Raw genomic sequence first — 113,562 nt, forward strand, 5'->3', positions numbered from 1 at the left:
TATTGATTACACAAATTGTTTGCCCTCAGTTGTTTCTTTATTTCTGTTACAACACAGAAGGGTCGGAGACAGGAGATCACAGACAGGGATGTTTATTGATACCAGCAGAGTATAACAGCAGTGCAGGTGGGTGTGTAGCAACGTAAAGGTGATAAACTGGAGTGAAGATAAGTGATACTGTCCTTTTGTGGTTGCAGACGTGAAGATCTTGAATGGCGTTGGAATGGATGAACGTAGAACACTGGGAACACTCACGCACGAACTGGAGATCACACAAGGAGAACAGGAGACGCTGGAGACAGGTAAGTAGTTTGGTAGGAGTCCCTGAGGTAAGCATACAGGTAAGTTTAGATGCAAACGAGACTGGACAATGTGGTTGTGAGTGTGAGTGCTCTTTATGCTGGTGTTGATGAGGTGGTGATGAGGTGCAGGTGCCGGTGATCAGAACTCAGGAGAAGTGGTGCGCTTTGATTGGTGGATGGTGGAGCCTGGCGTGTCTGTGACAATTTCCACCACAACTAACATTTTTTTCCCAAAAGTAAGTGTACTTGTTTAACAAGACAACAAAGAACAATCAATGTCAATTTTTTCAAGGTAAATATCAATTATGATCAAAATATTTTATTTAAAAAAAAAAAAAAAATTAATTGAATGTGAGATGCATAACACTAAAAATTGTTATCAGTGAAACAATCTGTTTAATTTTTACACTCTTTTTAATTTTACAGTTGACCTTGCATTGTAATGTATATTGCTTGCATATACATAGCACATTATATATTATATATACATAATTATTAATTTAATGAGTATCTATCCAGCTAGTCATTAAAAATTTAGCTATACGCATAGAAATCTATTCAATTTCTGCACTCACAAACTCATAAGAGTCCACTCGACACTTATCACAGACTTAATTTCCATAAACTGAAAGTGTAGAAAGCAGCCCAGCTTAATGAGATTCTCAAGTGGCTTACGAAGTCTTTTCAGAAGCAGAAAGAGCATGCTTCTCAGGAAAAAGGACTTTTATGGTCTGTTTTTCTCCTTGTTAGTTGCTGTGTTGCTGTTGTGGCTTCATTGCTTCAAGAAGAGACAGCTGATTGACGGGGTCACGCGTTTACTGAAGCAAACAGAAGCTCAAAGAAAGGGACAATGAGTTTCCCAAATCAGACAGCTTTTAAAATGAGAGAATCTATACTGTGAACAATGTGTTTGAAGAGAAAGAAATATAATTCTGATTTAATATCATTTCTGATTCTGAAAGTCACGTAAAATCACGTATGGTGTCACAGAAATATCATCCTCTCTAGACGTGTCAATATATTGATGTGAAAGCATAACAATGGTCATTCGTTCGTGACATGTAGCTGGTTTTAAAACATGTTGACGTTTTATGTAATATTCATTGCAGAATGTAATTTGTGTTTTTGATACACGGTCAGACCCAAATCATGTTCCCTCAAGAGAGATGAGAGGACTGCAACAAAACACTGCTTCAAATAACATTAGCATAAATGAGCCGGCATTACAGAATAGGTTTTAACTGAGCTCTCAACTTGGCATATTTACTGTATTTATTTGCATGTATTCTGCAGCATTTGTGTAAGTGTTATGGCTAATCTTTAAAAAATTTCTTTAGCCCCTTGAGGAGGAGGAGTCTTTTCAGATACACGTCATAAAGCACACACAGAGATGCAGTCGTAACAACAACAACAACAAAACGTAGTTTATTAATCACAATCTCCAGTTCACTTTCCAAACAAAAATACAAAATGAAACTTCCAAAAATGTGAAATACCAGTGTGAGCATGCGATTGAAGAAACTGTTCACCCTCTAACCTGTTCCTGCCGAGCAAATCTAACTAACTATTAAGACTTCCACGCCGTAGTGACACGTCAAGGAGGAGGAGCAAGTACATTCATATGAACAGGTTAGTCCAGGTATTAAACAATAAACATAACATTTTTATATATATATATATATATATATTTAAATCATAATGTTTTGAAATAGAAAATAAATAAATTAAACTTAATCTCTTTGTCTGCCACAAGAATCTAAATATGGCTCCTACAGTAAGACCAAACGAGCAGTTTAATTCAGATGAAGAGGAGCACTTCTTCCTTGACTTTAAACTTAATTAGCTAAAAATCTAAAAGTGCTAAGTGTGTATTTTAATCCACAAGGGCTCATAGAGGCTGACAGCATCATCTCGTTAAAGAAGGCAAATCATGTTTCAGGAAAGATGAGAAGATAAAAACAAGTGAAATATCATGAAATGCAGTTAACTAAAACAGGATTGTTCTAGATGTAGAAGACAAAGAAGATGCTTATAAATGATTCATTAAAGAGTCACATAGATTGCATAAAATAATAACATGATTTAATAAAGTGCCATCCGTGCATTTCATTGATTCATCTGCACCTGTGTGTGTTTATGAGTCTTAATGAGAAATTAAAATAAGGTTTCTCTAAGAAATTGATTTACAGCCATTTTTGAAAAAAGAAGAAGAAGAAGAAGAAGAAGAAGAAGTTTCTATTTGGTCTGTGAATACCAGATATAATTCAAGCATTTAAAGGGCATGCAAAGCGGCTCCAAAAACTGTTTGGACCCATCAGCCACAGGTAAAAAATATATGAATGTTAATGAAAATATGGAAATATCAAACCCAATAGCTTTTATTTTAAAACAAACACACTATTCACATAGTTGGCACAATAAGTGTAACAAATAAATATAAAAAATATATATAGGATACTGATATTCATGAAGTTTGCAATTTTTGGCTAAAACAAATACATTCAATGAAACCTTTGTAGTGTTATGGACTGATGCAAAATAATATCCCAGACTACTCATAAAATGAAGAGCATCTCACTCCGAGTTCACATAAAAGCCACTGATTTGTGACCTTTATTTCTGCTTGCTTTCTACCACCCTCCTCTACTCTGCTCAGTCAAGAATATTATTAAATAAATAAATATTCTTTCATGAAAGCAACATAGAATTTATAGATGAAATGGGAAGTCTAAAATATGCCACAATAAGGAAATATAAAGACGTGGCCCTAAAAACACAGTGCGCCACTGTAGATTTTGAGGAATTGAGGAGACAATACTGAGCTTCTATAGCGTATTGTTGAGAGCTGTTCAGCCATCAGGATTTGACAGCTGCAGTTTGTCACAGTATAAAGACAAAAAGGCAATTAAACCATGCGCAATGGTTAACAAATGCCATGTCCAATTATTATGCATCTCCTGAATAATGAGATGCGCAGAGGATGAATCTGGTTTGTCAGAATGAGAAGAGTCTTCATTGTTAAAGTATTTTCTCCTCTCCCAGTTTACAATGCAGATGCGACTAAAAGTAAACAATCTATAGGTCGATTTCTTTGGAAAGAAACTGGTTCTGTGAGGCTGTCATGCATTGCTGTTTGTTCTGAACATTAACTCAACCAATGGTTTGAGTTTTAGAGCAGGATTATCCGTTGCTCGACCAATCACAGATGAGGTGAATGTTGGAGGAAACCTGTTTGAAAACTCTCATTATTTTTGCAGTTGTGTTTGTTAATGCTATGTGGCAATTACACGTCTCATAGCTTGGGATTTTTCTAGCAGGTTTTTATAGTCAGAGGAATTGGAAGACGCTTTTCACAGTTAATTCCTATTTTTATCTATATCTTTCTACAAATCTAACAAAAAAAAAAAAACAAAAAAAAAAAAAAAAAATACATCCTGGCTATTATATAAAGATATTTTGCTGCAAAAGTACACAGCATGTATAGCTAACCATGTGAATGTTCATAATTCAAACACTACACAAAGCATGCAAAACAAAACAAACATGCAGAAAAAATAATTATTATTGAAAGCATAGTTAAACATACCTAAAATACCATGTATGATTGAAATAGTCTAATTCAAAAGCTACAAGAAGAGTGTGGAGCAAATAATGTAATGAAACTAAACTAAGGTGAGCTTTTCAATTTCAGCTAATGGCAGAGGTCTATGAAAATAATAACTAAGACTAATAGGGGCCAGAGCCCCTGCAGATGTACCGTGCTTTGTTTTCTGACAATGATAATGACAGCTTATCTGTAATATTTGCTTTAGTCTAAGCAATGAGACCCAAATGTGAGAGCATGTATTACTTGGCAGGCACAAGTGCAATTGTACGTATAATGGAAGGCTGCATATGTTGTATGATGGTTAATGTGGGAAAATTGATCTATATGGTGTCACTAATGATGGATGAAGCATCTAGGTCACATTGCAGCATAAAATCAGTTTCCGTGAGGGTTTTATCAGCATAATAAATCATGTACATGTATGATGTGTCAGTACTATTTATCATTTTAATTGCATATCATTATACTGCATTTAACACTTCTTTAAATAGCAAATGCACACATTCAAATAAATTACTGTGAAAAATACAGCATTTAAAAAAAAAAAAAAAAAAGGCTGTATTTTTCACAGTAATTTACTTGAATGTGTGTGTTTGCTATTTTTAAAAAATATGTAAAATGCAGTATACAATATATTTTCCCTATTGCTCACTTAATGACTGGCAGCTGAATTTTAAATGTAAACTATTAACTGCATAAGCTTTAAACAAATTTTAACTGCATAAAGTGTTGTATAATGCATAACTTAATTCACCAAAAAAAAAAAAAAAAAAATATATATATATATATATATATATATATATATATATATTTGATGCTTCTTAATCTTGAAAAACAGGTCAAAATGTAATATATAACTTTCAAATTTACATGAAAAAATGCCATAAAAAGTGTATTTGAATTTATTTTTTTTATTTAGAAAATCATTTTATTTTTTAAATGGACATAAAATTGTCATGAAAATGTTTTTAAATTACTTATTGGCCATTATGGCCCTTCACACAAACAAATACACAAACTGTGTTATAACTATAACTTGACCAACATGGTCAATATAAAAACATTTCTTAAAAACCAGATCACTTTCATCACTTCATGAACAGACCAACACGGCCAAACAACAAGCCCAACAAACTTGTGATCAAAAAAGAACAATTCTGCTCCAAATTATGTTCCATCCCAGGATTCAAAGAGAGGCTAGAAATATTGAAAGGAACAAAGAGGACAATATATTAGATATATTACAAAACATAATAATACTTTCAGAGACTGATAGAGGGATGACAGATACAGTCAGTGATAGATAGAGGGATGATAGATACAGTCAGATACAGATATAGAATAATAAAAGTATATAACAAAAGAAAAAAAATAGATTGTGTGTGTGTGTGTGTGTGTGTGTGTGTGTGTGTATTTCTTACATTTCAGAAATTCCACTGAAAATCCATCACTTTGCACAGAAGAGTTGCAACATGTAGGCTGACCACAACCTGTTTCTTCTGAACCGTCTGGCCTGTTGTTTTAGATGGCACTTTTCCTTTCGTCTTTGTTCCTCTCTCCAGATAAATACCTACAAAGTGCCTAAAGGGTCAGGGAACAGACAATTCAGATTGGTTTTAGCTTTTGAGGCATGTAATCATGTTTTTCAAATTGTACCACGTGGTAGAGCAGTATTACAACTCCAGTCCTGAAGATCTACCTCCCAGAAAGTTTTAGATGTCCTACTAATCAAAACACCTTATTTAACTAATTTGTTAGCCAGCTTCAAATAGAGAGACATCTAAAACATTCACCCTAAAAAATAAATGTCTAATCTAGTTGAGAAACATTGTTAAAGGCCTCTGTAGATATAAAATTATATCTAAAAGGCAATACACGATGATCAGTTTGTTCAAGTGTCAACAAACACGCATATCTGTAAATAGCACATTTCATTTCAAGTTAAAAAAGATTTGGTTTTGGCATGGTAATAAATTAACTATACAAGGCAAACTTTATATCAAACAGAGATGTTAAAGTGTTTGCATTACCTTAAGCTAGGAACTGTCCACAAATACATATCACATCGGTTACGTTAACAGCATGGAGCAGCACCAATTTACGTGACACATCCTCCGTGAGCGGCCTGATCGCGTTGCGAGGCTTTTTCGTTTCGGCCCATGTTAACAGATGACTGTCTGCCTGTTCAACTGTGATTTACGCCATACAATAATCACGACCAAGTGTGCTGATCGACACGAAATTCCCATGAATTCCAACTGTTTGTAATTATTAATTTTCGGCCCATAGCCGCTATGCTATAGCGCCGGGGAATGTGTGAGATCCTACCGACCGTGCTGAGGAAAACCCCGCGCAAGTCTGCTTCGCGCCCCGCGGACGGAGGATGCGTCAATCCGGGGTTACCAATATGAATTGCGAATGTAGATACATATATAGTTACCAAAGACTGAGGGGGAAAATGAAATAAGTCACTTACCACAGTTGTAAATCACTCCTCTTGCTGCTGCTACCCGAATCTCGACCATTGAAGATCCCACAATGCCTCTGTATATTTGAAATTTACAGCAATATTCTGTAAATTTGATTCAAACCGCCATGCCCCCAGAATGCATTGCAGTTTACAGCAATATGCTGTATTATTAAAATACAGCCAGCGGCTGTAAAATATTGCTGTAATTTTTACAGCAATTCATTACAGTGAATATCAAAGCGTATTTTGCATCACAGTAATGAGAATTGAGGTGGTGTGAAGGCAAGAGAATGCAGAAAGCACACAATGTCAAAAACACAAGCGAGTAATAGTGAAATCTGACACAGTTTTACATTCAGCTGATTTAAATGCAATTTGTTGCTTTACTGATTTAATGAGATGTGTCTTCAGAGGTAAGGGTTTAGGATAAAAACCTAATCTTATTAGCTCATTCACTTTTTGTCCTTTTAATCTTATTAGCTTATTCACTTTTTGTGGCTCTGCTAGAAGCTAGACCAACTCTTCTTCAGTTCAATAGGCCTGTAGCAGATGAGATCGGGAGAGAAGCATTAAACAGAATAAAATCCAATCCAGCAGCTCCATATATTGGCTCAGGCTTCACGGGAGCTGAAGTGAGGAGACTGACTGCTGATGTCTGAGGCTGGGCTGATTAGATCAATGCACTTACTCACTAAGAGTGGAAGGCCAGATTGACGACCAGCATTGTTTAACCTGTGAGAAATCATTACACCAGCCCGGGGAACTCATGGTAATATATTTGTGATGCAAGTGAGAACCCGGCACATGTCACATGTCATAGTTTTAAAAGTTTTATGCAGCATTTAAATAAGAACAAAATATGTGGACATGGCCCTAGAATCATGACATATGGTTCATTGACATCTACAGTTGTGTTTAAAAAAACATGATAATGTGCTTTGAAATGTTTTCATTTTTACCCAATGTACTGCTGAATAATGGCTTAATAATATTTGATCATCAGATCAAAATAATTGATGCATCATAATGCACAAAACAGAAAACAATGTCAACAGTCAGTTCATACAGATTATTTTAACGGTGTCTTCTGTCTAGATATTTTATTAACAGATTAATAATAATAAAATAAAAATAAGAATAATAATAGTAGTAATAATAATAATAATAGTAAATCCCAGCGACCCTAATTGGAAATTCTCAATGACGTGGAAGAGTGCTTCGGGACACCTCATGGTCTGAGCAGACTTACACACTTTTCATTGTGGCAGAAAGTCAGAGAACTGCAGGTGTTTGGAAAACCAAGCAATTCTTGCCGCTCACGATTCTCTAGTAATGCATTTGGATGTTGACTGCTGCTCTTTTATTTGTTAATGTCATTAACTAGGCAGCGTTTACAAGGCGGAGATCTGAACCTATTTAACCTATTCACAACTTCAACATCATTTACGGTTTATAAATTTCATATCTGGAAGAAAGGGATTTTGTGGATACGTTCGTTCTCTGAATCACACATACGCACATTTGAGAAATGATCGTGAGATCAAATGTAGGACGATTTCATTTGATAAATGAGGCCCCTAATCTACTTGTAGTTTGGACACATTTGATTGCCCCTTCATATTTTTGTCTTAGTTTTGATAATAATTGTTACTTAATTTAATAATTACACTTTATAAACTTAATAATTCTGACTACTAAAATAATAGAATCATATTTAACCAAATCTTGACCACATTTTAGATGTAAATGTAAGGGTGGTTTTGCCTACAGTGATTCAGGCTGCAGGGTTGCCGAATGCCTAAAGAAACATTATCAGCAAGACAGTAGAAAACTGTATATTTCTTGTCTATTACCACCCACTGCTACTTATACCAATGACGGAAATAAGCGCAGTTATAATAGCAAAATATGTGGGAGAGCGTTGCTATAGTGTGATTATATTATATTGCAACTGGTAAGACTTAAAAGTTAATACCAAATTAAAACTAGTTAGCACATCATTTGTAATGAAAGAGTTTAATTACAATATCTGGTTATGGTTACACTTAAAATAGTTACAAAACAGATGTATGAGATGATACAAACCTATACCATTAATTGTACCCAGCGTATGTAAAAACGTTACCTGAGAGACAGAAAGAGAGTGAGAGCAAGAGGGAGAGAAAGTGTAGAGAATAAGAGACAAAGAAACGAGGAGGCAAAGAAAGAGTGCCCCAAGAAAGGGACCCAGAGGAAAAGAAGAGCAGAGACAAGAAGTCCCAACGAAAGAAGAGCCAGAGCAACAGTTACAATCTTCTTTTATCCCTTCCTTGACCATGTGACTGAAACCCAAAATGTGAGACATTCAAACTGACCAATCACATGAGTACAACTTCCCCCACTCTACTAAAGGTGTGACAGTTCGTAGAACCTCAGTGTACACACATCTTGGCCTACAGGCCTTGATCACTATCAACACCTCTTTGTCTTTAGGAGTTCCAAATGGCCCTTGAGATAAGAGAGGTTTAGAACAGGTAAGCAAAAGTCTTTTTCATTTTCAAATATCTTAGATTTTTTTTCAACCTTACATCATAATGTATTAGTTCGATCATTTATGAATTGTTGCCAGAGTAAATATGTACACCCATATTAATAAGCATCATCAATGCTCTCACATGTGCCTCTCTTTCTCTACATTTTCCCAAAATACCTGCACCGCATCCACCCTTCCGCCCACGCAGCCAGCCAGTGATAAAAACACTTCAGTGTGGGTGGAAGGAGGAGAAAGAGTCGATATGGCTTTTAGATCAGTTGGTCTAGTTTAGGGAGATGAGTAGTGAAATGAGTCAGGAGGAAAGGGCCCAAATATAGGCGTCTATGGTGAGGGAATGGGCCAACCGTCTGCTTCGAAGATAACTGTCATAAACATCCCACTCCTCGCCATCTGGACAAACAGCAATGCTGCAGCCGGAGAGGAAGATAGACTGATCTAAACATTTTGGAGGGCTTTAAGAGACTGGCCTTTGAAAAGATTTTTACTGAAATGTTGAGATGAATAAACTGTGTTGCGGTAAAGAAAGAGTCTGTGTGTGATAGAAAGAGTGTGTGTTTGTGTTTGTGTGAGTGTGTGTGTGTATGTGTGTGTTTCCCTTCAAAAGTGCTTGCCATTCTCTCTCTCTCTCTCTCTCTCTCTCTCTCTCTCTCTCTCTCTCTCTCTCTCTCTCGGTGCATGCTGGGAGTGTTTGGGTGTGTGTGGGGATTAGTAAGGGGAGAGGGTGACTGCTATTTATTTTTTCCTTATTTTTCATCTTTAAAATTTGGGTTATAACAGTAGATTTTTGAAATTTGGTTAAGTTGAGTTATCTTTAAGTTTTAGGGACGGTGTTGGGATGGCGTCATTTCCAAATGGAGGAGAGCCACCGACACCTGTGTCTCTGCGTAATGGAATTAGGTGTGTTCCTGCGCCAGGTGTGGAGGTGGAAGACGTGCTAGTGGCGGTCGGAGAGCAGATCGGCTTTGAAAACATTTCTTCGGCCTCGAGGATGAACAAGGCAGTTGTGATTTTTGTAAAGGAGGAAGAGTTAGCAAATCATCTCGTTGTCAGCGGAATTGTGGTAAGTGGCAATTTTATTAATGTTTCCCCGCTGGTTACACTGACGACACGTATAACTATCTCGAACGTGCCCCCATTCATTCATAATGATGAGATTGAGCGGGGGTTAGTTCGTTATGGAAAGTTTGCTAGCGCAGTTAAAATGGTTCCATTTCACTATAGAAATGTAGCATTAAAGCATGTTATGTTATTTAGGAGGCAGGCGTTCATGTTTTTGAATGAGCCAGAATAGCATGTTTCTTTCAAGGTATAGCATGAAGGAAAGGCGTACATGGTTTATGCAAACTCTGGAAGTATGACGTGTTTTGAGTGTGTAGATGTGGGACATAAAAGGATGGTGTGTCCACATAAAGCTCAGAACAGTGAGGAGATTGCTGGCCCCAGTGATGCTGCTGATGTAGGAAATGGATATGATACTGCACCACAGTCTCACGCTGGAGAGTCGAGTGACGGTCAAGCTCAAAGTGATATTCAAACTGATGATGTTGTTAATGATGATGGTGATGACAATGAGGTTGAGAAAGTTGAAAAATCTGGTTTGTATGAACAAAGTTAAAAGGATGAGGTTAATAGAAGTGCAGATGATGAAGTGGCAGGGACATCTGAATGTGTTGAAATGTCTGAGGAGAAAGAGATAGGAGATGATGATTCAATTCAGTTTTGGATGATACGTACACATTGCAGGAAATTAATAACTTTTTGGATGCAACATTTGGAAAAGTAGTGAAGGTTAAGGATTTTTTTTCCAGATACGGAAAAAATTCATTGGGTCAGTGATGTTGTTGCAGAAAATGGTCAGTTACGAGGCTTTAAGTAAAAAAAAAGAGAATTTTGTCTGAAGAAAATGGTAACAAGGTTAAGGAAGTATAAAGGGCATGCTTCGGAAAAAATAAAAATAAAATTAACAAATTGCACATGGTGATTTCTAAACTTTGTGAGTTACGTTTGTACCTGTCCTATCTCTTTTATTTCCTCTTTCTTATGGGGCTTTTAAGGGTGGGCTCCTCAAATATAAATGGAGGTAGAGACAAGACTAAGTTAGCAATGGTCTTAGAGTTTTTTTTAAATTAACCGGGTTGATGTAGCTTTTTTAGAAGAAACCCATATTAATACTGATAATGAAAATGAATGGAGTATGTGGTGGGAAGGGAAGCTCACTTTATGTCATGGGACAAATAATAGCGCAGGAGTAGCGATTTTATTTTCTAAAAGTATAAATGTTAATATTTTAACTGTAGATGAGGTTATCAAAGGTAGACTTTTGTTAACTAAGATTGAGGTTGGAGGAATGGTATTTGTGTTCATGAATGTTTATGCCCCAAATAATGGGTCTGAAAGGATGGATTTTTTTATGAAAATGAGAAGAACTTTGGAAGAACAATTTTACTTTGGTAAAATATGGAATAATTGGGTGATGAATGCTTCCATTTTGCCTAATGGTTTTTCAGACCATCACATGGTTATTTTTTAAAAATATGTCAAAATCCACTTATTACCGGCATTTTAATGCTATATTACTACAAGATGTTAATTTATGTGATTCATTTGATTTTTTCTGAGAGAACTGGAAAATGAGGAAAGAGTCATTTGAGAATTTCAATCAGTGGTGGGATGTGGGTAAAGTTAACATAAGGATTTTTTGTCAGAATTATTCATCTGATATTGGATCAGTGGTGAAGGAAACTGTGAAAAGACTACAAAGAGACATTAAACTTTTAGAACAGGACATTTTTAATAATAATGAACTTGTGCATGATGATGCTCTACAAAGGAAAAAGAAAGAGCTTGGAACTTTTCTACAAGAACAAGTAAAGACAGCGCTAATAAGGGCAAGATTTTGCTCTATTAAAGACATGGACACTCCAAGCACATTCTTTTTTAATCTTGAAAAGAAAAGTACAACACAGAAGCAAATGTATCATCTTCGCCGTCATGGTGGTTCTATAACAACAGATCATGTGGAAATAAGGAAGTTGGCTGTGGATTTCTATTCACAATTATATGCTTCTGAAAACTGTAACTCTGAAAGCGCTGATGATCTACTCAGTGATCTACCAAAGCTTGAGCAGAAAAAAGGCTCTGGATGATAACATTACTTACAGTATTTTGGTTTTGGTAACACATTTATTTCATATATTCAGTTGTATTCAAATGCATTTGTTCTTGTAAAAGCTGGTGGTGGTTTAAGTGCACCAATACCTGTTTTTAGAGGAATTAGGCAAGGCTGTCCACTTTCAGGACAGCTGTATAGCCTTGTTATTGAACCTCTTTTGTGCAGGTTAAGGAGACATAAGTTCTACCGATTTTATTACAGGCCAGGATGATGTTACAGTTTTAACTAAGAACATTGAACAATATGAAAAGGCATCAGCTAGATTTAACTGGGGAAAAAGTGAGGGTTTTATTATTGGACAGTGGGTGGGAAAAGGACCTCCACAGCTTCCTGGTGGGTTGAAATGGGGTAGGGAAGGGCTGAAAGTTTTAGGTGTATATTTAGGGAATAATCAATATCAGATAAAGAATTGGGAGGGAATGCCGGAGAAAGTAATTGCCCGATTGTTTAAATGGAAATGGCTATTACCACAGATGTCGTATAGAGGGCAAGTTTTGGTTGTTAATAACCTAACTGACTCTACATTGTGGCACAAGATGATGGTCATGGAGCCACCTGATGAACTGATCTGCCGTATACAGAGAGCATTAGTGGACTTCTTCTAGAGCAGGTAGCACTGGATCCAAGCAGCAGCATTGTATCTACCTGTCCAGGAAGGAGGACAGGGTTTAGTGGATGTGAGGAGTCCTATCCGTGCTTTTAGGATACAAGCAGCACAGAGACTCCTGTACCATAAGGACTTGACTTGGGCCCAAACTGCTTGTGCTTTGCTACAGAAAGCAGGAGGACTGGGATTGGACAAACATTTATTCCTAATAAAACTGGAGGAAGTGAGCTTGTCTGAGCTTACACCATTTTACAGGTCTATGTTTCAGGTCTGGAGAACTGTTTTTAAAGTAGAGAGGGACACTGATCCTCAAAGACACTGGATCACTGAAGAACCCTTGCTTTTTAATCCAATGATACAGACAAGGATGTTATCTTCTGTGAGTATATGAACATGCTTACTAAGGAATAAAATTGTAAAACTGGGGCACCTCTTGGACAATAATGGATTGAGATCAGCAGAGACCCTCAAAGAGGTGACAGGATTACGGTCATTAAGACTTACAGCAAAGCTAATGGAAGAGATTTTTTATGTAATACCAAGCAGCTATAGAGAGATCATTGCAAGAAAGGAAAATTATGAGAATGGATTCCCAAAGATAAAAATAGCACCCGCAAGTAAGGAAGATCTGGAGGGTGAACTAACCCTTTATCAAGCTAATTGTAAGTAAAAGTCTCTTTCTTATCAAGAAAACAGAAAACACAACACCGACAACAACATTAAATATACATCAGTTTTAATCAAATACATATTTAATTTTAGTCACCTCATTAAAAAAAAAAAAAAACACAGGTCAGGTCAAAATCTATATTCAAACCAAATTATACCAGAGTTTTTAATTTGTGTATCCAAAAGGCTTCTTGCTTCAATAAAAGTTTATTTAAATCCCCTCCTCTTCTTGGTAAAGACATCTTCTCAACTCCTATATTGAGGCAGTTGGATGAATATGTTCTACGAAGTGTATGGCTAATGTATCATTGATATTTTTACATCTTATTGTACTGCAATGCTCTGCAATATGTGTTTATAATTCCCTAATTGTTTTTTTCCCATATATAATTTACCACAAGGACATGTTATAAGGTAAATAACAGCTTTTGTTTTACAACTTTAATCCCTTTTATCTGAATGGATTTTCCCAAATGGAGATGTTTAAATGATATGTATAGTTACATTGACTGCATGCACCACAACGATAACTCCCTTCTGGAATAGAAATGTCAATATATCTTGTGTTTTTCAGGAATCAGATCTGATCTCATCAAACAAAATCGTGTCCTCGCTTAAACACCGTAAGCCAGGGATTCTAAATAAACTCGAGTCTCTTATCAGGTTGTAAAATATGCGCCAACTGTCAAACATCGCTCAGGAACAGAGTTCAGAGTGGTTCTGTTGTGGCTGATAACATGCTGGTTATATACTGGTTTATGCTGACTCATAGTCTTTTGACTCCTCCTGCTAGTTCTTTGATTTGCAAAGTCTGAAGTTTAATTATTTTATATTTTTGGCCGGGAATCCATCAGAGTGCAACTTGTAAAACCACTTTTTAGTGATAAATTGAATTCCAGGGCTAGTGACTTAGGATCACTTATGAATAGATTCTGTTGGTCAGGAGTCCTACAGCGCAGCGTGAGCAAATAGTTTAATGCAAAATGTAAATTATAATGCAAAATATGATTTAAATTTTCTGTATACATGAAAAGAAACTGAAAAGATAAATGAAAATTATGTTATTTTTATGTAATTGCATTTGAAAATGCAAATGCATTTTTTTTTTCTTTAAAAAACAAAATGTGCTTTTTCCCAGTGACCACATCTCTGCAGCTGAAGATAGAACATTTACATTTAGTCATTTAGCAGACGCTTTTCTCCAAAGCGACTTACAATTTTTTTTTTTTTAAATATATGCGCAAATAGATGAAGAAAGAATAGAAAAATCGAAAAAAGAAAAGTAAAATATAAATTAAAAAAGTGCTATATTACTGGGTCAAGTGTTGACGAAAAAGATATGTCTTTAGCAGTTTTTTGAGAATGGCTAAAGACTCAGCTGCTCGGATAGAGCGTGGCAGGTCATTCCACCAACCAGGAACAGACCAGGAGAAGGTCCGTGAGAGTGATTTTGTGCCCCTTTGGGATGGCACCACAAGACGCCGTTCACTTGCAGAACGCAAGCTTCTGGAGGGCGCATAAGTCTGAAGTAGTGGGTTTAGGTATAGTGGTGCAGAGCCAGTGGATGTTCTGTAGGCAAACATTAGAGACTTGAATTGGATGCGAGCAGCTATTGGCAGCCAATGCAAACTGATGAAGAGAGGTGTGACATGTGCTTTCTTCGGTTCGTTAAAGACTAGTCTTGCTGCAGCATTCTGGATCAGTTGTAGAGGCTTGACAGTGCATGCTGGAAGGCCTGCCAAGAGAGCATTACAATAGTCCAGTCTGGATAGAACAAGAGCCTGGACAAGAAGCACACAGGTTTGACACGAGGGTGAATAAAAAGTGAAAGTTATTTCATTCTGGGGTGAAATACAGTAAGCCTTTAAAAAGGAATGAAAAGATAAGGATCATGCATCATTCGTGTTTGGAGATAAGTGTCAAACCAAGAGGCAGTCAGGGTATTAAATTGTATGCAGATTTAATTATCAAATTAGTATTAGTATGCAACACACAAATTAATGGCCCTGAAGTCTGTGACAGATCATGTGCAGAGGTGAAGAAGTTCAGCACAGACGATGCACTGCTCTGCGTTTCTGACACTTCCGGCAGACACACTCTTTCCCACTGGCTTTCTCAGCTGGACAAAACTATACCAATTAGTGAGTGCTAAAACCAGACATACTTAACCCATGAAAAGGTGGGAATCAATGTCAGATGAATAAGTTTGAACCAAAAAAATTTCAAAAGTACCCTACTCCTGTATTTCAAGGCAGACTCCCTCTTGAAGTAGAATTAGACGACAAAAGAAGGAGTCATTACCTAACCCATTTGAGAGAATGAGAGTGGGGATTTGCTTTTTAATGGTTACATTAAAGGTGTCCTATTATTTTACATTATTGCAGCACCTCTCTCCCCAGACTGTCTCAAATGCACTGTTGAGTTCCTGTTTCGATGAAGCCCCTCCTTCTGAAATACAAAATGTGCTCTGATTGGTCGGCTGGCCCAGTGTGTTGTGATTGGTGAACTGCTTAGAGCGTATTCCGGAAATGTCACATACCTTACCATAACCGCAAGTTTCATCAGCTCAGCTTCAGACCCTGAGAATGTTTACAAACAAGAGGATCCTGTTGAAGATTTGCATTGACAACATTGGTCCCGTTCACTGCCATTATAAGGCTTAGATGCGTCAGGATAGTTATTAATATAACTACGATTGTGTTCATCAGAAAGAAGAAAGTCATTTGCAAGCACAGATTTTACAGGATGTTTCAGTGTGGTAAGTTCCTAAAGATCGTTGAACAAAAGCGAGAGCCCCGTAGCTAAACCCTTCCTCGACACTGTAATGTTAGCTAGCAGACTAGCGGAGCCACAAATATACTTAAAGGTTGTGATCCATAAACAACGAATTGTACCAACAAAGTGGGAACTGCTCTGTATTTCAGGAGAAGCTTTTGTGCATAGCGGCATTGTACTCTCTTAGGTTCTGGAAGCTGTCCCCCATAAAATGTGCCACACACAGATAAACTTTGGGGTTATGATGTTCAGGAACAGTGTTAAAAATAAATTTTAACTACTGTTTTCTAAGTTCGTCAGCCTTAGTAAGGTCAAGGATGGAAAAACATGGCAACAACACGCTATGAAGCAGGTCTTCTTCTTCATCTTCTCTAGCTCATCCAGACCCCTTTAATAGAAATTTGGGTCATTTTTTTAGATTAGGGTCCAATTCTCACTATTAACTAACTATTAACTATGACTTTTACCTCAATAAACTCTTAATTACTGATTATTAATAGTTAGTAAGGTAAGTTGTTAAGTTTAGGTATTGGGTAGGATTATGGGATGTAGAATATGGTCATGCAGAATAAGGCATCAAAGGATTAGTTCACTTTCAAATGAAAATTACCACAAGCTTTGCTCACTCTCAGGCCATCCCCCTTTCTTCTTTCTGATGAACACAATCGTAGTTATATTAATAAATATCCTGACGCATCTAAGCCTTATAACGGCAATGAACGGGACCAATGAGTACAAAGCTCAAGAAAGTCCATCCATCAAAAGCAAAACATACTCCACATGGCTCTGGGGGGTTAATAAAGGCCTTCTGAAACGAAACAAAGCGATGCGTTTGTGTATAAAAAATATCTATATTTAACAAGTTATAAAGTAAAATATCTAGCTTCCGCCAGATCGCCTTCCATATTCTACTTGTGAAGAAAGTGTAACGCCTCTCGCTGTTCAAAACGCTCACGCTACGTCCTACACCTTCTGTATTCAACTTACGAAAAAAGCTTAACTGGCGCGACGATATTTTACTTTATAACTTGTGTCTCTGCTTATTGCTATGGATCGGTGTCACTGTTACACATTCTTATTGGTTGCGTGGCATCTAGCGATTTCATGTGCTAGAAAAGCTGTAGCCATTAGCTTGCCCAAGCGGAAAAACAATGTACTGTTGGCAGATACCAATTACAGAAACCCACCTGAATGAAATTATCTCAACTAAATCCAATAAAGAAAACGTAAACCATAACTGTATATTTTCATTTTATTTTCAAACAGAACATTGGTGGGGAGGTTCACCAGAGTTCCATTAGTTGTTGTTATATCTGCATTGTGTGAGAATATTTTTAAGGGGGAATTTTATTGGGGAAATGTTTAGGTATCATAAATTGTTACAGTTTTAATTGAGGCATAAGAGCCAATGATGTCAGTGTCACATACTGAAACTCATAGTCGATCTTTGCTATAGTTTCAAAGAGAAAATCTAGAAGCACTAAAAATTGTGATGGATAATGTACTTGTTAAAACAATGATGGGGTTGTTATTACTGCTGTCGCTGTTCTCTCATGCATATCACAGCTCATGTATTTCAGTAGCAATCATGCAGGAGTCCCACTACTTACTCTTGAGGGCTCACTGAAAAAACACTCTAAAATGACTTCATTCAGAGCTACATATACATATCTAATCATTACATTACATGAAGCATTACATACCACATTACAAACAGCATCATCATCATCAATCATCAACTGAAGTGAAATGCATACGATTTTATGCAGCAGCTGAAATAATTCTGTAAAAATATTTATTGGCAACACTCTACAGTAAGCTTCAGCTATTTTTAATTTAATCTTTAATTTAACTCGAAATGTTAAAATGTCTGCATATGAGTGGTTAAATCATTATAGATAACTAGAACGGTCACTAGATATATGTCACAGACTGCATTTCCCATCATCCTCCCTGGCACCTATATAGAGCACACACACTCCCTCAGTGCTGGTCTGACCTCGTCTGATGCTACAGACTGGTTACCTGCTTTATGTTCCTGATTACTGCACTTATCTTATCCACCTCGATCTCCAGTCATCACGTCATCCAAGTCGTCTTCCAGTCATCCCTCGTCTCAGCGTTCTTCCCTTGTGTTTGTGTGTGTGTGCTCCAACTGTTCTGTGAGACAAAGACTCAAAGTCAACAATACAAGTCTATCTCATCTGCTAACGATCTCAAGTATCATCTCTTACCTGTTTGTGCATTGTGTTCCTGCCATATCTGTTTGAGTTTTACCTTAGTTCTGGTCATTGTGTCTAACATAGAGCTCAGCCTTTCACTAAAGCCTGCTTAAATCTCCTCTTTCTATAACTTGATTGATTCCGTGTTGGATCCAAAACAGCAGCAGCTGTGGTTGAAGAGTGAGTGTGTATTTGTGACGAGGTCCTGATGAGAGATCTCTTCTGTAGCATGTGGCTGATGAGGATATATGTGCGTAGGTATGTGTGTGTGTGTGTGTGTGTGTGTGTGTGTGTGTGTGTGTGTGTTTGCCTGTCCTGCAGGGATGCTGGCGGCTGATGAGGGACAGTGCTGCTGGCTTATTGAACTGCCTGAAACTCTTTCAAGATGAAGACTTTGATTGCAAGGACATTAGAGCCCACCTGCTGCCTGCAACCGGCGGTGGCCAAGACCTCTGTATAATGTGAACTTCACACACTTGCTTACATCACAGAGTGGGAGGGTGTCCACTGAACTTTATTATTATTAGTATTATTATTTTAGTTTCCAAGACAGATCCATAAATAGTCATGTAGCACAGTAATTAATTTGTTGGAATGATTCCACTTACATGGAGGTTACGGCACAACTAACATGATGGTACTAATTTAAAATGGCCTGGTTTGAATTTTACTGAATAACTTTTTAACTTCTCCAAGTTCAAGATATCTGTATGTGCTCCTGAAAGAAAACATAACTGACATATAATTCTGTGGCTAATTAAAGCACTAAGCAAAAACATAAATCAAATCTGTAACATCCACTGGCTTCAGGATTTACCATGGTAACAATGAATATTTCCAAAAATATATTAGCTTTTTTTCTTTCTGCTTATTTTCTCTTTCAGAGACGCTCACACTTATAGAGCTGTTAATTAGGTCAGTAATGACTTGTCTGAGTTAGGGCTGGGCGGTATATCGAGTTTGTACGATATACCGATATATTTTTAATATACGATACAGAATGAGGCGATACCGTTTATATCGATATACAGTAGTTTCAAGAGCGCATCTGAAAAACAGCGGTGGACGTCGCAGAGTGCTGCTGCGGGGGAAATGCATAATACAATTTGGCTTACACATGAGACATGCTTAATATTAAGGGCTTTAAAAATAACTCGTTAGATTAAGATAGCCTAAACACGTAGGCCTATTGTTTAAAGCGGCTTGCCCCGTCAGATGCTCGGACAGATTCATGTGCTGACAGATATTTGCGCTGTTTAATGCTTTTGTGCTGTGGTGTTTTCCTAAGCGCATAACTTACATTTTACAGGTATATGCTCCATCTGTAAATGTTAGAAAGTCATACAAATATTTCCATTTTGCTGTCAGGAGTGAACGAGCCTTCTGCTAACGAATCTCATTCTCCTCTAAACTTCATAGACTTCCATGACCGAGCGCCGCTGCGCGCATTCGCGCCAAACAGACGGAGCTCAATAGAATGGGATCGCCATAATTCTGACTGAAATATACATTTTGATCAAATGTTTGTTGTTGAACAATAAATGTGCCATATGTAGAATTTTAAACCTACAAGTAAGTGTATTTTTATGATAGCAGTGACTATATATATATATATATATATATATATATAATATAATATATAAATATATAGCTAATTAGTCTGTGCTTTTGTTTTTATTTTAATTTTTAGTCTAGTGAATTTAACTTCTGCTTTAAAAAGCATTATTTTATTTTTAGATTGTAATGTTACAATGTTATAATGTAAAGTAACTTTCTCTTTTTTGCACATACTGTAGGCCTATTAGTGTGCCAGACTACATGGTTACATTCACTATATTTGTATTAATAGCTTTCAATATAAACTTGCTTATATAAAATGTTTGTAGGACAACATAAGGCAGGTTGTTAAATTAAGATTTTTAAAAAATAAACACAGATTTTTTTTTTTTTCTAAATCCAAATAGAAAAATGTAGAAAATACTGAGATATATACTGTATATCGCCATTTAGCCAAAAAATACCAAGATATGACTTTTTGGCCATATCGCCCAGCCCTAGTCTGAGTGGTAAATAAAGTTCATTTAAATTTTGCATGCTGAGCTCCAGAATTTGACAGTAATCGCTCCAGGTTTTCCAAACTCTACTCCAGGTTTTCTGTGTCCCGCTTCCCAATCACTCATCAGAGAAACGCATGAGCACATTTACTTTCCTAATGCATGTTTGTGGTCATGTTACGTCCTTGTGCTGTGTGTGTGTGTGTGTGTTTGTTTTTCTCTCTCTCTGCTTTTCACCGTCACTTTCACTTTCTTAGACACTGCTCATTGGTCCAGTCATTCATCATCATCCGCTGACGTCATCCTCCCATCCTTCCACCAATCACAGATAAAAGAGCATGCCAGACCACTTACAAGCCCTCCATGTTGTTGTTGTTTTGTGCCAATAATTTTGTTGTCATCTTGTTTAATTCTTGTATCCCCTTTTGTTTGTGTTGCTTGCCTTATGTGTACGTTCGCCTTTTTGATATATTTGTTTCTTTTCCCTTTTATGTGACATTTGTCAAGTGTTATTATATGTTACTAGGCCAGGAAAAAGCAGACAGGTAAGAACGTCATGTGACATACATTGCAACACATAGGAACTGTCTTTGTATAGTAGGGGGAGACCGGGGGCAATTGTAACAAATTTTGGTCATGTCATCATTACTCAAAAACCTTTTGAAATATTTGGATACAATTTTTATGTCAGTAACTTGTATCTGTGTTCTACTTGTTAACAGTCACCACAAGCAATGTTAGAGTCATAATATTGATTGAAACACTAGAAGTCAAATGTTACATCTGCCCCCACATGCAGGGGGCAATTGCAACAACACATGTAATACCTTCATATAAATACCAATGACCACAATAGACTCCAGAGAATATAGATATAGAAACCCGATTCCAAAAAAGTTGGGACACTGTACAAATTGTGTATAAAAAAGGAATGCAATGATGTGGAAGTTTCAAATTTCAATATTTTATTCAGAATACAACATAGGTGACATATCAAATGTTTAAACTGAGAAAATGTATCATTTTAAGGGAAAAATAAGTTGATTTAAAATTTCATGGCATCAACACATCTCAGTAAAGTTGGGACAAGGCCATGTTTACCACTGTGTGGCATCCCCTCTTTTTTTTATAACAGTCTGCAAACGTCTGGGGACTGAGGAGACAAGTTGCTCAAGTTTAGGAATAGGAATGTTGTCCTATTCTTGTCTAATACAGGCTTCTAGTTGCTCAACTGTCTTAGGTCTTCTTTGTCGCATCTTCCTCTTTATGATGCGCCAAATGTTTTCTATGGGTGAAAGATCTGGACTGCAGGCTGGCCATTTCAGTACCCGGATCCTTCTTCTACGCAGCCATGATGTTGTAATTGATGCAGTATGTGGTCTGGCATTGTCATGTTGGAAAATGCAAGGTCTTCCCTGAAAGAGACGACGTCTGGATGGGAGCATATGTTGTTCTAGAACTTGGATATACCTTTCAGCATTGATGGTGCCTTTCCAGATGTGTAAGCTGCCCATGCCACATGCCCTCATGCAACCCCATACCATCAGAGATGCAGGCTTCTGAACTGAGCGCTGATAACAACTTGGTTTGTCCTTGTCCTCTTTAGTCCGGATGACATGGCGCCCCAGTTTTCCAAAAAGAACTTCAAATTTTGTTTCGTCTGACCACAGAACAGTTTTCCACTTTGCCACAGTCCATTTTAAATGAGCTTTGGCCCAGAGAAAACGCCTGCGCTTCTGGATCATGTTTAGATACGGCTTCTTTTTTGACCTATAGAGTTTTAGCCGGCAACGGCGAATGGCACGGTGGATTGTGTTCACCGACAATGTTTTCTGGAAGTATTCCTGAGCCCATGTTGTGATTTCCATTACAGTAGCATTCCTGTATGTGATGCAGTGCCGTCTAAGGGCCCGAAGATCACGGGCATCCAGTATGGTTTTCCGGCCTTGACCCTTACGCACAGAGATTGTTCCAGATTCTCTGAATCTTTGGATGATATTATGCACTGTAGATGATGATAACTTCAAACACTTTGCAATTTTTCTCTGAGAAACTCCTTTCTGATATTGCTCCACTATTTTTCGCCGCAGCATTGGGGGAATTGGTGATCCTCTGCCCATCTTGACTTCTGAGAGGCACTGCCACTCTGAGAGGCTCTTTTTATACCCAATCATGTTGCCAATTGACCTAATAAGTTGCAAATTGGTCCTCCAGCTGTTCCTTATATGTACATTTAACTTTTCCGGCCTCTTATTGCTACCTGTCCCAACTTTTTTGGAATGTGTAGCTCTCATGAAATCCAAAATGAGCCAATATTTGGCATGACATTTCAAAATGTCTCACTTTCAACATTTGATATGTTATCTATATTCTATTGTGAATAAAATATAAATTTATGAGATTTGTAAATTATTGCATTCCTTTTTTATTCACAATTTGTACAGTGTCCCAACTTTTTTGGAATTGGGTTTGTAGTTAAAGCTGTTCAATATCCATTACATCCATATTATTCAGAACAATTAATTAACTCCCCTTGCTGTTTTCCTTGGTCTGAACCTCGGCATGCTGTGAACAGTGTACAGGGCCTATTCAGTAAAATGGATCCCCAGATTGAGAGGCAAAAACACTTTTCTTAAATTATTGGAAAAAAATAATCTATTTTCATGTCCTTACTAAGTAGTTGGATATTATTTTGATGGTGTCGGGGGCAACTGTAATGCAGTGTTACAATTGCCCCCGACTGTACCACCCCATGACAAGCTACCCTTCTAGCTAGAAACAACAAAGCTAATGTTTGACAAAGATATCAAAGGTTAGACAACAGAATGGTCATCAAAACAAGACAGATTTAATTTCATAGTCATTAATGGTTAAGACAGTATGAGGAAAATACTGTAGATGAAAAAAATTACTTTTATACCTCAAAAACGAGTCTTTGTAGAAAACCAAGTATGATTTAGAAGCTTGTCCTTTGGAATGCATAGAGGGATCTCCACAGAGCACATGCACAATGAGTTTCATGGTTCTGTCTCATTTCTGATTGGTGTAATTTGAGATGTTACATTTGCCCCCGTCTCCCATTAGGTTACGAGCGAAAGCCACCCCCTGTACGTTTGGTTTTCTGGTTAGGCAGTGTAGATTAGTTAGGGCGTCTCGGACGCTGAAGACTTTTCTTTTTCACATTTTCTTTTTGTAGTTAGTCTTAGGGGATATTTATTACTTATTAGTATTTGTTACTTTCTTTTCTTTGGCACTGCCCGCGTCCCTTCTTCCCCCCTCTGTCTCATCTACGACTGTTTGTGTAAATACTGTATATATATTGTATTGTACTGTATATTAGGAATATTAGGTATATTGTAGGTATATTAGGTCGTATTAGGAATTATTTTCATTTTTGCTTATTCTAAATTGACAAAAAAAAAGAAAAAAAAAAAAAGTTAAGTGTTACCCAAATAGCTATCTTAGGTTGTTTTTATCAAACTTGCTTTTAGTCTGGCTCCATTCTATTATGTAACAGCCACTTTTAACAATCCGATCAGTTCCTAATGGGTAAAATCAAGTCTACCCCGTATTTGTTTGTGCTGAACATCCTGTCACGTTCTCAAGAATCAGAGTTTCATTAATGGGATTTCCCATAAGTTTGATTAATTTCGTGCATTGAGACAGAACTACGTGGGTGTTTACACACTCACATCTAGTAATCATTGTTTCATATAAGGTTATGAACAGTTTGGCACTTCATTTGATTGCTCTGTGCTGCAGAATCAGCTGATCTCATTATTGATCCATGTGAATTAATGCAATAGTAAAACAGCCTCTTTGTTTCTAACCGGTCTCTGTGATTCATCTTTTATTCTGTAAATATGTAAATGATTCAGTATTGTTTCAACTAATGTACTTAAAGGGGCCAAATCCCTGTCCTGCAAACCATTTTGTCAAAATTAGGTTTAGGTATTAACAGTACATACTTAAATATGTTTGTATGTATAAATTAGTGAAGTTCCTAAACGTAATTTAGGGAGGAGCGAGCCCATCTAATCTTCCAATCAACAGCCAGAGTATATAAGCAGCTCCTTACCTCTCTTCAGTCTCAGCTGTTCCAGCCCAGCTCCCGCAGGAGCCTCGTTAAATATCACTGCCGCAGCAGTGTTCATTCATGACTCCAGGCTGATTAAACACAGCTTCCTCGTCAAGTCAAGTCAAGTCACCTTTATTTATATAGCGCTTTTTACAATGTAGATTGTGTCAAAGCAGCTTTACATTGATAACTGGTACATTGTTTGGCTGCACAGCAGCTCTTAAAGAATAGTGTCAATGCAGGCAGATCAAAGCACTGTTGAATATCAAATGTCAAGTCAAGTGTCCCCAACTAAGCAAGCCAGAGGCGACAGCGGCAAGGAACCCAAACTCCATCAGGTGACATCAGGTGGCAGACAAGTGGCAAATTGGTGTTAAAATGGAGAAAAAAACCTTGGGAGAAACCAGGCTTAGTCGGGGTGCCAGTTCTCCTCTGGCCAACAGTGCTTTGTTACAATTCAGGTTGCTATCATAAGTCCAATAGGATCGCAACAATAAAAGTATTTATTTCAGTTCCATCCAATTGAGGATCGTATTCATCACGCCGGTATGGACGGTTGTTGAGGAACTGTGTCGTGGCTGTCGTGTCGATGAGGCCTTCACAGTGGATGATCTAGTTGACTCAATCTCTGCTGATACTTCAGGGCTGCGTTGTGGTCGTGTCAAGGTGCAGGTCCTTGGTCTCACCTGGATACGGCCCGGATCCGGTTGACTACGGTGAACCTCGGGATAAACAGAAAGACTAATATTAGCGTAGATGCCATTCTTCTTCTGATGTAACGAGTACATCAGGTGTTATAGGAAGTGTTCCCGGTTCCGGCTGACCTAATTTATGCAGCCTAATAATCCTTTAACAGATTTGGAAATATAAATTGGTAATGTGTTATGTGTATGCCAGGTTAAAGAGATGCGTTTTTAGTCTAGATTTAAACTGACAGAGTGTGTCTGCTTCCCGAACAATGCTAGGAAGATTGTTCCAGAGTTTAGGTGCCAAATAGGAGAAGGATCTACCGCCTGCGGTTGATTTTGATATTCTAGGTATTATCAGCTGGCCTGAATTCTGAGATCGCAATAGACGTGAAGGACTATAATGAATTAGGAGCTCGCTCAGGTACTGGGGAGCTAAACCATTTAGTGCTTTGTAAGTAATTAGCAAGATTTTAAAATCTATATGATGTTTAACAGGAAGCCAATGCAGTGTTGACAGAACTGGGCTAATATGGTCATACTTCCTGGTTCTAGTAAGAACTCTAGCTGCTGCATTTTGTACGAGCTGTAGTTTATTTATCAGGCGAGCAGAACAACCACCCAGTAGAGCATTACAGTAATCTAGCCTTGAGGTCATGAACGCATGGACTAACTGTTCTGCATTTTTCATTGAGAGCATATGTCGTAGTTTAGATATATTTTTAAGATGGAAGAATGCGGTTTTACAGATGCTAGTAACATGGCCTTCAAATGAAAGATTGGTATCAAAGAGCACACCCAGGTTCCTAACTGACGACGAAGACTTAACAGAGCAGCCATCAAGTGTTAGACAGTATTCTAGGTTATTACGTGAAGAAGTTTTTGGTCCAAAAATTAGAATCTCTGTTTTTTCTGAATTTAGTAGTAGGAAATTACTGGTCATCCAATTTTTTATATCAGCTATGCATTCCGTTAATTTTGTGAATTGGTAAGTTTCGTCAGGGCGCGAAGAAATATAGAGCTGAGTATCATCAGCGTAACAGTGAAAACTAACGCCATGCTTCCTAATGATATCTCCCAAGGGTAGCATGTACAGAGTGAACAGTAACGGTCCTAGTACTGAGCCTTGTGGTACTCCATATTGAACTTGTGATCGATATGACATGTCTTCGTTTACTACTACAAACTGATAACGGTCAGATAAGTATGATTTGAACCATGACAATGCAATTCCACTAATGCCAACATAATTTTCGAGTCTATTTAAAAGAATATTGTGATCAATAGTGTCAAATGCAGCACTAAGATCCAGTAACACTAATAGAGAGATACAACCACGATCTGATGATAAGAGCAAATCATTAGTAACTCTAATGAGAGCAGTCTCAGTACTATGGTACGGTCTAAATCCTGACTGGAAATCCTCACAGATACCATTTCTTTCTAAAAAGGAACATAGCTGTGATGATACTGCCTTTTCTAGTATTTTTGACAGAAAAGTGAGATTTGAGATCGGCCTGTAATTGACTAATTCTCTAGGATCAAGTTGTGGTTTTTTAATAAGAGGTTTAATAATAGCCAGCTTAAAAGTTTTTGGTACGTATCCTAATGATAAAGATGAATTGACGATATTGAGAAGAGGGTCTATGACCTCTGGAAGCATTTCTTTCAATAGCTTAGTCGGTATAGGGTCTAACATACATGTTGTTGATTTTGATGATTTAACAAGTTTAGACAATTCTTCCTCTCCTAAAGCAGTAAATGAATTGAATTTTTCCTCAGGGACACTACAATGCACTATCTGACACGATACTGTAGTAGACGGTTGCATGGTTATTATTTTTTCTCTAATATTATCAATCTTGCAAGTAAAGAAGTTCATAAAGTCATTACTGCTGTGCTCTTTGGAAACATCAGAAGTTGAAGCTTTATTTCTTGTTAATTTAGCCACTGTATCAAATAAATACCTAGGGTTGTGTTTATTTTCTTCTAAGAGTTTTGAAAAATAGGCAGATCTAGCAGATTTTAAGGCCTTTCTGTACTCAATCATTCTCTCTCTCCACGAAATACGAAATACTTCTAGTTTTGATTTCTTCCAGCTGCGCTCCATTTTTCTGGCTGCTAACTTTAGGGCCCGAGTGTGGTCATTGTACCATGGCATTGGATTAATTTCCTTAATCTTTTTTAAACGCAAAGTAGCAACTGAGTCTAATGTGCTGGAAAAGACAGAGGCAATAGTTTCTGTTGCAACATCGAGGTCTTCTAAGCTGTCTGGTATGCTAAGGCGATGAAAATGATCAGGAAGATTATTTATAAAGCAATCTTTAGTGGTAGAAGTGATGGTTCTACCATATTTATGGCATGGAGGCAGTTTAGCCGCCTTGACTAAATGTAGTATACACGAGACTAGATAATGATCTGAGATGTCGTCACTCTGCTGCAGAATTTCAACAGCATCAATATCGATTCCATGTGACAATATTAGATCTAAAGTATGATTACGACAATGAGTGGGTCCTGACACATGTTGTCTAACACCAATAGAGTTTAGAATATCTGCAAATGCCAATCCTAATGCGTCTTTTTTATTATCTACATGAATAATAAAATCACCAACAACAAGGACTTTATCTGCAGCTAGTACTAACTCTGATAGAAAGTCAGCAAATTCTTTGATAAAGTCTGTATTGTGTCCTGGTGGCCTGTATACAGTAGCCAGCACAAATGTCAACTTACATAATGTTACGTAAAGTACCATAGTTTCGAAGGAATTATATTTGAAAGACTTCTGACTAATACTGTAAATATTACTATAGATTACAGCAACACCTCCCCCTTTGCCTTTCTGACGGGCATTGTGTCGATAATCATAACCATGAGGACTAGACTCATTTAAAGTAATGTAATCGTCCGGTTTTAGCCAAGTTTCTGTCAAACACAGCACATCTAGATTATTATCTTTGATAATATCATTAACAATAAGTGATTTTGAAGAAAGGGATCTAATATTTAACAACCCGAGTTTTATCATTTGTTTAGCATTATTATCTCTATTTTTTATTTGTTGAACATCAATTAAATTTTTACCATTAAATGGGTTTGGAAGTTTTTTGTTTTTACTAATTCGGGGTACAGACACAGTCTCTATTTGAAAATATCTAGGTGTAAGAGTTTCTATGTGTTGAGAGTTATCTGAATTTTCTGACTTCTGTAACGTGAGGCAGCTAGCAGACGGTCTGTTTAGCCAGTCTGTCTGCTTTCTGACCTGGGCCCCAGTTTGTCATGTTTCAGTTCTAAGACTATGTGCCATATTACTAGAGAGAAGAGCAGCACCATCCCGGGAGGGATGAATACCATCTCTTTTTAACAGGTCAGGTCTGCCCCAAAAACTTTTCCAATTATCTATGAAACCTATATTATTTTGCGGACACCACTTAGACAGCCAGCCATTGAGTGATGATAATCTGCTAACTATCTCATCACTCCGACGAACAGGAAGGGGGCCAGAGCAAATTACTTCTCCTGACATTGTACTTGCGAGTTCACACACCTCTTTAATGTTAATTTTAGTGATCTCCGACTGGCGAAGTCAAACATCATTAGTGCCGACGTGAATAATAATCTTAGAGTATTTACGATTAGCATTAGCCAGCACTTTTAAATTTGCTTTGATGTCAGGTGCTCTGGCTCCCGGCAAACATGTGACTATGGTGGCTGGTGTCTCTATTTTCACGTTCCGTGTAATAGAATCGCCAATAACTAGGGCACTTTCAACAGGATTCTCAGTGGGTGTATCACTGAGTGGGGAGAACCTGTTTGATGTTCTTATTGGAACGGAAGAGTGGTGTTTTCCGCGGCTAGGCCGCCTCACCGTTACCCAAGTGCCCTGCTGCGCGGGCTCTACAGCCGGAACCGAACAATGTACAGAGTTCACTAAGCTAGTCGCATCCAAAACAGTATCTAAAGCCCTTGCATTCTTACTATCCTCGATTAAAGTTTGGATGCGTGTCTCTAATTCTGAGATTCTCTCTGTCAGCCTGACTATTTCCCTACATTTATGACATGTAAATCCCTCGTCGCTGACAGAGAGAGCTATGGTAAACATGTGGCAAATGGAACAGGTAGCAATGCTGGGAGAGGATGACATGACTCACCGCGTTTGTAGACTGATCCGACTTACCACAGCTGTTTGAAGAACGCGTTGAAAAAGGAGCGCGCGAGCGACTGTTAACAAGTTAACAAGCTAGCGCTGCAAATGCGTTGTAACAGCGATTTAGATTCAAATATTACAAGCTAGCGACGTCAGATTAGTGTGGTAGGCAGTATTACATATAAGGTAATAAAAAAAATAAGCAACAATGAATAAAAGTAAGAGATTCAAAACAAAGCTATACGCAGTTACAGACGCAAACCAATCTGAGCAGCGAGGCAGACAGGAGCAATCGAGTTAGGACAGACAGACAGGAGCAATCCTGTGTCCCGGCGTAGGAAACACTAGTGCCACTCGGCATCTCTCACCTCTATTCTTCATACCGCTTCAAATTTTCAATCCTTTTGGGTGGTATCAAGCATTAAGCGTCTGGGTATCCTGTATACTTTAAATCCTTAAGCATTTTCGACCATGCTAAATCCAACTTGCTGTCCCAAATTTATTCTGCACTTTTTGGACAGCAAGCCAAATTAGTTAACCTAATACCCTAAAGATTATATGGGCAATCGAACTTGTTAAGTGAAGATCCTAAACGTAATTTAGGGAGGAGCGAGCCCATCTAATCTTCCAATCAACAGCCAGAATATATAAGCAGCTGCTTACCTTTCTTCAGTCTCAGCTGTTCCAGCATCCCTCCACCTCCCCAAACTCCACCTTCATCTCAGGTACCTTGCCCTATGTAATCATATCTTATATTTATTCTCTTTGGGGGGTATATCAGAGCTTGAGTTGAAGCTGCTTCATCGAGCCCCTCATCAGTGGACAGCAAGCCAAATTAGCTAACCTAATATCCTAAAGATTATATGGGCAAACAAACTCGTTAAATATTCTCATATTAATAATAATACGTTTCTTCAAGTTCAAGGGGTTCTATTTTTTTTTACATTACTTCAAAAATAACTATGGCAATGCAATAATATTTTGTGTATCTTAATATGCACTATTTAGCATTAACTGTTCAGCTATGATAATTAATATTTCCCCCCTTTTCTGACTTTTCTTAAGTCATCAAATCCATAAACATATTGAAGGTGACAGAGGTGCATCTGTAATGCAGTTTCCTTCTACACATTCATAACATGCTTTTTATATAGTATTTGATCTCATATTTCATAATATTTCTTATTTTATTTTATTTATTTATTTTACTTTCAATTATTTTCTTTCTGGTTTATTTATTTTAAACGTTCCTTTTTTGTCCAATTATGTCCATTTCAGTCTCATCTTAACAGTAACTGTCACATTTGGGGATTTAATATATTATATAAACTTGTTTGAGGAAGAAAAGCAAGCAACCATTTTGAAAATATTACCTATTAAAATGTACCTTAAAATAACTTTAAATATCTAAAAAACTTAAAGGTTACTGCTATCACAGTTAAATAATCAGCTTTAATTATGAATTAGCCCATCATGTAACCAAGTCTTCAAAACTCCCCTTGGGTTTTGGCACCAGTTTTATGGACTGTGTCTGTAGATATTGCATAACCCGTGGCACATGGAGCGCAATGGCAAGGATGTTACATGGCTCTTGCCGCCCTCGCTGTGCAGTTAACCATGTAATCAATGCCTGCTAATTAGCTGAGATGCTGGAACAGTGAGTCAGAGGCCACAGATGACAGTAAGTGTAGATACGCTGCAATATTAGCGCCTAATTAATCTCTTTGACTGTCATCTGCCTCTCTGAATGTCACTGCTCAACTCTTTCAGCTGTACTTGATGTATATGTATGTATGTTGGTTGTTCTACAATATAGATATTTAGCAATTTTAACAATATTTAAAAAATATATATATGCAAAATAAATAAACTGACAACAGGAGGTTGCTAAAATGGGACACACTGCGCATTAACTTCTTCTCATTAATGCATGGATAGGCACAGTGTCCGATGGAAGATTTGAGTGGTAATTTGATTAATATGCTGTCAATCCAAACTCTAAACCTAACCCAAACACTACAATGTTCAAAACAGCATTATTTCAACAGTGTTAAAGTGCAGGTGTTTTTCTGGGTGTTATATACAGTAATTTTCCGAATGGTGGCATTTGTCTGAACTTCGGCACATTGGATTCCAGATGCTAATACAATAGTCCTGGCTTATTGGAGTCGTCAAGACTGAAATTGACAAAGCTTGAATACACGTTGCATTCTTCCATTTAATACAATTCTTTTGATAATCCAAAAACGAAAGTATAAATACATCTACTGACAATAAGATGCACACAAACAATATGCAAAACTCTAATGTATATCTGCCTCAAAATAAAGGGCTGAAACAGAATAGAAAGTGAAATACAGGGAGTGTCATTTCAATCTGTGAGAATTCATCTTAGTTTAAGCAACTGTACAGTCTTATAGTTAAAAATATCTTGCATACTTTCAGCTGGATGAGAAGAAATGATGTCTGATTAACATCAGAGTGCTGGGCTGGTATATTATGAACGAGGTAGATCTGTCTCTAAAAGTGAATGTCCATGATTCGTCTAATCATTCCAGAATCATAATCTGTATCACAGCATCTCTCATAATGAGTCATACTACACAGTTGTTTTTTTAGATACCTAGTATTTCACAGTCAACTGTGCTACTTGCCCCAAATGCAAGGGTTGAAAATGGGTGCATAATCAAAAATGCGAAGAATACATGTTTGTCAAATGAGTCACGCAGCACCTTCTCTGAGGCTGGTTTTTGACGTCGCAGTGTCTGCCACAGCTCTCCTCTCCCACTTATTTTATTCCGAGCACGTAGTGCTGCTTCCTGACGTTTTTTTCTTAATGAATCCTCCAACCCACCCAACCACTACTCTACCTCCCTCTCACCACTGATTTTTTCTTTTTTCTCTCTCTCTCCCTATTCCCTCTTGCCTGTAAGGGTAAAATCACAGATACTGTCACATCAGACTCAAGACTGCCGAAACACGAGTCCCTTCTGTTTCAGAAAGCAGAAATATTTTCACTTAAAGTGATTTTAGGGGTATCTGTCACCATGCACATAAAACGCCTTTTGGACAGAAAATTAATACGACTTTTTAAAAATGAAAACGTTTTTTCTTCACAAAACCTAGTGGTGGGTGATACAAAAATATCTACTGTTAAAATACAGGCACTCAGAAAACACATACAAACAGCTGGCAATTCTTCTCACAGAAAAATATACAAAAAATACGTATCATAAAAATATATAACATATATAAGACCAAATTTACAGTACATAGCAAAAGATCAAACACAGCTTTAAACTCCCTAAACACACCAAAGCTGAAATACATAAACAGTGCAAATAGATTCGAAGTACTGAACCGAAATACTGATCATTTTCACATATGCAGCATATTCTAAATGTACCACTTTTCACATGTCAGTAAATCAGGTTCTTGTTTAGCTTTTTCTACTTCACATTTAGTTGGCTGACACTGGTTTGCTGCTAAGATGTCAGTAGATATGATCTGATTGATCTGATGTCCCTAGAGTTAGCTACAGTGTGCAGGAGAAATCATTTATTACTCCCAAAAACACACACAGGTTTACAGAAATACATGCAAGGACATATAGGAACATTTTCATGTGCTCAGATTTCACTTTGCAGTCACTTGACAGACAAAGCAATAGGTAATAGCAAAATAACAGTCTGGAACTTCAGAAACACTTCTGTGATGCAACACAAATATGTAACAGTGCACAAATTTCACTCTAATCATACTAAAATATGAAACAAATAAATGCTGTTCATCTGTCATGCAAAACATAAGTTCACATGATCTTGTCCTAATACATTTGACTTGGCATAAATAAATAAATAAATAATCAAATTAAATAAAAGTCAGTCCTGGAACTCACTGCAAACTGCATGTGACTTAATCATACATGATGTACATGTAACATATTAAGTAGCTGTCATTCATATCCCTCACAAAAGCCTTCCTTTACTGACCTGCAGTCAGTTGTACAGAGATTTACATGATTTTCTTTTGCATCCTCCTTTCATAAAATCCTCAAGATGAAAGCAGGGAAAGTTGCAGCATTATCAGGGACTCTCCTGTTTCTCCAATGACCCAACCAATCTCTAAACTGACACACACAGAGCTCCTCCATGGTCCTTGTTTCTTTATGATTTTTACCCAATAGAAACATGAGTCATAAAATGCATTTGCCTGTGTACTGTCACAAAAATGTTTCCACAGGCCGTCAGTGAAAGTGAGGAGATGTTACAGACAACTTACCCTCAAACTGAGCCAGCAGATAAGGTCTTTTTTTTTTTTTTCCAGAACAGCAGAAAAACTTCTGCCTTTGTTAAGTGCATCTCATAGAGTGCACTGCTCTGAGCTGAAGATGCCGCCCTCCTTCTTTTCTCTCCTGCGAGACCGGTGCACCTTCCAGCAGGCAGCCGCTATCAGCAGCATGACGAAGCCCACGACCAGCAGCACCAGGGAAACCACTCGAGTCTGGGGCAGCGTGTTGAAGGTGAACGTGACGCCGGTGCCCGCCATGCCGATCACCAGCGAGATGACCCCGAAGGGAAAGACGCAGCGGTACCAGGACTTCTCCGTGCCTCCGGTGGCCTGGGCCAGCCGCTCCAGAGTGGAGAGGTCCTCCGGTGCTTTGGCTGCAGCCATCGGGCTCGTGCCATCGTGGGACAGGCTGCAGTCGGGGTCCAGCGTTGCCAGCTGTGTGGAGGCTGGAGGCTGGCAGGGCAAGCGGCCAGAAGAGCAGCCCATCTCACTGACCTTCTGACTGTCTCCGCTGACGTCTTTTCTGGTTGCTGTTCCTCCTCCTGCTGGCTGTTTCAGGAGTGAGCATTTGCCTGGGAAGGAGGGATATTTCTGGCAGTGATCTATATATAGAGCTGGAAGAGAACAGGAGAGTCATGCAATCATTATATGCCAAGATGACAGGTTTACTCACTTCCTCTCTCAGGCTGCGATGTGTTCCTTGTTCTGTTGCATTTGTTGAGTCTCCCCTGCTTGTAGCAGCAGCACATTGTCTGTTTTGCTAGCAGAGCTGACTGTAGTCTACAGAGCCGAGGGCCAGGGAGGAGCCAATGAGAGCAGAGGGCTGGTCGGAGCCGTCCGATTGGCTGCCTTTCTCATGATGGCAGATGGTTTGAGAGAGCTCCAAACACGAGTGTTATTGATGATGCTGATATATCCACAGCGTATGCCACCTACATTCATGCTCGTCTCCTGCCCTCTCATGCTTTTGGTCTTTCTTTTTCTATAAATACATATAAAATGTTTGAATTCACTGAATTCAAAAGACAAAACAACAAGCCCTGGAATGAACAAACGAATGAATGAATGAATGAATGAACGAACAAAATGAATGAATGAACGAACTAATGAACAATGATTGTACTCCTTAATGAAGTTTGCAGTTGCAATAGAATTTAAATGTCTCACCTGGAAACCTTGTTGAACAGTTTGAACTTCGTCTGCAATAGTGAAGAAAAGACTGTGGGAAGCTGCTGGACATTTAAGGTGGAGTTAAAACAAAGCCACATCTCACACTGGAAAATAAGAAGGAAAAAAATGGATAGAATGGCCAGACAAAAAGATTGGATCTACAATGGTTTCAGAAATTATTCAGATCCTTTCATTCTTTTGCACATTTTATAATATTGCAGTCTTATGCTAAAATGTTTCAAATTAGACTCCATACCCCATAATGACAAAGCAAAAATCAGTATTGTCATAAATTTGCAAATTTGTTAATGAAAAAAAAAAACTGAAATATCACACTAATATAAGTATTCAGACCCTTTGCTTTGACATTTGAAATTTAGATCAGGTGTATCCCTTTCTCTGGTTCACCAGAAAAATTTGTGGCAAATTCCGTTGATTGGACATGAGTGCTCAGGTTCACCTTCCAACAAGACAATCACCCTAAGCACACAGCCAAGACAATGCAAGACTATATAGATTTATATATTGCTGTAATGAAAGGTCTCTGAGTGTTTGGCATTGTAATGGATATGACAATGTTGATATGTTTGGTCTTGGCGGAATAAATCTGCTACGCTGCTGCTTCAGAGCAAGTACAGAGACTTGCTACTACCAATACACACACGACACGCTGCTGTGAGCGAGAAAGACATGCTGCTGCTGTACAATACAGCATACATAACCCATACATACATAACCCGTAGAAGATTTATACAGGTGGAGCTGGGGAAGGTGGAGGGTTTCTGAAAGCGCGGTGCAACTGCTACAGCAAACACTGACCAAGTATTTGAAGGTTGCGCAGCGATCTCATTGGCTACTGATACAGCAGGAACCAATCAGCTGTGCCCTTTAGAGAATCATGTGATTGCAAGCAGATTGAGTTAAGGACCAGCCTGCGCCATGTAGAGTTTAATGACAGAACTTATGTGATTGATTATATATATATTCAGAAAATTGTTTTGCATTTGTTTCTATTTTAAATAAAAAACCTGTCTCTCATTTAGCAAATCTATTCATTTAGTTAATGTATATTAATAGTAGCATGTACTCTCTCCACATCAACACTCAAAGAAAAAACAATTCATTCTAGGCACAAAACAACATAACACACATCGCCAAATGGACCATGATGCACAAAAGGAGAGCTGTTTATCTGAGAGAAGCTTTTTGATGAAGATGTTCAACATCTGCAGTCCATGTGGCTAATTATATACTTGCTTCTATTTATACAACCACGAGTACCAAACTGGGGGATTCAATGCAACGAGCACAGAGTAAGAACAATGTGATCTGATTTTCTGGATCACGTTCTGCACAAATAGAGAAATTACACAAATTACAAGAACATTTGGTCAAAGAAGCATTTCTTGAAGAAGCAACTGAAGTGTATTTCAGTGTAAAAATACAGGGCTTCTTGTGTGAGCTCTGCATGCGTTAAACTTGTGCAGCTGTCTATATGCAACATATGAGTTCATGCATAGCTTGCACTATTAGCTGTATGTATTTTCTCTCCTTCCAATGTGGGGTTGAGGTCCATGTCGTGGGAAGCAAAGTGTAGCCTGCAGGGTCCCATTCAATAACTATGAAAATCCCCCTCTAATGGATGTTGTAGGTGACTCAATGCAGAATGAACAAGGAGAGGGGAGCCCAGGGAGAGTGAGAGAAGGAGAGAAATGAAGAGGAGTAGTAAACACATTAAAACCAGCACTTGGATCTATAGAAACTCATTTTTGTGATAAATTGTGTGAAAAGAGCATAGGAAATTAATGTTGCCTATCAGATGAACCCGAGGAGCATTACAGCAGTGAGAGGATGCCATATGTCTGGTCACCTGACATTAGTGCGATGACTCACTGGTGCCCGGCGAGGTACGACACACTGAGCTCTGCCTACAGCTCCACCTGTCACCCGGTCTGGTGCCATTTGTGCCAACTTACCATTGCATCTCAGCCACTGAACAAATGATAAATGCACTATAAGGGGGAAATGTACTTTTCATCTGCTTACGAGTCTGTTTAAAGCACAGTCGTGGCCGTACAGACTGGCTGGGGAGTGTGAGAGTCTTCGATTCTCCACAGCATCTACAGCACAAACTAGTCATGACGAAAGGCTTGGATGCTGCTGATGGGTAATTAGCCCAGTTCTGTAGGAACACGTGGGCGAGAACTATCATGGAAGGAGGAGCGCTGATGGATTGATTGAAAGAAGAGGAAAAAAGCAAGGATGATCTCCTTTGTTGCATCTTATCCATATTGTATGAACTGAAATGGAGGCTGACAGAGGCATGCTTTCAGAAAGATATAACACACTCTAGGGAAAATCTGAGGAAATCCTGAAGGTTTCACAGAGCCAAAGTCTGAGTAATCATCTAAATCCAGGAATTTCATTCAAAGGGCCGTGAAGAGACTGAGCGAGGTCTGTCTAGAAAATATACAGTATAAAACAGCCTATAGAATTTTCAGTAACACTCAAAAGGTTCTTCCTATTAACATAAGTTAAGGGGATAATTCACCAAAAAATAAAAAATACTGTCATAATTTACTTGCCTTCGTGTCATTCCAAACCTGTGACTTTCTTTCTTCTGTGGAGCACAAAAGAAGATATTTTGAGAAATGTCTCAAGTGTTTATTGGTCCATACAATGAATGGAAGTCAATGCATGTTATTTGGGCCCGACATTCTTCAAAATATCTTCTTTTGTGTTCCACAGAAGAAAGTCAGTCATACAGGAACAACACGAGGGCAGTAAATGATGATGAATGATCATTTTTGGGTGGTTAACCCTTTAATGCAATACATGACATAACAATGAACAATATTTTGACAGCATTTACTGATCTTTATTAATGCTCATTTCTACAAATACTTATACATTTTTAACATTACAAGTTAATTTAAATTAGGTACAGTATAAAGAACAAACATGAAACAGCAATGAACAATAGTATAATTAAAAAAACAAAAACAAAAAAAAACATACTATTGTTGTCATGCTGTGGTTGATGCAGGAATGAGAAAAGTGCAGCAGTCTTTTATTAATCCCAAAAATCAAAACAACAAAATACTCAGGATACTAGAAACTCTCTACACACGGACAGAACAACCACAATAAAACTGAGGAGAACGGACAGCCAACGCTACAAACTGAGGGATATAAATACAAAGGATAATCACTGAAAGGAAACGAGAAACAGGATTGTAATCAAACAATGAGTAACCAAGCAAACAAAAGAAAACAGAACAGGAAACACTGGAAAAACTACTCAAACACAGGCTAAGGGGGCGTTTACACAACAATGATATAAAAAAACAAACAAACTGAAACATTTTTCTTAATATCGCTGACAACGCTGTCAAAACGATCCCCGTTCACACGGATCCGTGAAAACGACTAAAAACGCTGTATTGTGCATGTCAGGCCAGTAGTTTGTGATGTCACTTTGTAAAGAAAGACTATGCGCATGTGCACATACACATTCTTTTACAGAGCACTCTGCCTATAGACTGAACACGTAATACGCGTGTGCATATCATCACCATTTTCACAGATCCAGATCATTTTCAAAAACTTGCACTTTGAAACCTGTTTTCAAAAGTTTGCATTTTCAGGCCACCAAAACGCAGCTGTAGTGTAAATGAACGGCCAAAAAGCATTAAAAAGTTTTCCATTTTTAGCTGAAAACAGTGTCATGTAAATGGCCCCCAAATGTAACAATTATACTGTAAAATATATGATACAAAATGTACTATCATAGTACAAAATAAAATATTTATGAAACTATACCCTAAATTAATAAATGCTGTAAAAAAGTTGTTCATTAGTAGTTAATCATTGTCACGATTCCCTGTGTTTTATGGTTCAGGACTTTTATTTTGATATTCTTCTGTGTTGTTCCTAGGATTTAGTTCCTGTTTACCTTAGTTTCCATAGCTACCATTGTTAGTCACCATGACAACTTATTACCTTCCCCTGTTCATTGTTAGCCTCTTGTTACCCAATGTATTTACACCCCAGTGTTTCAGTCCTTGTATGTCTGTCGTTGTGTTTATACTTCTGTTGTAAAGCTGTTGTGTCTCCTGTTTTCCCTCTGTCTTCATGTTTGGATTATCTTTGTTTTTGTGTGTTCATGAAATAAAGACTGTTTGCTAATAGATCCTCGTCTCTCCTGCTACAATCATATCTAATGTGTTATAATGGAAATTAATTGAATCTTATTTTAAAGTGTTACTGAATGTTCTTTAATGATTTTCATGACATTTCTAACTATTTGAATATAATGCCGATGCATCCGATAGTATCACTGCACATTATCATTTAGATGCTTTTATCTAAAGTTACTTACAAATAAGAAGACAACAACAAGCCTTGAGTCCTAGTCAAATGTTTAGTTTCCTTGAGAGTGCTGAACTCGTCCTGAACACACAGAGAGCAGAAGAACAGCAAGAGAAGTAGATCACATACTAAAAGGGCAAATTCCCATGTGGCATTAGCTCATCATATACTTCTGTACCTGCTGAGAACAAAATGCCATTGCGAACGGCCACTCAATGTTCAGCTTTCCCTACAAGCTCTGTAAAATCCTCAGAAGGCTGAACAGAATTACAGAATTATGGAAGATGACTTGTTCAGAGCAGTTGGTAAAACATGTTTGGCATGTTTGGTCTTTTCTGGGCTCATAAACGCCTCACAAAGCCTACTCATATTTGACTGTAGGTGATTTGATTGTTATAAGTCAACCCACGGTTATGTGCTGCATGGATAATTGCATCATTCTCTGTTAATCACAGCTACATGCACTTTAACAAGCAATATCATTTCCCATTTTTCCAATTACAGTTAAGCTTCGGGGATTCAAAGCAGGTTCGCCGATGTCATTATTAACAGCAACATATCGATGTTTCTGTGGAAACTGAGCCATACTAAGCATAACAAAAGTCATCACAGTGAGTCACGATGTGCCTCTCACATAAACACATGATGTTCAAATGACATCCGTGCTTCATTTCAAATTAACAAGTTAGTTTTGTGTGTTTAATTTGGCCAGTGACACAGTCAAGAGCATCTGGGGGAAACAAAAACACGCAACATCCAGTTCTAAGAAAAAACGAGTTTAACGATTTAAGGACAGAGTGACAAATGAAGACAAAACAATATCAGGGTTAAAGTGCCAGAGCAGCTGTTGTTCTTGGGGTTCTGCAGGTTATCTGATCCGTGGAACTGTGATGTGTTTGGAATTTGCTCCCTCTGGGCAAAGAACTATGAAATAACCATACAAGTTTAATTGAACAGAATAGCAATATGATTGTACCCGACGCCACCCCTTTATACTCCAGACAGAGGAGAGGACAGATCATGCCAATGGAACTTGTGTTCTGTATCCATGGGGAAAGAGAGACCAGATATTCCCAAAAGAATGAGAGATGACTGGATAGGCTGGTCTCTAACACTCCATGCCAATAATATATTAAGTCCAAAGTATACTTTGTCTATCCGCGTGATGCAATTTTTATCAGTTTTATGCACTTTGCAAAGTGACTACATAGCTGTCAACAGCCAGATGGGTGAATTTTCCAGTGTTACAAATAATAATTTTGTTGTGGATTAGTTGAATATGTGGTAATATTCTGTCAGTAATGTCACTTACAGCAGCAAAAAAGGAGTTTGTAAGATAAAAGATACCTTTAAAAAATGGCAGTGGCTACTGAGTAAACCACATTAGGAAAAGGTCACGGTGTGTCTTGAACTTCAATGGGCATTAAGGGGAGTTTAATTTGACAGTGTTTAATGTAATCGGGAAATGCTTTCTCCAGCACATAACTTACATTACAATTATGTCTATATTTCCATTTCGCTACAGCTGACATTAACATGTATAACCAAACCGCACAATAGCTGTAACTTAAAAACAAACGGAACAGAAATGAGCACAATAATTTAGACTAAAATATGCATTTACAAGTATCATAAAATTTACACAAGAAATACAATATCAATATCATTCTTTATTATGTTTTTATAACAGTAACTGTAATTGGATCTTATTAAATCCCTTACACTTTGGCCCCACAGGAAAAATAAACAAATGTTACTGTATTCAGAGGACTGAATGTATGCGTTCTTATAGAACATTCTACTGTCGACTTGTTAACACTTAGATTGTACTCTGGGTTCGGGCCAAATTCCGAGCTTGGAGCCCTCCCTTGGACACCACGCCAAATACGCATAAATTACTCTACAAATTACTTTATTTGATTTCATGTACGTGTAAACTCGTGAAGGTTGCCACGATTTTGCAATCGCTCAAAGGCGCGGATACAAAAAATAATCCTCTTACATTATTCTGTGTGCTTAAGAGGTGTGTTTAGAGCATGTTACATTGTGAGAGGCGAATCACGGCTACTTCAGAGTGTAAAAGGTCTAACCCAGCACAAAAAGAACTAGCAGTGCTGTAAGTGTACGCTGATTGGTCGAACGCATGCGAAACACCAGCACCCGCCATTTGTAAAAAGCCGTGTACACAGCCTATATATTTACTCCACGAACTAACTCTACAAACATGAAAACAGTGATAGATGGATCTCTCAACCTTACACTAAGAAGAAAATCCAGTGCGACTTTGAGCAGACCAAGCAAAACATGATTATGTATTTCTGCTCAGCTAGCCACATTGGGCATCAACAACACAGCAAACAAACACTTTTTCATATATTCTATATCCACTTTCTTTGAATAACAGTTCTATCTAATAGCTTATTAGACAGGACTGTTAAACAGATCGTAAACTAATGAAGACGGAGAATGTGAGCAATGTGTGCTCGGGCTCTGGCTGAGCTGTTCTCAGCGCCGTCAAAATGAAAGTCACAACAACAAGCGCAGTTTACGTCACTTCAGAGTTCCTGCTGGCGGCGCGAATGCAACCAGCAAAATGGCCCATGTGGGGTTTTTTTTCCGTTTTTTCCGTTTTTTTTTTTTAAAGAAACCAAACCAATGCACACTTGACATTTGAAGCTTACTGCTATAGAAAAGCAATAAAAACATTTCAGGAAGTGTTTTCAGCTTATTATTATTATTATTATTTTTTTCTCTTTTATATAAAAATATGACATGCAGTTGCTTCAAACAATGGTATAAAGCTATTTAAAACATCATTCAGTGTAAATTATGATAATCGTAATTAATAGTCACAATTACAATTTCAAGGGAATAATCGACAATTATGATTTTTGTCATAATCGTGCAGCCCTAATACGTAGCCAATATACTATATACTGTGATATTTTTGTCTCACAATGTAGAGCATACAAAAATAAGCTAGCTAGCTACTGCACGTTACATGGTAGGTAAAGTTAAAGGTGCATTAAGCAATTTCTGAAAAACACTGTTAAAAGTATATCTGACCGAGCACCAAAACAAACCTGTAGCCAATCAGCAGTAAGGGGCGTGTCCTCTCATGATGGGGGATGTACCTGTGTTGCATAGTGTTTGTGAATTTGGGGGCGGGGCTATCAAGATAGGGGTGTGATCCTTTTGGATAGGGGTGTGTTTTGGTGATTTCAAATATCAATATTCTCATAAATCACTTACTGCACCTTTAATAGGGACAGTTTTAAAATGTGCATTTAGTACAAGTTCAGGTTTAAGTATTTGGGTAATTTGCATTAATATGAAATTAAAAATGTCACTCCAGCCAGGCAACCAAAGTTTGCACCCCTAGCCATAATTAGTGAAAACAAACAGGAATATGTAAACAAAAAAGGCTTCTTTTGGGACATGCTTTGTGCTAGCTGTGTGAAAAACACAACTAAAAGCAGTTAGTACAGTAAATAATCATAATTTTATTGTGTAATTCATATTTAGGATTTAGGATAATTGTGTCATTTAACTGAGCGAAAACTTGGACCAAAAGAATTGTAGTATATACAGGTGCTGGTCATATAATTAGAATATCATCAAAAAGTTCATTTTTTTATTATAAATTATTTTTAAAAATGAAACTTTCATGTATTCTAGATTCCCTACATGTAAAGTAAAACATTTCAAAAGTTTTTTTTTTAAATTTTGATGATTAGAGCGTACAGCTCATGAAAGTCCAAAATCCAGTATTTCAAAATATTAGAATATTTCCTAAAATCAATCAAAAAATGGATTTGCAAAACAGAAAAGTTAAAGTTCTTTAAAGTATGTTCTTTTGTGCACTCAATACTTGATCGGCAGGACATATTACAGCAAATGACTTGCTCCTAGCCCAAATTACTGCATCAGTGAAGTGTGGCATGGAAGTGATCAGCCTGTGGCACTGCTGAGGCACTATTGAGCCTTCAGATCATCTGTATATTGTTGGATCGACTGTTTCTCATCTTTCTCTTGAAAATATCCCATAGATTCAGGTCAGGCATATTGGCTGGCCAATAAAGCACAGTAATATCATGGTCAGCAAACCACTTGGAAGTGGTTTTTGCACTGTGGGCAGGTGCTAAAGTCCTGCTGGAAAAGGAAATCAGCATCTCCATAAAGCTTGTCAGCAGATGGAAGCATAAAGTGCTTCAAAATCTCCTGGAAGATGGCTGCATTGACTTTGCACTTGATAAAACACAATGGACCAACACCAGCAGACGTCACGCCCCCCCCAAATCATTATTGACTTCAGAAACTTCACACTAGACTTCAAGCAGTTTGGATTCTGTGCCTCTCCAGTCTTCCTTCAGACTCTGGGACCATGATTTCAACATGAAATGCAAAATTGACTTTTATCTGAAAAGAGGACTTTCGACCACTGTTCACTGTCCAGTTCTTTTTCTCCTTAGCCCAGGTAAGATGCTTCTGACATTGTCTCTGGTTCAGAAGTGGCTTGGTAGTCCTTTTCCTGAAGATGTCTGAGTGTGGTGACTCTTGATGTGCTGACTCCGGCTTCATTCTACTCATTGTGAAGCTCTCCCAAGTGTTTGAATCGGCTTTACTTGACAGTATTGTCAAGCTTGCGGTCATCCCTGTTGCTTGTGCACCTTTGCCTACCCAATTTCTTCCTTCCAGTCAACTTTGCATTTAATATGCTTTGATATTTCACTCTGTAAACAGCCACCCCATTCAGTAATGACCTTCTGTGACTTACTCTCTTTGTGGAGGGTGTCAATGATTGTCTCCTGGACCATTGCCAAGTCAGCAGTCTTCCCCATTAGTGTGGTTTCAAAAAACAAAAGATACCTGGATTTTATACTGTAGGGATGGTCATTTAATGAAACTCAAATGTAAATATTCTAATATTTTGAGATACTGGATTTTGGACTTTCATTAGCTGTACGCTCTAATCAACAAATTTACAAAAAAAAACTTTTGAAATGTTTTACTTTACATGTAGGGAATCTAGAATATATGAAAGTTTCATTTTTTAAAATAATTTACAATAAAAAAATGAACTTTTTCACGATATTCTAATTATATGACCAGCACCTGTATACTACAATTCTTTTGGTCCAAGTTTTCGCTCAGTTAAATGACACAATTATTCAACATCGCCATCTGGAGGTAAATACAGTTCTTATGTTATTGCACCAAATAAACAACGAAATCTACCTCCAATTATTTAAACCTAGAAGTAACAACTTTTTGATTAATATAAAAGTTCTGATTCTTAACATTTGCGGAGTAAAGGAAATAACCAAGACACGACTTACTGCAAGCCCTGCAAGCTAATGTGACTAAACTGGAACCATTTAAAATGTAGCTGTATGGCTGACTAAACACTAAACACCGAGAGATGCATGCTTGATTAATCGCAAAAATTGTCTAATTTTCTATAACGACCCCCGTTTTGTACAAGCTTTCAGGCTGAGTACAAAGTAAAGATCTTACAATAATGAATTATCTCACAGGTCAAAGACCGCGCATATTTAGTGTCGTCGTCTGCGATGTGCGTCTGCAGAGACTGCGTGTGACGCAGGCGACCAGCAGCCAATGGCGGGAGACACACGCGCAGCAGAGTTGCGCAGTTACATGGTGAGGAGCGCAGCCATTACACTTGATCTTAAATCTTTATAAAGCGTCGTTCGGATTGCACTGGCCAAATCATTTCTCTACAAATTCCGTCATGGTGTACTGAAAGTAGCTCAAAATGTGAGCAGGATTTTACTGATCTCTGCCCAGGAAAGTTGTGAAACTTCACAAGGTTTAGCGCGTCTGCTAGTGTCAGTGAACACTCACCTCTTGTAAGTCCTTGGGTCTCACACTGCGGTGTAATGATGGGCACTCCTCTCAGAAATCAGTCGTCTGCAGCGAGTTGCGTGCCGTTATGCGATGATGACCTCACAACTACCAGCGCCGCGCCTGCAGGCTCCTGTTCTGCGCGAGCGTCACAGCTCGAGGCCGCAGCTTCGGTTCTGCTCTGTGAGTCTATCGCTGGATTTCGTCCAGTTTTAATAAATCCTCTCACTGTTTAAGCATTTGACTGCATCTTTTAGTGAAGTTGGATACTGTATGCTCAATATAGACACTTAATTAGACTTGAACTAATTAATTTCTTCACGGAGAAATGTTATAAGCATAACATATAAACATTTCAAGACAGACCTACCAAAATATCAAAAGTTGTTCAGCGATAGTATCTATCTACCTCTGCACAAGGCAGTGTGATTTTTAGCTTCATTAAAAAATAATAATAAAGAACTGCACTACCCATAATTCTTAAGAGAGTTCTACCAATCGGAGAAGTCGTTGTTGCTTTGCCAGAAAATCTCATTGCAAACTATGTAATCAAGTCAGTTTCCCTACACTCTTAAAACAACTTATATAGTTGTATAAATTTAATGTTTTGCTGTAAACATAAAATATATATTACTTTTAAGTAAATGTCTATAAATCAATCATTTTATATTGAGTTTTCTTATTTGATCACATCGATTGCAGTGCTTCATGGGATGAGTAGCTAATCCCTTCTTTAAACAAACAAACAAACAAACAAACACACTTCTTAATGTTTAGATTCATTTAGGTTCAACTGTTTGGTTTGGTTCATGGCTTGGATCCAAATACCTCCAAGCGGGGTTAGGGTGTAACGAAATAACTTAGTTACGTATTTAAAATACAAAATTTGACTGTATTTCATTACAATTACATTTTAAATGGGTGGTATTCAAATTACAGTTACATTTGAAAAGTATTTTAGATAACCAAAGTGATTACTTTGAATTTTAATGTCATTTAAACATGAATATAAACTGTGACGGGAAATTAATGTAAACAGCAATTAATGATTCTCCAACTCTGATAGTCTGCAAAAGCTTCATAAGCTTCATCCCTTGCAGAATATGCAGCATTTTAATAATTTTAACAAAATAAGAGGGATCATAAAAATTGCATGTTATTTTTATTTAGCTAGTACTGTCCTGAATAAGCTATTTCACATAACAGATGTTTACACGAGACAAAATGACTGAATTTATATAAAATGCCCCATTCAAAAATGTACATACCCTTGAATCTGAACTGTGCTGTCATGACCTGGATGATCCATGACTGTTTTCATGTTTTGTGATAGTTGTTTCTGAGACCCTTGTAATTGTAAAAAAAAAAAAAAAAAAAAGGTAATTGCGGCTTTTTATCTCACAATTCTGACTTTTTTTTTCTCAGAATTGCGAGATTTAGGCCCGGTTTCACAGACAGGGCTTAGGCTAAGCCAGGATTAGGTTTTAGTTTAATTAGGATATTTAAGTAGCTTTTATAAACATACACTAGAAAAAAACATTACTGGTGTGCATCTTGAGACAAAACAATGGCAGTGACATCTGTTAAGATATGTCAGCGCAAGTTACTTTCAGTTACAACAGCTCAAACATGCACTTTAGTCCAGGACTAGTTTAAGCCTTGTCTGTGAAACCGGGGGCAAAACTCACAATTGCGTTTTATAAAGTCAGAATGAATTGGGAGATGTAAACTCATAATTGCAAGTTATAAAGTCAGAATTGCATGAAAAAAAAAATAGCATGATTGCAATTCTGACTTTTTTTTCTGGGAAATTGCGAGTTTATATCTCACAATTCTGACATCTTTTCTCAATATTGCGAGTTTATATCACAGTTCTGACTTTATAACTTGCAATTGCAACTTTATATCACATAATTCTGGAGAAAAAAGGTCAGAATTGTGAAATAAAAACTTGAAAGTACCATTTTTTTGTGTTACATATTATTAGTATTCTAAAGTATTTAGATTAAATTATAAAAACTTGGGTAATCTAACAAAATACGTCGCTAATGACTTTTTAAAGCATATATTTTGTAATCTGTAGTGAAATGCATTTTACCAACCCAGCCCTGCCTCCAAGGCTGCTGTCCCTGCTGTTCTCTATAGAAGTGATAGAGCTGTTCTTCATGCTCTTCGTTGTGTTTGTGGTCACAGATCCCATCAGTGTTAACAGTGCTTTATCAACGTCAGCAGTTTTTAACAACAGAGACAACAAAGTCCTGCATGGTCAGTATGTTATGGAGCATTTATATCATATATCATGAAGTATTGTCCAGCTGTAGTATTTGTAAATGAACAGCTGTTTTTTTCTAGATAATGTGCTGATTGTGATGTTTAAATAAAAAAATGAAATGTTTTGATTTGACATTGTATTGCAATCCACAAAATCTGCAGGTGTTCGAGGGATTGAGGCGGTTTCCACATCTTCTGAGTTTACCCACGGTGCCATTGTGCACCTGATCGAAGCCATGCAGAGGTGCTGGGACGTTTACAGCGCACGGGAGCGATCGCTTCTCTTCCAGAGCGTCCAAAAAGAACTGGAAAGTCACGGTCACTCCTTACCTGTCGAGAAGATTCGCAGAAAATGGAATAACCTCATCGTTACATACAAGAGAGTTAAAGATCGCAGCTTGTTGTGTGGCGGCCAAACAAAGACCTCGTGGGAGTACTTTGAGGTAAGAGATTGGGAACATATTATTATATTATTAATGATGCATATTCATTTCATAAATCTTCCAGCATGTTTTTTTTTTTTTTATCATATGACTTGGCTGCTCCAGGCGTTCACTATATTCTCATTTCAAGAAATCATATTATTGCAAGAGTCTCAAATACCCTTCCTTTTTTAGAAACACTAAACTTATTACCTGAAATACTTGAATAACCTTAAATACCTGAATAATAAAAATTAAAATGTTGAATACAGTAGCTTGCCCTTAGAACAATACTGATGTTACTGTAGGATCATCATGGACATAAAAAAACAGTATGATGGTGGAATTACAGTGACTAAAATAATCTTCTCTGTTCTGTTCTGTTTTTTATCAATCACAGATGATGGATAATATATTAGGAAAGACTAAGTTTGTTCAGCGAGGCCCTGCTTCAGCCACTCTTGTTGGATTTGCAACTACAGCCAAAGCATCTGTAAAGTCTGAGGATCCTCCATCCAGCAGTGTTCCGGTGGCTGCGGTGGCCGCTCCGTGTCTGCTTCCCACCGGAATCATCACAACCTCTTCCCAGATCCCGACGCTGGTGACATCCCCAGTGCTCTGCAAGGTCAGCCCGAAACTGACCGCCAGCCCCTCCTGCAGCACAGACGCACCTCTGCCGTCCCCTTCACCAAAGCCAGCTCCGCCGGTGAACCGCCAGCCTCTGAAGCGGAGGTTACGGCACCTCCGGCTCAACTCCGCCGCCTCTCGTGTCGCTCAGCAGCACGGGCAGGCTGAGGAACGCACTTTACTTCTTCGCAATTTCCTCAGCGGTCAAGAAGAGCGAGCTCGTTTAGACGAGCAACACCAGCGCAAGACAGAGGCGCGCGAGCGGCGCAGGGAGAGAGCGGCGCGGGCCACGGCTGATGCCATGGGCAGGATGGCGACGGCGCTGGAGCTGATCTCGTCCAAACAGGACACCATCATCGCGCTGCTTCAGAGGCTGGCTGATAAACACTGAGAGATCTTCCTGTTTCTCTTCTGCTAATATTGCTTTTGAAAATGAATTGAATTTGATTTGAAGTGTATGAACTGTATCCCGTTGTTAATAGTATATTTAAGTCATTGATTTGGGGTCCTGGTTACTGTTAAAAGCTTGAAAGCAAAATGTAAAAACACAAACATATGGACTCTTTAACACATTATCATACAGTGCCTAAAAAAAGATGTTTTCATGTTTTATTGTCTTACAACATTGTTCCACAGAGGGTTTTTAGTTTTGACTGCGATTTGACACTCAATAACAGTATTGTTTAATGTCAAATGTTCAGTCACAAAAATTATTATTACAGTTGTAAATGAAGGGGAAAAAACTCTTTTGGAAGATGGACAGTTTTAAAATGAAAAATAAGAATAAACTTGTAGTAATTATTGTTGCTCTAGTGGTCAGTAGCACAATACACACCACATTGGGCTCTTATTCAATGCAAGCAAAATAATCTGCAGTGCTATGACTGTAACAGCTGAATGATGCCTTATTTTACAATGCGCAATTTCTGTAATTACTTAAAACGGCTTAAGGATCAGGCTCGTTTGAGATTAGCAAATTCTGCGCAGAACCGGTGAGAAACCCATTAGGAATGTCTTGAGTGTGGTCCGACTGTTGGTTGCTGCCTAAGTACTTAATGACATCACATGCCATGGTACGTGAAAACTGACAAGTTCGTTGATTATTCGAATTATATTTGTAATAATACGTACATGTGGCAACAAAACGTCTACGTCGACCGCGTGGCCTAATGGATAAGGCGTCTGACTTCGGATCAGAAGATTGAGGGTTCGAGTCCCTTCGTGGTCGTTCTTTTGTCTTTCTCTCTCTTTTTTTTTTTTTTTAGAAGAAAAACATACTAATATCATTTAAAAATGAAATCCGTGAATTTGCTTTTCAAACAAAGTATAAATTCAGGTGTGAACGAACGCTTGAAAGTCAGTCTGTTGACGACATGTACTAGATAAGTCCCCTTTCAACACAGTAGCAGAGTGGCGCAGCGGAAGCGTGCTGGGCCCATAACCCAGAGGTCGATGGATCGAAACCATCCTCTGCTAGTATCTTTTCATACCCTTACCAAAGTTGTGGATTTCTCTGTGACACTGTATCACTTTCATATTTATTATTTGACAAATAATAGGTTTAGTTCTTTATATTTTATTAAATTTTTCAGTTTCATTCAAATTTAAAAATGGCAATGAACACAACTGGATGAGTAAGGGTTTTTCTAGTGTCATTCAAACACTTTAAACTCTGAAACAGTCTTACCCTTTATCAAAGGACATGTATAGTATAAACCAGCTCTTTGCTTTAACACAGGCTTACAGTTTATTTAATTTTGCTTAAAATCTAAAATTTTATTTTGAGAAAAAAGTTATAAAGTAATCTGACATATAATTCGGTACATGCTATACATACAACAACAACAACAACAAAAAGCTTTTGCAGTGTGATATTTTGCTGTGTTTTTATCAAAAATCGAATGCAGAACAAATGCAATAATGTTTTGGGTTCAGTCAAAGTCGACTCGTCTTGCTTGCTTTGTTGCAGCATGCATCTTCTTCTGCTTGAGTCTTTCCAAATTTCTTTTTTCTAATCTGAAAACAAAAAACAGCATTGTGACAACATTGCATTAGCGATTGTCTGTAATGACAGTTGTGCTTCATCTCACCTGTGAGCCCTGAGGGCGAGATCCTCCGGCGCCGGGTCCGGCCGCTGCTGACTGGCTGCAGCGATCATCTCTGAGATCTTCTGAAGACAGTCTTCTAGGTTCCTCTGTTGGCTTCTGCTCATCTCGGAGGTCACGATTAACTCTCCTGCTTTGTTGACACGAGTTTTATTCTGTTGACACAAGTATTCATGCGTGAGCAGTGCACGCTTACACATGTGTGTGTTATTATACATGTTACTCTCACCTTCAGGAGAATCTCGCTCCTCACTTCTTCTGGAATCCATTCTGCTGTCTGCACATGGAAACGGACCTCTGCTTTCGTACTGACTGGAACATTACAGAATATTATGTGAAAAAATGACACATTTAATCTGAACAGAAAGTACATTATTATTCGACAAATCCATTCCCTTAACTGTCTTGAACCACGTTTTCTATACACCAGGCACACACTCATTTCATGTATAATATTAATATCTTTGAGTCAATGTGTGCAGTCTGACAAACACACGGTTCACAGTTACAGCGGGTTTCTGCAGATTTCATCATCGCGTCAGCAGGTGGCGGCATGAAGCAACGATCACCGCAAAATATGAGCGACTCTTTCTGGTTACCGACACACACCGAACCAGATCATCACAACAGTCATTTAACACAGTTTACCCTTGTTGACATGTTGGCCGCCTGGTCCGCTGCTCCGACTGTATGTTATCTTCAGTTTATCTGAGGAAAGACAGAGTTTCAGGAGAAAAGGACTTCAGCCAGTTTAGTTATAATAATAAACACATCTGATGTCGATGATGAACCTCTTACCAACAGGGATGCGCGAGAGCAGATCATCCTGACAATAAACAGTGACGTTATGTTGGCATAAGCAATGAGATGTCGCACATAATTTAGAGTCATGGAGCAAATGCAGAAATTATGTTTTTAAATTATGGAGATACAAAAACATGTTTCACCTGTGTGAAATGCGATGCTTTTTTCATGTGAAAATTACTACTGTCTGCATAGAGTTTCAATCGCGTTTTATCACTATTGAATACAGTCACTAATCGACGGCACATATTCCTCGAACATGACAGATTATTCAGCTGTAAGAAACAGAAACTTGTAACCATGGATGCCGCCGCCATGTTGAAAACGAAGAACCACGTGCAAGGAAAACATCCGCTTTTGCTTCAAATGGGCGGTTACTTCATACATGCAGCTTATATATAAAATTAAACAGAAATGCTACAAAACTGGAAAAAAATAAATCCTGTATATCAGCCCTACACTTTTTTCAAAGCCAAAGATTTAATTGACTAATTTTAGCCTCATATATGGCATTGTTCAGTCTTAGCAAGTATCTGTAATATTAGAGGCAGACACTGCACTGGCCTTCAGCTGCTCGACAAATCAACACAACCGTCAACTGAGCCTGGCACAAATCCTATCAGCTTCCCAAAAGAGCATTCTTTAAATTGTTTTTGTTTGTAGTTGTGGTTTTTCTCAAAATAGGAGTGCAAGAATAACATTTGAGACCAAAAATGTTGTTTGTGATAATGACTTTACAGTGGTCATTTTTGAAAAACTCATATTTTTACAATGTGGCTGTAAACACGTCTACTGCTGGTGCGTATGTTCATTTTCATTATTTCATAAAGTGCTTAATAAGAGAGACGGAAAGAAATTTGTAATTATTTCCCTATGACAGTGAGAGTAAACAATAGGGAAGGTTCCACCGAGATTTGAACTCGGATCGCTGGATTCAGAGTCCAGAGTGCTAACCATTACACCATGGAACCGCTCGGTATGAAAGGGTTTCAACGAGTGTTTTTAATGGAATTAATTTAATATTAATATTAATTTTATATAATTTTTATTTAATTTTTTATTTTTATTTTATTTAATATTAAATATCCGTTCGTTTCTCCTCTAGATAGCTATAGTGAGGAACACCTGACCCGAGATTTGCCCTTCTTTGCAACATTTGCAACTAAACTATCTACCGTTAGACCGTTTCTACCTGGGATCACATGCGCGTTTAAAAGAGTCGTTGAATGCACTAAGCAGCTAAAGACTCGTTGAATGTAAAAGTTAGTCACCCCAGATGGGACTCGAACCCACAATCCCTGGCTTAGGAGGCCAGTGCCTTATCCATTAGGCCACTGGGGCAGTGACGGTATGTACACGGAACAGTTTCATACTTATACATCATACTTATTATCTCGTTAGACGAGATACGCTTCTGTTTTTTCATTTTCATTTGTTTTTGTTTTTTTGTCGCTTACAATATCATTTACGCTCCTGTATATATAAAAAATCTTTAGTAAAACCGCGTGTTTCTTGTAGCACATAAAATATATACAATAATATAACGATAGTGGTTGCCAAAAGTCCATAAGTCATGTGTTGTCTTATGTTTTGGTAACGTTAATATCTGATCATTAAGAAAGCAAACAAAGCATATAAAGCGTGCGCACCGGGTATCTGCAGTGAGATAAGTGTATCGAGCCTGTGATCGCGGCTGAGCTCAGACAGACAGACAGGAGGAACCGCAGGCGCTCGGCCAACTTTATTTCCTGGCTGACAGACAGTCATGATATTAAACTGTGCTGTGTAGCATTAGCCTACAGCTCTAGGAATGCCGTCCTTTAGTTAGGGTTACAGTCTTTTCGTTTTGATTAGACAAGTAACACCAAGCACTATGAATTTATTACCATCAAACCCCCACGGTAATGGATTACTGTATGCTGGATTTAACCAGGATCACGGTAAGATGTTTACTATTAGCTAACGCAAGCTAACATCACTCTTGACACTCACCGTTACCGTTATGAATCAGGGGCCGGATAACTGTTGTTTATTTTACACATTAAAGCACATCAGTGTTTTCATTTTGTTTGTTGTTGCCAGTCCAAGCGTCTAGTTGTAAGATATGTTAAACTTGATGAACATAAGTGCTGTTTTGCCTAGCAAGCTAACGAACAGCTGGTTAGCCACAAAGATCACATGAGTGTTTCCTTTTAGGGCTGCTGTCAGCGTGTTTGTATTTTATGTTTTTTTATTGTAATTGACCAACAATTGTAACGTTAGCTATGAGTATCAACTGTAACGTTGTTAAAAGGTGAGTATGTTTCACCATGTTATCAAATAAACATTGATAGTTGATGTGGCCAGGCTAGCTGCAGTAGCGCTAGCTTTAGTGTGACTTTCAAGGGAGGAATCTGAGCAGTTGGGTCTCATTTAAGCTAAATAACACTCAATGTTATGTGTTATTAAAGTTTGTCAGAATCAGATAACTTGCGTTATGCGATGCGTTAATAATTATACCACAATGTGGACTCAAATAACTGTATTTAAGCAGCATTTATTGACGCATAACCAACGCGAAAGAAGACGATAACGGGTTTAAAATACGGATTTATGCAGGTTACCCTCTGTCACAGTGAAATTTACATCTAATAATCATAACTGGATGTAATGAAGCTCATCTGCTGCAGGAAGGGCTCTTCTGAAGCTCTAAATCTCAATCCTCCAGTTTCACAGACAAGGCTTAAGCTAGTCCCAGACTAAAATTAATGTTTGAGCTGTTTTAACTCAAAGCAACTTGCACTGAAATATCTTAAAATGTGTAAGTGACATTGTTTTGTCTCAAGATGCACATCAGTTATGTTTTTTTTCTACGGCAGTTAATAAATGCTACTTAAATGTCCTAATTGAACTAAGGACTTATCCTGGCTTAATCTAAACCGGGCCTTAAAATCCATCAGTCGATTTGTTGTACTTCACTCACTAATCGCTTCCCAGGAAGATGCAAATAAATGGCTTCTTCTCATAAATAAAATTGGTTCTCAAGCCACATGGAGACGTACAGGTGTGTATATCTGATACTGACACCTTTATGTGGATATGGTTAGTCTGGTTAGGGTTAGTAGTCCGTCTCCAGCACTGTCCTTTTGAAGGTCAAACAGCAGAGCAGCAGGAAATCCCAGTATTTCCCTTAAAATGTGTGTTTTTCCCCACCAGGATGTTTTGCGTGTGGGATGGAAAATGGATTCAGGGTGTATAACACAGACCCGCTCAAAGAAAAGGAAAAACAAGGTGAGTCTGCTGTTCAGACACCGGCTGCAGATGTTCATTCTCTAGATACAGACGGACAGATGTTTACAGGCACTGTGAAAATACTTCAGATCAGACGCTGTTACAACAAGGGATAACACAATATTACAACAATATGTGGAAGTTAGTAACTTCTTCAGATTTTTCATATGTGATTTTTAAAACTTGCTGCTTATTAATGCAAATACATAGAGCAAAAGAAAAGATCTGTTTGTCTTTAGTTCAGTCCTGCATGATGACAGAGGACACACATAAGGAGTAGCATTTAGCAACAGTTACTCATTCACCATTCGCAGTTTATGGATCTTTATTGTGGCAGCTGATGACTCAGTGATTCTCTTTGCTCTCAGAGTTTCTGGAGGGAGGAGTTGGTCATGTGGAGATGCTTTTTCGATGCAATTATCTTGCGCTCGTGGGAGGCGGGAAAAAACCAAAGTACCCTCCCAATAAAGGTATATTTCTCTTTGAGATGGATGTTGGTCGAAGGCTTTATGGCATCATTTGCTAAATTTGTGAACAAGGTAACACGTTTAGTGCATGTTCTGCTGAATTCTGACTTAAGTGGGTAATTTATAAATAATATAAATTGATGTTTATGATAGAATTTAGCATAATTGTAATATGCAAGTAAATCTGTTAAAACATATGTTTGCATCTTTCCCGTGTTTGTGTTAGTGATGATTTGGGATGACCTCAAGAAAAAAACTGTGATAGAGATAGAGTTTTCCACCGAGGTCAAAGCGGTGAAGCTTCGCCGTGACAGGTATTTGAACTCGAGCTCATATGTTCTTGTAGCTGCATTTAAATTCTTTGGCATAATATTTGTTAGATTTTGTTTGTGAAAATATGTGACAGCTGATTCAGGATGTTTTAGAGATAAAATGGTTAAAGAAGATTGAAAGTTCCAGTATCACAAATGCAGTACATCAGCGTCATATTAAATATCAGCAGTGTAGCATAATTTCAGGTTACTTCAACCATCTTTGACATTGACTGATAAATATTGTACAGCAATACCAAAGAAATTTCATGCTACACATGGTATTAATTTCGATACCATAACAAAAACTCTTGGAATATTTTATTATAATACAAGAAGCAAACCATACTTCAAAAGTGAAGAAAAAGTGAAAAGTCAGTAATAGAATGAATAACAAAGGATCGCATTACAATGAATACATCAAAAAGAGTTTTTTTAGAGGCTTATTAAAGCTCCTGAAGTCATTGTTGTCTGATGGTTATCATGAGCTCAACAGACGCGTCTGTGATTGGCTACATTGTGCAACGCTTCAGAAACACGCACACAAATACTGTGCATTCATTTTACTGGTACATTTTACAACACTCCTTAGCTTGTGAACTTACAGTAATAATTAGCTTTAAGTTCCTTCTTCTAGCTCAATCTCTTCGTTTGGTGTTTCAGAATTGTGGTGGTCCTGGATTCCATGATTAAAGTCTTTACATTTACCCATAATCCTCATCAGCTGCACGTCTTTGAAACATGCTATAACCCCAAAGGTAGGTCATCACTACATTCACAGAGAATAGCAGCGATTCATCTGCGGTCTTATAAGCTAATCTGAACGTTGCGGGACAAACATAAGAGCTGTATTGTGGCCCTCACTCTGATTGTCCCTGCAGGTTTGTGTGTCTTGTGCCCAAACAGCAACAATTCATTGCTGGCGTTCCCAGCCACGCACTCCGGACACGTTCAGATAGTCGATCTGGCCAACACTGAGAAACCGCCGGTTGATATTCCTGCTCACGAGGGGGCGCTGTGCTGTGTGGCGCTCAACCTGCAGGGCACACGGATCGCCACAGCGTCAGAAAAAGTCAGTTCTTGTGCCACTGGTGGTTTTGGCATCACCACCTCAGTTGTTTTTATATTTGTTTCTTGTGTTGACATGTCACACATTGACACACACAGCAAATTGCTCTGTTTGATCACGTCACTAGATTGACTTCCAACACTGAATGGCCAAGAATACGTCAGTGCTTGGCTAATGGAGAATCTGTCTTCTCTCTAGGGGACCCTGATCAGAATATTCGACACCTCAGCAGGTCATCTCATCCAGGAGCTGAGACGAGGGTCACAGACTGCCAATATATACTGGTAATCCATTACATCCTACTCTGTTACTGTAAAGAGCAATGTGTGTGTATTTATAACAGTGTGTTTGTATTTCAGCATCAATTTCAACCAGGACGCGTCACTCATCTGCGTTTCAAGCGATCACGGCACAGTCCACATATTTGCTGCAGAGGATCCCAAAAGGAACAAGCAGTCCAGGTTTGTGTTAAAGCACACTCAGGGTTTTAATGATCAAACGTTGTTGTTATTGTCTGGCATTTATGTTAACGTATTTTAGTGCAGGCATCTTGCTCACATGTCCCTCAAACCCTCTTTTACCTCAGCTTGGCATCGGCCAGTTTTCTCCCCAAGTATTTCAGCTCCAAATGGAGTTTCTCCAAGTTCCAGGTCCCGTCCGGTTCGGCCTGCGTCTGTGCCTTCGGAACAGAACCCAACGCTGTCATAGGTAGAGTGAAGCCTGTTTTAAGGCTCCTTTGTGCTAATATTGAAAGCTCACCTTACGCACGAGGTCATATTTTCAAAAAGAACCATGTAATATTAATATGCATGTGTTGTGAATAAGCAAACAATCACTTAATGGTCATTCTCAGCTGTTTAGTGACCAACTTTCCCACTGACTCGTTCCCTCCCTCTTCCAGCCATTTGTTCTGATGGCAGCTACTACAAGTTTCTGTTCAACCAGAAAGGCGAGTGTTCGAGGGACGTGTACGCGCAGTTCCTGGAAATGACCGACGAGAAGATCTGAGAGCAGACACTACTTCACTTTACCAGACTGCTTCTTTCTTGACATCTCAAAGTTTCCAGGATGTCAAAAGACTTTAGGGGCATTCGGAGGCGACCATGACACAGACGTGGAGGAGAGACACAAAGAAACTCTAAATTCTCTCTCGACTCAAACCACAAAAGACGAGAGATGACTGAAAAACTGTGAGCGCAGAATTCGCTTTCTGTGGAGTGACGAGGGAAACCTTATTTTTTGAAAGGACAACATTTTTTAAATGGTCTTCCATGGGATTTTTTAAGCGTTGATGTCCTTGGCTAGGTAGCGAGAGTGATTCTCTTTGTCCACTAACCTGATCTAATGTAATTCAGGCGAGAGGTGGGTGTACATGTACATCATTCACACTATGTATTTGCAGACTATTTGTTAGTGTTAGATATTGTTTTTCTTGCTGTAAGAACACCAGATGAAAATTACGTAACTACATATTATATAGACTAGTACAACAAAAGAGACATTTTATGGTGTAAATGTGTGCTTCTCATTTCATGTAATGCAGTATTTTTCTTTGGCAAGGATTTGTTGGCTTTAAGGAAAACAATATTATATCAGTGTAAAAGTTTTACTTCAGTGACTGTGCTATCACACGATAGACGTGAAACACAAGCACAACATATGATCATATTTAGTCCACATTTACACTCTCAATTGTTTAAAATAAAATGATCAGCTCTAAAAACCTCTTTTCTTCACAAACTAATCAAGAATAACTACATTGCTACTTTAAAAAAGGTTAATGTAAGCAGTAGTTTGGATGTAGATTGTAAACTCTTGAAACATGGCTGCAGATTGTAGTGTCGCAGTAGCCGTTCTCTTTTAAAGACTCACGCACTCGAACCAGACGTGCCAGTCTTATCACCTGAAGAACGTAGTGTTTTTAAGTTAGTTTTTGTCTTCATTCTTATAACTGTTCTTTGAAATGTATCTATAAGCTATTTTGTTACTCGTTTGATGCTTTTGTCATTGATAACATGCAAATGATATGCATAATTTCATGAAGATGATGCCCACAGAATTCAGTATCGTATGACAAATTAAAGACGATTGTAAAAATTAAGAATGGCAATTCTTTCATTTTCACAAGGGCTGACCAGACTGATCCGGCTGGAAGTCTAACCAGCACAGGTTAGGAATAACTCCTCTCTCTTGGTGGATATAGATAAGTGTGATTGTGATTCCAGTATTCTTTTATGTGCATCTCTTCTCTCTCTGTTATGGTTGTGCAATTTGAGGAACTTGGCAAAGGTGATGCTGCATATTTTTCTTGCATGCTGATTTGTTTATCGCTGCAGCCGCATACTAGTATCATTACAAAAGCACACGAGCAGACTGTGATGGTGTACGCATACTAAAAGAAGGTGTTATGGAAGTTTCCAAGTTGGATTCCGAAAATATAATTACAACACACGGTCATCGCCAAAGCCACCAAAGTCGTGTGAAGATGAGTGGATTATTATATCTCTTTGGTAAAACCACTATTGCAGTCTAAAGCTTGTTATTTTGTGCGTAGGATGTCCGCAGCAACGGTATCACTGCCGAACTCTGTGGCATCGCCAATCCGTCTCTTACAACACACTAATTACATGCGTGTCAGCCAGCTCACAATGCAACCAACCCCCGACGCTACACGCGCGCTCGTCTCACTGCTGATTGGTGGATTACATTTTTCTCTTCGAGAGTTGGAGAGCTATTGGTCGCTACCGCTGTCAGTCATCCTAGCCCCGCCTCCACGGTTTGTTTGGTAGAGTTGATCCTTTTTTCATTCTCTCTGTCGCGGCTGTGGGTTGGAGCCGCTGTCCCTGGGCTGGCACGTTCCTTCGTATTTATTTCTCATCCTTTGATTCGATCCCCCCCACTAAATTTTGCAACCGGGCCTCACGACCGACAAACGGCCGTCTGCTCCTTCATTTTATAGTGTCAAATTCCCGTCAAGAGAAATAATAAAGATGGCGGTGAGCGGGATGTCAGGCTCGGTTGTCGCCCGGCTCGAGGGCCGAGAGTTCGAGTATCTGATGAAGAAGCGCTCGGTCACCATCGGTCGGAATTCGTCACAAGGCTCCGTGGACGTGAGCATGGGCCACTCGAGCTTTATTTCACGGAGGCACCTCGAGATTTTCTCCGCCGGCGAGGATGGAACGGGAAGCGGAGATTTCTATCTTCGATGCCTCGGCAAAAACGGGGTGTTCGTGGACGGGGTGTTCCAGAGGCGAGGGGCGCCTCCTCTGCAGCTTCCCCGCATGTAAGCGCGTGTCTGTCGGTAGGAATTAGGCTAGAGCCGCGGGAATGCGTTTGCGTCGAACGCTCGCGGTATTTGTTTTGTTTCGTTTCAGCACGTGTTGATTATGACAAGCGCGACTAACGCGCGTCTCCTGCTGCCTCAGTCTGTTTACACAACACTGAAGGGGTTCTTCTGCAATTGTCACCATCATTTCTCTCTTAATGGCAATTTTCTTCTAAAGCATAACAAACGAACATGGTGCTGTTATTACTTCATGAAGATCCAGTAGTCAGTGTGTTTTGGGCTTCATTCAGTCCTCGATGACCTTTTAATTGACCCCCATCTGACGTACACTGGACCCACTGAATAAATGGCAGAAATAATGGCCTGATTAATATAATTCATATTTGATTATGAGAATGTCGTTTCTATGTAATGTAATAAAGTAATAGTATTAACGCCAGAGTTTGACCTTGTATTTTGTACATGCATGGAGGAAGGGTGCTAAATTTGTTCACATTTATTGTTATTCCATCTTTATTTAGACGATGCACCATTTGCCAAGTTGCAGAGAGTCTGTATTAAATCAGCCTCACCTCAGATTGTAAAGATAGAGCTATTAATGAAACTTATTATAGTCAGCGGAAGCGTTTCTTACATGCTTCAACATCACCTGAGGCTGAACACTGCAGAGGTTCAGATATATATATGTATATTTCTGATGAAATAATGTCTGTCATGTAATCAGGCCAATCTGATGTCTGTATATAAACCGGCTCTACTGTTACTGGCTGGTTTATCAACATCTCTCTGCGTTTTATTTACATGTATTGTTATTTTCGAAATGCCACTTGATAAACGTGTAATGGGTTGATGTCGCTAACTCGCTTGCTTCCTGTTTTTTAGGTGCACTTTCCGGTTTCCCAGCACAAATATCAAAATTACATTCACGGCCTTGTCCAGTGACAAGAGAGAGCGCAGGAACGCCCCGGAGTCTCCTGTGAAAGCGGTCCAACCCCAGATCTCGCCGCTGACCATCAACATTCCCGACAACATCGCCCACCTGATGAGTCCACTCCCATCTCCGACCGGCACAATCAGGTGAGTGCATTACACTTACACTTGACCTTTGCCCCCTGTGCCTGAAGCCTTATCATCATTGGGATATTTTTAAAAGCACATATTTAATGTGTTATGCGTATGTTGTTTTTCCTCAGCGCTGCCAACTCATGTCCGTCAAGTCCGCGAGGGGCGGGGCTTTCCAGCTACAAAATGGGTCGCGGCCTCACAGCGGATCTCATCAATGAAAACTCCCAATCCGAGAACGACAAGGAAGCTTCCGGAGGAGACAGTCCGAAAGTATGTGGCTTTTTAATAACCCTGACTAATGATGTCTCGTTTATCAGTGCATATGGGGAAGCTTCTGATTCGTCACGTTTTAAAGTGGTCGTCTTCTTGTCTTTCACAGGACGACTCCAAGCCTCCGTACTCGTACGCACAGCTCATTGTTCAGGCTATCACAATGGCTCCAGACAAGCAACTAACACTGAATGGAATATATACCCACATTACTAAGAATTATCCATATTACAGGACGGCAGACAAGGGCTGGCAAGTGAGTGTCAATCGGCTCTTTTGTTTCAATTCGTGTGTTTAGTCTTTGCTGCAGTGCTGTTGTATTTGTATGTGGTTGAGGCGAACTCGAGCGGCCCAGACAGACGTATTGTTTGGGAAAATCCACAAGATGTTTACAGCATTGATAGTACAAGATGAGTCCTAGCTTTCCCATTTAGTCCAAATATTTAAAGGGCTCATATACCATGATCAATCTCATGGTTTTTGATCTTGTGCTATAGGAGCCAGATGGGTTAATCAACACATGACCATCCACATTTACAAGTTAAAAAGATAAAGCTTTTATTCCTTAATGCCCAAGAACTGATAAATGCTCAAAACAACTCTTCTGGAGGATCAGAATCGTGTGGCTGACGTTCATCTTTTAACATGATTCCCGCTGGTTTCAGTATTTACATTTCAGCACACATTACAAATTTTGTGATGTAATGCAGACTTTGCAAAGAGCGCAAACTCACGAGCGGAGCTGGAGTGAATGTGCAAAGCTATTCCTCATTTTGCAAAGAAAAGGGTGGAGAGTGATCATGTGGGCAAAAGAAAGACAATAAACCTGAAACAACCTGAAAGTAAACCACAGGAGGGAAAGTATGATACGACCCATTTAATGAGCGTCAGTGATGTACAGTCTGCTTCATCATTACAGGGAGCACGATTACATGACCACATGCACTGTCGGCTTATTAGGCATATAATCGGGTTAAGAACGTGCATGTAAACGCACTCTGTCCAATGAGATTACATTTCTTTTGACCCTCACCAAACTGTTAACCTTTTTTGTCACGTTTCTCTTCCAGAACTCGATTCGTCACAATCTGTCCTTAAACCGCTATTTCATCAAAGTGCCCAGATCTCAGGAGGAGCCGGGCAAAGGCTCGTTCTGGAGGATCGACCCCTCGTCCGAGGGAAAGCTGATCGAACAAGCTTTCCGGAAGCGCCGGCCGCGCGGCGTTCCCTGCTTTAGGACTCCGCTCGGCCCGCTCTCATCCAGGTGATCTTTATTTTCTCCCCGTGTCGTTACTGTAAGGTGAGGGTGAGTGAGTTTATTACTGTTTCTAAGTCGAGGGGTTTCTTTCGCAGTAGCCGCACCAAAACTGGAGCAGCTTTGCTATTTCTATTAGAACTGCACCAACAGGACATTTTTTTTCAATCAAAGTCAAAAGCGCATATATTTTCTTTGGCCCTTGTGATGTCTGTTGTAGTTTGTCTTGAATATTTTTTTTAATCTTATGTCTATGATTTTTATTGTATTTGTAACTTATTTAACTCATTGTTCAGCACATTGGTCAGCTGTCGTTGTTTTTAGTTGTGCTTTATAATTAAACTGAGATTGAGATAATGAGTAAAATGAAGATGTAGGTGAACTATTCCTGTACTCATCTTCACCAGCCTGACTGAAAATAAAGTCATGGTATTCTGAAGAGTTTGTGTCAAGACTTCATGAACCGTGTTGCTTGAGTTTCTTCATTCAGTGTTCTTCTCTTCTCCTCAGGAGCGCTCCAGCATCTCCTAACCACACCGGGGCGCTGTCGGCCCACTCCAGCGGCGTTCAGACTCCAGACAGCTTATCGAGAGAAGGCTCGCCTGTTCCCATGGACCCTGATCCCACGCCTGCTCCGGCTCCAGCCATTCAGCCCAAACTAGCAGTCATACAGGAGGCCTGCTTCGCACAGAACGCTCCAGGTGACTTCACCCCTCGCGTCAGAGATCAAGCTGTGCTGAAATCAAGAGCCGTATAGACCTTATGCGCCAGAGAAACAAGCGCGCCGCCATCTTTATAATATTGTCTTTGAACTTCCGTTTTTGCGGTAGCTCTGTATATTTCTATGGCATCGCTGTTGAAGAATAATAATAATAATTTCCAGAAAATAAGTCACAGTTGAATTTAAATCACATTTTATTTTATTAGATTCAAAAAAGCAGGCTTTTACTACGGATCAATATTTATTGTGAAAAAATGTTCATTACTTTGAGTATGTTGCAGATGTATTTTCTTTTGACTTTAGTAGCGTACACATTTACTGTTGTTCTCACAGTATAAAAGAGCCTATAAATATGTAGCTTTGTTTATATTTCACGGCTCTTTCTCATCATGTGTGTCTCTGTGGCTGTCAGCATTATTACAGAGCAGACTGATTCAACTGCATCTAACCTGGTTTAATCCCCCACAGGTTCACCTCTAAACACCCAACCCGTTCTCATCACAGTCCAGCGGCAGCTTCCGCAGACCATCAAACCCGTGACCTACGCTGTGGCCACACCAGTGTCCGCTGCCGCTTCCCAGCAGCCCGTCATGCAGACGCTGCACGTGGTGCATCAGATCCCTGCGGTGTCCATGGCAGCCGTGACCGGACTGTCTACGAGCAACACGCACGTGGCGGAGCCCGTGTTCACCCAGTCCAGCATCGTCACAGCAGGAGCGCACGAGAACGGAGAGCACCAGGAGGTCAAAGGTGAGCGTACAGAAGCTCTGTGGATGTTGATTATAGGGATGAATAGTTGCAGCTGGTGATTTACTGTATCTTATTACACGGCTCTGTGGAATACTTGATTCCGATTGGCCCGAGGCCTAATTTCCTGATAGCGACCATTGTCAATAGCAACGTTCCGTAACCGACTGCTTGTCCGGGTTTGTGTTTGTCCGGATTCGGACTCGCTCTCTCCCGTGTCATTCACACCCAGCCGATGCCATCCTCGTCTCAGCTTCAGGAGACTTCAGTATCAGTAGCTGTGTAATATCGTAGTGTTTTTGACACTGTAATGGATTATAAGAATAAACAGCTGAGAGTTTAAATCCATTTTAAGTCATATCAATATTTCTAGTCCAAATAACTTTATTTGGTGAAAAGCTGTGTAACTAACGCTATGACTGTACGTTACTACTTCATCGTTCTTGTTTGAAGCCGCTTGCTGAACCATTTTTCTTTGTGGAAGCTTTGAGTTTTGCTCAAATCAATATGTACTTTTGTGGACCGTATTTGTGTATAATGTATATCCAGACGGTTGTATCGTCCAGAAGGGCTGGATGTACATGATCCCTTCTCTCGCTCCTCTTTAATGCCGTTTGTCACGTTTGTCTCAGTGAAAGTGGAGCCGGTTCCCGCCATCACAGCCTCGTCTATAGGTGGGACGGCTCGTATTCTCCAGACGTCGCAGTCCGGCCCCATACAGACGGTCACTATAGTGGGCCAGCATCAGCTGCCCGTCAAGGCCATCACGCAGAACGGGACGCATGTGGTCACGGCGGTGCAGGGCTCCGGCAGCACGGGTGAGGAACGGTTTTAACATTCGCATTAGTTTTCAGGAATATCTACAGCATAGGTTAACACAGTATTTGTTTATTATGGCTGGGCAATTTATTGAATTTTTTTCAGTTACAATTTTGACTTGCATTAATAATGAAAACAAGATTATTGTGAATCAGTTAGTGTTCACAGTGACGTGTTTTAGATCATCTCTCCTTCCCTTACAGGTTTAGTAGTTTTCTGTAGGTTGTGGCAGTGCATCTTACTTGCTTATTTATCTAATTTAATTGTATTTATTTTAATATTATTTATATTAATTACATTATATATAATATATATAATATAATAATTATATATATTATAATGAATTATATATAACATTCAAGTAAATTTGTGATGTTTCCAAAGTCAATCATGTTAAATGTTCCTAATCTCAGTATTGACCAAAATAATGGTGATTATGATTTTTGCTGAAATTGAGCAGCACTAGTGTTTATGATGCAGAAATTTCATTTGATTTGTTTTTTGTTTTTTGCCCCTAATGCAGATCTGGCATCATTATTTGATTCAGTTTTGCACATAAACAGGACAAAAGCTGTATTTTCACTAGTGCTCTCAGGCTTATAAACATTTCATTGTGAGCGCATTAGTGGAATATAGTAGACACTTTCTGTTGATAGTTTAACTTTGCTAATGCGCTGTGTCTGGTCGTCCTCAGCGAGTCCGCTGCACATGCTGGCGACGCACGCCTCGGCCTCCGCGTCCCTCCCCACCAAACGGCAGAACGGAGAGCAGGCCGAGCAGCCCGACGCCAAGAGAGTGAAGACCGAAGCCGTGCCCGTCACCGCAGAGAGAGACAAGCAGACTGACACCGACTAGGCCAGCCGTCTCTGACCTTTGACCTCAACGCGTTTTTTTGTTTCTCCCCGCCTGCCGCGCACCTGCTGCACCCGCGTCACCCGTTAATGAACCCAAGGTGCCAAATAGTGAGGTGAGATGAAATGTCAGTGGTTTTTGGAGAGATGTGAGGATTAGATTATGAGAGAAAGAGAGCGAGAGAGAGCGATGCTGTTCTGAAGGAGGAGGGAGGGACCTTTTACACCAATAGGTAAATACTCACAGATATATGCACACACATATATTAATATAGCCTACTTGAAGTTACAGAATGAAATGTATTGTTGTTCCTGTCTGGGCGTATACCCAGCAGAGAAGGTTTCCATCACGAGAGTCTCGGGCTGAACGCGGATGAAGAGCAAACAGACGAACCCCTTTTTGTGTTCCCTGAACAAACAACCGGCCAATGACCGACATAGATATTTATGTGATTGTCACGCATGTGTATCAGATGTGTGCTCGCCGTTCCCAGAGTCCTGAACATTCAACTGAGACGACAGGTCAGAAACGGACTTGCCAAACATCATTTCAGACCGATTAGCTCTTAAAATGTGAACCTGCTCACCATTTCAGCTTCATATTCACACATGGAAAAAATGAGCGTTTTTCTCTTGGGCAAAGGGAAATGTGGGCAGGTTTTTCCAGTCTCATGGCAGCTAGCCTCCATGTCCACCTACCTAATGCAGTCTTGAGTAGATATGCAGTATTTTGTCGTATGTGTTCTTTAGGATCTTATTTGTGTGTGTTTCCTGAGGCACAAATACTCAACAGAAACAGGCAGCGCTGAAACTCATTCGGCTTTTTTCGTTCTGTTTTATTTTTAAAGACGTGGACTTGTGGTCATGGAAATGAATGTAGTTACTTCATTCTTATTTTTATTTTTTCAGAAAAAAAGAAACACTATCGAGGGTTTGAGTTACTCGCTATTACATCAGATCAAAATGATGTTTACTCGCATCCTCTTTTTTTCATATTTTAACCAGTAACCTATGAGATAGATATATTTCCATTTGTACTTTGTTAAAATATATCAGCTTGCATGAACGTGTTGAGAAAATGTGCTGTACCCGATTCGATTCCTGACTGCGGGAACCTGCAGAAGATGAAAGAAAAAAATGCAAAATAATATTTTATACAATTGGGATCATTACTGCACTTACCTTTCGTTTCTAATATTTCCTTTCCTCCCCAATGTTTTTCCTTTTCTATTGGAGATGTCGTTGGCTGTGTTTGTTATCTTTGTGTTGAAGTCTCTTTGCCTGTTAATAATATTATTTTATTCTGTTCAAACATCTGAAAGAGTCTACACAGATAGTACATGTTCCACACGGAAAAATAAGTGGTAGATGTTGTTCAGCTTCAGTGGGTATATGCATTTTTTTTATAAATTAAATTAAAAACTCCATAACTTCTGTGGTGTGTGTGTGTGTGTGTGTGACTGCTGAAGGTGTAGTAGCTGCTGTGTGTCTCTAGATGGCGCTGTATCGGGATGAAAAAAACCTTTGTCACATGGCACACCAGTATCCAACCATTCAGTTGTACAGCTGGGAATTTGTTGGGGAACTTGAGAGAAATAAGGGAAGAAATCCAAATGACCATCATGTGTTTTAAAGGCATCCGAACCGAACCAGAGCCGAGTGTGAAACAGTCCCTCGCTGTTGGAAAACACTCTGTTGACTCTTCTGGTGAAGTTAAAGACAGAAGGGAGTGTTTTACAGCCCGTCGCTCTGTTTTCTAAGGATTTGAATGATTTATTGTGAAATACACTAGATTTTCTCTCCAGGTTGCTGCTGATTACTGTCATTACAATCAGGTTTGGAAACAAAGAACAATGACTTCTGGATAAAGATTCTGCAATTTGTTTGTTGACAGAAACTACAGTAATGGCGTCACTTACTGTTAAACACGAGAGAGTGACGTAATGACACAGTCGTCCTTTGAGTAATTTGCTGACAGATTTAGGATTTAGGCCTGTTTTTCACCTTTACATTTCTAAGCTATAAGATTTTCCCAGAAGGCTCTAATACTGTTGAGTTATATGTGATTTTATAGTGAAGTGCTTCGATGTTAATGTCAGGATCCTTTAATCAGAAAACATTGACTGTTTCCCATGATCTGAACGCAAGCCGGATGTCTCTCGAGAAGTGAAGCGCGTCACCGCCGCATCGAGTTTCTCTGTCGGCGCGTCGCTTCACTCGGGTGTTAGAACTAGATAACTCCATATATCTCTGACACCTCGACTGTTGATGGAAACTTGACCTGCTGTCCAACCGTCTTGTTCTGCTTGTTCCACTGGTTGTCTGATTTCTTGACAGAGTTAATGAATTAATAATAGGAGGAGTAATTTGTCATGCATTTCCATGGTGGCAAGAAACTTGGAAACAGCAGTTGCTGTAAGGTAATACTGTTCTCTGAGTTCTGATATATTTCAGCATGGTTAACTTGAGTTTTTTTGTATAGCACTTTTCATAATACATATTGTTTCAAAGCAGTTTTACATAAAATGCTCTTTTTTTAGTGTTTCAATTTAGGAATTATCAATTACTAATGACTTTGTACTGGTTAAAATGAGCTATATCACTACCATGTCTGCTTTGATCAATCGGCAATGTCACAATCTAACAACATCCTGACGTGTGGTTCCAGTGGTTACTGTACTCTCTCTTATTGTCCTTTGCTGTGATTGTGAAAGACTCGAGGATTTAATGGCTCAAATATCCAGATACACAATAGCAGGGTGTGTCTCTAAACTCTTATATTTGTCTGGCAGGTTTGCCTGGATTGGTAATGAAGTTAGGAGAGAAAAGCTGTTGTTCTAGTTCTTGATAAGAGTACATGTCTCCTTCACTTCACTTTTATTATGCTTTTACTGTAATGTTCAGAGCGGCTCTGTTTGCAGTAAACGCCGGTCTGTTAAAGTCATCAGTCCCTGCCTGTCATTGGAGAAGGACGAGAGGAAAAGGGTGAACCGGTTTCTTGACGCGATCAGGGTCTCGCTCTTCAGCAGAAGGAAGACTTTGACCCTTATAAAGTTTGCAGAGGATTATTCATAATGTTTGTTTTAATGTACAGTTCAAGTACTACCTGAAGTGCAATTGCATATGACTGGAAAAGCTGTATAACTTTTAAAGTATGAATGAACTAAAACTAAGAGTGATTTTGCACTATTTAAAAGCCAGAATCAAAGGGGCTTCATTAACAATGCAAACATTTCAGAAGAACAGAATATTTTCCAGAAAAATACCAAAACCAAGTAACTGGCCAAATGAATCATTTTCTGACAGCTCTTTATTTTATAAAGATGATAAATCTGAATAAAATCTGAAATTTACCTTTCATGTGTACAAGTTAAAAGTACAAATACATAAATCATGTACAAAGTGCTCATAGAAATGCATCAAATTAAAAACTTTTCCCTGATGAATGACTTCATTTCTCAGCCAGTCCAAATATGAAGGTTTGGTTAAAAACTGCTGCTTTTCTCCATCTTCGTCAGACTCTTGTGGAAGAGAAGCACCTGAGGAGAGAAACGCTTTGAGTCTGACAGCATCAGAAACACTTTCCACAGAACTATGGGATACACTTATGGGATAATTTTAAAATATAAACTGCAAAATTATGAAGAAAAAACATTCTAACTTTATGCAAAATGGTACAAGAAGCCTGAACTTACACCTGTAAAGAACAGCAGAACATCAATCTGACCCTGAATCACACAAGCTATAGTTATGTAGGCCATTTCTGTTACTGTTATGCAGTCAATTTTGCAATGTCCCCATCATTCATATATGAATATATATATATATATATATATATATATATTCATATATGTGTGTGTGTGTGTGTGTGTGTGTTTAATAGTGGAGTGAAATGAATAATTATTTCACTTCTTTAGTTTGAAGATGCTACAATATCTTCTAACATGAAGAAACTTCTTAATCGATACGAACATGTTTAACTGGTAAACAATTTCTAGTTTCACTTTCCACCCTGTTAGTCTTTTGTAATGTCACTTTAACAAACGTCAGCCCCAATGTCCGAATAAGTGCACTACATAGTACACAAAAAAGCAGTAGCCTACATCAAATGATTAGAAAGCATAAATAAAATGGAAGACCAAAACTCAGAAGATCCTCTGAAAGAGTGTAAGGATGATGTGCTGAAGAAGAAATATCTGAGATCCAGGATGTGACGTCATTCTGCTGGTTAAACAGTTCTGATATTTTGTGGTATTAGTCGGTTTGTCTCACTACAAAACATTCTATCCTCTTAAATAAAATTACATAAATCAGTTAGGGTTTAAAAGATGGTTAAAATATGAAAATGGCCTTGTGACACCTTCAGGTAAACTCCCAATCCCTTCAGCTCTTTATTTCCATCCTGTTCAGTTTCACCCTGTTTATTTTCTTGCCTTTGTGTGAATGAGTGATTTTAGCATCTTTCTGAAAGTCTGCTATAGATTTTCATAATTTATGTTATAGACATCCTTAAATCTACAGAAGTGCCGCACGACAAGAAAGAGTCGTTCAGAAACCATCGCGTTATTCCACATGATGTGAACAGAAATCGGTTGCATTAGATGGACCGCGTACCGGTTCCGTGTCAGAGGACTCGTTCCTGTTTCCCGAACATCTCGGAGTTCTTCAGGATCTCCAGCTCCACCGTCTTCTCATCACAGCTTCTCTCGTACGCTTCATTGACGCGTCCCGCCGTTCCCGAGTTTTCCCACGTTATCCGCGTCGGAGCGTGATGTGTCACATCGCCGTTCGCGGACTTCTTCCCGTTATCGATGCACTTCTCTCGGGCTTCCAGAGGCTTCTTCCCGTTTTTGGAAAGGCGCTCGGAGAGTTTCCGCGCCCAGTGCGCAAAGTTATCAAAGGTGCTTTTCTCCAGATCCTCAGAGGAAACTTTAATATTCCCCGTGTACCACATGACCCACCAGAAAAGACTGAGGAAAACTATTAATGAGCCAGTATATATTAGAAAGTCTCCATAAAATTTGCCGTCCAGTCGCAGATTTGCAAAAATCCCGACTAACAGCAAGGCGAACCCGGTTATATCAAACGCGACCCCGAGGGCGAATAACGCGGCGCAGCCCCCGACACACTCTGGGGCCATTATACACCTGAGACAAACATCAAACGACCGGACAAAACGCGCTCGTTCTTCTCGACTAGCTTTTTTTTTTTTTACACCTGTGAAATACACCTGCTCGTAGCACCGCCCTGCATGTGACGTCATCTAGAACAAACCTGGAAGTGCGCATGCGCTCTCTGACACGCGGAGTTGTTTTGAACGTGAACGAGCTTTCAAGTTGAAACACCTTAAATAACATTCGTGCACAGCAAACCTGGGATGAACTATGGTCGCAAGTTCCGTCGTTACCGATAGAGTTCAATGGGACTTACGACCACAGTTGGCTAACGATGCTTTCGGGAAACGCACCCCTGAGCCGTGATTTTTGCTCCGCACATGCGCGTTAGCGTTCTCTTTGATCGTGGGAAATTTGAAAAAGTTGTTTTTCTAAGGTAAGATTTTCACTTCACTAGGTCCCTTCTGCAATGAGTAGCTTATTCTACATCGGTCATGGGTTTGATTGATGGAACAAAGAGTGAACTAATCATAAACAATAAACAGTTTTAATTTTGTGTAAAAATGATTTTTATCCACTTTGTAAAAATTACTACAGTTGCCTGACGTCATTCCCTCAGGACAGTTTTGTAAAGGCTTCTTGTTTACCGGGAGAAAACAGTCTGAGCGAAGAAGAGCACGAGATGAATGTGTGAAGAAAACAAAGAAAAATGAAGGTAAAGTGTCATTCCTAATCAAGCTGTATTTATAAAGAGTGTGAAAATGTGATTTAATTGGTAACACTTTACAATAATGTTAGGGCCTGTTTGCACCTGAAGACCAGGTGTAAATCCCTTCCGAAACGCATTCGAGGCGGATATGAATCCGATCGCTCAAACCGCTTCAGGAGGAGGTCTGGGACGCATTCCAGTCAAAACTGAACAGGTCTAAATGCATCTGGTTGTTGAAACCACATATGTAAATTTAACTCCTCCCAAAAATACTAAAAAATGAAAGTGTGAAAGCGTGTTATAGGCTAAATAACATGTCAGATAGGACAGCGCTTCTGCAGCTGAGTGTCTCTTCGGCAAGACAAACTGCCGCAAATCAAACTGAAAGTCGCAGGCGCTCAAAACAAAATCATCTGCATTAAAAGTAATGAGACTAAATGATCTTACCAGTGCTGTGGCCACGCTCTCTCCTATTACGGTTTTTGATTTTGAAATTAGCTGATGATCAATAAAATACCGCTCATATTTGTTGCTTTCGGTGACGTGAACTCCATTAAATCTGCATATAGCGCGGGAATTGAAGATCGGATTTATATCCGTTTTGCAGAGACACATTTATGTGGCCAAGTGTAAATGAAATCGTTTTTATAAATCAGATAGCTATCCGATCAGAGGAAACGCATGAAGTGACCAGGTGTAAACAGGCCTTTAATGTCGTTGATGAGCAACACATTTGATACAGTATTTATTCATCTTTGTTAATGCTATAAAAATGCACCTTGTGTTCATGATCATGTTAGCTCAGATCCATTAAATACATTTTTTGATTTTAATAATGTATTAGTAAATGTTGAAGTTAGCATTACCTATAATAAATGCTCGTAGAAGTATTTTTTCATTGTTAGTTCATGTTAACTTATTTTGAAGTGTTATCATTTAATTGCATTGTTTTTAGCCTATGATACAAACATGCTAGCCATTAAATTAGCTATAGTGAAACAAAGGACTAGGCTTTTTTTTTTTTTTTTTTAAATAATGTCCTATGTAATGTTATATGGAAGTGTCTGACTGAACCCTGTACCGGAAGTTTGTTGTATCGCTGATGTAACCGGCAGATGGCGCTAGTGATCTTCGCGAGCGACTGCAGACATGCGCTGTGATACAATCAGATCTCAAACATGGCACCACAAAGTGAGCAAAATCATTCATTTGCCCGTTTCCACTGTATGAGTAAATATTATAACACCCCTTCTACAAACAATCAATGTGAAACTCAAAGCATGTCTCAGTGATGTTTAAAGAATCCCCTTCATCTGCATTCAGAGAGATGATGCCAGCCGATACAGTCTTCCGACTAGGACAAGCATAATAAGGTGTTGGAAATAATTATGTCCTGGGGGACCAAAGCTAGTGAAAGCTTGTATTTTTCTAAACTGTTCACTGAATATATCCAAGAAGCGAATGCTGAACTGAGCAGGACCTCAGTGTAAAAGAGAAAGTGACACAGTCAAAGATGTTTAGCTCTTCCCACGGCAATATTGAAATGCAGACAATAAACGCAAATGTTAATGTATGAGTGACGGGATGTAGACGAGCTCTGGGTCTGATCATAGAGTAAATACAGCAGTAAAGTCAGTCAGAAAGACTGTCCTCCTCACTGAAGATGTTCTCGACTCTTCACCTGAATTTAAACGCTATTGTGCTGCAGCTGTTAAACTAAGAGAAGCGAAACTCTCTCTGTCATGGACTGCATTGCAGGGTGAGAGTGGCCATTTTGTTGCTGTGAGATTCACAATAGCTGTATATCATGTTTTATCTGGAGATAATCACTGGTGTGAAGGACTGTAAATAATTCATTACTCAAAGAGGCTGAGCTGTACTTTTAATAGCCTGAATCTTGATAATTCTGTAAAAACAATATTTTTTTTTCTTGATAGCTTGCAGCAGCAACACTCTCATTTCTCCCAATCGATAGATAGCATATTTTTCAGCACTAAAACATCTTGTAAGATCTAAAATTGTTCCCTGTTTTGTGATCAGCGTGTCGATCATCTCATGAGAATGTTAAGTACAGTCTCTGATTTCGTCGCCTCAAATCTGTAATGAATGTTTTTACAAGATCCCAAAGCCTATTGGAAATGATGTCAAATATTTATTTTTCCTAGAACAGCTTTTGTGAAGAACAGATCTACGCTGCATAATTCAGCGTCAGAAGATGAATGAAGACAGCGATGGCTCTGATCTCATTACAGGAGAGATTCTCAGCTTGAAGAATCAGAGCCGAGCTCCAGAAGTAACAAGACAAATGAGGTCTTTCACAGCTCTTTCTAATCAGGCCTCAGAACGGACCTCCGTTTACAGCAGGTGGTCCAAAACTTCACATTTCAAAATGTCAGATCTCAGTGCTTAGAGCCGGGGATCTTTCCAGAGAGTCTGCCTTCCTCCAAGTCTTGATTTCCCAGAGGATCTGTAGTCCTGACACGCTTGAGCTTCCCGAGCATTTAAGCAGACATGCCTGTTCTGCTATCAGAGGCATCGCTGCTGCCCGTCTCGCTCTCTCTTACCTGCAACTTTCCCAAACCTGGGGATATTTTACCAAACGTATGACAGTCTTACAGAATCAGATGTTCCTCCGGACGAGAGCTGCCTTAAATACCAGTGAGTCGTGCTTCATATCAAGGATACTCGAACTGCAAGGGTGTCATTTCTGCATCTGTTGACGCTGCAGGCAGTGTTTTGTGACTTCCAGGGTCAAAGTGCACCGGCTCTTTGCGTCAGTCCTTCTGTGTCCCCAAGGTCGCTTATTTATCGCGGATGACCATGCGGCTCTAAGCTCTCATCTTCGCTAATCACAGCTGAATGTTTACACTCGCCGTTCATCACCTTCCTGAGAGCTTTCATATCAGCCGTGCCACAGCACAATAATTCAGAAAAAAAAGAGTGGGAAGGGAAGGAGGCTAATTTGTTTTTTTATTATCCTTCTCAGTGACGGCTTACTGCTAGGATTTGTGTGGTAGTTGAAGAAATCCTTCGAATAATAGCTAAAGTGTAAGTGCTGTACACATATGAATGCAAGAGCCACATATCTTATCTGACAGCAGCGTGATGAATGTCACTTCTTCTCATGTTTTTAATCAAGCTGAAAGACAATGCGCTGGCGTCCCGTGACACATGCGTGTTTCCATCAGCGGATCAGCTCGTCTGATACATGCGTGTGTTTGGTCCACAGCTCCATCCTGCTCGTCCCATGCTAGAGTCGATCCCTACGCCTTTGATTTCGCAGCGATAAACATGAGGCCTGCAGCTCGAGGAGAGAAACGGAGATCAGTCTTATCTCTCTGAACAGATCCTCACACAGCAGGTTTATCTAAACGCACAGTTGATTCATCCATCTGTGGTGATTATGATTTTGTCGTCACTCCTGGCTATTCTTTTTAATGCTATCTGTGAATTGAAGCCCACATGAGGTGTTTAGCTGCATGTACGCTGATAAAGCCCATCCGTACAACATGGCAAGTGTAACTTCTGCCTGCTGACAGCTAACCTGTATTGTGTTGCCAACTGTAATTGATGGAAAAGACTCAAACCACCGTACTCATCATGAGCCAACTTCAATTTACAACCTGTTAAAAGAAGAAAAGAGTGACTCTCTTTATCTAGAGGACAAGAGTTATTCTTCAGAATAGGCTGCAGGTAACGTGTGCTGATTGGCTGCAGGGTGTATTAGGGGCGGTGGAGCGTTTGATTGGACAGAAATCTGTGTAGTGCAGGATGAGTCATCAGGATTTTTGGTCCGTCTTTCCGGAAGAGAAAGAAATTTTTAATGCGTTTGTGTAGTAAAAATGAATTGTATATTATTGTGGTACACTAGCATTTTTTGATACCAACTTACAAATATGAATAAAATATTTTTTGTAAAACTTTATTTTGCTCTTCTTTGCGGTCTTTCAGTTGGAAAACCCCTGCATGTAGACGGCTATAGATGTGGACTAAAAGCTGTAAATCTCCAGTTTTCAATGGTTTATGCCGTTATTACAGCTGCAGTCTGTAAGTTTTGCCTCTTTGTCGCCATCTCTGTTTGAATTCTGCATTTGCAGTTATTTGTGGAATTATCATCTTTACATGGGTTGTGCATCGGCACGGCTCCTCAGCGCGAATGAATCTAGTGTTTTGAGGAGAATATGTGGATACTGTACTTCGGAATCACAGATTGTAGTCTTGGAAGTATGACCAAAATAAGAATTTTCACTGGAAAATGTCATTTGATCGAGTAACAAATCTGCCACTTTTGTTCTGACCAACTGAGGGGAAAAAAAGCATTACAATAAATTGCACTGCCAATGGTGATTAAATCTAAGATTGCTTAGCTCGGATCACGTCAAAATGTGCAAATTAATATTATTGTTATACTTTGTTTTCAAATTGTTAATGTTAACAACATCAGCATTGCGTGACTATGTGTATTTAGTGTGTATTAGGGTTACCTGTAGATTTCAATTTCTGTACAGTCTAATCTCTAATGTTAATTTGTCATACCATACAATCCGCCATCAATATGATTAGTTTAATTATTCCAGCTGCTGTGAGAAAAGGATAAATGATCCGTCTCCTGCAGCATCTTCACATGATATAGACTACTAGCTGGAACTGCTTCTTTATGTAAAAAGACGTGATGCAAAGACGCAAAGATGAACGTTTGCGTGCTCAAATTTTCTGCAGAAACCCACCAGTACCACCCGAATTAGAAAACATTATTACAAGCTTACCGTTGTGGCCAATGTAAGGAGATAGTTTTGAACACTGGCTGGTTATGTACTTGCTCAAAAATTGATTTTGGATCATTTTTAACTGAGAAAAGTTACAGACTGCAGCTTTAAAGACTGCTCAGTCATTGCCTCTTCATCTTATTTCTCTGAAGTAAAGGAACCTTTTTACCGTCTTCCAGCTAATGTTTTGTCAGGCGCTCGACACCGCATAGGTTCCCGTGAGACATCTGCTATTGAAATGGCATTACATTCTTTATTATAATCTTTATAATCTCAAAACGTCTTCCCTCAGAGACAAAACAAGTCGACTATATTCATTTTCCAGTTGTCAGAAGCGAATTTCTCTCCTGACTTTGGATGTTTTGTCATTTTTGAGTATTGCAGGTATATTCTTTTGTCATCTTTTATTTCTTTGATGTGTTTTCTCTTACAGATGGTAAATGAGTATATGCCTGTGTCAGCACTGAACACTGCTTGTGCTGAGGGATACACGTGATAATATAAGAACAAAACAGATTTAGTTTCATCGTTTCAGGGCCATTCTGTTATAAAATCGTTTGTACGTCTTCATTTCATGCGCTGGGGCTAAATAACCTGAGCACTGTGATGATATTATAGTTTATGTTTCATGGGTTATGTTTTCACGGTTATGACTTTCAACTTTTTCATTTAGGTAAGGGCATAAACTTCAGCAATCTCATCATATATTAATACCATATCAGTTCTATATTTATTGGTATTGGCCAGAATATTAATCCCTAACGCTGCTCAGATCTATTCAGAGACAGAGAGACTGAGCATCTGTAGAAAAATGCAGTGATCAATTGGCAGTTAAAAGAGCCAGATGCCTTTTTAATAGCTGGAGCAATATGAAAAATATGTTTTTAGTCTGATTTGAGCTATAGAAGCAGCATCTAAAGCATTGTCAGATTTTATTGCTGACTTGAAGACATTTGATATTGGGATGAAGTCCTGACAAACTGTCTTGCCCGTTCAAGTATGTAAGAGCAATACTTGCATGTGTAATGAAAACAGAAATCAGCTGCCTGTGCTGTCCAACACACTGGAGTCATCTCTGTGCTTCTGCTGAAGAATGTTTTCAATCAGGTGGATTTTCCTCTCGAGCCACAGATCGGCTGGAATTTATGAGATTCTTCACTTTCCAAAAAACAAACAATGGGCAACATCATATTTTGCCCTGAATGCAGCGTAGATGATAATTTAATTGGACGGAAGTGTGCAATTTGACACTGCGGCTCTCGTTTGAAAACATCAGTATGATCAGCTAGTGCTTCATTGATCTGTTATGAGTTGTTTCAGCCGTTGTCTGTTTAATGAGCCTGCAGGACTAAGCTCTTTTCATTTATTTGGGGACTAAGGGATCTGAGCATGAATAATCGCTTCATAAGTATGATAGTAACAAAAGGCGTTTTTTCTTTATGTATTCATATCCACACATATACTCTCGTTTACCCACAGATCAAGTTGTTTTGAATTAGTGGCATTGTGCTTTGAAGCACGCGCCGCCCAATGCAATTACGATTCTCCGTACGCCACTGTGAAAAATATCTGCGCTTGTATCTGCGTGTCAAGGACATGTGGCTAAACCCCATCAGGAACGGGCCGAAGGTCTGGCATAATGAGATCTCAGGCAACATTTATGAGGGACCTAACTGTCAGACACTCACCCGAGTCTGACGCAAACAGGATTCAGCCTTCTTCGTTTAGCTTCGCCGGGCCGCACACCACCTGGAGATGTCTAATTGTAAAACAAACCCTCTGACGGCTCGGAAGACGTGCCATCTATCACATTTGTCCTCTGACTAGCATGCGCTCCTGATGTGGGATTTGGCAGGACGGGTGGATGTGAGCGATTTGTAGTGCTTCCCGCAGCCCACTAGTGCATGCCAAGACCGATCCGTGGATTTGGCCTCATTCAGAGAAGCGTGGAGTGTTTCAGCAGGTCCCAATGGCACAGAGTAAATGGACACGGGCACATCCACGAGAGGAACCGCATTCCTGCTCTGTTTTGGTGGCGCGTTACTGCCGCTAATATCAATAACTGTATCCTACCTTAAATGGCACCTATTATGCAAGATTCACTTTTACATGGTTCGAACATAAATGTGTGTTGGCAGTGTGTGTACACAACCACACTAAAATGATAAAAATCCACCCACACCTCTTTTTTTTAATCCCCATAAATCATAAGCAGTGTCTCAGAACAAGTCGTTTGCAGATTATGGGCAGAGTCACAGGCCCCGCCCACGACTGCTGACCCTATTAGCATAGACCCGCCCAGAGCGAGTCTTACACTGTCCGCCATTTTCTCCAGGCCGGAGCAGCTGTAGCGACAACAATGTCTGGTAAGCAACTCGGGTGTTTTGTTGTTGGATGTAAGAGTGAACATAACAGTCTTCATGTCCTCCCGACATCAGAGCCGCTGAAGACACAGTGGATTCGTTTTGTTTTTGAAGAGAATGTGCCCCCATATACCTAAATTTGTTTATGTCTGTGCAAATCATTTTACACCAGACTGCTTTGTGAACAAGGGGCAATGCAAAGGGACACTACAAAACACAGGTTTTGCTAAAAAGTTGTTACTCAAGGATGGATCAGTACAAACTGTTTGTGATCCAGTTTACAGCCTCCAGAGTGATACTGGATATGGCAGTAATGAAGGGGAGAGCACTTTATTATAGTTCATCGTTGTTTTATGGATAAAAAGTTTACCAGTTTATTAAGCACCCCCCCCGAAAAGGCATAAGGTCTTTATATATTTGTTTACTATTATTTGTAACGAGTGTTTTTGTGTAATTTGCTGTGTATGTTGATGATAATGCAAGGGAGAGACAGAGTTTATGGATAAGACTTTAAAATGCACTTCTTGTACTGTTTTATTCAGCTCTTACTGTGATTTTTCTGGAGTGAAAACAGACATCATTGTCCGGTTTGAACTGAACACCGCTGCCGACGGTTTCGGACATTTTCAGTGCGTGTTTGTTTGTTGCATGAGCTCTCGAAGCTCCGCCCTCTTCTTGAAAGGGGGCTGGGATCAGCAGCTCATTTGCATTTAAAGGGACACACAAAAGTGGCCATTTTAACAAGCTATAATAAATGATCTGTGGGGTATTTTGAGCTGAAACTTCACAGATACATTCTGGGGACACCAGAGACTTACATTACATCTTGTAAAAAGGGGCATAATAGGTGCCCTTTAATCACTATGCGTGTGTGTCTGCAAAACCATCGTAGCATTTCTGCGGGTACAAATCACTGCAGTGTCCGGGTGAGACGTGCTGAAAGTATTATTATTCCCACTGAGACAACTTGAGATTACAGAAGGTTATCAGTTAATAATGACTTCAATTTTGATAGTTGTCATATTGCTTCAGAAGATTTGAGATATATAGTGTTAAATTTGTATGGAAAAGAACAGCATGAGGTTGAGTACTGTAGATAATAACAGGTTTTTAATTTAGCATGAAATATCCCAATGCAAATATCTTGTGATGGTTTTCCTGCTGTAGCTCTACTGGTGAAGCATGACAATAGCGATGCCAAAGTCTGTTGCTGGTGTTGAATTTTGCATTTAAATTTTAATTAACAATTACATCCAAGTAGGTTTAGTGGTTAGACTTAAAAATCAACTACGTTCAGATTTAGATGAGCTTCATTTGCACAAACACAAGGAATTTGCTGAGCGTAAATATATGCACACACAAGGCAATAGAAATCAAATGCAAATAAGGAGAATTAAGAATAATAATAATAATAAAGTAATATGCATCTAAATGGAGTAAGGAGCAGACTTATGTACAGATATGCACATTCTGTACTATATAAATATAAATATGCATTTACATCTACATAATAAGTATCTATCTATATTAATGTCCAGGTGGCATAACCACCAAGTGAATATTGAACTGACATTTCCAGTGTGATCTCAGTAATGGATAAAGGTGATACAGTTCTCCAGGTGGATGAGGAGGTTCCAAACATAAAGCGCTTTGAGTTCCCACAATTATTGGTTTTAGCACACATACATTTAAAAAAAAAAAAAAAAAAAAAAAAAAAAAAAATTATATATATAATATATATATATATATATATAAGTATTTAAGCATCTAAAACCTAAGCATTTTATGTTTGAACAACAATAGAGACATTTAAATGTTTGCGAATAATTTTAGGTTCATAGAATTTTGAATTCATGCAATTATTAGGTTGCTATTAAATGTTAAAATGAATAAATTCTCTCATTGTTAAATTGTCATTTCAACATTACGTTTTATTTTATTTGGGTAAACTATCCCTTTAAGTGATGTCAAATCATATTTTTGACATGTGTTAAAGCAGGTTTCCATTTTTTCAGTATATCTATTTGTGCTTGTCTTTGAATTCCCTCACTTATAAACTTGAATTCTTCAGTTTGTTTTGTGACAGTGTGATAGTGTTTGTGAGCGTCATGTCTTAGTTTGGCCTGTCATGACACAGTGCATAAATCAGCAAATACAGCAATCAATGAAGCTGAACAACAACAAGCCAAATTTCCCTCCAGCGCTGACATGCAGCTCCAGCTTGGCAAGAAAAGGTTATAGCAATTAACTGAGTCATTGTCATCGCACGACCCCGTCATTATCAGCACACATTTTCCTGATTCACGCCATCCACCTCACAGTGTGGGGCAAACACGCATTATAACGACCGTCTCGGTTTTGAGCCAACAAAACGGATGACAATTCAGTGACTTGAATTATTAAGACGTCGCAGAACACAATGATTTAATGTTTCCAGACTCAGCGCTGCAGCTTGTGCGTAATATATAAAGCCCTGCCGCAGATGGTATTGTGAGAGGCTTAGCTTGCTGGTCAGGTTTCAGAAAACTCCTCCAGCATGTACCTTAGTTATCTCACCCAGGCCAACTTGGCCTTCATGAAAGGGCATCATAAGACAAGGATATTGATAGGCCTGCACAGCGTTCAGAGGCCGAGTCTCAGGATTGAGAGCTATGCTGTGTTAAAAAAGCCATGTTATTTCCACTTGCCCTCTATGCCTTCATGCTTCAATGCAGACACTAAAAAAAAAAAAAAAAAAAAAAAATAGTTTTTTGGTCGGGCAGCACTGTGTTATTGGGACCAAATGTCCCCACAAGTATAGTAATACCAGTAACTTTTGACCTTGGGGATATTGTTTAGGTCCCCATGAGTAAACAAGCTTATAAATCATACAGAATGATGTTTTTGAAAATGTAAAAATGTTATTGTGTGATGGGTAGGTTTGGGGTAGGGTTAGTGTAGAGGAAAGAATATACAGTTTGTACAGTATAAAAACAATTATGCCTATGGAATGTCCGCATAATCATAGGAATACCAGTGAGTGTGTGTGTTTTTGTGTCCCACCATTGATGTTGCATCCGGCTTAAAACCTGCAGATGGTTTTGCTGTGGCGACCCCTAATAGGAGCAGCTGAAAGGAGATTAGATTTTGTTTTTGGTAACACTTTACAATAAGGTTTCATTTGTTAACATTAGTTAACATGAACTAACAATGAACAATACTTCTACAGCATTTATTATCTTAGTCAATCTTAATCTCAACATTTAGTAATACATCAAGATCAAAAGTTGTATCTATTAACATTAGTTAAAGGTGCAGTAAGCGATTTTTGAAAAACTGTTTTTTTTTTTTGTAATCAGAATCAGAAAGAGCTTTATTGCCATGTATGTTTACACATGCGAGGAATTTGTTTGTTGACTGAAGCTTCCACAGGACAGTCACAGGGACAAGACACAGATAATAAAAAGAATAAAAACAGAATAAGTAAATAGGAAATAACAATATACAAAATATTTTAAAAATAACACAAAAATAGACAATAGACGGTATATGTGTGTACAGGTATGTTATGTACAAATGCAAGGAAATGTAAATAAGAAGTATGGTGTGTTAAATAAATGTAATAGTGTTGTGTATTGCACATGTTTATTGCCAGCGGGGGCATTAACTGTTCATGAGATGGATTGCCTGAGGGTAGAAACTGTTGTTCTGGTGTTCAGTTCTCTGTAGCGTCGATCAGACAGTTCAAAGAGGAAGTGGCTCAGGTGTGAGAGTCCAGAATGATTTTGCCAACCCTTCTACTCACTCTGAATGTGTACAGTTCTTGGGTGTACCAGTGATTCACTCAGATGCAATCTTCTAAGGTCTGATTTGGTAGCTGAGCTGAACCAGACAGTTATAGAAGTGCAGAGGACAGATTCAATGACTGCAGAGTAGATCTGTGTCAGCCGCTCCTGTGGCAGGTTGATCTTCCTCAGCTAGTGAAATAAGTACAGTCTCTGCTGGTCCTCTTTAACAATGGAGTATATGTGGAACTCCCACTTCAGGTCCTGAGAGATGGTGGTGCCCAGAACATGAATGACTCCACTGTTGCCACAGTGCTGTCCATGATGTCAAGTGGGAATAATGCTGGGGTGTTTCTCCTGAAGCCCACTATCATCTCCACTGTTTTGAGCGTGTTCAGCTCCAGATTGTTGTGACTGCACCAGACAGCCAGCTCTTTAACCTCCTGAGGTTAAAGGCCAATGAGTGTGGTGTTGTCTGCAAGCTTCAGGAGCTTGACAGAGGGTCTTTGGAGGTGCAGTCACTGGTGTAGAGGGAGAAGTTATGTTAGTATGTGACTATAAGTTATATACTTTGTCTTTCAGGCCTTTCCACACTGACGCAGGGTCGTGAGCTGAAAACAGGTTTCTCAGCTTTTCAGAATAGTTCCTCTTAGCTGCTCCAATCTCCTTTGTCAGTGTGTATTTGGCCCGTTTAAACAAGACTCTGTGCCTGTTCCTGTAGGCATTAACAAAGGTTAATAAATGCTGTAAGACTATTTTGCTTCTTGTTAGTTCATGCATTAATGTTAACAAATGAGGCTTATTGTAAATTGTTACCATTTTTTTTAAATATACGATTCGATGGCTAATTCTCAAACTTTGTGCCATCATACATGAAATGCATATATTTACAGCGTGTATTTACATTGAGCGTGTATCTGCATTGAACATTTTGTCATGGTTTGTTTTTCCAAGTGTTTGATGACAGAATGTGAACTATCCCTTTAAATCAGTGTAAGTGTATCTTCAGTGAGGACGCTCTCTGTTGAACGCTGGTCTGATGAGCTGAGCACAGGAATGAGTCTGGATTCATTCACAGATGTTGATTGTGTCTCATACAGAGAGAGATAACATGAACACAACACAGCTGCTTACTGATGGGACATTAGAATGGGGCTCTGCCTGCTAATATTGCTTTTCTCCAAAACCAAACAAGTTAAAGTGTTTACTGTCAACCATCACTAGTTCTGTACTCACACAGAATGATCATTTTACCAGATTTAGTCTTGCATTTAAGTCTGGTTGAAACAGTCTAAATGTGGTCATGTAGTATAGTTTGTTTGAGAGATGCAGCTGTAGAAGCACAGATCTACTGTACCAATGCATGACCTCATATGAATGTCAGGATAATGTGTTATTCTCATTTTTTGTCTTGAAGTTTGATTGGATCTTTTCACTCTCTACGATCTCTGGATTCGACAGTCGCAGCTCTTCTAGTGTCAGTCATAATGAACTTTAAGCTTCTCTTTGAAGCCTCATTTTCACATATATAAACATCTGTTTTTACCCTCTGCTAACTAATAACTAATGAACAGCTACCCGTATACTGTAGGCAAGGCAAGTTTATTTATATAACACATTTCATACACAATGGTAATTCAAAGTGGTTTACATGGAAAAGGAGTAAAAATAATCATAAAATAATCACAACATATACAAACCCGATTCCAAAAAAGTTGGGACACTGTACAAATTGTGAATAAAAAAGGAATGCAATAATTTACAAATCTCATAAACATATATTTTATTCACAATAGAATATAGATAACATATCAAATGTTGAAAGTGAGACATTTTGAAATGTCATGCCAAATATTGGCTCATTTTGGATTTCATGAGAGCTACACATTCCAAAAAAGTTGGGACAGGTAGCAATAAGAGGCCGGAAAAGTGAAATGTACATATAAGGAACAGCTGGAGGACCAATTTGCAACTTATTAGGTCAATTGGCAACATGATTGGGTATAAAAAGAGCCTCTCAGAGTGGCAGTGTCTCTCAGAAGTCAAGATGGGCAGAGGATCACCAATTCCCCCAATGCTGCGGCGAAAAATAGTGAAGCAATATCAGAAAGGAGTTTCTCAGAGAAAAATTGCAAAGAGTTTGAAGTTATCATCATCTACAGTGCATAATATCATCCAAAGATTCAGAGAATCTGGAACAATCTCTGTGCGTAAGGGTCAAGGCCGGAAAACCATACTGGATGCCCGTGATCTTCGGGCTCTTAGACGGCACTGCATCACATACAGGAATGCTACTGTAATGGAAATCACAACATGGGCTCAGGAATACTTCCAGAAAACATTGTCGGTCAACACAATCCACCGTGCCATTTGCCGTTGCCGGCTAAAACTCTATAGGTCAAAAAAGAAGCCATATCTAAACATGATCCAGAAGCGCAGGCGTTTTCTCTGGGCCAAGGCTCATTTAAAATGGACTGTGGCAAAGTGGAAAACTGTTCTGTGGTCAGACGAATCAAAATTTGAAGTTCTTTTTGGAAAACTGGGACGCCATGTCATCCGGACTAAAGAGGACAAGGACAACCCAAGTTGTTATCAGCGCTCAGTTCAGAAGCCTGCATCTCTGATGGTATGGGGTTGCATGAGTGCGTGTGGCATGGGCAGCTTACACATCTGGAAAGGCACCATCAATGCTGAAAGGTATATCCAAGTTCTAGAACAACATATGCTACCATCCAGACATCGTCTCTTTCAGGGAAGACCTTGCATTTTCCAACATGACAATGCCAGACCACATACTGCATCAATTACAACATCATGGCTGCGTAGAAGAAGGATCCAGGTACTGAAATGGCCAGCCTGCAGTCCAGATCTTTCACCCATAGAAAACATTTGGCGCATCATAAAGAGGAAGATGCGACAAAGAAGACCTAAGACAGTTGAGCAACTAGAAGCCTGTATTAGACAAGAATGGGACAACATTCCTATTCCTAAACTTGAGCAACTTGTCTCCTCAGTCCCCAGACGTTTGCAGACTGTTATAAAAAAAAGAGGGGATGCCACACAGTGGTAAACATGGCCTTGTCCCAACTTTTTTGAGATGTGTTGATGCCATGAAATTTAAAATCAACTTATTTTTCCCTTAAAATGATACATTTTCTCAGTTTAAACATTTGATATGTCATCTATGTTGTATTCTGAATAAAATATTGAAATTTGAAACTTCCACATCATTGCATTCCTTTTTTATTCACAATCTGTACAGTGTCCCAACTTTTTTGGAATCGGGTTTGTACATAAGAAATAAAAATATCTTGCATTGGGAAATAAAAATATTTAACTAAAGACTAAAGACGCCCCTGTCTGAATGAAAGAGTCTGAGAGCTTCTGTTCGTGAGACACACTAGTAGCAACTTCCCAGTTTACTAGAGTCTTTCCTAACCCTTCATGGGGTGGAGTATCCCCACACCGTCTGCCTCTGTTGGCTTCCGGTGCTACACAACAGCTCTAAACAAAAAATAAATAAAATCTTCAGGGTGCCCGTCTGAATGTAAAATCACAGAGCTTCGGTTCTTCTAGGCGCTGCTTTGCTTTTGGAAGGAGGATTGAGCTGCTCGAGGTCACACTGTAAACAGTTTCAATGAATAATTTCTGATGTTTTTATCCATAACAGTCCATTATTTAGAACAGAACCTCACACTCATAGTTTGGACTGGATTCAGCACATCCGATGGTTGCGTCTGCACTGTTACAATATTTCATCCGAAGCTGAAATCGGATCTGAAACTGTTAATCTCCATTAGAAATAAATAGGTGTGTAGCAATATATCGTGCCACAATATATTGCAATACAAAAAGGAAACGATATCGTTTTGTGGATAGTGACAAAATGTGTTGTGCATAGTTCACCCAAAATGAAAATTACTGTGTGAGGAAAAAATTCAAGTTTACAGAGTTTTAGTGTCAGTACTACATTAAACTACTATATATAATGTTGAATATAATGTATAATAATGCAATGGGGGAATATGTGTGGGTGCTGATAATGGCAAATGTCTTATGTTACCAGTAAAAAGTGGCCAACATTATTTTAAATGTATATAGTCAGTGATCTATAATCTGTGTTTCAGCGTTAGAATCATGAATATTTTTATTCTGCTGTCAGCATTGTCCTGTGCTTTGGGTTACCAACATCAAGGCCAAGCTTATTCATTTCCACCCGCAAACTAATATAAAATTTAGCATTTTAATCAACAGCACATTTTTTGTTATCCTTTTACCATAGGTCTTGGAGTACCGCAATAATATCGTATCGTGAGTTCAGTATCGTGATATGTGTCGAATCGTGACATGAGGGTATCGTTCACCCCTGGAAATGAATGGCTCGCTGTAGTAAAATGGCTTTAGAATGTTTTGAAAGCGTCACGACAGATGCATTAGATGTTTTTCCAGCATATTCGTTCATTGTGTTAGTGTTCCTCTGAATCTCTATTAGGCATCATAATGACGTGTCCTCTGACATCCAGAGGCTCGGGGATGGAGTCTGTCCCAATCGAGCCAGGGAAGGTCCCTGTCCGCCTCTCCCAGATTAAAGGGAGAAGCTTTTAGATACAGCCGTGCATTAACTCTCTCTGGGCTCAGGCTCATTGTGATTGCCGTGGCTGAGAGGCCGCCTCTTTTCAATCCAGGCCCCTTTTGGCTGCCAGTGAGATCAAGGCATCCCAGATTTATGAGCATGCCGAGAAATGGATGGCTAATTCAATCAAGTCTATTATTCCTCAGGCTGAGCTCTGTTATCTGCAGCCCTGTGCAGGCGTTTTGATGCATTGCTTCTCTTCTGAGCGCAGCAGCCCTCTGAAATCAAAAGGAGCCTGTGGTCCAGGAACAGGAGGAATAAGTCCGTGTCCCGCGGGAGGGATGAAGGCCTGGGCTCTCTCTCCCATCGACCGACAGCATTTCCACTATACCTCAGCTGACACACGCAGCGGGTTTGAGGTGCTACTGGCTGTTTGGAGGGTTTTAATGGACAAATGAGAGAATGATGCTCAAAGTGATGAGTGTTTCTGCTGCTGCTTTCTTCAGGCAAATCACTGACTGAAGTCCTGACCGTCACCATTCCTTTATGATGCATTCCCTGGGAACGAACGTTTTAAGGAATAGAGTTAGGTCCAAAAGTCCACATAAATGTGCAATTAAACGTGCGTGTGTGTGTAGAATAATGAAATGCATTACTAATTATAATTATGAATTGTTTTCTTAATAATATAGAATGATTTTAATGTTTTTTGTTAAATAATGTTTATTTAATCATTTTTCATAGGAACTTTTACCCCCCTCTCGTTGTCTCATAATGGGTCAGACAATCTTGTGCATTATATATGAGCGTTTACAATGTGCTGAAAGGTTTTTATTAGCAGTTCATCCATTGATTTGCAGTGTGACCTCCATTATATGTACTTTGGTTATCATAATTGATGCTTCAGTGTTCAGCATGAAGTGTATACTTCAGTGCCCATAATTACTGATTATTTCTTTCACAGGAAGCCTCATTAAGGGTAATCTCCTCGTCCAACAGCAGTAAATGTGCTCCCAAGATATATGACAACATTTACCAAGCCAAGCTCTACTGAGTAGCGCGATCATACCCTTGATTACGTGCTGATAACTGTAGATAGGGAGCGTGATCATGGAAAGGGACTGAAGGACTGAAGGATTTCGTAATTGGAGTGGGCGGCAGAAGTATAAACCCCCTCTACTGTAGTTAGTGACAAAGTATATGAAAAAATCATTCACTTAAATACAACAGATCCATTTAATTTTCTCCATTAATTAGAATAATAATGAAACACTTAGTCTGAGTCCAAGCGCTTTCCCTCTGAGTGTAGCAAAAAGCAGACCTAAGCATTTTAAAGCAGTGGTGGAGTTCATAAAGCCAGTGTGTGGCTCAGTTGTGTAATAGATTTGCCTCTCATGAGAGAGAGAGAGAGAAACACAAGAAAACGTCACTCTACTGATTTTAAGCCCAATTCTGGTGCCAATATCAGCTCGTCTCAGTAGATTTTCAGGACCAAAAAATATTTTAAATTGGGCAACCACACAGAGTCCTAATTGAAATCTAGAATTAAAATCCCCATAAGCCTGACAGTAATGTTAACATGACATAAGCTGAAAAGAAAAATTCGGCTATTGTTTTTTGTCATTGATCTTGGCATTTTTGATGATAAAGTCATGGAGAATGTTCTTTGTATTTAAGTGGAAAAGTGCAGCAAAGTGCTCGATTATTCCCGCCGAAGTTTTGTAGTCAGCAAGGTCAGAAGAGGAGCAGTGGGACAGAGACAATTTATTCTGGAATAGATAATGGGAAGGATTTAGAAATGGCCTTTGATATGACCCTTGAGAAATAAAGAAAAAGCTGACTAAATAATTTATCAGCTGTCATTAATATGAATCAGAAAATAAATGTGTAATGAGATGAATGCAGATGCGTTGTGTGTTTGTGTGTGTGTGTGTGTGTGTGTGTGGCCAGGATTCACAGCAGAAGGTTACGAGTCCCTGTCAGATTTCATACGCCTGCTTCTCCTTCAGTGCCTGAAAGGAATTTTAAAGCAACAAACACTATTTGGTGGAAACTGTAAAATCACACCAAGCTGATGTCAGTATTTAATAATGCGGTCCAGGCCGGGTCTGACAGGTTGATTTACACGGAGCGTCCGTGTCGGCCAGCAGCTCTGATGTGTGTCCGTCTGGAACGCTTCATCATTTGGCAAAGATCTACGACCTTTTCCTTCCCTCAGCAATGCATTAGCAATACTAAAGAGCCGCACTCGTTTCCCCGTTTGCTGTAGTGTCTTGATTGTTTTCTCATTCTCCTCTTATTATTGAATGGAAGATGGCCATAATTATCCTTATCATCATAATTGTCTTTTATAGGACTGTGCAAACTCATCGTTCTTTCTGTGGCACAATGTGATGCTATTTTTTACTTTGACTGGCAAGGCCTTCCATATTCAGATGATAATCATCATAATTATCTTCTAAAAGTTTAAATTTAAATGGTAAATATCCTCTAAGACAGGAGATTAATCTATAAATAGCAAAATCCAAGCAGCTGTCAGAAGAACTTCATCAAGCTATAAATGGCAAAAATAATGGTCAGAACAATAATGCATTTGTTTGGTAAAACTTTACAGTGTTATACATATAATTACTGTAGTAATAACTATGAAATTATGTATAATTACATGTAATTTAATCTATCCCTAACCATATAGTAAGTACATGTAGTGAATTATTGTTACACTGTAACATGGACACCTGAACATGAAGTGTAACCATTTGTTCTTTATTTTATTTATTATTACAAAGAATTTTTGATGGAAAATGATTCCCAGAATATAAAAGCATTTTTGACAAATGTTCTCTGAATTAAATCACTGGCCTTTATATTGTCTTAATTACTGAAATATAGAAAACAAGTACTTTGACAGTATCTCATTTTTTTTCTACCCACTAATAATTTTAGATTCAGATATTTTCAGATTTATTTGTGCAGATCCTTTGACAGTAAATATGATTTCTGACTTCAGACAGTCTTTGGAAGGAGGAATGAAACAAGAGAAAGAAAGAATTCCTAGAAAAGCACCGAATTATCTTGTGTAGTTTCCTCCAAGGTCTGATCTTTATCGAACTAAACCGTCTTATCAGCAGGAAGTTGGAAGTGATTCGGAATAAAAGATGATTTCTAACTCTCTCAGTTGTGTAGAAATTAAATGATGAAGATGTCCTGCAGATTGCAGGGTCTTTGATTAGTGCGGTGTACAGATGGGACTCACACTGACTCCTTTCTCTGCCACGGAAAATCACTTTCATACTACAATTAACTGTCTAAACTAACCACGACAAACAAACGTGTGCTCTGCATACAAATGAACACAATCCCCAAAGGTTCCTGCCACACTTGCAGTCTGTTCACGAGTGTTTATGGAGCCATTGTCCTGTGTTGTTGTGCAAAAATGATTTTTTTTCTTGTTGCATTTGCCGTGTGTATTGCATTAGTGACCTCCATCAGAAAGCGAGCCTGTGTGTTTCTATGGCAGCACTGAGACCGGGTGAGGATGAGGACGGCTCTGTCCACTCTGTCCTCGCGTCACTGACTCTGTGTGTTCATGAGGATGAAACAGAGCTGCGGCTCTTTAGGGACTTTGACTGAGTTAAAGGGAAAGTTCACCCATAAATCATCATTCTGTCATCATTTACTCACCCTCACGTCTCTCCAAACCTCTTCGACTTACTTTAAGTACTCTGACACTTAAATGTTTGAATGCTGTGCTGGTCACACTTTTCCGTGGCATTACGATGAACAAGAAGTGACTGTATTCAAGTCTTCTGAAGGCAAATGACAGCTTAGGTTGACGAACAGACTGAATTGTAAGTTATGAATCATTTTCAGATCATTATGGTCAGCTCATCGCGTCAATGAACTCGAGAACCGGATCAATTTGATTCACAAACGAATCATCCTGATTGAATGAATCAGACTGCTTCTCTCAGAAATGTGCAAAAATGCAAATGACCTTTTTTATTCAATGATTACTTGTTTCAGTCTGTTTCTATGTATTGTCTTGAATGTAAATCAGTGTTTATTATAATAGTTGTACATTTATCTCTCTCACACGTGTCCCGTCCTGCAGCAGAGCAATAACCACCTGAGACTCGGCTATATTCTCATTTTTGACTAATTCTTTAAATGAAATTCAGCTGCTCTGAAACGATCTGTATTGTATAAAGCGCTATATAATTAAAGGTGATATAAGCGGACAAAATGCTGTATATGATTTGTATCCGTGGAGAAAGGAACAATCTCAAAGATGAACCTGTTATCCTGCCTGTCTGACTTATAGATCGGATTTGAAGGTGTAAAGCCTCATTTTCCTTACATTAATGAAGAATGACACGCACTGCTCTGGGAAAAACCAGCTGCTCTTTTATTCCGTGAGCTCCATAACATGATTTTAAGATGACCATCATGATTTTCCAGGTAACATCAGTATGTATGTCGTTTTGACACGAACAGCTTGTACTGAATGAAGTTCTCCTCGATGATTATTTTATATCTGAACTGTCTTTGACTCTTGACCCGGGACACGAGGGACTGGTTTCATCTGAAGGGTCAGATTGAGTTTGAAGGTCAGAGGAACATCAGTTCAGTCGAGAGCCGTGGATTCACCCGCAGATACGGCCGGTCTGTGACGGGGATCACTCAGTAACTTTAGCTGTTCTGAAGACCCTAATGGGTTTTTTGAATTACAGTTTAAGTTTTTTAGGAAAATTAAAGTCCGTGGTTAACTTAAAGATACGGTTTTTCTATGGGAGTTTATGGGAGCATCGCGATTAGGACAAACATTGCAGAAACTTAAATATCAAATAAAATATAATGAATACATAAATCTTAGTACATATTCTGCCAGTGGGGAACATCTGTTCTCCTCCACTGAGAAACGTTGGCCCGCAGTGGTCTTTACTTCTGAGGAATGTGTAATAAATGTGAAATGTATAAATCTGAAAATCTTTTCAAGTGATGTTGAGTACAGGCTTCATTTTGTGTATTAATACAAAACGACTGTTCTACAAACCCATAGGAAATTCTGGAAGGAAGCTAAAGCAGCCTGATCTCTCTCTCTCTCTGTCTCTCTCTCTCTCTCTCTGTCTCTCTCTCTGTCTCTCTCTGTCTCTCTCTCTCTCTCTCTCTCTCTGTCTCTCTCTCTCTCTCTCTCTCTGTCTCTCTCTCTCTGTCTCTCATTCTGTACACTACTGTTCAAACACTGCTGACAGTAAATACATTTATAATGTTACAGAAGATTTCTATTTTTAATAAATGCTGTTATTTTGAACTTTCTATTCATCAAAGAATCCTGAAAAATAAAATGTATCACAGTTTCCACAAAAATATGAACCGTTTTCAACATTGATAATAAACATAAATGTTTCTTGAGCAGCAAATCATCATATCAGAATGATTTCTGAAGGATCATGTGACGCTGAAGACTGGAGTAATGATGCTGAAAATTCAGCTTTGATCATAGAAATAAATTATACTTCACTATATTTTTTGTGAAAAAATTGTTTTTCACCGTTTTATTGTAATTTTGATGAAATAAATGCAGCCTTGGTGAGCAGAAAAGACTTCTTTCAAAAACATTAAATCATCTTACTGACCCATAACTTTGGAAAGGTCGTGTATAAACTGCACAAATGTTAATGTCTCAGTTTCATGTCTTATATAGTGTTAGTAGATTCCAGTAAGTCTAAAGCAACCAAACATGCCTTCTGTACAATAACTTTAAATGTAAAAAGATCTCTGTTAGAACGGGACAGTCACGCAGAACAACAGCTGTTCAGGCTGAAGATGAACGTGCATTTATTAGAAACCCTCGCGTCAGAGTCTTCAGACGAGCTGCTGTGAATGAAGGCATGCTTTCAATAATGAAGCTCTTTTACTCTCACTGTGTGTGTGTGTGTGTGTGTGTGTGTGTGTGCGTGTGTGTGTGTGTTTTTGTGACATATCAGGACACAAATTTGTATAATGACATGGGTATGACATAGGTATTATAAGGAGAGGGTGACTTATGAGGACATTACTCCATGTCCCCATTTTTCAAAAGGCTTATAAATCACAGAATGAGTTTTTGTGAGAAAGTAAAAATGTGTACAGTTTCCTGTGATGGGTAGGTTTAGGGGTCGGGGTAGTGTAGGGGGACACGGTTTGTACAGTATAAAAACCATTACGCCTATGGAATGTCCCCACAATTCACAAAAACAAACCTGTGTGTGTGTGTGTGTGTGTGTGTGTGTGTGTGTGTGTGTGTGTGTGTGTGAGATTCCATCTCCTGTCTCAAGATGCACTGGCCTATTAACCCTCATCGAAGCACATGTTTTGTGTATTACACACGTGTCTCACATTATCTGTTATCAAAGCTGTATTGTTGCTCTTATTTGTGGTGATTTGTGTCTATCGTCTGTGAGTGGCTGATTCACGGCTGCCATCTAATACAGTGTTTCTCAACTCTGGTCCTGGAGACTCTAAACTGCACATTTTGATTATTTCCCTTCTCCGACACATTCAGCTGTTGTGTTGAATCTGGTTTGATTAGAGAGACATAAACTGTGCAGTGTACAGAAACACTGGCCTGATATGAACAGTAATCCGTTGGTATTACTAAAACAGTGATTTAATCTTGATAGTTCACCCCCCAAAATTGATCATTCTGTCTTCATTTACTCGCCCACATGTCGTTCCAGCCCTGTATGACTTTCTTCTGTGAAACATAAAAGAAGATATTTTGAGGAACTTTCATTGAGGAACAACAAAAGTCAGTGGGCTCCAAAATAACACTGTACCTCGCTGACTTTCATTGTATAGACAAAAAACACTTTTCAGAATATCTTCTTTTGTGTTCAAATTAAGGTTTGGCAGGACATGAAGGTGAGTAAATCATTTTTAAGTGAGAATATGTACTTTCAGGGGCAAGGGATGGATGAACACATCAATGGAAAAGGAAAACATAATTGTGCAGTTTTTTTTTTTGTTTTTTTTTATCTCTGAAGACAAGATCAATGAGCTTTAAGTAGTTCTCAGGGCTGATAAAAAGCAATCTTGACCCAGAGATGAAGGTCTAGCTGAAGTCATCCATGATTTTTATTCATTGCTCTGTCAGGAAGCAATGGTTTGTTAAAGGTTTAAAGACAATCTTTTGTATGAGAGATTCTGACAAATTGTTTAAAGGATTAAATTATCTTGCAGAATCCTTATGGAGGATTTTCCACTCCTATGGCTTTGCGAGAAGCCCGAGGACAGAAAATGTGCTCTTACTCGCACTGCAGAAAGAGTGTGTGAAGTTTCTTAAACTTGAACCTGAGGCCAAAGACAAATCTGAGGCGCTGTGAAGGCAATCTCCTACTTTTAAGAATAATATGAAGTACAAGGACACTTTTAAGCCAGTACACGATGTTTTTGGCTTTGTGAATTAATCCTCTGTTTTTATTATAACCAGAACGGCAGCACTGAAGCGCCTGCAGGAGCCGAACGCAGCGCAGCCGGAGGCCTGGAGTCGGCCTGGGATTTCAAAGGGCCTCCTTTGAGTCGTCCTGCTATCTTTGAGCAGATTTCTGTCTGCTTGGCCTTGATAAATGACTGAATCCCTGTAATCTGTTTTTGTTTGTTCCTCTTTTTTCCAGCGCCGTTGCTTGTTCCCTGCCTCGCATCCATGCGCCCATGTGAGGAACAGTCTGATGAAAGCGGTAAAACTGTGTCGTCTACCAATATATTACCTCGAGACAAGCAGAAATGACTGTTTAACTCTTTCTGAAGGGGTTAGGTTTAACATCATAGACTTTTACAACTTGTTCATTTCGTTCTTATTGACTGTGTTCATCCATCTTCTCATATTTTGGTAATTTACTGATACGGTCCATCTTTGCTTCTGGTTGCTGCTGTGTGAAGATTGTCTTCTGTTTATGTAAACATAAGCGTGCATATTTTATGTGAAGTACTGAAGCCATTGGGCCAGAAATATATACATTGTCATGCCATAGGCTGAACAGATAAAGTCACCATCCAAAGTGACGCCCTAAACGTCTTATGAATTTCGATGGTTTCATTCTCTGGACAGCCAATATTCGCAGGACAAAACACAATGTGACACAATCATTCAAATGATTTCATGAAGCCTGCATCATATTTTTGTACCTTTCATAGTTTAATTGATGTTTTTCTGAGGATGAGGTCAACCAGTCTTGTAAGAATATAGTGCTGCTCAAGTGATTCGATGGGCGGATAGAAACATTCGACTGCAGGACGCTGCGATTGACCAATCTAAAGCTGCTTTTCCACCGCCGGGTCTAACCGTTCTCATTGCTTAACCAGTCCATGCCGATCCAACCCGGGACAGGGATACGGTTTCATTTTCCAGTGTGGCGCTGATAATGGAGCTCTTTTGAATGGAATACAAATGCATCAGACGTTGCCTTGGTAACGCAAGAGTTTACAGACGATATGAGATATAAATAACAACAGCGTTATGGAGGATGTTCAAATAGGCCTATTTCTTTTAATTTCATTATTAAGCATGGTGAGAAAACAGTTGCCGTTCGTGCCGAACCAAGCTCAAGTGGAAATATAACTGGAACCGTTCTTACAGTTCTTAGAAAGTGAAGTGTTCAGAGAGACAGTAATAGACGAGGTTTTCTGGCCTTTTCTTTCTGAATCTCTCCGATCTGAGAAAATCTGAAAGTCCATTTCATGCAGAGTGTTTCTGTAAGCCAATTTCATCAAATGTGTTCATCAGGAAAACCCTGGATACAAAAGTGATTTTTGATGGTGGGTAAGAGATTTTTTTTTCTTTTAAACCAAGTAAAATTGCAGATGAATTTGACTGCATTGATTGTGTGGAAAAGAGTAACATAAACATGTTAGTAATATCTCCTGCTGTGTTGAACAATAATATATTAATAATGTATTTATTTAAAATCTACTTGGCTTAATTAAGAGTTCATATATTGATATAAGGACATCAGTTATTCTACAGTTACTTTGAAGAGGCCTATAGTTTTGTATTTACATCCTCAACAATTACTGAATCCTAAACTAGGAATATATAAAGAGTTTCTTTCACTGCAAATGAGAGAATGACGGGGTTTTCAGCAGATGGATGTGTTTGAAGACCACAGTTTGTCTCGAACGCTTCAGAAGAATTAGAAAGCACTGCCGAACTGCTTTAATTAATAAGCTTCATTGCTATGGAAATGAGCTCTGCTACATACTGATTATTGACTTGACTTTCAGGAGTCGAGGTTTTGGCAGCCGACCAGATTCACGACGAGTTTCCTTGAGAAATCAGCCATAACTTGGCGCAAGGTCAAGATGAAAATGATCTGCTGTTCACATTTCATCAGCGATCGCTGCTAGTCACCTCAGGCTGTTCAGCGCCTCACTAAAGGCATTACAGTGCAACTAAACCAAAGCACATCTCTGTAAATAAGCACACAAACACACAATCAAATGAGCTCTGAATTACTTTGCACTCGCTCACACCTCAGAAGCTTTATAGATGGAGCGGTGTAATGTGTCTTTCCTAATGCGCGTTCAGCATTCTCTATAAAGCCCTCGTGAAACAATGAGATCAGATTAAACCAAGACTCTGGAAATGTAATGAAAGGCTCTTTCTGACCTCTGGAAATGTAATGTCTCTGTTTCTCTCTCCAGTCTGGATCCCTGCAGCTGGAATGGGAATGTACCGCTGGGATTCTGTGGAAGAAGAAAATGGCACATTACAGCTATAATAAGATAAGGCATTGTGGCATTGCTTATGTCAACATCCATAAGGCTATATGACCTGCAACTGCTTTCTTCAAAACTGTTTCTCAGTGCCCAGATTGATTTATTGTGGTTTATTTAGATACTCGTTGGTAATGATTCATGTTTATTTCTCTAAGAACAGCCTAATCTGTCATCGTCACACATTCAGCGCTTCACACACTGTTAAAGAAACGCTCTGTGGCTTTTCACAGAGGATCATCAGTCATTGTGTTATTTGACAGAACTGTTCTCAGATTTAAGAATGAAAGGAAATTACTGTTTTAAGTTAATGTTAAAGAAAAAAATATAGTTTAGTAAGTTGCTTCAGAAAGTTCCTGTATAGTTTTGAATCATAAAAATGAGTCACAGTCTTCCTGCATAAATGCATTACAGCAGTATCTTTCTTTTTTCTCCCTTTCCACACACACACACACACACACGCACACACACACACACACACACACACACTCTTGTATGTGGTTTACGGGGACTCTCCATAGGCATAATGGTTTTTATACTGTACAAACTATACATTCTCTCCCCCTACGCTACTCCTAACTCTACCCATCACAGAAAACTGTCTGCATTTTTTTGAATTTCAAAAAAACACAGTTTAGTATGTTTTTTAAGCCATTCGGTTTACGAGGACACAGGAAGTGATCTCATAAACCATGTTTACATTGTAATACCCATGTCATTATACACATTTGTGTCCTCATAAACCATGTATACAAGAACACACACACACACTGTAGCCTCAGGTAGCGTTGGCCTTTTTACCCCAGTAGTGAGTAATTTTACATGTTTTGCTATAACAACTAAATTAGCAAATGTTTCTATTTGTTTCCTTTACAGTTTTTCTTGATTTCTAACACATAATTCATGAAACAATTCACCATTTTCAACTATAAACACAATCTCAAAACTACACATCAGCTTGTACAAACCTCAAACTTCCACTTCAAATTCAAACATTTTAGTAAAAAACATATTCTCTATTGTTGAAATCAAACTTTGGCCTCATATGACACACAAAATACACATCGCAAATACACAGACTACTCCACTACCTAGTGAACACTAGTGAGATCAAGTCAAAACACGGTTAGAAAAACCTCTCGTTGGGAATCAGGAATTATTTTACAGCTCAATGTCTATTACAGTATACAACATAAATGGGTCACTGACAAATAAGGTTTTCAAAAATGTAAAAAAAATAATGGAGATATAATTAATTTTGAAGTTTTATTAAGTGTTAACAATGAGATTATGTGTTTTTATAATCAATTAACACTGATTTTGTCATTTTTTACAAGATGAACAAAGTTTTTCACCAAAAAAGTCATTCGGTTTAACCAAAATTTCGGTTTTACTGAATGACGATATTTTCACACAATGCTAACAGGCTGATATCTAGCTAGCTAGCAAAAGGACAATCAAACATTTTATATTTAGTACAAAGTTTTTAAAATATTTCAACATTTTCCATGTTTTATAGCGGTTGTACCAAATGACCTGATGTTTCATGCGTATGATCAAGTGAAAACATGAATTTTTTAAATAGTTAAAAGAGAGTTAGTTACTTTGCTTCACGACCATGTGGTCCTTTGCAGGTGTCTGAATGATGTCACATCCTGTCACATGATATTGACCGCATGACTTGATGCAAAATGGTCCCTTTATATTGGTTACTCCGAATGACATCAATGAAATTCATTTTTTGGGACATTCTTTCTCGTAACAAAGCAGCGACTTCTACACATAATTTTAATACCATTTTGCACTATGTTGATATATGATGTTATAAAATCTTGCCAGAATAAAAAATATATATACATTTATTACATTTTAAGATATTTTAATCACAAATGAAATGGCTGTATTGGCCTTTGGACGGTTAAACCGAATGACCTTTTGACACTTCAAAATCTTTAAAATACCTTTATATGTAGAAAAATATAATTAAAACCTTTTGGATTCAATGAAAGAGATCTAGTTGTACTACCTTACATACTTTGGATGTCATATCTTTGTTTTTTATTATTATGAAGGCCTATGGACAGAAAAATGACCCGTCACGGCATTGACCCAAATAGAGGGGTGCAAGATACAGTGAAATTCAACAATAAGCTTTAAGAAAGTTTATTTTCATTACACTACTGTAAAGAGATCTTGTGAAAAAGTTCAAATACCAAAGAATTGAATATAAACTTGGTATGCAATATAATACAGTATACTGTCAATTACAGTAAAAGTAAATAAATAAATAAATCCAGCATACCCAACCAAATTGCATTACAGTACTGCATATTTGCCATAATAGAGCAGTTTCTTAGTCTTCTGACAAAAGACTTTCTCTCCCTCCTCTAGGCGGTACGGGATACGAAATGTAAGAAGTACTTATAGCTACAAATCAGTTTGACATTTATGAGTCTGAGGGCGTACAACACGTGCTACAGTTTTTACTGTACGTAGAATAGTGGAAGTTCTCTCATCTACTAGTACAAGTACTGCTACTGTTTACTGTAATTATACTGTAAGGAGTATAAAAACCCTGTAGACCAACTTCCCTCATGGTCATTCCTGCACAAGAACAACTACAGTGCTTTGAATTTCATCAGGAACCCTGTTCCCTTCATTTTTCTTTTCCTCTCTTCTTCTTCTTTGTCTCCCACCACTAGGATTCATTTTGTAAAGCACATAATCACATGTGGCCCGATTTACATTATCCTGAGATTCTGTCATCAGTTTTGCTACTTCATGTTTACTCATGGATGAATGTGTGCTATATGAGTTCACAGTGTGACTCTCGAGGTAATTATATTGTGTTTGTGTTTTCTGAATGAGAACATGGTTAAACCTGTGAAAAATGAGGACGTGTGTCTTTGTTTCGAGAACTGAATGAATGGTTTGGAAAATCTGGCAAACTGAATCAGTTATAGTGTGTTAGAAATCGAGAAAAACATTGTTCATCTTCCCTCATCTTCCCCTACCTGTCTTAACCTGAGTTACTGTAATTAACTTTCAGCATGAACGTAATTTATTAAATGCCACGGCGTACGTTTCCGCCAAGAGTTGCTTTGACATTTCACAGATTTTGCTCAAACCAGAGGTTTGTTAATGAATATGTTGTAGTGTGTTTTAATAAATCATATTTGGTAAAGCCAATGGGAGGCATTCTCTGGAGTGCGACTGCGTTAGTAATGAGAAGAAAAGCCAATCAGCCATAGAAGACTGAACCTCCAGTCAGAAGCCTGAAATTAAGGAACTAAGCGATGCGTGCACTACATTTTCCCTGAATCTCCAGGGCTCTCCGGCGTTGACTGGAATCACACTTCTTTCCGCGAGCCCCATCTGCCCGAGACGAGAGTGGAGGAAAGTTTGTTTCTGAGAGTTGCGCTTAACTCCGCTGCTGTCGGACAGATCGAGCCGTCGGCCTCATCTGTGAGAATGAGAACAGGGAGAAATTACCCTGAGCAGTTGCAGCTTCTCAAAGCCTGACAGGCCAGGAAAGCTCCCACAACACGTCCTTCTTAAAGAGCTGGCCATTACACAACAGCCGGCTGAGATTCAGCAGTGATAAATGACATCCAAACCCAGAGGAGCGTGTAATAAAACATTCTCCAAAGGCTGTGTAGTCCAGCGTTCGGGTTTTTCGCCAGCCGGACTCTTAAGAGTGGGTGTTGAGAAAAACTATTGGTGTATTTTTTCTTAATAAGAGAGAATGAGGTTTTAAATGTTGTTAGTATGTACATTCTTCAGAGGGAGAGATAGAGGTTTACACATCACAGCCAATTAAATTGTTTATCATATCACCACCTGTTTATAGGCGTCGTGTGTAGGCAGCGTTTGCACTTCCTCCACTGAATAAAAGGCAAGATCTGCATAAGTTAAAAAGGTTTCATCATTTCTGAGTTAAGTGTCATTCCACGTTATGTAAAATGTCTCAGTTGCATCATCCTTTTTTCTGGAAAAAATAAAAATAATAACAGCAACAACAACAACAGCAAGGCCTTTATGTTATAAATCTTATTTTATTGCTCGACCGAATCCCATTGTTGACTTTGCCAGAATTATTCTGAACGATCTTTATATTATAATTCAAATGTTTTATGCATTTCAGCAACAGAGAAAGTTTACAGAAAATAACAGGTCAATGTATTCCTGTTGGTTCAGTAACGAAGAGTGTAATTTTAATTATTTAACAAAACAGTAAAAAGCTGAAGGAACATTGTGTTTTTCTCCAATAAAACTAGTTTTTCCAAGAGGACAAAACTGCTAATTCACAGCAGTGTTTTATGCAACTTCACTAACATTGTTGGCTCCTTTATGCTCAATTTTGGACTAAAGCATCTGATAAATGAATAAATATAAATAATGTCCCAGTCAATGTTTGTTCATTGTTCTGTGTCATTATTTAGTGTTATTAAGTGCCAACATTTGCCAACAATATGATAAATCATCAGATTATATAGTGAGGGTGGATTTCTAGTTTTAAAATATAAATAGAGAGCGAGACAAAAAACAATTCACTACAGACTCTCTAAGCAAACAAAACATTGGCTAAATTCAGAATAACATACTGGAGTATTATTGTTACATATGCTAGAATGCTATTCTGAATTCAGCCTTTGTGTTTTTCTCATCTTTAATCAGGATTAAAGTATGTAGTGTGCATAACTGCGTATGGTTACCTTTATTTATCGGTCTGATAGCTGCAGCTGAATTATGTTGGCGTATAAAAGGAGCCAGTGCTGAAGTCGCTATTACTTGAACAGCCTAGATAAATGTAATATTAAAAAGTGAAATGATTCAAAGTTCATGAATAATACAGTGTTGAGAGCTCTGCTAACTCTGCTGAACGCTTTAACAAACATCCAGTTGTATTAGCATACTCGGCGCCAGTCGGCGTGAGAACTTTACAGGAGGAAAATAAAAATATGTCATGGTTGCACAGCGCATAACCCGTCTTTGGAAAGAAACTTTTTTCTTTGTTTTAGAAACATTTGTGTATTGCAGGGGACACTCGTGTTTTGAACAGATATAAACTGTTTTATTTGTGCAGGATTGTGCAAAATAAGACTTTCTGATGACTTTAGTCAATCTGTGGCTTTATTAAAGTTTGGTTTAACAAACACGGTGACCGACAGCACCAGCACTTTGAAATGCATCAGTGAGAGAAGCAATAAGCAACTCTTCTATCTAACAAAAGGGAAAAAAAACAACAACATCATTACCGTGCCAAGACATTAAACCCAAGCATTGGATTTCTGTGTGTTTGTCCAATAAAAACAGATGGTCGGATTTGGCAGTCTAAGTAAGGTGGCTAATAAATTCCTCCTCGATTGATTCGACCATTTTTCACATATTGTCGGAGAAGCATACGAAGGGAACCAAGACGTATGGAGAAAATGCCAAACTGTGCTTTACGGTGGCAATTTGTTTTGAGCCATCTGTTTTCATTAGAGGTGTTGCAGCCGTAAGTTCAGCTCAACCTGGAAGGAAATTCCAAGGTTAGAAAAAGCATTATTTACATCACACGGCTCTAGTGAAGTACTAAAATAACACTAAGAGCTAACTTCATGTGCCAATCAACTGGCCTCCAGCAAATACTGGAAAAACAGAACCAAATGTGCTTAGGTCGGCATGAAAGGGAAGTTGCGCTGGTTTTTTCTTCCCTATTGTGCTGTTGTAGTGACAAATTGGGCCCCCCAATGTTTAAACTACGTTATAATGACCATTAATGTCTGTATTAGTTAGTTTATGTACTAGCATAGCATACAGACACCCGATTAGCCTGATAGCTTAGTTTATACACGCATTTGCACTTACCCTGCATGTATTCACAATCATCTTTCATGTAATTATGTGTTAAATTAAGTGTTAAATGTCCAAATATTTCAGTTATAAATAAAACAAATTAATGATGTTCAATTATTCACTTAATAGGCCATTATAATTATTATTTATTAATTAAAGGTGCAATATGTAAAATTTTCTGTCCGCTAGAGGTCGCTAGAGGCCTGTTCAAAACAAAGGCGTAGCTTGATGACGCCAAGTTTGAGCGCGGAATCTTGGGACATGTGGTCTTCACCTCACAGCCGGTGGAAAATAATCAGGATAGGACTCGGGAATAAATCATGTTCATGGATGCGATTATTAACGTTACTGTAGTATGAAGCAGAGCAGGAGCGAGTGTTGTGGGAGCTGAACGAGGCCGCTGGAGCGATTGCGCAACACGCTTCACGAGCAGCGGGACTTTTATTATGCCACAGTCGCCGGCGCCACTTCCGCTTTTCGGGTCATGAGTATGAGGTAACACAGCTCTGTTTATCATATTAGATACATTTGAGAGTGTTGAAAATGATGTTATAACGTTACTCTGTGCGTTCGCTCGGCGGCTGCTGAGAGACACTGTTACACACTGCAGTAAGATAGATCGATTTTAGAACATCATATTAATAAATGCTGGATGGCTTGTGTTGATAAATGGCATGCAATTCATTTAAAACGTATTGTATGATGGAGAAAATGCTGTATTACTGTTACTAAAAATAAAGCTGCATCTGATTATGCTATGTTAGCTACTTCACAAAATAGTGTTTTTCTCTGAGGCGTGGTAAAGCATGGTACTCGCAACAAATCAAGAAAATTAGATTTAAACAATAAGACTAAACGTGTTGAGCTATATAACAATCAGTTTTCTGTCTATAAATATATCAAAACAGTTGTTCCCTTGTCTATTAAAACATGTAATATATTAAAGCTTTGTGTGTTTCCATGGTTTCTACAAAACAAACCGGAAACCGAGGGTAACGCGGGTATGACGGAGTCGACAGGCGACTCCTCACACGTCCCGGAGCCTTGGTTAAAATTGCAATTTTCTCAAGATTTACAAATAGTTGGAAACATTTGGGATATTGTAAGTACTCAAGTGAACAAAATATGTAACACTGGCCTAGTGGCTTTTGGATATTTTACTGCAAAATTCTTACATATTGGACCTTTAACAAATCAATTTAATCAAGTGTAAGAAATGACATTCAATATGCACTAATTTGTTTTCTTACACCTTATATAGTAAGCTATACGGGTATTTTAAATGAATATCATCCGTATATACTAATCATTGACTGACAGTTGGGGAGACCCGATTTCAAGGGAGGACCTGATTTGTCATGACACCGTATATCCGAGTGAAACGGCTTCTGGAACAAGAACAAATGTAGGGCGAGGCTTGATTTTGTCCATGGGGAATTGATTGAATGTTTGGATGGTTGTGGTTTGCTATTGGTGGATCTCATGTGAGTGACAGGTTGCCCCGCCCCCTCACGCCAGCTGTGTTGTGAGGTGTGAAGATTAAAGGCCCGCCTTTACATTGAGAAGCTCTACTGAAGGTACATCAATCAGTTTATGTCGAGTCAAACCTAACCAGCACCTTTACTTTAACCATTAACTTTTTGATTAAAAGTGACAGTGCGGATACGCTTTGACTCTTTTAGTCTCTAACATGCTACAGTGGCAAAGTAATTGAACCATAGTAGATTCTGTTTAAATTAGTCACTCCAAAGGATGAACATAACAAGGAGAGAATGTGGTTCAATGCAGCAATATCACACAAGCAGGACTGCTGGACTGAATATCAGTGACACATTCATATAGATCTGTTTCTCACACAAACCTATTGTATGAGTTTACACTGCTTTGAATATATAGCATGAGTCATTTGGATCACTTTGAAGACACTTTTATGGTGCTTTTGCATCATTTTCAAAGCTTTAAAGTCCCCATTTATTGCATTTTGTGGAAAAGAGCAGCATGAACATTCTTCAGAATTCCTCCTTTTGTGTTTCACGGGATCAAGGAAGTCAAACATGTTTAGAACGGCAGAAGGATGAATAAATGATGTTTAATATTACTCTTGAATGTTATTGTAAAATCAGTGGAAGCCTTCCCAGCTACTTCAGCATTCAGACCTCGAGCATCATGATTTTTCCTTCCATACAAATGATCCATTAGTCAAGGTCATTTGAGTTGTTTCTGTGTAACGTTTCCTCCTCAACCTTGAAAATGATTTCATAAGACAACAGCGGTATTAGTATTGTTGTGTCAATTCTGTTTATGGCCCTAATAGCTGCTGTACATAAAAGAGACATTGATCCTTCTGAGTTCAGTGCAGCGTCAGCTTTACACAAACTGATGAAACACAGAGTTCTGCAGTTCTGAAAATGTTTTATGCCCTATTGGTTTCCTTTTAGGTGTAAACAAGGTGCAACTGTTTTTCTCTCCTCTTCAGCTGCTGTAGATCCCAGAACAGATTATAGCACTCATGTTGAATCTGACAGGAATTATCTGTCTTCTCTCATTCCACAGTGTTTAACGTGGTTCCGCATGGATGCGCAGAAGGACGCCATCAATTCAGAATGCAGCTCGGACACGACAGGCTTACTGTAGGTGGTCAGTAATACATTTGATCATAAGTGATGTCTCAGTTTTAATGGCTTTTCTGTGCTCAGAGCGTGTCCTGCGTCTCCTGAGGACCGTGGTCACGTGATGCAGCTGCGTGGGGTGAATGAAAATGTGTCGTCATGTGGAAGAGGTCACGCTCCGGCCTCTGATCCTCCATCCGTCATCAGAGATGTGATGTACGAGCCTGTTATTTAACACCTATGCTGTGGGAAGTCATTGTGCTGTCAGATCTGCAAGCCTCGAGAGACACAAAGACGGGCTTATTTGCAATAAACAGTCAGTGTGTTATAATTAATTAGAGGTAACTCATAATTATGAGTAGCTTCTCTGTGAACTGCAATAGAATACGAGATCTCATCTATTGTACATTAGTGAAAGAATTGTCTGTGGGGTGAAAATGCATGAGATTAAGATTCTAGATGAAGCCAGAAAGCAGTTTGGATTGAATTAACAATATAAGAAAAGCAGCTTTCTCCATTACCGGTTTATCAAGAGCAGTTACTAGCCTTTATAAAACTCATCAGTATTATCAGTAATGAACATTGCAATGTAATTATTTAATATTTCTGTTTAATAGAAGCTCAATTTTATAATATACATGTAATATATATTGCACTGCAACATATTGCAACATATTTCAATGAATGTATTATCTCAGTGCTATGCTCTGGTCACTATAGAACTTCATTTCAACTGTAATATGCAGAATTGGAAATCAAATCTTTGTAGTTCGGCCGTGTCAGATCTGGATGTTCATGCAGACATATCGTGAAAATGATAAAAAGTATATCTTCGTATTAAAGGGGACCTATTATGCCCCTTTTTACAAGATGTAATATAAGTCTCAGGTGTCAGAATGTGTCTCAAGATATCCCAAAGGTCATTTATTATACCATGCTGTAAATGCCCATTTTTGATTGGAAGGAAAAACATGCTGTTTTTGTGCATGTATCTTTAAGTGCAAATGAGCTGCTGCTCCCCGCCCTACTTTGCAGAAGAGGGCGGAGCCTGTATAGCTGGTGCCTCGGAATAATACTCTGCCAAAAACTAAAACAACTCTTTGGAATTGCAGTTCTTTGTCATCATGTAAGTTTATTATCTGCATGTGTTTTAAAATCAGTTTAAACATCTGATATATGGTTTTCTGAGCGCACAGAAAGCTGGCTGTCAGACGGCGAGTCACATGAGTATTAAACTAAGTTCTCTTTCCTGTGTTTAAACTGTCAAACACACACAAGGTTATGTCAAAATCACACAAAGTTCACATAAACACAGTCTGTGAACCTAAACAGCAAGTAAAGAAATCGCATGTGTATATTAGATCTGTGTATTAAGATGAAGCTTAATACATATCTACTGCTGAATATACTGATAATATGAATCAAACAGCTTTAATAGGAATACATTTCTGACTTGAATGCTGCTGTTAAATGCTCTGGCGAGGAGATAAACATGACGGACTGTGTACAGCTCACTGAGGGCGGAGTCTATGCTAATAGGGCAGAGTCCGTCAGCAGTTGTGGGCGGGGCCTAAGCATTTGTGAAGTCACAAAAGCTACATTCTGCAAACGGCTTTTTCTGAGACACTGCTTATGATTTATGTGGATTATAAAAAGAGGAGTGGGTGTATTTTTACCATTATAAGATGGTTGTGTACACACACTGCTGACACATTTATGTTCAAACACCATTTAAAAGTGAATTTTGCATAATAGGGCCCCTTTAATATTAATGTCAGAAAACCTTCTGCTTTATATTAAATAACCCACAGGCATTACTGTGTAGCATAACCATAATGTTCATCCTGTAAAAATGTTCCACTTCCTCCTGAAGGATGATTTTCCGTAGACAACAGTACTGTTCAAATGACAAATGGGATTTTACTGAATAATTCAAGATTTCACATTTCTGGTTTTAAACCCTGCAGAATGCTGGTCTGGTCCAGCACTCGACTGTCACTGTTTGCTTTTATTTCAAAAGACAAAACAAAAAAAGTGATAATCAATATTACACCACACATGCTTCTGATAGCACTCGTTTCACCTGGAACATTCCTTTAATTCCGAGCACAAACACGGAGCGACGGGAAGGGAACGTGAGAGCATTGTGTAAATGAATGATTTAACATTCGGTCTCATGCACTTCTGGCTCTTGTAGCGAAGAGAGAGAAAAAGAGAGGCTAACATGCATTTTCAGTCCTTTGCCCAAGGAAAGCTGGTCTGTACAGACGCTGAAATATGTGCTCGTCTTCACAGCTGTGACCCACTTAATTCATTCATCCACAGTCGACGTCAGGAAAGAGGAAAACAGTGGCAGCTGTAAAAGTATTCCTCTGAGAGACTCATGATTCATGTTAGCCCATAGCGATTCCTATAACTCTAATGCTTTACGTTCCTCTGGCTCTCAGTCACTCTGATATAAGGGGAATGATGAATGTTGTGAAAGGCTGGCCGAAAGCCTTTAAATAAGGAAGGATTGATACCGAGCTGTTGCGTCGACTGAGTTTAGCAGGTTGTTTCTCCATTTGTCTTCAGTCACATATTAGTGAGAGCTTTAGCTTTAAATCAGCTGTTTTCTATGTGAATATATAGTAAAGTGTAATTTATTCCTGTGATCAAAGCTGAATTTTCAGCATCATTACTCCAGTCTTCAGTGTCACATGATCCTTCAGAAATCATTCTGATATGATGATTTGCATATATGCTAAACCTAACCCTGTATATATATATATATATATATATATATATAATATATATTTATATATATAGTCAAATCCAGAATTATTGGCACCCTTGTTAAATATGACCAAAGAGGGCTTTGAAAATAAATCTACATTGTTTATTCTTTTGATCTTTCATTTAAAAAAAAAAAAAATCACAAACTTCTAACCTTTCATTGAAGTAAAAGAATGGATAGAGTTCAGGGGAAATCTCATTATGAAATAAATGTTTTTCTCTAGTTCACGTTGGCCACAATTATTGGCACCCAATTACTGCAATGTCCTTTTGCCAAGATAACAGCTGTGAGTCGTCTTCTATAACGCCTGATGAGTTTGGAGATCAGAGATCATTCCTTCATGCAGAATCTCTCCAGATCCTTCAGATTCCAGATCCATGTTGGTGCTTCTTCTCTTCAGTTCACTCCACTCATTTTCTTTAGGGTTCAGGTCAGCGGACTGGGATGGTCATGGCAGAAGCTAATTTTTTGTTCAGTGACACATTTTTGTGTTGGTTTTGATGTTTGTTTTGGATCATTGTCCTGATGGAAGATCCAACCACGGCCCAGATTTCTAGCAGAAGCGGTCAGGTTTTGATTTTTTATCTGTTGGTATTTGATAGAATCCATGATGCCATGTATCTGAACAAGATGTCCAGGACCTCCAGCAGAATAACAAGCCCACAACATTACAGATCCAGCAGAATATTTAACCGTGGGTATGGAGTACTTTTTATCCCTGTTTACACCAAACCCATCTGGTGGGTTTGCTGCCAAAAAGTTCTTTTTTTAGTTTCATCTGACCATAGAAGCCGGTCCCGTTTGAAGTTCCAGTCGTGTCTGACAACTGAATATGCTGGAGATTGTTTCTGGATGAGAGCAGAGGATGTTTCTCAAAACCCTCCAGAACAACATGTGGTGATGTAGGAGCTTTTTGACCCCAAGACTCAACTAATCTCTGCAGTTCTCCAGCTGTGATCTTCGGCGAGTCTTTGTCCACTCAAACTCTCATTAGGACGATTTAGACTCACGTCCTCTTCCAGGCAGATTTGTAACATCTTTAGTTGATGGGAACTTCTTAATTATTACCCTGATGGTGGAAATGGGGATTTTCAATGCTTTAGCTATTTTCTTACAGCCACTTTCTATTTTGTGAAGCTCAACAATCTTTTGCTGCACATCAGAACTATATTCTCTGGTTTTTACTCATTGTATTGAATGATTAAGGGAATTTGGCCTTTCTGTTTCCTCATTTTTTACTCCTGTGGAACAGGAAGTCATGGCTGGACAATTTCATGTCCATGATCACCCTGATGTGCTAAAAAACATAAACATGAAGGGAATATAGTTTAGAGATATTTTACTCATAAGCATTTCTAGAGGTGTCAATAATTGTGGCCAACATGCATTGGAGAAAAAACATTTATTTCATAATGTGAGTTTCCCCCCACTTTCAATTGTTGTCCTTCAATGAAAGGTTAGATTTTTGTGATTTTTTTTTTTTTTAAATGAAAGATCAAAAGAATAAACAATGCAGATTTATTTTCACAGCCACCTTTTCTCATATTAAACAAGGGTGCCAATAATTCTGGAGTTGACTATATATATATATATATATATATATATATATATATATATAGTTTCTAGATGTTTGCACTAAATCTTGCATTTCTGCATCCAAGCCGATCAGCTCAAGAACAGCTCCATACATCACTATATTTCCCAGAAAATGTTTTCAGGGTTTTTTTTTTTTTTTTCTCACAGTGTCTAGCAAACAGGTATGATTTTATCCTCCTCTGTGAAAACACGCGAGGAGAAGCTGAACCTGTGAAGTGCTGTACAGATTGCTGATGTTTTGACAGTTTCAGCCAAAGAGCTTCTTAAAGTCTGTCAGTGTTTTATCTGCTCACTTCTCTGACAATCACCCTCTTTCTCCAGCCGCTCAGTGTCGGAGGTTCAGATCACCGTTCGCTCTCAGTTGTGTCTTGTCTTTTCCATTTTGTTACACTGGTTTCAAGTCTTTCTGTAAACGTAATTATTTGACAAACCTCACAAAGTTTGTGAAACTGTACTGATACACTTTAGATCTGTACGAATCCTATTATTTCCACTATATGCCATTAGTAAGTGTTCAGGCAGGTACGTGGTGACTGTGTGAAATCACAATAGCTAGAAGTCATAAAGATGAGATCATATTGTCTGGGGTTTGCCTTTTAAAAGTGCTTTCAGTCCTGCTATTAACCCAAATGCTAAGTCACTCAAGCACAAAACACAGCTAAAAATTATGAAATTCTGTCCACAGCTGAGGCCGAGTTGCCTTGACAACACCTGACTAAGAAGGACCTTACTGGACTGTCAGAGAAGGGTTAGTGTGACGCTTTAGCCGCCAGGAGAACACAGTCTGTACGTGTGTGTGTCTGGTGTGTTTGTGCTGTGCAGTAAAGTGTGTGAACATCACCGCACACTAGATTACTAATGTAATGTTCCTCGTGTCTAGAAGAATCTGTTGTTTTGGCAGACAAATTGTAAGTGCGACTGATGCTGGATGTCTCACATGCTTCATAATAATTTTACACAACTAAAATGAATCAACATTGAACTGAATTGATCTGAATAATGACTCTATTGTCTTCTGTAGAGCTGCTTTATAGCACAATCTGAATTTTTCTCATATTTGATGAAGTTTGCATCATTGAACTGTTATTTTTCTGTTTATTACTGCGAAGCTGCTTTGGGACGATCCGTACTGTAAAGCGCTGTAGAAATAAAACTGAAGAATGAACCTTTGGCTGTGTGGAGAATGAAAGATAATGGACTATATTTTAGGAATGAGTGACAACATGCAATATTCTGCCCCTGTTTTATTACCATTTTAATTATACTTCAGTCTGTCGTCTGACGGATGAGGCGTGGACGAGGTTACGAGCGTCACGACCTTCACACGCGTCAGTTTTCTGAAGATGAAGTAAATGAGGGCCTTTCAGAGAGCTTCCTTTGAGTCATTTGCTTGTGATTTAAATAAGCGAGAGCAACTTTATTTTGGCTGTTCTGTTTATCGGCAGTTTTGTTCAGTGACACATGAGTGATAAAAACATCATTCATTTGATCTATAAGCTCTAGATTTGAGTAAATCACACTAAAAGTAGATGTCAAATGACTCAATTGAATCTCTTGCAGTTTACTACTAGCCAACTAGCATTAGCGCACACTAGCATGGTAAATCTGACTTTGTCTGACCGTGATGTAATGATGCTAGCTGGAAACACAAGTAAAAGCCTCAATCAAGCCTCAAGTTAATCACAAGCTCCGCGATGCTAACATAACAGCAGCCAGCAGACATATCACCCTGTAGCCCAAGACTGAAGCTAAGCAGGGCTGAGCCTGATGGGAGACCTCCTGGGAAAAACTAGGTGTCTGCTGGAGTTGTTAGTGAGGCCAGCAGGGGGCGCTCACCCTGTGGTCTGTGTGGGTCCTAACACCCCAGTATAGTGATGGGGACACTATACTGTCAAAAAGCACCGTCCTTGGGATGAGACGTTAAACCGAGGTCCTGACTCTCTGTGGTAGTTAAAAATCCCAGGATGTCCTTCGAAAAAAAGAGTAGGGGTGTAACCCCGACATCCTGGCCACATTTGCCCATTAGCCTCTGTCCATCATGGCCTCCTAATCATCCCCATACACTGATTGGCTTCATCACTCTGTCTCCTTTCCACCAATCAGCCGGTGTGTGGTGGGCGTTCTGGCGCAATATGGCTGCCGTCGCTTCATCCAGGTGGTGCTGCACATTGGTGATGGTTGAGGAGATTCCCCCTTCCATATGTAAAACACTTTCAGTACCCAGAAAACCGCTATATAAATGTAAGGAATTATTATTATTATTATTATTATTATAACAGAAACTCTTCTAGATCTCTTCTGATGAACATTAAACACTTACAAGCCGTTCCCTTTTTCATCTTGTTCAAAGACGCATTAAAAAGCACTTCATTTCAACATTTACTCTCCCCAAGCTGGGAACTAGAAATCCCCTGTCCATTTCAGCAATCCTACAATAACACAACAGAAATTATTAATGTAGTTCCAGTGCAAATGAATTATGTAAACTTCTGTTTTATACATTTAAATGGATTGCAAAAATATAAAATTAAATTATGAAAAAGTTATGTTGCATTAGTTCATTTTAATTTAGCAATTTGAGCAAACATCATTCATTCATTCATTCATTCATTCAGCTTGTTACAGCCCATGTTAGGTCAAAAGCTTTTGTGTTTCATAGAGTAATTCTACAAAACAGGCACTTTTCAAACTTGAGGCTTTATATATAAGGTAGATGTTTTTATACACATACTGAATCTGACACTTCTGAGCTTGTGCTTTCTGCTCTTCTGCCTCCAGCGTTCAGACGTGCGTTTGAATCTCTTGACGAAGCACTTTGTCTACAGCGACTCCACACACACATGCAGAAACACAAGGGACGTTGACTTAAAAGAGCACACACTCCTGCTGTACTCTGAGTGTTTCGGGTCACTGACAGAGGGATGAGGCTCAGCGAAACAACTGCAACACTTCAGGAGAAAAACATACGGCAGGAGAGATATATATATATATATATATATATATATATATATATATATATGCTTTTAACACACCCCGCCCAGACCTGTACGTCATCTTGCATTGCATGCAGTTCAGTGATGAATGCAGATACAAGATATGAGGGCAAAAAATGTCCTTATTTATATCATGTGATATAGTTTAGCAATATCACATGAGCAAGAGGGCTGTTTTTTCATGAATTTCTACACTATTGCAGATGAGATATTGATTTCATACAACAGTTCACTAAACAAGAAGGTCATATTATGTTACATTTTAGACACAATATTGTCAGTATTGTCTCTTTTTGCTGAAGTCTTCCAATGAAATTAGTTCCAAACAAAACCAGAGCAGAATTGTTGTGCGTCTCCGATCAACACACAGTGGTGTTTTATTACTGAATGAATCTGGGGTTTTTAATGAATCGAGTGAGTCATTGATTCAGTGACTCATTCATAAAGATGATGTGTGTTTTTGACTTGAAGCGGCGCTGTGCAGACCGATCGGTGTATGATATCACAGTACCTCGAGAACAATTCGAAAGCATACGGAGCCGTCTGTTCTCTAATCGCTCTTGCGGTACTTTGATGTCATACACCATCGGTCTGCGCAGTGCCGCTTCACGTCAAACACACCTCTGCTCACTTGCTCGTTCCTGAATGAATCAGCTGAATGAATGACTGAATGACTCATTCATTAAGACAATCCCTGCGTCTGAAATCACGTACTGAGTAGGTACTACATTTGAATTTAATTTGTGACCATTAAAGATGCAGCTTCTGAAAGAAAAAATGGTATGCCACATTGTAATCTTAAAAGTTTATGTGTAACAAATTCTATGTTGAATCAAAATATTTCTTTCTAAAGCTACTTTTTGTAATATTTAGTCAATGCTTTTCTCGTCTAACACAATAAAGACTTTAAATTATATCTTGGGGGTGATTTCTCAGCCAAAATTGATGTGTGATTAATTTAGGATTAATTCGATTAATTAATTGGCACATCATGTAATTAATTCGATTTAAAAAAATCTAAATATGGGTCAAAGACGAAAAAGGGTTTTCAAGCATTAAAACAATAAGTGTAATACAGCTTTGAATTGTTGTTGTTTTCAGTACATCAAGTCAAGTCATCTTCATTTATAAAGCGCTTTTTACAATACAGATCGTTTCAAAGCAGCTTCACAGTGATAACAGGACAATTAATGGACAGAGATGGTTTTGGCTTTAGCCAGAATGGATCCTGTTTAATTTGTTTATTTGTTTTTCTGAGCAAAAAATTAAATATCATACATTTTTACCATGATTTACAGCAGACACCCACTAAAATGTCATT

The 113,562-nt window shown here is 38.7% G+C and overlaps 4 protein-coding genes, 2 long non-coding RNA genes and 4 other non-coding genes across 17 annotated transcripts; 6 read left to right on the forward strand and 4 right to left on the reverse strand.

The window, feature by feature from the left end:
- Positions 1-9,781: 9,781 nt before the first annotated feature.
- si:ch1073-357b18.4 (uncharacterized protein LOC797129 homolog) lies at positions 9,782-49,144 on the forward strand. 4 transcript variants are annotated; one of them, XM_051914962.1, is made up of 4 exons: positions 9,787-9,972; positions 47,215-47,286; positions 47,455-47,735; positions 48,115-49,144. In XM_051914962.1, exons 3-4 carry the CDS (start codon positions 47,529-47,531, stop codon positions 48,730-48,732), a joined length of 825 nt encoding a protein of 274 aa, XP_051770922.1. In that variant the 5' UTR covers positions 9,787-9,972; positions 47,215-47,286; positions 47,455-47,528; the 3' UTR covers positions 48,733-49,144. The 4 variants fall into 4 exon arrangements, with proteins under 4 accessions (XP_051770923.1, XP_051770922.1, XP_051770921.1 ...); XM_051914961.1 differs by lacking the exon at positions 9,787-9,972 and adding an exon at positions 44,323-44,817; XM_051914960.1 differs by lacking the exon at positions 9,787-9,972 and adding an exon at positions 44,964-45,204.
- Positions 33,992-45,163, reverse strand: LOC127523847 (uncharacterized). Its single transcript, XR_007932956.1, has 4 exons — positions 45,022-45,163; positions 34,783-34,889; positions 34,289-34,597; positions 33,992-34,187 (listed from the first exon to the last, which is right to left on the reverse strand). It is a non-coding gene; the product is annotated as an uncharacterized LOC127523847 (long non-coding RNA).
- Positions 49,145-49,496: 352 nt separating the features above from the next.
- trnar-ucg (transfer RNA arginine (anticodon UCG)) lies at positions 49,497-49,569 on the forward strand. The gene has a single exon. It is a non-coding gene; the product is annotated as a tRNA-Arg (tRNA).
- A 176-nt stretch (positions 49,570-49,745) lies between these two features.
- Positions 49,746-49,817, forward strand: trnam-cau (transfer RNA methionine (anticodon CAU)). Its single transcript has one exon. It is a non-coding gene; the product is annotated as a tRNA-Met (tRNA).
- A 23-nt stretch (positions 49,818-49,840) lies between these two features.
- Positions 49,841-51,629, reverse strand: mrpl58 (mitochondrial ribosomal protein L58). Its single transcript, XM_051914035.1, has 6 exons — positions 51,394-51,629; positions 51,245-51,272; positions 51,095-51,154; positions 50,676-50,758; positions 50,432-50,601; positions 49,841-50,357 (listed from the first exon to the last, which is right to left on the reverse strand). Exons 1-6 carry the CDS (start codon positions 51,565-51,567, stop codon positions 50,273-50,275), a joined length of 600 nt encoding a protein of 199 aa, XP_051769995.1. The 5' UTR covers positions 51,568-51,629; the 3' UTR covers positions 49,841-50,272.
- A 520-nt stretch (positions 51,630-52,149) lies between these two features.
- trnaq-cug (transfer RNA glutamine (anticodon CUG)) lies at positions 52,150-52,221 on the reverse strand. Its single transcript has one exon. It is a non-coding gene; the product is annotated as a tRNA-Gln (tRNA).
- Positions 52,222-52,518: 297 nt separating this feature from the next.
- trnar-ccu (transfer RNA arginine (anticodon CCU)) lies at positions 52,519-52,591 on the reverse strand. The gene has a single exon. It is a non-coding gene; the product is annotated as a tRNA-Arg (tRNA).
- A 272-nt stretch (positions 52,592-52,863) lies between these two features.
- wdr45b (WD repeat domain 45B) lies at positions 52,864-58,471 on the forward strand. The gene is made up of 10 exons (XM_051914034.1): positions 52,864-53,190; positions 54,446-54,520; positions 54,889-54,990; positions 55,214-55,301; positions 55,962-56,056; positions 56,180-56,370; positions 56,566-56,651; positions 56,727-56,828; positions 56,954-57,075; positions 57,269-58,471. Exons 1-10 carry the CDS (start codon positions 53,124-53,126, stop codon positions 57,373-57,375), a joined length of 1,035 nt encoding a protein of 344 aa, XP_051769994.1. The 5' UTR covers positions 52,864-53,123; the 3' UTR covers positions 57,376-58,471.
- Positions 58,472-59,131: 660 nt separating this feature from the next.
- Positions 59,132-66,815, forward strand: foxk2a (forkhead box K2a). Its single transcript, XM_051914033.1, has 9 exons — positions 59,132-59,650; positions 60,536-60,730; positions 60,847-60,988; positions 61,098-61,244; positions 62,059-62,252; positions 62,754-62,944; positions 63,433-63,714; positions 64,344-64,529; positions 65,225-66,815. The coding sequence occupies exons 1-9, from the start codon at positions 59,358-59,360 to the stop codon at positions 65,383-65,385; spliced, it is 1,791 nt and encodes a 596-aa protein (XP_051769993.1). The 5' UTR covers positions 59,132-59,357; the 3' UTR covers positions 65,386-66,815.
- Positions 66,816-70,107: 3,292 nt separating this feature from the next.
- LOC127523399 (uncharacterized) lies at positions 70,108-75,129 on the forward strand. 5 transcript variants are annotated; one of them, XR_007932872.1, is made up of 4 exons: positions 70,108-70,931; positions 71,093-71,210; positions 72,292-72,395; positions 73,370-75,129. It is a non-coding gene; the product is annotated as an uncharacterized LOC127523399 (long non-coding RNA). The 5 variants fall into 5 exon arrangements; XR_007932869.1 differs by having other exon boundaries at positions 72,320-72,395; XR_007932871.1 differs by having other exon boundaries at positions 72,320-72,395; positions 73,375-75,129.
- The last annotated feature ends 38,433 nt before the right edge of the window (positions 75,130-113,562 follow it).

Source organism: Ctenopharyngodon idella, chromosome 12, assembly GCF_019924925.1.
Source record: "Ctenopharyngodon idella isolate HZGC_01 chromosome 12, HZGC01, whole genome shotgun sequence".
In the NCBI taxonomy this organism is placed as follows: domain Eukaryota; kingdom Metazoa; phylum Chordata; class Actinopteri; order Cypriniformes; family Xenocyprididae; genus Ctenopharyngodon; species Ctenopharyngodon idella.

Excerpts from the sequence above, each read along its gene's own strand:
- wdr45b (XM_051914034.1), top strand. The coding sequence starts at position 53,124 with ATGAATTTATTACCATCAAACCCCCACGGTAATGGATTACTGTATGCT. Across the intron at positions 55,302-55,961 it reads GTGAAGCTTCGCCGTGACAG|AATTGTGGTGGTCCTGGATT; the intron begins GTATTTGAACTC and ends TTGGTGTTTCAG. Across the intron at positions 56,371-56,565 it reads TCGCCACAGCGTCAGAAAAA|GGGACCCTGATCAGAATATT; the intron begins GTCAGTTCTTGT and ends TCTTCTCTCTAG.
- si:ch1073-357b18.4 (XM_051914960.1), top strand. The coding sequence starts at position 45,057 with ATGATGGGCACTCCTCTCAGAAATCAGTCGTCTGCAGCGAGTTGCGTG. Across the intron at positions 45,205-47,214 it reads CGCAGCTTCGGTTCTGCTCT|ATCCCATCAGTGTTAACAGT; the intron begins GTGAGTCTATCG and ends TTGTGGTCACAG. Across the intron at positions 47,287-47,454 it reads AGACAACAAAGTCCTGCATG|GTGTTCGAGGGATTGAGGCG; the intron begins GTCAGTATGTTA and ends CAAAATCTGCAG.
- foxk2a (XM_051914033.1), top strand. The coding sequence starts at position 59,358 with ATGGCGGTGAGCGGGATGTCAGGCTCGGTTGTCGCCCGGCTCGAGGGC. Across the intron at positions 63,715-64,343 it reads AGAGCACCAGGAGGTCAAAG|TGAAAGTGGAGCCGGTTCCC; the intron begins GTGAGCGTACAG and ends CGTTTGTCTCAG. Across the intron at positions 64,530-65,224 it reads GCAGGGCTCCGGCAGCACGG|CGAGTCCGCTGCACATGCTG; the intron begins GTGAGGAACGGT and ends GGTCGTCCTCAG.
- mrpl58 (XM_051914035.1), bottom strand. The coding sequence starts at position 51,567 with ATGGCGGCGGCATCCATGGTTACAAGTTTCTGTTTCTTACAGCTGAAT. Across the intron at positions 51,273-51,393 it reads AAGCATCGCATTTCACACAG|GATGATCTGCTCTCGCGCAT; the intron begins GTGAAACATGTT and ends GTTTATTGTCAG. Across the intron at positions 50,759-51,094 it reads CGGCCAACATGTCAACAAGG|TCAGTACGAAAGCAGAGGTC; the intron begins GTAAACTGTGTT and ends GTAATGTTCCAG.